Genomic DNA, 144,179 nt, shown 5'->3' on the forward strand with positions numbered 1-144,179 from the left:
TAAATGTAAATAATTATAAAATATAAGAAATGTATTACATAATATATTTCTCTATATATGTGTGTGAGTAAATATAAATGCAATAAATTACACATGCAGTACTATATCTGATCACATATACATCTATATATTATGAAGTGTATTACTGAATATAAACTTACATACATTATGATATATATGGTCACATATTTTTCAATATGTGAAAAGCGGCAATTCCTTAGTTTTATTTTAATTTAGCTACCCAGCTAACAGAATTTTGTTATAAGAACGTTCTCTAAATATTCAGTGTTGGTTCTGGGAACGTAAAAAAAACGTTACAGGAACGTTTTTATACGTTTTTATAAGGTATGATGTTTTTTAAACGTTCTTTCAACTTAGTTTTGATCTAAAATTCAACTTTCTAGGAATGTTGATTTGTAACATTCCAAGAACATGAAAATGTTCAGTGTCCTTAATGTTAGTAGAATGTTATTTAAAGGTTAGTATGATGTTCCTGAAACATTCTTTCAATCATTCAAACACCTGCTGTGAACAAGCACTGAAAGAAAGAGAAATAAGAACACAAACTACAACTTTCTTCAGCCACAGCCTTAGATGAACTGAAGATAAAGGACATTAAATCTCTGAAGATCTGATTAAACAACTCCACAAACAGCATCACCAGCTTCACTTATTACAAACCAGACTGACTTTATTTCTGTCACACTTTATTTCAGGAACATCATACTAACCTTTAAATAACATTCTACTAACATTAAGGAAACTGAACATTTTCATGTTCTTGGAATGTTACAAATCAACATTCCTAGAATGTTGAATTTTAGATCAAAATTAAGTTGAAAGAACGTTTGAGGAACATCATACCTTATAAAAACGTTCCTCTAACGTCAAGAAAACTGGACGTTTTTAATGTTCTCAGAACCAACACTGAATATTTAGAGAACGTTCTTATAACACAATTCTGTTAGCTGGACATTTGTTTTAATTAATAGCTATCATTAAAAACAAACTGAAAGATGTACGAATAGGAACATTCTACATTCTTTTTAGGTTTTATTTTTTGCAACCATAAAATCACTTTCCTAGAAAATTGCAGGTTGGTTATTTTTAAATAACGTAAAAATAGCTTAAACAGGACATTGTATATGTGTCCCTAAAGAACCTTTAAAGAATCTTCTTTTTTAGATTACATTAAACTATATTTTTTATTTTATAATATGGAGAAGGTAGAAAGTCTGCAAAAGCTATCCAGATTATTAAGACTATTGTAACAGACTTTATTTGATTCTGTCATGATGTATTAATTCTGTACGTTCTGGTGCTCGTTGTGTATATGTGTGTGCAATGTATTTTTCCCCTCGGGGCTTGGTTTGTGCATGCGCACTTTTGTACTGGAGTGTCACGGGTTTTTCAGGCTGGTTGATACAGATGTGGCAGAGAATAAAGTGAAGGACGACTGTCGTTTATTGTTTTCTTATTTCTAAGTATTTTAGGCGAACCCTGCACGAACGCTCGGTCACACTGTTTTAATGAAGCTTTATCATTGTACTACAGAAAACTATTGGGAAAAAAAAATTATTTTGTGTTTCCACAGAAAAGGTCTGAAATCAATCTTTTGGCAAATAAGAGTAAGAAAACACTAAAATGAGTCTCTGTAAAGAGAGAGAAGATGATGCCTCTGAAATGATTTCTCCATCTCCTGGATCGAGCTGTGTGCCAATGAAGAGTGATCAATCCATGAGGAAGCATTTCCTTGAATCCAGTGATGGAACCGTGACCTCTGACCCCAGGTAAGACACTGGAAATTTAATCATTGACAGAAGGTTTCATCTAAAGTGATTTACAGTGCGTTCCAGAAGCTTGAAGGTAGTGAGCTGTGTTTCATGGTACCATCACAGAGAAGCAGATAATTACTTTTCTGAACTTTAATTGCCATTGTTGCTCTCTGGTGGAATGATCGTTCCACCCCTCCCTAAACAGCTCTTGCAATTTTCAGGAAGTGTCTAAAAACTATTTTTTGAGCAGCTGAAATCCTGTTCAACCACTAGTTTTTTTCTGTGTAATGTAGATTTAAAAAATAATTGTTTTCTACTTTAACTGTTTATTTCCCTAACATGTTTAACTTTATATTTCAGCAGTTCTCATGTTCACTGTCTCCATTAGATTAACTGGTTATTGTATTCCATATTTGTAAATGACTTTAGATGAAAAACATCTGGAAATTAATAATAAATCTATGGTGCATTTATGTTGTGTGGCAGTGGTTTCCAACTACAGTTCTAGAGGTCTAGTACTGCACATGTGCAGGTCTCCCTAATTAAACAGTCTAAAAGTCTAAAAGTGGACTTCTAGAACTGTGGTTGAGAACCACTGTTATATAGTATAGCCTTCTAAAATTATGTTTTTATAATTTTGTTTAATTTGTCAGTATCCATAGGGGGAACAGAAAGAGATCAGAGTCTCCAGACCCCAGTGGTGTGTCTCTGAAGAGTGAAGGATCCATAAAGGCACCTCCTGAACTCAATGATGGACCAGTGATTTATGATCCTATGTTAGTATGAACAGTTATTTTATGTTTTACTATAGTGCAACTAATGCTGGGTACACACTAAAAGATTTTCAAAATGTGAGAGACCACAAACATGAGGACAAAAAAATCCCAGATTTAACCGTTTTCTTCCTATAGTGTGTGCCGTGCCGAGATATGACAAAGACAGCACACCACACACCAACAGATTTTCAACCAGAGTCCTGACTGTGAATAAGGGAAATCTCGCTAAATCTCTCGAGACTTCAGAGTAAACAATCGTGCTGTTGCCACAAATCGACAAGCTGATCCTCCATCTCTGCTGTCCAGATCCATTTAACTTTGTTATGCTTCTGTCTTCTGTCAGCTCGCTTTCTGATTGGATATTGTTTCGTTTCACGTGATAATCTCCAGAGAGTGTGCACGCTTGTCCTCTGGGTTTCCCCTACACATCAAGATTTCTGATCGTAAATATTCTACATGTTGATTCGTGATCGGGTCGCCTCCGACATTCTTCCAAGCAGATTCGGTCACTCTTAACACACCTCACACCACAGGAAAATCTGATAAGATAATCTGTAGAACCATCAAGATAATGGGGACATTACCTGTCGGAAGGGGAGAAATTGGCCCAAAATCAACCCGATTATCTTGTGGTGTGTACCCAGCATTACATGAATAATGAAGAAAGATTTAACAAAAAAAACATTAAAGGGATAGTTCACCCAAAAATGAAAATTATTCCATGATTTACTCACCCTCAAGCCATCCTAGGTGTATATGACTATCTTCTTACAGACAAAAACAATCAGAGATATATGTAAAAATATCCTGGCTCTCCAAAGATTTACAATGGTAGTGAACGGGAGGACATGTTTTGAAGCCCAAAATAAATGCATCCATCCATCATAAATATAATCCATTTGGCTCCAGGGGGTTAATAAAGGCCTTCTGAAACGAAGTGATGGGTTTTTGTAAGAAAAATATCCACATTTAAAACTTTATAAAGTAAAATAACTAGTTTCCGACAGACGTCCTTACACATTGATTTGCACCAGGAGAGTGACCTCTGACCTGACGCGTGACGCAATGATGAACGCAGACGTGCAGAGGATAGAGAAAAACAAAACACCCGTCAAGAATTAGCTCTACGGTCCCACATATGGGATTTTTATTTCTGTGCCCCTGGGCGTACAGTCCCACATATGGGATTTAAAACGTTCAGCGACGTCACATAACTGCCAGATTCAAAGTGTGCTTTCGCGCATTGACAGACGCACGCAACTCTTGTCATATATCACAGCTATGCAGTGTTTTCAGCAACATAATGTTTTTATTAAGGTTTCAGACATTTAAATACGCATAAGCACCAGTAAAACAAAACATTTAGAGTTTATAAAATACACACTGATGTCAGACATCAGTGGAAGCAGCAATAACAATCCATTCAAAGATAATTTCCTGACATTTATTCATATCAGACACACATAATGGGCCTAAGTAACTATAAAGTTTACCTTACTATTCTTCCAGTTCACCAGCCACTTACTTTCATATATTTCGGGAGAAACTGATGAATTCACCTGCTGTAAATCCGACTGACAGGACTCTGCGAACTGCGGGGCAAACTTAAGATGGCGGCGCCCATCTTGCGTTATAGATCAAGATAAAGATAATTTATAAAGGTTTTTAAATGACAAAACACACTCACACATATTTGAGGATCTCAGTGTTAATGTCACTGAGGTGTGTTATGCTGCATTCACACGGGTCGTCGGCGTTAACACTCCTCGTTTACTTTGAATGGTTGATGTTATGCGTTGCCGAACTGAATTGTGGGTTCCGTCGCATCGCTTCACTTGCGTTGCAAGCGGCAGAAGTTGAAGATTTCTCAACTTTTCAAGCGCCAACGCAGATCGTCTTATGCAAACACTCTAGAGCAGTCCCTAGCCAATTGCGTTCACGCAACACCGGAAAGTAATGTGATTGGCTGTTATCACTATAACTCGCTTCAAAAGGCCTTTATTAACCACCTGGAGCTGTATGGATTATATTTATGATGGATGGATGCATTTCTTTTGGGCTTCAAATTTCTTTTGGCCCCCCCACCCATTCACTACCATTATAAATCTTTGGAGAGCAAGGAAATTTTTAAATATATCTCCGATTGTGTTCGTCTGAAAGAAGATTGTCATATACACCTAGGATGGCTTGAGGGTGAGTAAAGCTTGGAGTAATTTTGATTTTTGGGTGAACTATCCTTTTAAATGCACTCCAAAATATGCCACATGCACTGCACAGGCTTTAACCTGGATATCATACCTGCTGGTAACCTATGTATTTCTGAAGGTCTCCAACAATCGGTGACTTTTTTCTTTTTTTTTTACTTTTTTTTTTTTTCAATTTCAGCAGAGGAGAGAAACATGTGCTGATCAGATCTGTGCCATCCTCTATATCACACTGTCAGATTCACATCAGGCAGGACAAAACTGAAGCAGTCCTGCAGACACACACACTGGAGACTGAAGACTTGCAGAGAGTCAAAGACCAGCACAAAACCAGCATGAAGAACAAGTATGAGAGATTATTTGAGGGAAACAAACTCCAAGGGAATGAAACCCTCCTGAACAGGATCTACACACAGCTCTACATCATAGAGGGAGAGAGAGAAGGAGTGAATGAAGAACATGAGGTTTTACAGATGGAGAAGACAGCCAGAACACAACGCTCACAAGACACTCCAATCTACTGCAGTGACATCTTTAAAGCCTCACCTGAACAAGGATGTGAGGAGAAAGACCAAATCAAGACTGTTCTTACTAAAGGCATCGCTGGAATCGGAAAAACCGTCTCTGTGCAGAAGTTCATTCTGGACTGGGCTGAGGGAAAAGCCAATAAGGATGTAGATTTCATGTTTGTGCTTCCATTTCGAGAGCTGAACTTGATTCGAGATCATCAGTACAGTCTTCACAGACTTCTGCTGGACTTTCATCCTGAACTTCAAGATCTGGACTCAAAGATTTATGAGGAGTGTAAAGTTGTGTTCATCTTTGATGGTCTGGATGAAAACAGAATCACACTGATGTTTTCAGATGCTCAGAAAGTTTCTGATGTGACTGAGACTTCATCAGTGGGTGTGTTGATGTCAAACCTCATGAAAGGAGAGCTGCTTCCCTCTGCTCTCATCTGGATCACCTCCAGACCAGCAGCAGCCAATCAGATCCCCTCCAAATACATTAACCGTCTGACAGAAATTCAGGGATTTAATGAACCTCAGAAGGAGGAATATTTCAGGAAGAGAATCAGTGATGAGCATCAAGCCAGCAGAATCATCTCACACATCAGAAGAGCAAGAAGCCTCCACATCATGTGCCACATACCCGTCTTCTGCTGGATCTCATCCACTGTGCTTCAGAAGCTCCTAAAAGAAGATCTGAGTGCAGAAATCCCTCAAACTCTGACTGAAATGTACATCCACTTCCTTCTGATTCAGATCAACATGAGGAATCAGAAGTGTGAAGAGAGAGTTCAAGAGAAACTCCTGCAGTCCAACAGAGAAGTGATTGTGAAACTTGCTGAAGTGGCTTTCAATCAGCTGATGAAGGGCAATGTGATATTCTATGAGGAGGACCTGAGAGAGAGCGGCATAGATGTCACTGATGCCTCAGTGTATTCTGGGATTTGCACTGAGATCTTTAAGGAGGAATCTGTGATTCATCAGAGGAAAGTCTACAGCTTCATTCATCTGAGCATCCAGGAGTTTCTTGCTGCTCTCTATGTGTTTTACTATTATGTAGGGAAACATGTTGACACATTGCATTTCTTTGATGTAGTGCATAATCTGCATAGGGAAATAGTCAATAAAACCCTTGAGAGTGAGAATGGACACCTGGATCTGTTCCTGCGGTTCCTGTTGGGCATCTCGCTGGAGTCCAATCAGAGACTCTTACAGGATCTACTGACACACACAGAGAACAGCTCAGAGAGCATCAGGAGAACCACACAGTACATTAAAGAGAAGATCAAAGATGGGCATGGACTCTCCACTGAAAGATCCACCAATCTGTTCCTATGTCTGCTGGAAGTCAAAGATCAGAGTCTGTCCAGAGAGATTCAGGAGTTTGTGAAATCAGACAAACACTCAGAGAAGAAACTCTCTCCTGCTCACTGCTCAACAATCGCCTACATGCTTCAGATGTCAGAGGAGGTGCTGGATGAGCTGGACCTCAAGAAATACAACTCATCAGATGAGGGTAGAAGAAGACTGATACCAGCTGTGATCAACTGCACAAAAGCTCTGTGAGAATTTAATTACTTTTAGTAAAGTTAAGAAATGTTTCTACTGGGTGACATTATTCTTTCTAAAATGCATTATAATTTGTGCTGTCTGCAAGAATTAAACTGATATTGAAATTCACAGAGAAAAAGTTGCATAGCTTGGTTAAGTTTATTAACTAATAAATCTTGTTTTGCTTTCTTTTAGTTTTGCTGGCTGTAATCTCACTGCTCAGTCATGTGAAATTGTATCATTAGCTCTTCAATCCTCAAACTGTGTCCTGAGAGAGCTTGATTTGAGTAACAATGACCTGCAGGATTCAGGAGTGAAGATTATTTCTGATGGACTGAAGAGTCCAAACTGTCAGCTGCAGATACTTAGGTATTAAGAACATATAAGGGATCATTTTAAAATTAAGTCATTTCTTAATTTTAAGGACAGAAAAAAAGGCCATTCATGCCTTTATTTTATCCCGTTTGGACTACTGCAATTTGCTTTAGTCAGTCCGTTCTTGCACGGCTACAATTAAAACAGAATTCTGCTGCTAGGATGTTGACTACACGTAAGTGGGAGCATATTACACCTATACTTGCTTCCCTTCACTGGTTGCCTGTAAGATATAGAATTGATTACAAGGTACTCATACTAGTCTATAAATCCGTTCATAAGCTTGCTCCCTTATATCTCTCTAACCTCATTTCAATTCACCAGCCCTCTAGATTGCTTAGGTCAGGGAATCAAATTCAACTAAAGGTGCCAAAAACCAGACTGATACATAGGGGTGATGGAGTGTTTGAGGTAGCCAGTCCCAATCTTTGGAGTAGTTTACCACTACACATCAGATTGGCACCTACTCTGTCTATTTTTATGTCCAAACTTAAGGCTTATTTACTCTCTCTTGCTTTAAAATAATAATAATAATTATTATTAGTAGTAGTATTGCTATTCGAACTTTGCTTTATCTCTGTTTGTTTTTAGTTTTACCTATGACAGTAAAGCACCTTGGACAATGGACTTTGTAATTATATGGTGCTATATAAATAAAATGACAAATAATGTACAGTCAGTTGGTCATAATGTTGTTGTGTCTGTAGATGATCTGACTGTATGTCTGTAGGTTGTCTGGCTGTATGGTGACAGAGGAAGGTTGTGGTTATCTGTCTTCAGCTCTGATTTCAAACCCCTCACACCTGAGAGAGCTGGATCTGAGCTACAATCACCCAAGACAATAAGGAGTCCAACTGCTCAACGACAAACTGAAGAATCCAAACTGCTCACTGCAGATACTCAAGTATGTGGGGCAGTAACAGGGCTTTATTCAAGCTGACTAATAATATCAGCTGGGTGATATACTTTATATAGCTTAATATATACATATACAGTACTGCGCAAATGTTTTAGGTTCTTGATGTAAAGTGCATATGTTTTCAAAAACAGTATTTATTAATTAACAAAACTACATCAAATTGATATTTGAGATCATATTAGTTCCACCCTTGGACCTTACAGACTAGACAGTGAGATCAGATCTCTGTGCAGATCTCTGTGTTCATACAAAAATATCTCTGGATTATTACGATTAATGGCAAAAAGAATGTCTTCAATATCAAAATTGATACATTCCACTTACTAAAACAAAACATAAATAATAATTTGAAGACTTGTGTATTACTATATATGCTTTAGTGGGTAACACTTTACAATAATCTTCCATTAGTTACTTTTTTTTTACAATTAGCTATACATTTGATACAGTATTGATTAATCTTTAGCGTTAGCGAGGAGTGTAAATAATAAAAATATACCTGTTCACTGTTAGTTCACGTTAGCTCAGCTCCATTAACTAATGATTAAAATGAATGGGATCAGTGTAAGAACAATAAACTATAAAATTAACCCTACTGTGGGTAAAAGTTGCATCTTTATTCTCAACATTCGCTGGGATCAGATCATATATACACAATGCTGAAATGGACATTCCAGAATCACACACACGTTCTTAATATCAAATGAAGACCCACCACTACTGTATGTTCCTCATGTGAGAGTTCAGTATCACTTAAACCTATTTTATTAAATTAATATGTCTAAGTTATCTTAGGAAATTATATTACTCAGCAAACACTTTAGAAGAATTTTTAACTGATTCTAGTTAACCTAGAAACAGTTTTAGAGTTTTTATCTTATACCTTGTATAGCTCACATTGTATAGGTTTTTAAATTGCTCTTTTATAGTATTTTAACTTGTTATTCACTAGAAAACAGCCAAGGAAAACCAACCAACCAACCACTGACTGTTAACAGATGCAACTTTTGATTTTAATTTATTATTAAATATTTAATTTATCATTAACTAAAATTATTAATAAATGCTTTAGAAGTAATTTTTATTGTTAGTTCATGTTAACAAATGTATTTCCTTAATGTAGTGTTTTCCTTTAGTGTATATTATAAATTACTGTTGTGTGATAGATAAATGTTTTTATGTATGTCCCACTAAGCAAAGTTATGTCCAGAAGACGTCTTTTCAACGTCTTTGTCACAAAAGTCGTATGTTGAAAAGACGTCCACTGAGGAGCCAGAATGAAAGTTTTTATGACGTCTTTTTTTGATGTCTTTTGCACGTCCGATATAGACGTTCATGGAATGTTAAAAAATAAAACCTCAGCCACAGATCCATCCATAGGCAGTAAAACACACGTTCACACCTTTAGACAGCTTAGCATCTGTAATTCACACATCTTTGGACTGTGAGGGAAACTAGATCTGATGGAAAGATCCGAACCAGAGACCTTCTTGTTGTGAGGAGACAGTGTTTCCCACTTAGACACAGACATAAAATACACATACTTGTAAAATAATTTTTATTTAAAAACAAACTTTTTTATGTTTATATGTAAAATAAAATAAAATGAAATAAAAGTATTTACAGGTAAAAAACTTGGATAGTTGCTGAAATGTACAACACACACAGTAAAATCCCCAGTGAACACTGATCTGTGTTTATATGAGTCCAATCTCCACAATGTTAAAAGAAACACTGAAACAGTGTTGAAGTTAATGAGATAATTAATGATCAAATAACTGATGATTGAGCATTTGGTAAAATCAACTGCAAGTAAAAGACATTAAATCTCTGAAGATCTGATTAAACAACTCCACAAACAGCATCACCAGCTTCACTTATTACTAACCAGACTGACTTTATTTCTGTCACACGTCTACAGAAGATCTTATTGAGAATTAACAGAGGTTTAGATGTTGATGTTTCATTTGAAGTCACCATTGTGGTGTTCAGTGTTTGCTTAAGTTGGGATCTTGGTCCTCGTACTTCTTGTGTTAGTTTTACTTTGGTTGCTATAACTGTCTGTTTGTAAAAGACATTTGTTATGACAAAGAAAGCCGAGATAAAGCAGGAAACAGGTGTTGCAGCTCCTTGTTGATAACAAAATCATCATAAAACGAGCATTTAATGTTCTGTTTTTAATTTTGTGTTAAAAATAAAATAAAAAAAACTGTGTGTAACTGCAGTATTGACACCAATAGCATTAAAATGATCATGTATCCTGAAGGTGGATAAAAAGCACAAAATGTTTGAGCAAATGTATCATGTTGTCACACACAGACATCAAGATTTTGGATATGAATCACAACACCGGTGACAATCAAAACTAAAAAGCTTGGGAATCAAGGATGAGTTTTGTACTATGAAACCACCCATCATGCATTGCAGCATGAAGCTTTTTTAGTTTTTCACATTCATTGCTGGTGTGAACGTGTGTTTTACTGCCTATGGATGGATCCGTGGCTGAGTTTTTTTTTTTTTTTTTTACCTTGTACGGAGGTTCCATGAATGTCTATATCAGACGTGCAAAAGATGCTAAAAAAAAAGACGTCATAAAAACTTTCATTCTGGCTCCTCAGTGGACATCTTTTCAACGTACGACTTTTGTGACAAAGACATTGAAAAGACGTCTTCTGGACATAACTTTGCTTAGTAGGGTGTGATGCACTTCCTCTGGTGGGACCTTGTGTGACTGTTGTGTACTTGTTTCTGGCCCAAAATTAACCATTAGTAGAAATAAATGTGCACTTGCATGTTTAGTCACTTGATGTTGAGTTTATCCTCACGGTGTTATGGATGTTGTTGGTTTTTGTATATGATCATTTGGATAGTCTGTTTTTAGAGCTTTGCAGCTTTTAGGGTTTATTAATGTTTCTTACCAGAATCCTGTTTTCTCTTTTGAGTGCCTCATTTGAGAAATCAGTATTCTTTTATCTTAGTGTGCTTACTGATATTTTAAATGCTTCTTGAACACTTCTGATGATCAAACATTTATCATTTGTGGTTTATATTTGTCTCTTTCTAGTTTGGATCACAGATGCCATTTCAGAATCACACCAGGACTGAGAAAATGTAGGTCTTTTCTCTCTTACACACACACACACACACACACACACACAGACACACACACACACAATGTTTGTTTTGCTATCTTAGTGAGGACATTGCATAGACTTCCATGAATTTTATATCATGTCAATGATATTTTCTATCACCTAACCCAACCCCTACTCCTAAACCTACCCATCACAGAAACATGTGCACATCATTAGATTTAAATTAAAAACATATTTTGGTTGATTTATAAGCCTTTTAAAATAGTGAGGACCAGTCAGTGTCCTCACTAGTGGGTTGTGAAAGTATTCTACAATATAAGTGAGGACATTTGATCCTCACAAGTATAGTCGAAACAAGTACACTCACTCACTCACTCACTCACTCACTCACACACACAGCTATCTAAATGAGGACATTGCATAGACTTCTATTGTTTTTATACAGATAGTTATGCATTTATAACCTAACCCGAATCCGCACCCTAAACCTACCCATCACAGAAAACTTGCATTTTTACATAAAAAAAACTTTAATTACTTTATTTTTATACCAGTTTTACAAGTGTCAGGTTTTGCTCACTTTTGGGTACAAAATATACCATGCACACACACAAACACAGAGAGAGAGAGAGCTCTAAAACATTCATGTTTCTCTCTTCTTGTGTTCAGATGCCTGTGATCTCACACTGGATCCAAACACAGCACACACTCAACTCATCCTGTCTGAGAACAACAGAAAGGCAACATATGCGGAAAAGCCACAGCCGTATGCTGATCATCCAGAGAGATTTGAGCACCAGGAGCAGGTTCTGTGTCGAGAGAGTCTGACTGGACGCTGTTACTGGGAGGCTGAATTTAGTGGGACGAGTGCTGATGTAGCAGTTGCCTATAAAGGAATCAACAGGAAAGGGGTGAGTGACTGCTGGCTTGGATACAATAAAAAATCCTGGAGTTTGTACTGTTGTGATAATGATTTCAGTATCTGGCACAATAATGCGTGCAGTAATATACCAACTCCTTCACCACCCTCGAAAAGAATAGGAGTTTATCTGGACTGGCCGGCCGGCACTCTGTCCTTCTACAGCGTCTCTGACACACACACACTCACACACTTACACACATTCAACACCACATTCACTGAACCCCTCTATGCTGGATTTGCAGTTTATCCTGAATCATCAGTATCTCTGGGTCAGATTCAGCAACTTGATGTGAAAAACGATGACAAGGAGACGTCACAAACAAGCTGTCACTTTTCCAAGCAGTCACATTTTTCCCTCTAATTTTTAAATTAAACAACTAATGCAGTGGTTTTTAGTCTGTGTCCTGGAGACCCACCGCTCTGCACATTTTCTGTCATCATCAACTTGTTAGGATGGGTTACATTTACACAACACCTATGTACTGAAAATAATTTTTTGGCCCCCAAAACACTTAAAAATAGACAACCGTGCCGAGAAGTCTAATAGGCCATCTACATGCTATAGTGTACATCTAAACCAAATCTGTTTTCACAAAGTATATCTATAAAAAACACTATATAATATCATATTGAAAGGGTGTGCTTTCATAGACGCATCAACATACTTTTCTTTTTCGATGGAGATTCTTACAAATGGCTGACCACTGGGATGTTGAAACTACAGATAATGGTAAATCCGGACGAGTGGAGTGTAGTTATTATTTTCTTCAGGTCTCATCTGAGAAGAAACGCTGGAGGAGCACCTCTGGGAATGTTCCCTTTCCCTTTGTGATCCCACATGATCAGTCTGCCTTACTATGGTTTATAGAGAGACACTGCACCATTATCATAATATATTTGTTTTGTTGCAACTATATATCTGATTTGGGCTTGACAAATATTTTAGATAAAGCACATAATGTGACAGACTTAACAAACTGTTAAGTCAGAAATGTTCTTCTTGACCAATATATTATGCATATAAAATAATTATTGCTATTATCAGAACTTAGATAAGATCATCTTCTGCAACACTAAAATTATGCATTCATTGTTATGTAGGTAAAGTCATTTTGGCTCACTCTGTGTTTATACACTGTAGAAGTATGTAAGCGTAAAGGTTAATAATTTTAGAAATATCTGAGAAAATCATATTCTTATATTTTGTTTGTTGCTACATCAACATCTTGTGTTACTGTTTATATTTTCATTTTCCCATGTTTTGTATTGGTTTGTAAAAACATTTGGTCAGGTGACCTAAACTATGCTTTCTTGTGCTAACATGTTTGATTCAAGTGAAAATAAATTCTAATTACTGATTAAAATGACTGACTTCATTGGGTTGCAGCAGTGAAAGTAACAGGTGAAAATATCTTAAAAAAAAAAAAAATTAACTGCTGCGTAACAGTTACTGGTTTTCTTTGCACATGGTTGAATCACATTCACTGTCTGTCACGTCACATCTGTAAAGTTTAGATTCAGAACTGAGAAACCCAGATTGAGGTCTTTGATTAGTTCAGTGAACATGACTGCATGGTGACAAACACACAGAATTTGAACAATGCAATTAATAGCTAAACATTTAACAGGGCTCTTTGTTGTGGATAAAGCCCCGCTGACTCGATCGAAACAACTTTTGAGAAATCCTTCAGATTATATTGAAGAAGCTGATCTTCTGCTGTAGAATCACAGTGCTGCTGTAATCAATAATGTAAATCTAACTCAGAGATTGGGCTCTAAATGAGTTCAGTGATTCAGGACAAATAATGATTATGTGAAACCATAACCAACACCACCTGATCATCTTTTTTTTCTTTGTTTGTCTGACTGTTATAACTCAGTTACAGCAGCCAAACAAAATCTAATATTAAAAAGTCAAGGGTCAAGAGCTCAACTAAAGCAAACACTGATCTCCATGATGGTGACTTATAAAATGTGATTTTCTCCTTTGGTGATTCTGCTTGTTATCATCAGGTGTCTTCAATAATGGTCAATCATCACTCAATTTATCACTTAATTATCTCATTAACTTTTATGGCAGGACTTTCACTTTCTGACCCCTGGACTTTACACCTCTGTTAATATCAATACTGAACACTACACAGACAGAAGTCACAAGGTATTGGCAGAACAACAATACAAAGTAAAAGCTTTATTTTAATTTTTTTTTTTTAAGTTATTCAGGTGTATTCATTTTGAAACACATCAAGTAATATTCAGTTTTTTTTTTTTAATCTCATTCCAGCCTCTCAATGACAGGTACATATTAGTAAGATACAAATCATCCTCCACCCTTTATTTATTAACCTTATTATTTATTTTTATTTACCACAAAATATTTGAAATTTGAAGGGCAAAACTTTACAACATCACAAATCTGTTAACGTTCTAGCAAAATTTGCACATTTTTAGTCCACTTCCATATTAAGATCTCCAGATTTATCTTCTTCTTTTTCATCTTCTTTTTTAAATTCATCATCTGGCAAGCTTTCAGTGAATTTCTCTGCTTCATCAAGGGAAGAGCAGTTTTCTCCATGTGAAAGATTTACTTGTTGATCATGTTCACAACAGCTGAGGCTTGCTTTAAGCTTTGTTTTAGGGAAGGTAAGGACCCCATTGACGTGAAAGACGAGGCTAACCTGATCCCACACATAAAACTGGTGTGAATACATGTATTGTGTCACTGCTGTGTTTCCAGTGATTTCCAGTTGGAAGTTGTGGGTTTCACAAATAGCTTGTGCTCTCCAGATGACTTGATTTCCATCATAAGAAACCAATGGACTGGATGTAAGCAGTGGATATTGACTGAACTTCTCATTATTCTGAGGGCTGTGAACGAGAACAACATACTCAATCTCCTGCTTGAAAAGTTTGGTCTCGTATACCCTGAGAACCGGCTCTTCACCCTCACACATCTGCTTCTTGTAGGCCTCCATCAGTTCAGTCAGAGGAAACGTGAAGCGGAAGTTGCCGTAGCGTGAGTTTTCATTATTGAATGCTGGTGATGTGGTGAATTTACTCAGGAACGGCTGCTGAGCTGCAATTTCTTCTTTGCTTCTGTTTGGTATTGAACTCTCGAGGAAACGCTCCTCAGCGGCTCTGATATCTGCTTCATTGATCTTCAGGCTCCACCATGAAAATGAATTCATATTAAGACCCCTGAATCCCTCTGAGTCCCAGATCTCTGGAAGACTTGTCTTGTTAGTGGCATGAGCCACTTCTGTGATGTGAAATTCAACAGGAGTTGGATAACATGTGATGTCTTTGGAAAGATACTTTTGAACTTGTTGTTCTTGTCTTATATCTTCTCTCATTTTCAGATCTTGTATGCTGATGTGTTTTCCCTCAAGGAATAACTCTTTGCTGAAGCGCTTGTTTATTCTTGTTTTAAAACCTGTCTGGAAAGATAAACTTAGTAATCAGTCTTGTGCAATACAGTAAACATAAATCCAACACGCAGGGGACACAAAATAGACATTAAGGACATTTAATAAAGTGTCATGCAGAGGGCACTTGCTCTGTCATACAGTACAGTAACAACACGGCTAATTTACAAAGATTACATCCGTATTTGTATGTTTTTTTTTTTTTTAATTCTAACTAAAATGTTACTGTGAAATGTGTAAATATACATGAGGGTTAAATCTGCAAACGGTGTACCTGCAGTAGTATAAAAATCAAGAGCAAGTACAAAATAGCATCTTACATACTGACAGCTGAAACTAATTTGTTGTAAACTGCTGTTAAATTACTTTAAGCAGCTTTCATACATTATCAAAATGCAAAATGATGACAGCTGGGTGCATTAAAAACAATACAATATATTCAGTGAATTTTGGTTCTCACTATATCATTTTGATTTGTGTCAGCTAGGAGTTTGATACAAAATGTAAAGAATTGCCTACTTACTGTGTTTGCCATTTCGTGAGGTTTAAGCTTTCGAGTGAAGTGTGATGTTCTTCTGCTGTGTCTTGTGACGACTGTGAGATCCTCTGCTGGGTTTAAAGGCTTTCCCTCTGAGGACTGACACGCCTATGAGGGCTTTTTCTTTAGAAACGAAACTTCTCTTCTTTAACTTATCTTACGTAATTGAAACGATTTACTTGTTAGTTTGAAACAAATAAATACAAACATGATAAAGAGAAAATAAAGGAAAATAATGTATCACAAATCAAGCTCAACAAAATGTAAGTATCAGGCAAAATCAGTTAATCTTAATCCAAATGCTTTTTTTCTATGCACATGTGAAAGGATATTTAGGCCTCCAGCTTCTCTATAACTAAGAAACACTTTTCTTGTGTAGATGCAAAACATCATGCATGGTCTGTAACTCTGATTTCTTAGCATGGCCTATTTTTGTGTGTCAAAATTGTGCTGAATGATCTTCCAGGTCATTCCAATGCTATTTCCCATTATATAAACTGTGTGTATTTTACTCTGAACACTTCTTTGTGTCTGTTGAGTTCCCATGATCATTCAGCACAATTTTGATAATGTATGAAAACTGCTGAAGTTAATTTAACAAGAAGTTTCAGTTGTCAGTAAACAGGATGTGGCATTAGAACATGCTCTTGATTTGTAAGCTACTGTAGGAACAGTATGCAGAATGTTTAGACATCATTTATATTTAAAATTCAACGTAACATTTTAGTTAATAGTAACAAACATAAAAAAAATAGATGTAATCTTTGTAAATGATTAACCAACATGTTTACTGTACTGTATGCCAGAGCCAAGTGCCCTTTGCATGATACTTTATTACCATTCACTTCCTTTATCTTCAGTCACCATAGAGAATGTGTATAAAACGTGTATAAAAAAAAAATCATCTGGTCTTTGGCAGGTCATAAAATTTGGAAAATAAAGCCTCAGTTGAACAACAACACATGACATTCACACCATGTCAATATTTGTTTAGGAAAAATAAAGCCAAAATGGAAAGGCCAGGGGTGACAAACTTAGGACACCTTTACTGCTGAAATATGAATTTAAGAGGGTAAGTAACAGTCACGCACTGCTAATCACATGATTAATGGATCATCTGCAAACATGACCAACTCTATAAAAGCTGAAGTTCTGGCAGTTTGAGCGTCTGGAGACTTCAGATGTGTGTGTAACACAATGCCATGGAGGAAAGACATCAGCAATGATCTTAGAGAAGCAATTGTTGCTGCCATCAATCTGGAAAGGGTTACAAAGCCATTTCCAAACTATTTGAAGTCCATCATTTACAGTGAGGAAGATTATTCACAAGTGGAAGACATTCAAAACAGACACCGATCTTCCCAGGAGTGGACGTGCAGCAATGCCCTGTGCTCAGAGAAATTGCAGACAGCCCAAGAACTACACCTCAGACTGGCCTCAGTTAACATGATAAATGATAAAGTCCTCACTAGCGGGTTGTGAAAGTATTCTACAATATAAGTGAGGACATTTGATCCTCACAAGTATAGTCGAAACAAGTACACTCACTCACTCACTCACTCACACACACAGCTATCTAAATGAGGACATTGCATAGACTTCTATTGTTTTTATACAGATAGTTATGCATTTATAACCTAACCCTAATCCGCACCCTAAACCTACCCATCACAGAAAACTTGCATTTTTACATAAAAAAAAACTTTAATTACTTTATTTTTATACCAGTCTTACAAGTGTCAGGTTTTGCTCACTTTTGGGTACAAAATATACCATGCACACACACAAACACAGAGAGAGAGAGAGCTCTAAAACATTCATGTTTCTCTCTTCTTGTGTTCAGATGCCTGTGATCTCACACTGGATCCAAACACAGCACACACTCAACTCATCCTGTCTGAGAACAACAGAAAGGCAACATATGCGGAAAAGCCACAGCCGTATGCTGATCATCCAGAGAGATTTGAGCACCAGGAGCAGGTTCTGTGTCGAGAGAGTCTGACTGGACGCTGTTACTGGGAGGCTGAATTTAGTGGGACGAGTGCTGATGTAGCAGTTGCCTATAAAGGAATCAACAGGAAAGGGGTGAGTGACTGCTGGCTTGGATACAATAAAAAATCCTGGAGTTTGTACTGTTGTGATAATGATTTCAGTATCTGGCACAATAATGCGTGCAGTAATATACCAACTCCTTCACCACCCTCGAAAAGAATAGGAGTGTATCTGGACTGGCCGGCCAGCACTCTGTCCTTCTACAGCGTCTCTGACACACACACACTCACACACTTACACACATTCAACACCACATTCACTGAACCCCTCTATGCTGGATTTGCAGTTTATCCTGAATCGTCAGTATCTCTGTGTCCGTTTTTCACATCAAGTTGCTGAATCTATGACAATGAGACGTCACAAACAAGCTGTCACTTTTCCAAGCAGTCACATTTTTCCCTCTAATTTTTAAATTAAACAACTAATGCAGTGGTTTTCAGTCTGTGTCCTGGAGACCCACCGCTCTGCACATTTTCTGTCATCATCAACTTGTTAGGATGGGTTACATTTACACAACACCTATGTACTGAAAATGATTTTTAGGCCCCCAAAACACTTAAAAAAAGACAACCGTGCCGAGAAGTCCGGGCCGAGAACAGTTTTTGTAATCGTGCCGTGCCATACCAGGCTCCAGTGGAAACACAACTGGAACCGTTCCTTACCATTCTAAGAACCGTTCGGACCGATGGTGGAAAAGTGGCTAATGTTTCAGGTGAAAACAGTGTCGTGTACACAGCCCCTGAGTGTTTCAGATAAGAAAAACATAAAAATTGTGCAGAGTGGTGGGTCTCCAGGTCCAAGATTGGAAACCACTTAATTTAAAACTAAGAAAATGAAAGTTTTGTTGCTTTAGCTAATAGGCCATCTACATGCTATAGTGTACATCTAAACCAAATCTGTTTTCACAAAGTATATCTATAAAAAAACACTATATAATATCATATTGAAAGGGTGTGCTTTCATAGACGCATCAACATACTTTTCTTTTTCGATGGAGATTCTTACAAATGGCTGACCACTGGGATGTTGAAACTACAGATAATGGTAAATCCGGACGAGTGGAGTGTAGTTATTATTTTCTTCAGGTCTCATCTGAGAAGAAACGCTGGAGGAGCGCCTTTGGGAATGTTCCTTTTCCCTTTGTGATCCCACATGATCAGTCTGCCTTACTATGGTTTATAGAGAGACACTGCACCATTATCATAATATATTTGTTTTGTTGCAACTATATATCTGATTTGGGCTTGACAAATAATTTAGATAAAGCACATAATGTGACAGACTTAACAAACTGTTAAGTCAGAAATGTTCTTCTTGACCAATATATTATGCATATAAAATAATTATTGCTATTATCAGAACTTAGATAAGATCATCTTCTGCAACACTAAAATTATGCATTCATTGTTATGTAGGTAAAGTCATTTTGGCTCACTCTGTGTTTATACACTGTAGAAGTATGTAAGCGTAAAGGTTAATAATTTTAGAAATATCTGAGAAAATCATATTCTTATATTTTGTTTGTTGCTACATCAACATCTTGTGTTACTGTTTATATTTTCATTTTCCCATGTTTTGTATTGGTTTGTAAAAACATTTGGTCAGGTAACCTAAAATATGCTTTCTTGTGCTAACATGTTTGATTCAAGTGAAAATAAATTCTAATTACTGATTAAAATGACTGACTTCATTGGGTTGCAGCAGTGAAAGTAACAGGTGAAAATATCTTAAAAAAAAAAAAAAAAATTAACTGCTGCGTAACAGTTACTGGTTTTCTTTGCACATGGTTGAATCACATTCACTGTCTGTCACGTCACATCTGTAAAGTTTAGATTCAGGACTGAGAAACCCAGATTGAGGTCTTTGATTAGTTCAGTGAACATGACTGCATGGTGACAAACACACAGAATTTGAACAATACAATTAATAGCTAAACATTTAACAGGGCTCTTTGTTGTGGATAAAGCCCCGCTGACTCGATCGAAACAACTTTTGAGAATTCCTTCAGATTATATTGAAACAGCTGATCTTCTGCTGTAGAATCACAGTGCTGCTGTAATCAATACTGTAAATCTAACTCAGAGATTGGGCTCTAAATGAGTTCAGTGATTCAGATCAAATAATGATTATGTGAAACCATAACCAACACCACCTGATCATCTTTTTTTCTTTGCTTGTCTGGCTGTTACAACTCAGTTACAACAGCCCAAACTAAATCTAATATTAAAAAGTCAAGGGTCAAGAACTCAACTAAAGCAAATCCTGATCTCCATGATGGTGACTTAAAAATTGTGATTTTCTCCTTTGGTGATTCTGCTTGTAATCATCAGGAATCTTCAATAATGGTCAATCATCACTCAATTAATCACTTAATTATCTCATTAACTTTAACACTGCTTTAGTGGGTGGAATAAAAAATATGGCAGGACTTTCACTTTCTGACCTCTGGACTTTACACCTCTGTTAATATCAATACTGAACACTACACAGACAGAAGTCACAAGGTATTGGCAGAACAACAATACAAAGTAAAAGCTTTATTTTTATTTTTATTTTTATTTTTTAAGTTATTCAGGTGTATTCATTTTGAAACACATCAAGTAATATTCAGTTTTTTTTTTCCAGCCTCTCAATGACAGGTACATATTAGTAAGATACAAATCACCCTCCACCCTTTATTTATTAACCTTATTATTTATTTTTATTTACCACAAAATATTTGATATTTGAAGGGCAAAACTTTACAACGTCACAAATCTGTTAACGTTCTAGCAAAATTTGCACAATTTAGTCCACTTCCATTTTAAGATCTCCAGATTTATCTTCTTCTTTTTCATCTTCTTTTTTAAATTCATCATCTGGCAAGCTTTCAGTGAATTTCTCTGCTTCATCAAGGGAAGAGCAGTTTTCTCCATGTGAAAGATTTACTTGTTGATCATGTTCACAACAGCTGAGGCTTGCTTTAAGCTTTGTTTTAGGGAAGGTAAGGACCCCATTGACATGAAAGACGAGGCTAACCTGATCCCACACATAAAACTGGTGTGAATACATGGATTGTGTCACTGCTGTGTTTCCAGTGATTTCCAGTTGGAAGTTGTGGGTTTCACAAATAGCTTGTGCTCTCCAGATGATTTGATTTCCATCATAAGAAACCAATGGACTGGATGAAAGCAGTGGATATTGACTGAACTTCTCATTATTCTGAGGGCTGTGAACGAGAACAACATACTCAATCTCCTGCTTGAAAAGTTTGGTCTCGTATACCCTGAGAACCGGCTCTTCACCTTCACACATCTGCTTCTTGTAGGCCTCCATCAGTTCAGTCAGAAGAAGTGTGAAGCGGAAGTTGCCGTAGCGTGAGATTTCATTATTGAATGCTGGTGATGTGGTGAATTTACTCAGGAACGGCTGCTGAGCTGCAATTTCTTCTTTGGTTCTGTTTGGTATTGAACTCTCGAGGAAACGCTCCTCAGCGGCTCTTATATCTGCTTCATTGATCTTCAGGCTCCACCATGAAAATGAATTCACATTAAGACCCCTGAATCCCTCTGATCTCCAGATCTCCTGAACGCCGGTCTTGTTAGTGGCATGCGCCACTTCTGTGATGTGAAATTCAACAGGAGTTGGATAACATGTGATGTCTTTGGAAAGATACTTTTGAACTTGTTGTTCTTGTCTTATATCTTCTCTCATTTTCAGATCTTGTATGCTGATGTGTTTTCCCTCAAGGAATAACTCTTTGCTAAAGCGCTTGTTTTTTCTTGTTTTAAAACCTGTCTGAAAAGATAAACTTAGTAATCAGTCTTATGCAATACAGTAAACATAAATCCAACACGCAGGGGACACAAAATAGACATTAAGGACATTTAATAAAGTGTCATGCAGAGGGCACTTGCTCTGTCATACAGTACAGTAACAACACGGCTAATTTACAAAGATTACATCCGTATTTGTATGTTTTTTTAATTCTAACTAAAATGTTACTGTGAAATGTGTAAATATACATGAGGGTTAAATCTGCAAACGGTGTACCTGCAGTAGTATAAAAATCAAGAGCAAGTACAAAATAGCATCTTACATACTGACAGCTGAAACTAATTTGTTGTAAACTGCTGTTAAATTACTTTAAGCAGCTTTCATACATTATCAAAATGCAAAATGATGACAGCTGGGTACATTAAAAATACAATATATTCAGTGGATTTTGGTTCTCACTATATTATTTTGATTTGTGTCAGCTAGGAGTTTGATAAAAAATGTAAAGAATTGCCTACTTACTGTGTTTGCCATTTCGTGAGGTTTAAGCTTTCGAGTGAAGTGTGATGTTCTTCTGCTGTGTCTTGTGACGACTGTGAGATCCTCTGCTGGGTTTAAAGGCTTTCCCTCTGAGGACTGACACGCCTATGAGGGCTTTTTCTTTAGAAACGAAACTTCTCTTCTTTAACCTCTTACGTAATTGAAACGATTTAGTTGTTAGTTTGAAACAAATAAATACAAAAATGATAAAGAGTAAATAAATAAAAATATGTATTACAAAACAAGCTCAATAAAATGCAAGTAACAGGCAACATTTTCTACTAACTAAGCCAAAGAGAATCAGTTCATCTTAATCCAAATGTTTTTTTTATTTTTTTGTTATTTCTATACACATGAAAGGATATTTAGGCCTCCAGCTTTTCTATAACTAACCAATACTTTTCTTGTGTAGATGCAAAAGTAACTGTGATTTCTTAGAACTTTATATGTTTATATGTCAGTGAGTCACTATTCACTTCCATTATCTTCAGTCACCATAGAGAATGTGTATGAGTCTAAACACCGTAGTCTCTGGTGTCAGTCGCTAGAGCGTCTCAAGATCAGGGGAGTGAGATTTACACGCACAGCTCTTACTGGCCTACGTCCGTTACACCTCTTCAGTATATTTCCATGATGCCGTATAAGTTGTATTTCAAGACATGTACTTCTTTGTCTGTTGTGTTCTTCCCATGATCATTCAGCACAATAAATATCACAAGCAATCCTGATATATGTGATCTAACCTGTGTAGCAAAAACAGATCTACATTAAAACTGTGATTCAATCCTAGCTCATTTCATTATTTCAACATTACAAACCTATAAAATCCACTCCCAAACTTACACAAATCTCTTCCTCTGTTCGATTGCAGCAATAGTACATGTTCTCTCTGACTCACACGTTTCTTGTTTCTCTGAAACCATTTAAATCACTTTCAGCATCAGAGCAGTGACTCATATGAAACTTTCTGTGTTTTCATTCTCGTGCCATCAACACTAGTGAACGAAACCTATGGAGTTATGATCTATGACTGTGATACGAATAGTTTTATTTATTTATATTTAAAATATATGTGTAAATGGATTAAATATAATTTCTTTGTTCTTTTTTTATAGCTTTTTGTAACTCAGTGATCAGTTTTAACAATTCTAGGATTATAATTCTGTTGGACTGCAGATGAGAAATATTTGAGCAAATAGACAATGATAATCTAGATCATCTTTCAGTCTTCTGCTCACTCTCTCTACACTACACTGTGAATAAAACAGCATGACTAAACATTCATCGTCATTATTAATAAAATAACACTCAAAAACACTAATAACAATAATGTTGGAAAGACAGTTGTTACAGTCTTTTTAAGCTTATTAGTGCTCTGTTCTTTATGAAATATGACTGTTGTTGCCATCATTGTGATTTTAACTATAGTAAAATGTGGGTATAAACATATTGAGGTCACATGACCAGCTGAATACCATCAGATTCTCAATATATGCTGCACCTCCAGCTAATTTGACAATCACAATAGATTTTTTTTTTTTTTTTTTTTTTTTTAGCATAATAATTAAGTGTGCTCGCTTTATTGAATGCATTTTATTTTGGCATATTGTTTCATTTTATCATGGTTCAGTTTTGTAAAATGCTGTTTCCTTCTTATATTTTAACAAATTTTGTACAATGTTATTTATTTTCTGTAAGCCTCTTTGATCAGGCTACATAATCTCTAGTTTGGTTTCATGTTTTTTATACAGTTTTTGGATCAATTATTTGATTGCTCAAGACATCCTGCATCTGCATCCTTGTTCATTCCTTCTTTCCAGAGTCTAACTGGCTTTTTAAAGGCTTGAGAAACTTTCCCATTAGTGTATGAATCTTTATTTTAATTAACCTTTAAGATTAATTAGAGACTCATTAATCACAAGACGTCTGTTAAGAAAAGAAACTCTTACACAAAATACAGTTAAAATCACCACATTTATTACAGTATAAAAGATAATAAACCATTGCTCCACCATTGCTGTAAACACAATAGGTTTTTTGTACAATAAACAATAGGTTGTTTCTGACAATAAACAGAAAAACTGGATTTTTTCGCAAATAACTCACAAATAATTTCCCAATAATAACACAAGAAAGATGTAGCTGAAGTCCTGCATCCTAAAAAAGGTCAAAGGTTATATCTAGAAAGACTATATAAAAATGAATCCCTAAAAATGTGTAAACCTCCAAAATATCTCTCAAGATCAGTAACCAGATCTCTACTCTACACACATTCAAAGGAGTGACATAATATTAAATGATCCATCAGTTACCTGTATTTATCAATCACCAATCAAGCTTGTTATAGCACAACCCTTCACCATCCTCTATAGTTAATCACTAATTAGTGCATATCTAACATTCAACACCACATAATAATAACAGCAAGTAAACAGAATATATAAATCTGCTATTATGCCTAAATATTCAACCGTATTTGTGAAGAACTAAAATATCCCATTACATTTTAAGTCTATCCGAGGTCAACTCCAGTTCAAAAGTCCCTCCACTTTAGTTTAGCAACTCTGTTACTTTGATTTAGATACTTTTATTAATTTTATTTGATCATCAATGATTTTTCATTGCACCACTTTTTGTCCTCTGTTTTGTCATCTCTGTCATTAGGTTTATTCAGAAATAAGCTCATATGGACACATGTGTGGCTTCAGTAGCAATCATAAGAGAGATAAAATTTGAGTGTTTGATTTTTGGTAATCATAACCCCTAAATACTTAACCGCATTTTTCACTGTAATGCCTTCTATATTTTTTAAGTCACAGTTATGTATAGCCTTTTTTTAATTCATTTTTAAAGTTTAGGGTCAGACCTGATGCCTTTGAGAAGACAGAAATTTTATCAATAACTAATGGAAGCACCTCTTTATTTTTAAGAAATAAAAGAGTGTCGTCTGCAAATTGGCTTATAGTAAAGTTCCTACCAAGAATGTTTATGCCAATATTGTCCTCAAGTTTTTTTTTATGAATAAAGACATTAATTTGACAGCAAGATTAAAAAGTAATGGTGAAATAGGGCATCCCTGACGGATTCCTCATTTGATTTGGATTCTGGGTGATGAACCAACGTTAAGGGAAACACTACTAAAAATATCATTGTAAAACATGGAAATTAATCTACAAAACAAAGCCAAAAATTTATAATGATTTAAAGAAGAAAGAGTGTTGGAGGGTATCAAACACCTTGAAAAAATCTAGAAATAAAAGTAAGCTTGTCTGAGGAATTAAATTGTTATAATCAAGCATATCAAGAATGAATCTAATATGACTGTGAATACCTCTCCCTTTAATAAAAGCTGATTGTGTTTGACTGATAATTTCACCAATACCTTTCTTAAGTCTATTTGCAAAAACGTGAGAGAGTAATTTGAAATCAGTTGTCTAAAAATAATTTATCTTTGTTCGACTTCGGAACCAGAATAATTAAACCATGCTTCATTGATGGCGATAATTCAGCTTTATCTACACATTCTTTTAATGCTTCGAAAACTAAGATTCTTATTTTGGGCCAAAAATGTTTATATAGTTCTACTGTGATGCCATCAATACCTAGGGGCTTTCCATTAGACGTCTGTTTAATAGCAATGTCTAATTCTGAAATCTCAATGTCAGCTTCCATCCTATTTCTAAAATCAGTCTATAGTAGGAACTTTGTCTTTTAGGGAGGAAAAGAAGAGATCACAATCCCTCTCTGTAAAGAGAAAGAAGGGATAGATGTAATCATCAATCACTGTTTTCTCTTCACTTATATTATTATTAATGTTTATTAATAGTTTTTAAAGCTTGTTTATGTTTTTCTAAATGAAAGAAATATGAAGAATTTTCCCCCTCTTCAGTCCACCTGGCTCTAGATCATATAAATGCTCCTTTAGCTCTTTCTGTATAAAAATCATCCAACCTTGATTGTAGAAGGTGCAGTTCTTTCTCACTCTCACTAAGGGTGTCTTTATTACCAAAATAATTTAGTCTTGATAAAATTGTTATTTGCCTATATTTTCTAGCATTTGCAATTTGTTTCCCTTCTTTAATTGCCAATCTTTTTATACTAAATTTGACCCATTCCCATTTGCCAAGTGAGGATAATTCAGACATAGTTTTAACATTATTAATCATTAACAAAACAGAATTACAAAACAATTCACATTTAAGTAGATTATTATTAAACTTCCACTGAGTTCTGGTAGACGGTGAACTGCCATTGCTTCTAAGAGAGTGATATGGCACTGTGATCAGTTAAAACTGAAGGAGAAATTTTGAAGAAGGAGAAGATTACTAGTTATCAACCAAAAGTCCAACCTGGAACGCTGAATCCGTCCTGAAAAAGATCCCCACGTAAATTGCTTTTTATGCGGGTTCATTACATGCCAAACATCGATTAGATCAAGAGACTGAGATATATTATAAACCAGGGGGTTATAAGAAAAAGTGGTGAAAGGAGTGGGGTATCTATCCTGCCATTCATCAGGAACAGCGTTAAAATCCCCTCCAATAATAATTTTGTCTGTGTTCTTCCAGTCATCAATTTTTGTAGCCATATTCTGAAAAAAATAGCTTATTAGCGGCTTTGTTAGTGTAGCCATAAGCATTAATCAAGATAGAATTACATTCATTTGATTGAAGAACCACCATAATCCAGTGACCTTCGTTATCGCCTGAACTAGCAACAATCTTACTGTCCATCCGTTTAAACAAAAAGGCGACCCCTGCTGAGTGGGAAGTTCCATGAGAGAATAAAGCCTCTCCACCCCATTGTGACTTCCAAAATCTCACATCTACATCGGTTGAATGAGTCTCTTGAAGAAACAGTTTACTTTAACTTGCTCCTTGCAAAAAAGAAAAAGTGCCTTACGTTTAACATTACACCTAATACCTAATAAACTACACCTAATTACACATTTAAAACATTTAAAGATAACAGAGAAAAAGACATTTTTGAACGAAGAAAAACAAAGGGAAAAAACTGCTAGCTATCAGATATCGTTCTTCTTACACAGACATATATTAGTAATACATTAAAGGCAGATATAAAAGAACTTAACATTAGTCCAGTGGACTATGAACATTGATCAAGTAATATTTTTGAGATTATCTTTGTATAGGATTCTGAATGAAGTGGGCCTACCTGGATCCCTACAATCGCATGATCTAAAATGAGATGTTACTGTGCCCTAATATTCAGTACTCTATACACAGAAATAAAAGTTACAACTCAAAAACAGTCCCATCACTGCGTTCACCATAGATTATGCTGTCACTCTCTGACCGTTAATCACTGCATATCTGTCACGAAGGTAGGCTTTCAAGTTTTTCCCTCTTGCCTCCTCAACTTTGGGCCATAGACGAGCAGCCTCCCTGTCATCCTTACAGAAATCCTCTCTAAAATGGATTTTTCTTTCCAAATTGAATGATTGTATTGGCATCCATCTGATGATTGCATCAGTGTTCTCTTTCAGTTGGAATTCAAAGGCGCGAACGTATTCTGTATTCTCGTCAAACTTACGACTGAGGCTTTGGATGGTGGCGTACAGAAGCTAGTGGAAATCTCATCCTTTTCCTGCACTGGTTTCACTCGTTTGGGCCCATGACTTTTGAGAGGGGTGTGAGGCATCGTCTGCTGTTGAACATCTTTAGCAGACGGCACTTCAATCTCCATCGAATCAATAATTTCCCCTTCTGCTTCACCTGAAGCTTCTCCAACATAGGCATAGGTTTTTGCAACATAACGCTTCAGCGAGTCCAACATAAAAGGGCAAGCATAGAGTCGTATAAAAGCAAAAGTTCCCTTGAAGTTAGTAACAAAAACATTAAAGTAAACAAATAATTGCAAATGCAATAATCATAGACCATAAATAGACGGCCTTTAACACAATTTTATCAGAGCCTGTGAAAAGAAATTTATTCACAGACTCGTTTATTCAAATTGTGTAAGTAAAATGACACTTCTATATAGACTAATTATTTTCATTGTTTTTCATAGCAGAAACTGATTACATGGAAGTCCAAAAATGACTGGTTCGTCTGGGCAGCCTTTTCCACCTTTTGACTACAAGATGTCGTTAGTGTGCACTGTTTTGAAAAGCTTTGAGTAATGAACCTTTTACGATACAGTTGAGCGGAAAGCCTCGGTGCTTCGCAAAGCTTCATTTCACCATCACTCATTTTTACAGTAACATACTGTAAAGTAGATTACAGTAAAGAACAGTGTTGCCAGTATTTTACCATTACTTTACAGGACAATTTTTAAACACTAGTACAGGTTAACAGTGATTCGTTAATCACAAAACATGTCTACAAAGCAAATAAACGAATACAAACAAAAATAGAAGAAACACAATCAAATTTATTTAATAAGAGTTGTCACTGAAAAAGCAAAACTTTTTTTTTTCATAAATCACTTTCATAAATCACTAACGCTTTCCCCAAAATCAGAAAGGTTAAAAGATTAAGAGAAAAAAGAAAGATACATTCCAGATAAACTGTAGTCCCTAAAACTGTGTAACACCCAAAATTACTTATAAGAAACATAATCAAATCTCTGCACACATAACAAAGGAAATAATATAATATGAACTGATTAATCAATCATCAAACAAACCTGTCATAGCATCACTCATTTTTACATTAACATACTGTATAGTAGATTAGAGTAAAGAACAGTGTTGCCAGTATTTTACCATTACTTTATAGAACCATTTTAAACACTACAGGTTAACAGTGATAAATCACTTTCATAAATCACTAACGCTTTCCCCAAAATTACATATAAGAACACCTACATCTTCAGAAAGGTTAAAAGATTAAGAGAAAAAAGAAAGATACATTCCAGATAAACTGTAATCTTTAAAACTGTGTAACACCCAAAATTACTCATAGGAAACATAATCAAATCTCTGCACACATAACAAAAGAAATAATATAATATGAACTGATTAATCAATCATCAAACAAACCTATCATAGAATAACTCTTAAACATCCACTACCGTTAAGCACCAACTAGTGTCTATATCCAACATCCAACAACACCAAATACAGCTGCTCAGACAATAATATCAATCAGCCATTATGCCCAAATATCCTACTGTATATATAAAGAACTAAAATATTTTCAGATTTTTGTTTTCATTGCTTTTTGTCATCAGCATCTCTATAATAAGGTATTTTCACAAATAATGAATCATTTATTCACCCTCATGTCATTCCAACCCCAAATGACTTTAGATTTTATCCTGATTTACCTTTCCTACTGAATTGGACTGGGAAACCTCTGCAAAGTAAATCATTAATTGTGTTGTTAAAGTTATTTATTCTTAACTTAATTATATTAAGTTAATGCTTGAAATTGACAGCCCTACTTTAAATATTAAAATGGGTCAGACTTTACTCTGTCACACGATTAAGAGACTGAGCAGGGTTTGTGGCGCCCCATGCTGCAGGATTGGGATACTTCCCCTCCTTCAGTAGGTAATGGGGTTCAGTGTGGTCAGGATCCTCAAAGAGCTGCCAGATACCACTGACCACCTTACAGGAGCGAACCACTTTTATGCCAAACTGGTTCTCCACAGAAGAGCAGTCAACAGTGGTCTCATGCATTGGGTCTTCAAAATTCTCCCGTTCAAAGAGCTGGATCTTAAATGATGTCACACGTTTAAGAGACTGAGCAGGAACAGTGTTGGTGGTTCCCCACACTGCAGGATTGCGATATTCTCCCCTATTCAGTAGGTAATGGGGTTCAGTGTAGTCACGCCCCTCATAGAGCTTCCATACACCACTGACCACCTTACAGGAGCGAACCCCATTTATACCAAACTGTTCCTCCACAGAATGACAGTCAACAGTGGTCTCGTGTTTTGGCTTTGCCAGATCAACCTGTTCACAGAGCTGGATCTGAAATGTCACACTTTTAAGAGACTGAGCAGGGTTTGTGGCGCCCCATGCTGCAGGATTGGGATACTCCCCCTCCTTCAGTAGGTAATGGGGTTCAGTGTGGTCAGGATCCTCAAAGAGCTGCCAGATACCACTGACCACCTTACAGGAGCGAACCACTTTTATGCCAAACTGGTCCTCCACAGAAGAACAGTCAACAGTGGTCTCATGCATTTGTTCTTCAAAATTCTCCCGTTCAAAGAGCTGGATCTTAAATGATGTCACACGTTTAAGAGACTGAGCAGGGTTTGTGGCGCCCCATGCTGCAGGATTGGGATACTCCCCCTCATTCAGTAGGTAATGGGGCTCAGTGTAGTCACGCCCCTCATAGAGCTCCCATACACCACTGACCACCTTACAGGAGCGAACCCCATTTATACCAAACTGTTCCTCCACAGAAGGACAGTCAACAGTGGTCTCGTGTTTTGGCTTTACCAGATCAAACTGTTCATAGAGCTGGATCTGAAATGTCACACTTTTAAGAGACTTAGCAGGGTTTGTGGCGCCCCATTCTGCAGGATTGGGATAATCCCCCTCCTTCAGCAGGTAATGGGGCTCGTTGTATTCTTGACCGTCATAGAGCTTCCAGATGCCTTTGATAACCTTGCAAGAGCGGACCACATCTATACCACAGCGGTCCAAAGAAGGACAGTCCCCTGTGATAAAGCACTTGTTGCCTCTAAACTCATCTTTATCGTAGACCAGAATCACACACTTGAAGGAGAGAGAAAAGATCAGACAAGGCAATCAAATCTCTGCACACAAACACCCAGAGAAATCATAACAGCAGGAGTTGGTTAAAATCACATAAAAGTTATATAAATGAAGTGTGCACTGTTTTTTTTCTTTTTTTCATGATTCCCAATTATTTAGGCTATATTCATGATTTATAGTACGCTATTTGTACAGGCTTTACATTTTTAATTCATTGTTGTAATTAGCAATTAATTTAATTTTACCTCTGAAGCAGATCTGTTACATGATAGCTTCAATTAAAGTTGCTTAAGGGTCAAGATCAAGTTATCTGCATCAAGCCACTCCTATAATAGCTGTCATGGTTAAATTAATGCACGAGACTAACTGTACATCATGTGTGTAAGACTCCAGTGAAATCATTAGGTAATTATTCCCTCACAAATAAATTTCTCAACGAGTAAAACTGGCTGTGTTTTTTTTTATTTTATTTTTTTTATAATGTATAATAATGTATAATAAAAGTTTTCTGAAAACAGATGCAATTGCTGATAAGGAAACAATTCAACAAAAGTCAAGGGTCAAGAGCTCAACTAAAGCAAACACTGATCTCCATGAGGGTGACATCAAACTAAACATTTACATCAATAATACATCAACATCTAAACCTCTGTTAATTCTCAATAAGAGCTTCTGTAGACGTGTGACAGAAATAAAGTCAGTCTGGTTAGTAATAAGTGAAGCTGGTGATGCTGTTTGTGGAGTTGTTTAATCAGATCTTCAGAGATTTAATGTCTTTTATCTTCAGTTCATCTAAGGCTGTGGCTGAAGAAAGTTGTAGTTTGTGTTCTTATTTCTCTTTCTTTCAGTGTTTGTTCACAGCAGGTGTTTGAATGATTGAAAGAATGTTTCAGGAACATCATACTAACCTTTAAATAACATTCTACTAACATTAAGAAAACTGGACATTTTCATATTCTTGGAATGTTACAAATCAACGTTCCTAGAATGTTGAATTTTAAATCAAAATTAAGTTGAAAGAATGTTTGAGGAACATCATACCTTATAAAAACTTTCCTCTAATGTCAAGAAAACTATATTTAGAGAACATTCTTATAACAAAATTCTATAGAATATATTAGCTGGGGTAGCAGCGGCTGGGACAGACTTTAAGCATCACCTCTGCTTAAAAAGATGCCATCTAATCCTGTTTACATGAAATTAAGCTGCTCCCGAGCAGATTTGAGCTTACGGACCTGTTGCTATGACAGCAAGTCCAGAATGAGCAATCAATCAAATAATTAATCAAATCCAGCTAACTGAGTTAGCGACATACGAAGAACGGACCCCAGGTGTCATCACTAAAGGCCAGGCATCATTTTTAAAGTGAAACTTATTAATTTAATTAATGGCATGAACAATTGACACATTTAACACTACGAAGAGTTCACTGCTTCAGTGTTAGTTTTTAACACCTGTGGCTGAGACTTGTATATACACCGGGGGTGTATATACCTTGACTATTTACATGCTTATTATGGAGTGTTTTTTTTTTTTTTTTTGTGTGTCTTGTACACTGTGTCTGTGTGTGGACATTCTGCAGGAATGATGAATAAACCACAAATACACACCTTGCCACGGCACCACCATTTGAAGCACTCCTTAGCATCCCTCTCCTCCTCATCAGACTTTTTTGTGTAGTAAATCCTACCAACATATTCAGTAAACTCCTCCGGCAGCAGACTGGACACCTGCAGATACAAGTGAAATAATGTGTTTGAGTAATTATAGATCTGGAAAACTTGCTTTGACTTGATTAGATTGACCAGGTCAGTCTTTTTGTAAAGGACTCTGTATGTAAGACTGAAATAATGTAATAATAAAATATGTACATAGAATGGTGATAAATTGTAAAAAAAAAAAAAAAAAAAAAAAAAAAAAGTTTGATCTTTAAAGTAACAAGTGGTGTTAAGCTGTTTTATAACCATCTAAATACCACTTAGTAATACCACTTTCACCCTATGAAAAAAAGTGCAAGATGATAATTTAGTGCTTAAACAATGGCTTGAACAAAATCTAATATTAAAAAGTCAAGGGTCAAGAGCCCAACTAAAGCAAACACTGATGTCAATGATGGTGACTTAAGGCGTTTTAAGAGACAGGAACAGAACAACTAACATATCTATAAATATGTTGGTTGTTCTGTTCCTGTCTCCATGTTTCTCTGAGTGTTTTGTAAAGTATTTTTTGTTTAATAAAGAAGCTACTGCACTAAGATCCTGATGTCTCTCCTTCGTGCTGCAACCAGCAACTCTGACAGGTGCAATATGATGATAATTTAGTGCTTGGGCAATCGCTTGATTACCTGCTATCACTAATTTGTTACTGTGAATGTGTTATGTCAAGCAGCCTGTCAAAACAGGTACATTTATAATGTGATACTCTGTATAATTACACATTTTTTCTTGAAACTACAGACTGAATAAGACAACGTGACTTTAATTTTACATAATCTAATGGTAAATTGTACGTGTAATTTAAACTGGAGAAAAAAAAAAAAAATCAGAAATGATAAATTACTTAAGCAGCAAAGTGGTAAGTGTACCTCATATTTCTCAATCTTGAAGGCTTCGGTGGGGTTCCTCTTCCTGTAGAAATAGACACTGTCGATGGGGTTTTTACCCGTGCTGAAAGTACAATCCAGTTGAATCACCTGTGTGAGAGATTTACAATATTACAGCCACCTAAATGTGTTGAAATAAAGCATAAAGGTCCAAGTGGAAAGTCAGTTTTGAAAATAACATACATCAATGATGAAATCCTTCTTATCCAAGAACATAGTTGGGTGTTCGTTCCATTCTTTCACTGCTTGATTCCAGTTATCCTGTAGTATTGATGATTAAAGTCAAACAAATGATAAGAATTTGCCCGCATGAGATGCACATGATAACCCTTAACAATAAACAATTGCCATAAATTATTCTTATTTACTATTACTCTTATGACAGATAAGATGCAAGGCATGATTTGTTATTTGTTAATGGAGATGATGAAGTGATATAAAAACTTTACTGCAAAGAACTACTACTTAGAACTACTTTAGCCATTGTCTGATTTGATCAGAATACTGCAACTGATAAACTGGAAGAGCCATTTAAGGAAATAGCACAATAATGTAATAAATTGTATTTGCCCATTATGAAATTATAATTCTTAACAGATGAGTTAAGTTTTGAAGGTAAAACTGTGTTTTGTAATGTAAGATCCAGTGCTAAATTAAGTTCTAATGATTACATTACGTACATTAATTCCACTGGTTTGTGGTCAAAAATCTGTAAATGAATTGTGCAATGTCATTAATTGATACATCATGTTTTCCTCAGCTCTCTTTTACCTGGAAGATCTGTTTGTCTTTGAATTCAGCTTCTGTTATTCTGGTCTCTCCCACACACTTTGGCAGGCGTCTGTTCACAACATCCTCCAGCTTCATCCTGGCATCTTTCAGCTCGTCATCAGTGGAGTACAAGATCTCCTCAAAGATGTGGTCTGATGGACGGAGAACATTTTTGATTTATTCTTTGTCTGTTAATAAAGATGGCTTTAAAAGTTTCCACTGGTCAAATGAAAACAACACAGTAGAAATCATAATTTGATCAAGATGCTTTGAACAATCTTTATTTACTTCATCTGGACCCTGTTTATGTTACCTATTTGTGTATTTCCAGACTATTTTAAGTTAACAAACAAAATATTTTAACAAGCTAAAAAAGGCAGGTTGCTGAGCAGCTCAAAATTCATGCGGCTGCCCTTAAAAGCGCCACCTAGCTGTCCACCCTACCTGTCAGTTTGGACAATTTTGCAACCCTTTCCTCGTCGGATGCTATCAACGGTGAGATCTTGGTGAGCTTGCCTTCAGCTGCAGTGAGGGCTTCTGTGATTCTAATGAACACATCAAAAATACGTGAACCAATAAATAACTAAACAACACAAGAACATTTACAAGAAATGAGTAAAAACACTAAACCACACTTTTTTTCGATGATGTTGACGATCTTGTGCTGGTAGGCCTGACTGTAGAGAGTGTACTGGGTTTTAAACATGTCATAAACACTATCTGCCACCTGTGAGAGAAACAAAGGACAAGAGCACAGACTGACACACAAACACTGTAAAATAAAATTCACTCAATACTGAAAGACTAGTATGGCAGAATGTGGATCTTTCTGTTATTCTGTCAGTGATTGACATCTGATTCTGGAAATGTCCTTTTTTCATTACTTAAGCACATTGTAATTGAGAATGAATATTTATTTATTATATTTAAACTGAAGTGAAATGTTTTAAAATACAATTACAGAATGAGCAATGATTGATCACTTAAAGATCTTTAATGGGTTATATAATGCATTATCATAACTAAAGTCAACATTTTGTAGTTGTATATGGGTGTGACACTGCAGTGTTATCAAAACAGACTGAAAGTAATCGTACGAGTAATAAATGATACCTTGTCTCTGAAGCAGATGTGATTTCTCCCGTCCACCTCACACACTCGAGCAGATTTCAGCAGGCGCTGATGGTCAAAGCTGTTTGGGATGCCGAGGTGATGACAGTCTCTGTGAGATAAGAGAGGGTTTAAAGGTATTTTCAGTACTGTGTTGCAGACCGAAATGGCAGGTAATGCTGACTTTATGCTGACACCTAAGAGTGAGCATACAGCAGTATTACTGATGCCATTTAGAAATGCTCTATTCAGCCATGATTCACACAATCCACAAATAAAAGTGCCTGTTAATGAGGGGTTGTTGAGATGCCGAACATTTTGGGGGTGGAGCTACCAAGATAGGAGTGTAAACTTACAACCACTTAAGCATTTTTCAATGTAATACTATTTGTAAATTTTAGTAAATATAAATGTAAAATAGCATCCTTTTAAAATGTTATATTTTTACCTTGCAAAATAGTCCCATTTACGCACATCAATGCCGTTCCATTTATTTCTCACAATCTCATACAGGAAAGTTTTGTCCTCAGTCCATTTCCTCTTTTTCCGCTGGAAGAATGAAAATACTTTCAATTCTTAACTTAAATTGTGTATAACTTGCATTGAATTAAACAGCAGTTTACAGGATTTTGTACCATTTTTTCTGAAGTAGTATGGTCCCCATAAATTAACTTCTTAATAAAGGTGAGATCACTCCCGTTTAACTCGCCATTCAGTTTTCCATTCTTCGTTAATATGTCCTTAAGCATCAAGTGCGATGCTACCTGATGACAAAAAAAATCATAAAAAATTATAAATAATAGAAATTATGTAAGCAATATATACATCTGTTAATGTATAATTATATAGGATTCAGTCAGGATTCAGGATAGTCAGTCAATTTATTGGTGTCCTGATGTCCAGATGTAATTTATCATCATCGTAAACCCAGAAGGTCACACATTTTAGCTTCCAAGTTTAATTATCATAAAAAATTAAGAATAAAATACATTATTTAGAATTTAATAAACATGTAAAGTGTGTATTTGTATGGTAGAATTTTTGTGCTTACCTTCCAATTTTTATCTAATAAAGAGAACAAACAGGGGGTTATTGTACAGTATATGATGATTTATCAATGACCTTACAAAAACTGACATTTGCACAGATTTATACCCATTCATAATTTAAAACAAAGATTACCATCTGAAAGAATCTGTTTTCTGTAACACACACTCTCTTTATATGTACTTTTGCCTGATTTTGACTTTGACTGATCAGCCTGTGATTTGCCATGTCCACCACCACTGCCAAATTAACAGAATGCATAGCTGATTTAAAACATTGGATGACTATAATTTCCTGCTCCTAAATTGAAAACAAAACAGATATTCTAATTATTGGACCAAAATCCTTCGCACGTACTAAACTAGAACACTTGATGGCTGTTGTGTTCAGTCTTTGTCATCAGTTGGCCCTTACGAAACAAAAATATATGGGAATATAATGCAAAATATAATGCGACACATTACATAATACATTTCCATATATGGGAAATATTGCTTATATTTTTCAATATACTGCAATATATGCATTGGCCATATACAGCTATATTGATACATATAAGATATTAAGAGATAAGGCCAAAAATAGCATTACACGTAATATTCATAAAGTTTACTGCACACACTGAATCCTTCTCAAATTTGAGACCAGACGAAGTGCTGTGGTGAAGTGTATGCTTATAAACTGCTTGTGATGATGAGGTGATGATGATCAGGTGCAGGTATTCTGGTGATTGTGACCTCTGTGATTGGGTACATGTTCCCATATAAATGTGAATGTATGAACACACATATACACACACACATTCACAGAATGATTTACAGCAGATTTATGGTTCCCAGCATGCTTTGCTTCTGACTGTTAAAGGAGAGTAAATGTTAAAATTAAGTGTTATTTCATGTGTTTTGTTCAATATTAATATAAGGGGAGATCTGTTAATGTTTAATGTTCTATTATTTTGTAATTTAAAAGGTTTTCTGGTATGTGTGAGTTTTTGGGGTTATAGTTGAGCTGAAGAGTAGAGCCTGTGGTTAGGATGATGATTGGCTGAACACCATTAAGACTATAATTACTTTATTTAAAAAAAAAAAAAATGTCTGTGTCCTCTTCAGCACAGTGACAATTGTTTTGATAAATGCTTTAGTATATGCAGATGTGCTTGTGCTGTTGTTAACTAGCTTGAAAATATGAAACATTTATCGTAAATAATTTCAAAGTATAATAAATATATTAAATTATATATTTCTCTATATGTTTTTATAATGCATGAGTAAATATATCTGCAATACACATGCATCATATCTGATCACATTTACATCTATATATTATTAAGTGTATTACTGAATATAAAATTACATATTATGATATATTAGTAAATATGTTGTCACATATTTTTCAATATATGAAAAGCAGCAATTCCTTATTCATATAAAAAAAAATATATTGAAGGTTGAATCTAAAAGACCTTCTGAGTTACATGTTTCTAAAGATTAGATATTAAAATGATGATTGTAGTGTGCAGTAAACATAAACAACAGTGACCTTGTTTGATTTCAATCATTCACAGTGAGCGCAAAATCGAGGCTTCACTGGCAATAATACAACATGTGATACTTCATTTTAAATTCCTCATTCATAATGTCTTAATATGTCAGCAGAGACAAAATATAAAAGGATATGTTACTCTATGATTTTTACAATCAGCCCCCAAAAAGCACTACTAAAAATTCATATGTAACAACTGACCACCAGGTGACAAACACTGGCATCAGAAAGTAAAAAGTTCACACACTTACCACGCTTTAGGGATTCTTTTATGAAGTTCTCGTACAGAAAAGAGAATGGGCCATGGCCTTAAACATAAAAACATAGAATATATAGAATTCTTGTTTGATATTTTCCACGAGAACATTTTATACCATCTTCATTTGATTAAATATATCAATCACATCTTATGTCATGGAAAAAAAAAAAAAAAAAAGGTCTGACATAAAAAGGTTGTCAACCATCTTATTCATATTGAAATAAAATACTAACATATATATATACATATATATATACACATATATATATATATATATATATATATATATATATATATATATATATATATATATATATATATATATATATGATGTGGTTTTTCCCATTATGTCTAACAAACTTGTAACATTTCAAATGCAGCTTTCTGTTATGCTCTTTGGGAACATAAACTCCTATTGTGCAAATAAACCACATTATTCAAGAAATGCATTTTAAATCATTTTAGTACCTTTATTCATTCTTCCTTTTATTAAATTATTTGTGAGGTTTTTAAAATAGATACTACAGATATACAGTAGAAAGAGTTTTTAAATATTTTCTGCTCAGATGTGCTCATGTATGTTGACAGCACTCACCTAAATTGTAGCACAGAGCAGCAATTTTGACACACAGCTCGTCTTTCGGTGAAATGAAATCCTCTGGATTCTTTTCCAGAACATGTTTTTTTTTCAGAACATCGATCATACATCCTGCTAAATATGCCATCCTTCAACACACACAGATCAGACATCATTTTAAACACAACACAGGGCAAAAAAATTACATCCATCCTTATTCCTGTAGGCTACTTTTTCGAAAATGACAAATATTACCCAGAATGCATTGTTTTCTACAGTATATTACTGTTTTAATGGAAAATTGTTTGTAACTGTCAGAATTTGGCCATTTTTTTACCGCAAGGTTTAACAGTGTACTGACCCGTAATACTCAGAAAGCTAAAGTTGGCTTGACTCACTATTGAATATCAGTGTATTATTGATCATCTTCCTCAAAAGTGTCTGATGAGTTCCAAAGACCTGCCCAGTTTACAGTAATTCTAAAAACTGTAAAAACCTCTAAGCCATCATTTATATGTACATGCTGCATATAAATTCAAACTTTTTTGCTTTACTTTCACCTTACCCAAGTGAGTGTTCGAAACGAGTGTGAGTGGCACCCGGATACACCAGAAATGCCCCTCCGAGTTGTCTGATGTGACGGAGTCTCTGAAACTGAGGAGTGTCAATGATCTTCACCAGCCGGGGGTCGAGCTCAATCTGACCATAAATGGGGTCATTGAAAATCTGCAGGATAGAAAAAGTGCAAAAATTAGTTTGAGTTTATTGCTCTATCATATTTAAATTGAGGCCTACAGCAGAAATGTAAGCTTTGAAAGTACAGAGTTTGGGATTTAGAAGGCACAAAATAAATTGGCAAACTCTCAAAGCCTTCTCTCCTGACAAAGGTCTAAAACATAAATACATGTCCCCCTTTCAATCTCATTCTTTTATTTTGATTCTGTCTGTTTTCGAACTTTGTGAACTGAAAAATGGGAAACATTTATCCAACCAGAAATAACATCTTGACATTTAAAAGCAAAGTTTGAGTCTGAGCTCCATCTTTCAGAACCTCATAATCACCAGTGAATCCATCAACAGTGCAGATGAGGCATTATGAATAGATTTATTTATTTATTTATTTATTTATTTATTTATTTATTTATTTATTTATTATTTATCTATTTTTTTTTTTACCTGATGGATTCCCCAGTGTTAAATCAACACTGGTGTGTGTTCATATGGGAACCACCAGCAGAGTGTGAAAGTAACACTGACGCAGTGTAAGAGTTAATTAGATATTTTAGTGGTTAATTAAGTGATGATTGTTTGATTATTGAAGACACCTGATGATAATGAGCAGAATCACTGAAGGAAAGAGAAACACACAAACTACAACTGACTTCAGCCACAGCCTTAGATGAAATCAACTGAGAAGACATTAAATCTCTCTTATTACAAACCAGACTGACTTTATTTCTGTCATTTGTCTACAGTTCTTTTTGAGAATTAACAGAGGTTTAGATGTTGATGTTTTATTGAAAATATTTGATCACCATCATGGTGATCAGCATTTCCTTTAGTTGGGCAGTTTGACTTTTGGCTTTTCAAGTCAGTTTGTGGTTTTTGTAACAGTGTTAGTTAAAACATATTTTGTTGCAAAGGAATCCATAAACAAAGATGTTAATCATTGTAAAGAAAAATGACTGATTCATAACCGCTCAAAAGAAGTTATTGGATCTTGATAGATTTTCACCAGCAGGGGCGTGAAATTTAGTAGGGACGCTAGGGACGTGTCCCTACCAATATCCAGTGACTACTGATTTGTCCCTAGTGTAGCATCTGGACCAGACAAACAGTTATTCATTTCATTTAATGAATAATCCAGAAACTCTCCCTCACAAGTCCTGTTAATTCCATCCCCCACAACTGCAATTCCAGCCTCCACAAATTGCATCAGGACAGTTTTAATTCAAATGGGCGAGACATGCAAGTATCAAACTTAGTCTCATTATTTGGTACATTGAGTATCCTTACCCTTTTTAAAGAAGGGCCTGTTAAAACTAAACTGGTTTGCTCAAGGCTGTTGATCGGCTCAATTTCAAACAATGCTGTAACTTCTTGCTTTTCTATATTCTGCTTCAGCTCTCTCTTTCCCTTGGTAAACTGTATGCATGTATGTGTGTGAATGTTAGAGTAGTTAAGTGTTTAGTCTAGTTAATAAAGTCTTATTCATGTCACACGTAAAGTTGTCCGTGTTTATGCTCATATGCTGGAGTCCCTAATCATGCAGATCCTGACTACAGGCTCTGAGTAGTGCTGTACAATAAGATTGTTATTTCCCATAACCTGGAAATGAACATTTCTTAGAATTAATGAACAATTAAAATTGAGTGTTTATTGGCCAAACAGGTTAATTGATTGTAATATTAATTTTATTATATATATAACCATTGTTGTCTGATTGTGTCTTGGGGTTTTTATGTATTACTTCTTTAAACTTTATTTAACCAGGAAACGTCTCATTGAGATTAAAAGTCTCTTACAAGAACGTGCTGTAAAAATGCGCAATGTCCGCTACATAAACGGTTAATAGATATTGTTCCCTATTATGAGTCCCAAACACATACCTAATCCGATTTGCTTTATTTTTTCTTTCTAACTTGTGAGAGTCTGTAGCTACATTTGTTTGTGTGAAGCAGCAAACCTCCTCCAAAACCTAGATGCAGTAAGAGAAATAAACGGTTCTGTGCACAAAAATACAGACAAATCGCGTCACATGTTGATTCAGGGACAGCGCCGTTTTTTCAATATGTGACAATCGTGGGATAAGTGGCAAACCTAAACATGTATGTGTGTGTGTGTGTGTGTGCGTGCATATACGTACACACTTCTTTGTGAGGGGAACTTATAGTGAAGGGTCATGACAGCTGACTATTTTATGTTCTAAATGGATATAAAGGCTTATAAATCTGCCAAATTATGTTTCTATTAAAATCTAGTGTTCCCTTTCGAAAGGGAACTTCAACTCTGCATTTGCAAACGCTATGGGGAACGTCACACGTGACCCGATGTCTGAAAGCCAACTATCCAACATCTCCAATCCCTATTGGCCGGCGACAGCCTATGACGTAATATGGCGTGACCCTTAAGTATAAAGGAGCGCCTGGAGAAACAGTCAGTCTCTTCGTCTTTTGGGTCTGTTCTGTCTGATCACGACTATGTCAACTCCGGTAAGGGATTCTATATATGCCTTACAAACGTTCAACAGAGTGTGTTCATCCATGTCCCAGGTTTTGACACTTGATATACACATTTCTGGGCGTTTTCTGTCTGGAGAGGAGCGTGCATAGACGGTGCTTGAGGGCGCTGCCTGTGTGTTTGTCTGTTTTTTACTGTGAGCGTCTCCCTATTGGGACGCTCCGTTCTCGTTTCGGCACTCTTCTCGAGGGAAGAGGTGTCCGCATCTGTGCCTGATGATTCTGGCCCCGTTTGTGCTGAGGCATAACAGTGGCTGCAATCATAGGGCTCGCAGGTGAGCTCGTTGGGAAGTTTGAGAAAGTTGTATTCTCTCTCAACTCCCCCGGAGCTGACGAGGGTGAGTTGGATGACGATGACATCTATGTTTGACGTCCATCGCGTCCGCCAGCGAGTGCTCCTCTGGCTGCTGTGTATGCGGGCAGCTGGTGTTTTTGGGACGCACTTTTAAGTGCGAGCTTGTTAAGAAAGGGGCCACGCGCGGACGGCTTTTTATATGCATGTATAAATATTTTGTAGAAAAGTAGGGGTTTTTGGGCAAACTGAAGTTGATAGGTTGGCTAGAATGATGTATTGTGCAGGCCACAAAATGGCCGCCTCTTAGCCACCTGTTGTTTAGAGTAGCTTCTCATCTGCTGTTTCTAGAGTAGTTTGAGTTAGCACTTGTCACTTCAGTTAATATGTATGTTTAAGTCGGCCTTAATCGGCCGCCTGACATTGTTTGCTTGTGAGCTTCGCTTTCTTTCTCTTTTCTATGAGATTTGGAGGTGAAGTCCAGGTTTCACTAGGCTTGTGGCCCTGTAAGAAGGCTCGTAGCTTAGCGGCCAGGCTAGAGCTAGGTTAGGTGTGTTATATGTTAACCCTATGTATACTATCCCTTGTCAGGTGGTATAGTTCCTAGTTCTGGCCTCCTCCCGAGGGAGTTGTTAGGCCGTATGCCCACTGTGCCCTTGTTTATGTAGATGCAATTGGATGAGTTTAACAGCTAGGTTGTAGACTGTTTTTAGACTCCCTGATGCTGTTTTTCTCAGGTGGTAGGCCCTTATCTTTGCGTAGATAAGTTATGCAGGAAGTGTATGCTAGGCTCCACTTTCTAGAACTTTTCATGCTAAAGGAAATGATTTTCCTCTGAGCCACTTGATGTCTGTATTTATCAAGTTGAGTTGACGATGCTAGTTTTTTAGCTTTCGTCCTCTAGAGCTTAGAACAGATTTGAGAAAGTGTTTTCCTTTTAAAACAGCATGTATGTCAAAGCTTTGTGTTGCTTTGAGTTCTAGACTTTTGCCCTACATTTGTATGTGAGCTTACTTATGCTGCCACAGGTTAGCACCTGTTCTCATAAATAGTAGTCCCTTTTTCCGTAAAGTGGCCTCTGTTTGAGTATATGGTGACTATATATTCCCCAGTTAAGGTTTATTGGTGTCACTGAGTGCAACACCTGTTGGATTGCATACTCAGGGTAGTATAGAACCACTTTCTGAGGAAAGCTGGTGTCTATTAGCTCCCTTTTTGGTGATCTTGTTAGCAGCTATATTGCATATAACTTGGATTGTAGGCTCTTATTATTATTATTAGCCTCCTTCTAGTTAGCAGTTGTTTTCTACAATGCTGTTTAACTGATCATAGTTTGCTCACATATTTACACTGCCACAGGCCTTGCCACGTATCTGAGTGGTAGGCCTTATAGCCTCCCTTAGACCATGTTGGCTTTGTTTGGTTCCCTTTAGTCACATATTTAGGGTACATTGCCTGTTGGAATGTGTAGCCTAGCGCAGGTCGCAGTTAGCTTCCCATAGTTTATGCTGAGTTAGAGCTGGTTCCCTGTAGCTTGGTCCCCTTTTAAATTCACGAGCTGAAGCCACGTGTCATTGAATCGGCAGGCCCCTTCAGGCCTCTTTTTTAGTCCAGATGTTGGTACAGTTTGTGTTTTTAATCTGCAAACAGGCTGAACGCCACTTGTTGCTGGAATGGTAGGCCCCTCAAGGCCTCCTTTTTAGTTGACTTTCTGGCAGGCCTGGGAAGCCATACCACCATCAGCCACGCCCCATCGCTGACGGATAGGCCCTAAACAGGCCTGTTCACGATGTTTGGCAGCGTCTAACATGCATTCCCTCTTTGGAAATCTCTGAATACATGGCCTATTGGGTGGTATGGTTATGGTAGCCACTTGCCGATGCCACGTGTTTACTAAGGTAGGCCTACTTCGGCCTCCGGGGTAGCATGTGGAGTTCAGTTATGTACTCCTCTCGCTGTGAGAGTAACAGGGTGCTTTTACCAGGTATTTTGAGTGGCTAGCCCCTCAGGGTGAAATTTTGTCGTGAAACCTTACTGAGGTTTGGTTTAAACTACATCTGCCTCCTTGAGTCTGATTCCTACTCTAGTTCAGCTGAATAGCCACCTAGTGCCTAGGGTGGATCTATTGTGCTCCTAGAAATGGCCAACCAGACTTACGCCGTGTGTCTTAGAGGTTGCTAAGCCTTATGGGCCACCTTTTTGAACATACTGGTGTATGTTTGTGTATGTCTCTCATTGAGAGTTATCTGTATACACTTCTGGTTGGCCAGAGGTGCCTAAACACTGCCACGAGCTGATGCCACGTGTCTGTTGAGGTTATAGGCCCATCCAGGCCTTCCTTAATACGTGTTGGCATACATTGTACTCCTCTTGCTTTAAAGAGTAAAAGGTGCTTTTACTGAGTACACTGCTCGTTGGATTGTGTTAGGTGGATTGTCATGCGGGCACTTTGCAGCACTCTTATGCTGCCATTGAAGTTGTCTGTCTGCCCCAGCAAGACAGGTGTTCAGGGTGGCCCCTCCAGGCTACTTTCTGAATATACTTCTGTTTCACATATAGTTACTATCATGCTGTCGGCCCCTCTTCGGCCTCCATGATTATGTGCCCATTGCATGGTCTACCTGTTAGGTGAGCTTTGTACTTCCCTATTAGGGTTATGTTTATAATAGTGCTCAGTTCCCTAAGCTGATCATGGTGGTAGGCCTTAATTAGGCCTCCTCCTAAGATTCAGCCCTAGGCTGGTTTGTGCTCCCCTGTTAAACAGGCGTTTAGTGCACAGCCTCCTCAGTGCGTTAATTAAGTGCTGAGTAGGTCCTAGGATGAGCGGATTATACTCCCCTCAATACGAGGGTTCATAGCACTCAGCTGAGTTCTGCTCTCCAGGATGCCTGTCTCTACGTGTGGGTTTGAGTTGCTCCTGCCTTTCTGCAGTTACTCTTACCTGCTCTCTTCTATGAAGAATGCATTATGGAGACTCTGTACTCAGACAGGGTTGGCCAAGACTAAGTTTGTCCTATAACAAACCATGTCTGCCTCCCTGGTGGCATTGAGGGTGACTTCCTTCCCCTCTAGTGACTGGCCGGGGTTCCTTTTGGTTCTCTGGCCACATTCCCTTAAAGGGACCACTTTCTCTTCGGAAAAGTTGGTTCCAGATGCCTTAGCGGCCTTGGTAGGCCTTCTGCGGAAGGCCTCCTTGAGGCTCAGCTTGGGCTGTTGGCCATAGGCAATGCTGTCACTGACAGCCTGGTGTGACCCGAGGGTGCACTCTCCTTAAGCATGGCGGCATGGGTATATTGTTCCCCATAGCATTTGCAAACGCAGAGTTGAAGTTCCCTTTCGAAAGGGAACGTCTCAGGTTACGTATGTAACCATAGTTCCCTGAATTTTCTTGACGTTACAGGAACGTTTTTATAAGGTATTTTGTACCTCAAACGTTATTTCAACTTAATTTTGATCTAAAATTCAACATTCTAGGAACGTTGATTTGTAACATTCCAATAACATAAAAATGTCCAGTTTTCTTAATGTTAGTAGAATGTTATTTAAAGGTTAGTATGATGTTCCTGAAACATTCTTTCAATCATTCAAACACCTGCTGTGAACAAGCACTGAAAGAAAGAGAAATAAGAACACAAACTACAACTTTCTTGTTTTTATAGAAGCTAGACTGTTTTGAGAAATCAGTGTTATAAAGTTTATGTTGGCAGCTTTTTTGTTTAATTTCTTGTGTTTTTTAATGTCAATAGCAACTTTGGTTCTATTAGTCAGTTCTGACAATACTGTATATGATGTTCAAATTGCATCCAATTAATTGTGAAACAGTTGGTTAATGCCCTGTAATTCATAGTACCCATAAACTAATCTTCTCACCTATGCAAAAAAAAAATAAAATAAAAAAATAAATAAATAAATAAATAAATAAATAAATAAATAAAATAAAATAATAATAATGATAATAATAATAATTTAAATTTAGTTTTACCTTCCTTGAAGCATCTTCTTCTTCTTCTTCTTCTTCTTCTTCTTCTTCTCCTTCTTTTATGAAAAGGCATATGATAATACCTCAATAATCAGAAATTATAACAAACATGATTTTACAACTATAATTAAAAACTCCAAACTGATTTTATAACTCCATCAGAGTGACACACGGACACCCCCTCCCCCTACTTTCTGAAAAAGTAGATTCAGTAGAGCCTTTAATGTTTTTTTTTTTGTTTTTTTTGTATTTATTTTCTTAATTAATATGGAAATATTAAATATATATGTATATATATATGTATATATATATATATATATATATATATATATATATATATTATTTAATTAAATTATACTCTAAATAAGAATAAAAGAATAAACTACCAGTAGGTTTCATTCATTAATTCATTCAGGAGTGAAGTAATGGTCCATTGAATCATTTGTTTCATTGATTCGTTCAAAAAGCAGATTCAGAAATGAAATGCCATGTGTTGCTCGAAGACGAACAGTTCTGCTTTGTCTTTATATTTTAGTTGGAAAAATTTTGTAGTATTGCATTTGCACTTGTGCAGTTTAGGACAAAAACAGCACTCGTGATATTACGCTCATTACTTTTGTGATATAGCTTACATCATATGATGTTGTAAGACTTGATTTTCCTGCTAAGACAAAAACTGAGATCAAGCACCCTGCAATAAAGCAATAAAACTCATCTGGAGAGAAGATCTCTAAGAAATAGCATAGGACAACGCCTTGCCCTCACACATCTACAGGATGCAATAGCCCTCCCCCCAACACACACACACACACACACACACACACACACACACACACACACACACACACACACACACACACACACCCTCCTTCCTTTTCCCCTGACTCAAGTCACTGAAAGTTCTCCAAGAAGTATAATGGAGAACTGGACGCCCGTCCCGAGGTGACTAGAGAGTACATCAGTTTCAGTTTGGATCCAGCCTCTTAAGAAGACCTCAGATGACTAAAACTTTGGAAGAGACGGCGCCAACTCCTGCGATGACTTCAGAAGATGCAACATCTGGATCAACACGCACATTCACATTCTATAAATCCTAATTATTGTTAATATGTAATTCATTTTTCCAGGAGCTCTTTGCTTCTACCTCCAATTAAATTGCTAACAGTGATTGTATGTTAATCGCCTAAATTATTACATTATTAGCTAACTGCAGTCTCCAAATTGTAATGTTGATATGCACTCTCTGTAAAGCTGCTTTGAAACGATATGTATCGTGAAAAGCGCTATACAAATAAATGTGAATTGAATTGAATTGAATAATGTATCTGGTGTATCTATTGCTTTTTCCTTTCATGTTTGGTATCATTTTAAATGTCTCGGTGCGATTGGTAAAACGGTCTCAATTTCACAGCTGTCACTGGTATTATGAAAAAGATTGAAAACTAAGGATAATTCTGTCCTCCTTTTGGGTGTTGAAAAACCCACTCCTCTCCCCCAAAACAGGTGTTGGTGTAATAAATATTTACAACCCTTTTGTTCTGGTCTGTATATAAGGTAAAGTACAAAGCAGTCATGTGGGATCATCTGTAGCCAGAAGCCCCCGTGCAGAGATGGGTGAATGTCTGAAGACATTCACACATCACTGTGTGTACATGCATTTCTTTGGGTAACTGACGTTATGCATTTATTATTTCTGAATTGGCTTCTAATTGTCTAACTGTAATGTAATTGGCATGATACATTTTTACTTGACAAATAAAATATTATATTTGGTTTATTCTGTATTATTCTTAATTCATTATTTCTAGTAGATTAAAGCGAAGGTATTACCGCAAATCTGTGTTCAGGATTGATCATACGGAAGGTTTAATAGATGGAGCATAGGGCACATCAATTAAGTCCATTTCGATTTCTGACTATCGCTGCCTTAAATAAGTTGCAGTTTTCATAAATATATAAAAACTATGCTTTTTGTTACGAGTAAGCAGAGCGCGACCGACTTAAAGGTAGATATTTACCCTGCATCCAATGTTTAAGGTCAGAACTGACGAGTTTGTGTCCGGGAAGAGCATTCAGTCGGCCAAAGTGACTTTTCTAAAGCGATGCCGGGACCACAGTGAACGAATAATTGAAGATGTAAGGTAATCAGAATAATCAAAAATCTAAATTAATGCATAACCAATGATTCATTTCTATTTGGAAACACAACCTAAGAATGAGAATCATTTGAAATTGGAGTCAGATTAAACGAGTGAAATTAAATAAACTTCACAGAGGCGCTGAAAAGACATACACGCGTTAACCTTCGCCCAGGCCGTCGGATTCCGTTTTTGGGCCGATGCAGGGTTCCTTACAATGTAAATATGAGACAAAAACTCAAACGGGTGCATTTTTGCCCCATATCCTGAATTTTAGTGACTTTCTGACTACATTCAATAGGCTCCATTATACAGTTAGTTGTTGCCCTGCATCATATTCAGCATCAGTCCACTGTATGAAATGTGAGATGACCTATGTAGGTCTGGGGCGGGGCAAGTGAGTTTAATACAATAATAATTTTAACACGTTATTTTTTTCAGTAATTAATTAATCTAATTAATGCATCAAATTGACAGCCCTAACATACACAACACAGATGCTACACTAATACACATACATATAAATGCATATATAGTAGCAAAATTGCAGTTACCTGAATGAGGCCCAAAATCAATGAAGTTGTTTTTATTGCTTTTGCACCACTCATGAAAGTACTTATGAAAGTACTCAGATTTCTGCTGGACCTCCTTCTGATTCTCCCGATCCTTCGGATCGTAATAGACCCTCACAAGCCATTCATGAAACTTCTGTGGCTTGAGACTGGACACCTGCAGGGACACATTACAAACTACAGTAATCTGAAAATCATCACACTCAAATCCCTTCATTCATTACAAATAATTTATTTTAGCGAGTCAGACAGACAATCCAATGCTCAAGAGATTCACAGTCATGAATAAGAATTCTGTATAATAAATGTTTGAGAGAAGTGAGATTTTGTACCTGATACTTCTCCATCTTGAAGGCTTTGTTTGGCTCCTGCTTGCTATAAAAATGAACATTTTCAATGGGCTCATTACCCACTTCACCAAAACCCATCTCAAGAACCTGAATGAGAAGAAATTTCAGATAGGATAGAAAGATTAATGTGAAAATGAAGAGGTACAAAATAAGCATTTTTTTCATTATTATTTTTTTCCCCCCCATTTAAACATACATGAATTTCACAGTCCTCAGCTCCCTTAGGTGCCTGCGGATCAGACTTCCAGCATTTCTCCAGAAGTTTCTGATGTTTTTGAATTGTAAATTGGCAATTAGACACATAATCACATATCAAAGTCAAATGAAATAGACAAAAGTTATTCAGTAAACACTCCTGTTTAAAAGTTTGGAGCCAGTAAGATATTTATTATTATTATTTCAAATAAATTAACACTTTAATTCAGCAAGAACACATTAAATTTATCAAAAGTAAAGACATTTATAATGTTATAAATGATTTCTAATTCAAATAAATGTTGTTCTTCTGAACTTTCTATTAGTCAAAGAACAATATTGAGAATATTACCATGTTACTGCATTACTGATTTAATACACACAGCCTTGGATAAACATAAAACATCTGGCTGACCAAAAACTTTTGAACAGTACTATATATATATATAAGGCTTTTCTGTCTTTAACATTATGTCTAAAATTTATGTTGTGTGTTGTGACTACAAACTAACAAAATAAATCTGATAGTACCGACACATGTGTGAGCATCACATGATACACATTAATACAAAAAAACAACAAAAAACAAAAGAAACAAACAAAAAAACTACAATTTACATCCATACACAAGTACACAAATGTTGTTTATATATGTAGGGATAATAGATATCAGTAATTCTTTTTGTGTGTGTGTTTGTAGGGGCTTATTAAACCATATTCATTATACAATAAATCTGTACAATGAATGACTGAGACATTTATAATATAGGGAATGAATTACCTGATAGACTTTGATCTTGAAGGCTTTAACAGGCTGGGCTTTGGAGCCGTCCTCCTTTTTTTGCTAAATGATTTTGAAAAATGAATCATATAAGCATACACTACAATAAATGAAAAAGTTAAATAACAATAATATAATCATTAGGACTGTCAAATGATTACATTTTTTAAATCTAATTAATTACATGTGGTGGTGATTAATCTAATTAATCTCACATCAAATTTGGCTGAGAAATTACTCCCAAAAGATACTTCAAAGTCATTATTGTGTAAAGCATCAAATAGACATTACAAAAGGTAGCTTCAGAAAGAAATATTTGATTTGATTCAACATAAAATTTATTACACACTCTTTTGGACCTTGAGGGTGGTGAGTAAATGATGACTGAATTTTCATTTTTGGGTGAACAACACCTTTATTGTTTTTTTTGTTTTTTTGTTTTTTGAATTAATTTGATTCGTTCAATCGGCTGATTCATTCAGGAGTGAAGTAAATGGTTCTGGTAACATTTTATTTTAGGGTCTTTTAACTAGTTGCTTATTAGCACGCATATTACTAGATTATTGGCTGTTTGTTAGTACTTATTAAGCACATATTAATGCCTTATTCTGCATGACCTTATTCTACATTCTTAATCCTACCCAATACCTAAACTTAACAACTAACTTACTATCTATTAATAAGCAGTAAATTAGGAGTTTATTGAGGGAAAAGTCATAGTTAAAGGGTTACTTCACCCAAAAATTAAAATTCTGTCATTAATTACTCACCCTCATGTCGTTCCACACCGTAAGACCTTCATTAATCTTCGTAACGCAAATTAAGATATTTTTGTTGAAATCCGATGGCTCAGTGAGGCCTACATAGCCAGCAATGACATTTCCTCTCTCAAGATCCATTAATGTACTAAAAACATATTTAAATCAGTTCATGTGAGTACAGTGGTTTAATATTAATATTATAAAGTGACGAGAATATTTTTGGTCCGCCAAAAAACTAAATAACGACTTATATAGTGATGGCCGATTTCAAAACACTGCTTCAGGAAGCTACGGAGCGTAATGAATCTTTTGTGTTGAATCAGCGGTTCGGATCGCGTGTCAAACCGCCAAACTGCTGAAATCATGTGACTTTAGCACTCCAAACCGCTGATTCGACACGCTGATTCATAACGCTCTGAAGCTTCATGAAGGTGGGTGAACTAACCCTTTAATAGTGAATATGTGTTCACTATACTAAAGTGTTACCATGGTTCTCTTTATGAATGGTCCATTGAATCATTAGGCTTGTTGGACTTGAAGCGGCGCTGCACCCACCGATCGGTGTATAACATCAAAGTACAGCCAGAGCAACTAGAGAGCAGATGGCTCTGTTTGCATTTGAACAGTTCTGCTTTGTTTTTATATTTTTTTTTGAAAAAATTGTGCAAAACAGACAATATTGTTAAAAATAACACAAAATTAACTTATGTATTGAACTGTTGTATAAAATCAGTATTACATTTGCACTCGTGCTATTCGGTGCTTAACTATATCATATGATGTTAATTTGAGACAAAAACTCAAACAGGGGCATGTTTGCCCTTATATCTTGAATTTTAGGGACTTTCTGACTACATTCTATAGGCTCCGTCATGCAGGTAGTTGTTGCCCTGCATCATATTCAGCATCAGTCCACTGTATGAAATGTAAGATGACCTATGTAGGTCTGGGGCGGGGCAAGTGCTCTAAATAATGCATTAAATCGACAGCCCTAATAATATTGTGACAATTTTATAAAACTGGCACTTCACATGAGATTAACACTTTCATTCCTGTCACGGCCACGGATGCCGCCCATCTCTTCCTTGTCTCACCCTTGAAGGCCATTACGATCACTGCAGTTCTAGCATATATTTCTTAGTAACTAAAACCCACAGCTTCACTATTAGTAGAGAGACGCTGCCTGGTACAATTAATTCACATGCAATTGCTCTCTCACTAATGCATTCATATAAATGTAATCTTTACTGAGCTACTTTATCTGTATCTGATTTAGAACAAGCAGAAATCTGTGAGAAATATAACGACCCAAAGAGAAGAACCGATAAAAATGAGCTGTTATGTAGGAACAATAGTCATGTGGGCAGGGCTGTGTCATATGCCGTAGATGTGCTGAAGGCAAACCCGTTCAAGTCTCAGCTCGAGGTTCAGGCTGATTTGTTCAATGACATCATCAGCGACTAGTCGATGTCGAATCTCGAAGTCATTCAACCCCTAGTACGCACACACACATGTGCACACACACACACTCACAAACAGTGTTTTCATATTTTATGGAGACTCTCTTAAGACATAATGGTTTTTACAAACTATATATTCTATCCCCGCAACACTAACCCTAAACCCAAAATATATATATATATATATATATATATATATAATTGCAACATGATAATCCTGTGCCACAAATGCAAAGTGAGAAATTGAATGACTACCTTAATCTTGAAGGCTTCATCAGGCTTGTCTCCCAAACTGGCCAGCAGTATGTCCTAAAGCATTCAGAAGGGTAAATGGTATATAATACATGGAAATACACTAAATAAAATAGCTAAATAAATATAAAGCTTTTATCTTAAATAAACTATATTGTGCAGTGATCTGAGTCCAAACTGATAAAATGTTAAAATATCTGATAAAGCTGACATGTCTCTGATGATAGTATAGTGTCCCAGAGTCATATTTTTTTAAAATACTGAAGCTTAAATACATGAAAGAGTGATGAGTTGTTGTAAGCCCTAATGGAATTTAGGAATAAAAATCTGATTACATACAGGTGCATCTCAATAAATTAGAATGTCGTGGAAAAGTTCATTTATTTCAGTAATTCAACTCAAATTGTGGAACTCGTGTATTAAATAAATTCAATGCACACAGACTGAAGTACTTTAAGTCTTTGGTTCTTTTAATTGTGATGATTTTGGCTCACATTTAACAAAAACCCACCAATTCACTATCTCAACAAATTAGAATACTTCATAAGATCAATAAAAAAAGGATATTTTAAACAGAAATGTCAGGCTTCTGAAAAGTATGTTCATTTCTATGCACTCAATTCTTGGTTGGGCCTCCTTTTGCATGAATTACTGCAGCAATGCGGCGTGGCATGGAGGCGATCAGCCTGTGGCACTGCTCAGGTGTAATGAAAGCCCAGGTTGCTTTGATAGCAGCCTTCAGGTCATCTGTTGGGTCTGGTGTCTCTCATCTTCCTCTTGACAATACCCCATAGATTCTCTATGGGGTTCAGGTCAGGCGAGTTTGCTGGCCAATCAAGCACAGTAACACCATGGTCATTGAACCAGCTTTGGTACCTTTGGCAGTGTGGGCAGGGCTACTCCTTAGCCCAGGTAAGACGCTTCTGACGTTGTCTTTGGTTCAGAAGTGGCTTGGTACGTGGAGTGTGACAGTTGTAGCCCATTTCCTGAAGACGTCTGTGTGTGGTGGCTCTTGATGCACTGACTCCAGCTTCAGTCCACTCCTTTTGAAGCTCTCTTAAGTTCTTAAATCGGCTTTGCCTGACAATCTTCTCAAGCCTGCGGTCATTCCCTTCACTTGTACACCTTTTCCTACCACACTTTTTCCTTCCAGTCAACTTTCCATGAATATGCTTTGGCACAGCACTCTGCGAACAGCCAGCTCTTTCAGCAGTGACCCTCTGTGGCTTACCCTCATGGTAGAGGGTCTTGATGATCGTCTTCTGGACAACTGTCAAGTCAGCAGACTTCCCCATGACTGCTGTTGGGATTACTGACCTAAACCCAGTATTTATACCCTGAGAATGGTAATTTAATAGAACTTGAAATTAAATATTCTAATAATTTGAGATACTGTTGTTTTGATTTTGATGAGCAGCAAGCTGTCTGGAAATATTTTACTTTATGTCTAATAAATCTAGAATATATTTAAGTTTTACTTTTTGAATTAAATTACATGATATTCTAATTTATTGAGATGCACCTGTACTATTTTGGAAAGCAGTGCCTATTTTTGGTGGCAATGCTGCACTATCTGCTCATCTCTTTAGTGAGTGTGCTGTAGGTGCACATCAAAATCCTGAGTGTTAAAATAGCACCTGGTATTTTGATGTGTGTCTGAAATGAGTGGATTTGCACTTAAACCCCTCTTCAAGTTTCTGAGTGAGTGGGTGCTTCAGGACTCTTTAAATTGTATTAATCATGACAACAATTCGATACCATACATTTTTTAGCTAAGTGAGAGAGGAAATTAGTACCTGATACACTTTAGTCTTGAAGACGTCACCTGACTGGGTTCTCAAGATGGCCAGCAGTTTTTCCTGACACAGACAAAATTAATCTGATGATTCTACAAGATAACACTACATACTATATAACCTTATAAATCTGAAAACATATTAATTATGAACATAGCCACAGTTCCCAGGCAGGAGGGAATGAGATTCTGCATCAGTAGTTGACACTATGGGAACTCATCAAGCACACTGGCCTCAACCACCTAGTGAGAAAGTCTGTGCTTGGAAATTTTTTAAATGCCTCCAAAGCATGCATTGCACTCATTTGGGCTCTGTGGCAGTCAAGATGCGGACTGACATCAAGAGCTGCCTCTAGTATTAATCACAGCTACACCAAGATCTCCCTCACAGTCAACATTCACACCCCATTCACTCTTCCTGGAGTTCAATCACACTTACTTTGAGCTCATTACCACACTCATCAAAAACAACTCAGGTTACTCATGTAACCATGGTTCCTTGAGAAGGGAACGAGATGCTGCGTCAATGACGACACTTTGGGGAATGCCTTCAGCGTGACTGTGTCTGAAGCCATGTGCAACTTAGTCCAATCTTGATTGGTGCAGCATCATCCCATGATGTGTGCTGGCGGAAAGCAGGAGCTATAAAGGAGCTGGTCTCACTGCTGTTTGTCAGCTTTCTGATCGACTGAAGCAAGCGGCTTCAGGCATGCAGGAAATATGGCAAAGGGACGCAGCGTCTCATGAGTAACCTGAGACGTTCCCTTTCGAGGGAACTTGCACTGCATCGATGATGACACTTTGGGGAATGTAATACCCACTTCGCCATGCTGACAAAATGCTTGCCCTGAAAATAAGGCTTGGCGCATGAGGACTTGGGTCCCATGAGTATCTGGAAGGTCCAGCCTATAAAACCTGGTAAAAGTATGTGGGGAAGACCACCCCGCAGCATTACATATGTCATGGAGGGATAAATAGGCTGCTAGAGACTCCTTTATTTTTGGCATAACACCGTAACCATTCTCTTGGAACCCCGTGATAGATGAATAATAATGAACCGTGGGGCTCGAAAGCCTGGTTGAAAATGTCTTTTTTCAAGATCTAGAAACGTCAGTGTAAAGATCCTGGAAGAATGGTAAGCCCCGATGTGGAGGTTGTGATTGTGCTGACTGTATAGGAAGCGCTCATCTAATTTGTTCTTTCTATGCGCTTCTTGTCTCTCAGCTGGCCAGTCAATGTTTAATTTGAACACAGCTTGAGACAAAACCTCCACTAACTCCTCATACTGTGGTGATTGGGCTGACGAGTCAACTAATTCACCTGCATCAACACTGAGAACGTCTAATTCTTCAGAAGACGAACCCATTGTCATGTGCTCACACGGGGCAGAAGAAGCCACGGAGCAGGCTTCCGTATCCCGATGGTGAGCACCAGATTCAGATGTTGAGGGCTGAGAAAGGGCCAAAGCCGTCTCAAGCTCCTCCCCTAAATCCATCTGCGATCCCCACGAGTGAAGTGCGCACCATGTGGGGTGCAGAGCTGGTTGCTTTGATCGAATAAAGCCAGCCGGGAGCGCAGCGTTCTAAGGGGCAAACGCTCGCAATGCTCGCAATCAACCCCCCCGAGGGCTGACCAAGCTCTGCTCCCAAACAGCTCACACAAACATTGTGTGTATCTCCACTCATAATAAAACGCAGGCAGGGATGAACGCACTTCCTAAACTGCTGCTGTTCACTCGCCATTTCAATAATAATATATGTGGGACAGAAAACACCAAATAGGACTGACAAAGACACAGAATGCTTGCTGAAGATCAGAAAGCTGACAAACAGCAGTGAGACCGGCTCCTTTATAGCTTCAGCCTTCTGCCAGCACACCTCAAATACGGCTTATCATCTGAAACATGTCAGTAGTAGTAACTTTACATTGCCGCTCGCTTAAACCTTAACCTAGTGCACTATTCAAATGTAGCGTGCTTACTGCATGACAGCTACAGCAACATGGAGGTGCTCAACGCTATCTCACGACCAATTCATACTTATTTTACAAGGTGGCTAATTCGTATGAGTTCATACGACCTCACTCGTATGAATTCGTACGATTTGTCTAAATCCCAGTGACGGGTAGGTTTAGGGGCGGGGTTTGGTGTAGGTCATTCGTATAATTTCATACAAATTTGTTAACTCATAAAATAGATACGATTTAGCAAAAAACTTATGAATTCATACGAATTAGCCACCTCACAAAATATGTACGAATTGCCGTGAGATCGGGTTGGAGGTGCTGGTGCAATCACTTGCACTTAAAATATCATTTTTGGTCATCCAGATGAGAGTAATACATCTTTTGAATCTGTGAACAGTCTGCTTTTATTTGTGTACACTCACAATAACAACAAAACGTTGTGCTTTTGTAAAATAATGAAAACAAACAGGGTCTGATTTCTGCCTTCTCTCTCAGTGAACTTGAGCGCGCCAAAAAAGGAACCGAAACTCCATGTAAACTTGCCTCACAAAAAATATATCTATATATGTCATGGAGGGATAAATAGGCTGCTAAAGTCTCCTCTATTTTTGGCATAACACCGTAACCATTCTCTTAGAACCCCGTGATAGATGAATAATAATGAACCGTGGGGCTCGAAAGCCTGGTTGAAAATGGCTTTTTTCAAGATCTAGAAACCTCAGTGTAAAGATCCTGGAAGAATGGTAAGCCCCGATGTGGAGGTTGTGATTGTGCTGACTGTATAGGAAGCGCTCATCTAATTTGTTCTTTCTACTTTCTGGAAAGTGGAGACGACAGTTCCAGAATGTTGTCCCATTAACAGGTAGATTACAAACTACAATTCACATTAAAGACAGTGGTTGATCTGCAGAATTAGTCATTTGGTAGGTTTTTTTTTTTTTTTTTTTTTTTGTATTTCTGTCTGTAATGTTTTGCTCCTGGTCTTCCAATAGTGCTAATAACTTGTGCAATAGGCTACATTCGTTCTTAGAAGATAATTAATTGTTTAATCAAAATATGGTCTATGATTTGATCAATTATAAATAACACCAATTTTTCTGTTGTCAACACACTTTGTAGACATAAAAAAAAAAAAAAAATGCCTTCACAAAAAAAGAATACAGAGTGAGAGAGCAAAGGGAGGCTAAAGCCTGTTCAACATTGCAAACAGGTATTCAAAGATCCAGCCAACCAGCAGGTAAATCATCATATAGAATATTAAGCAGACAGACTGTCACACTTTAACTCCTGTAAAATATATTTCCCATTATAATCAATTGTCTCAGTTAATACTAGTATAACAAACACTACTGCTCAAAAGTTTGGGATCGGTAAGATTTTATTCTTTTTAAAAGAAGTTTCATCTGCTCACCAAGGCTGCATTTATTTAATTAAAAATACAGTAAAAACAGTTATATTGTGAAATATTATTACAATTTAAAATAACTTTTCTATTTGAAAATATTTTAAAATGTAATTTATTCCTGTGATCAAAGCATCATTACTCCAGTCTTCAGTGTCACACGATCCTTCAGAAATCATTCTGATATGATGATTTGCTGCTCAAGAAACATTTATTGTGTACAATTGTACAAAATATTTGTGTACAATATATATATTTTTTCAGGATTCTTTGATGAACAAAGTTCAAAAGCAGCATTTATCTGAAATATAATCTTTTGTAACATTATAAATGTCTTTACTGTCATTTTTGATCGATTTACTACATCCTTGCTGAATAAAAGTATTAATTTCTTTAATTTCTTTTCAAACAAATACAATTAAAAATTCTGACCCAAACCCCATTGAACGGTAGTGTATAGTGTTACAAAAGCTTTGTATTTCAGATAAATGCTGTTTGAAAATCTTTTGAACTTTCTATTCATCAAATAATCCTGAAAAAAAAGTACACAACTGTTTTCAACATTGATAATAATCATAAATGTTTCTTGAGTAGCAAATCATCAGAGAATGATTTCTGAAGGATCATGTGACACTGAAGACTGGAGTAATGATGCTGAAATTCAGCTTTGCCATGAATAAATTACACTTTAAAATATTTTCAAATAGAAAACAGGTATTTTAAATTGTAATAATATTTCACAATATTACTGTTTTTACTGTATTTTTAATTAAATTAATGCAGCCTTGGTGAGCAGACGAAACTTCTTTTAAAAACATTAAAAATCTTACCGATCCCAAACTTGAGTGGTAGTGTACGTCATATTTATGATATTTTATTAAGACCATATTAATAGCATACACAATTAAAAAAGATAAGTTGTATCTTAGCATAGTAGGGTACAATGGGGCTAAATGCACACCCTAAGAAACATTTATGGAGCAACAGATTTTCTGTGAAAATAAATCATAAAAGTGGTTTGTTTGTTTAAAAATCTTATAAATGTATCAGGTGACGAAGGGGGCCTTTTACCCCACAGACACACGGGCAAAAGACACATTGTTGATACAAATACTTTAGCTAAAATAATATGTTTTTAATAATGTCTAAGTTAATACTTGTTCAAAATAATCACTTTGGCAAAGTTTGTACTATTTTCTGGTTATTTTGATAAAATAATTTGTTTTAGGTAAATAAATATACTGTCGCTACAACATTTTAACATTCAAACATTAAATATTAGATCAAATTAGCGCAGACTCAATTTTTTGGAAGAGTAAGTACAACAACATAAATTGAATTGGCACTAAAGCCTAACAATTGTATTTACAATATTGTAAAAGGTTTGGGTTACACTTTATTTTAAGGTGTCTGTATTACAGTGCAATTATATATTTAAGTACTGAGTAATGACAATTAACTACATGTACTTACGATAGGGTTAGGGTTAGGATGAGGGTTTGGTTTAGGGTTAATTGCACGTAATTATGCATAATTTCTAGTTATTACTACAGTAAATACATGTAACATATGTAACAATGACACTGTAAAATAAAGTGTCACCGCGGTTTGTTATTCATTTTCTATATTAAGATGATACTCAACCCCCTTATACTGCCCCTTTTTTTTTTTTGGGTTTGGGCCACTGCCCCTGAAAATGTTTGTGCACGGCCCTGTATGCAGGCAATCAGAAATCATCATTCCCATAGTATCAGCTACTCACACAGCACTAAGGTCACTGTCTTGAATGGGAACTCAAATTTATGCAGATGTAATTACTGAATTCAAAATCATTAAATTAAAATCCTTACATAAAAGTCCTTCAGAATTTGATGTTGTTTTTTAAAATCTTCGACCATCTTCTCCCAGTGTTCTGTCAGCATTTTCTAAAAGTTTTTGAGAGGAAAAAAGCAGTCTGTAAGGATTACAGTCTTTAAAGACTACAATTTGATTCATTGACTATGGGGTGTTTGTTTGCTGTGATATTTGATGTGTCAATGCGAAGGTCATAGTAAATATCAATGTGTTAGCTTTTACACAGAGTAAACATCGGACATTTTAACACAGTAGGGTACCTTTAATCCATCTTCCTTTAGTCGGGCCTCTCCCACGAACTTTGGCAGCCGTCTGTTGACAACGTCTTCTAGAATGCTTCGGGCTGTAGACAGATTGTCTGGATGGAAATGGTCAACAGAATATTACTATAGTCTGTCTGAGTACTTGATTCAGACTGGCTGAAATGTGTGCATAAAAACAAATGAGTTCAGTTTAATTACTGCTCTAAATGAATGTGCTGCTGTTGGGTTTATTTTATTGTCTGTTGGTTGCCCTGCAGACTCAATAAAATGATATTTTGTTCCATTGCAGTATAAATAATAAATAAAACACAGAACTACAAAACACTCATTATACAGAATAATGAATATTAATTTATGAGCAGAGGAAAAAACAGAGTTAAGGGCACCTTGATGTGCTTTAAAAATATAATTCTATGACAACAAATGAGGGAAAAACAAGGAAGAACATTTAAAAGGGCTAATATTTATCTTGTCATGAATACATGCAGAGAAGTGCTCAGAAACGGCTGACATCAGCTCGTTCGTCCAGCCCCGACTGGAGCCCTGGCAGCCAATCACCACTACAAATCTTGCTGGTATTATGCATTGACATCAGAAGCCGTGGCGTTGCTCTGACTTTGCTTTTCAAACTAGAAGACAGAATTTGCTCTAAAAATGCAAAAATAACTAATTTCCACTTATAAATAAACTTAATGAGTACCTTTAGTGTTTTCAATGATGTGTAGACTGTACATCTGTTAACATCTCAAAAAATGTGTTTTAGGGTTTAGAGCACCAAAACAACAAAGGCTTCTTAGTCTGTGATGTGAAATTCTGATTCATGAAGAAATAATTCAGAACTATTAGTTCAATGAATGATTTGTTTAAAGATTCAGTCATCAACTTCAATGACGCTGTTTCAGTGGCACAGGAAACTGTCATGAAACGTGCACGATGCAACATATTTTGTGTTTTGCAAAAAAATTTGCCACAGGTACTTTTTTTCTAATCAGCCTGGGCTGCATAAATTACTTGGAATAAGAGTCCACTAAATCAATAAAATAAAAAGAAAATTAAAAAAAAAAAGAACCACAAAGATGATGAAACGCATAAATGCAGACATACTACAGCAGCACAATTAGAGTTACCTGAATCAATGAAGTCTTTCTCACACCACTTCTGAAAGCACTCCTCAGCCTTCTGCTGGACCTTCTGATAATCCTGATCGGACATATTGGAGTTCACACTAACAAGCCATTTATGAATCTTGTGCTTGGATACCTGCAGCGACAAGTGAAACCAAAAATCACACAATATGTTTAAAAGCTTTTCTCAAACTATATAGAAATAGTTTAAACCAGGAAAACAAAGAGGTAGTTTTTACTGTTCAAACCTACAAGAATCTCAAAATCAGAATCATTCAGTTGTGTGCTGGCAGACGTGTTGTAATCGTTGAACGCTGTCATCCAGTTAACCCTTAGTATTTCCTAAAGGTTTTGGAAAAGTAAATCAGTCAAACATTACTCTAAAAGAAAAATTATATTGATATAAAATATAAAATTATATTCCAATGATGGAAACATAGCTACTGTTTTAAAGGCACAGTGTGTAAGTTTTGCCGCTAGAGGTCGCGTATTCAAAACAATAACAAATGCATAGCTTCATGCTGTGAATGAATGTGGAATCATGGGAGTTGTCGTCTTCACCTCCAAAGCCGATGGAAAGCAATCAGACTCAGGCAGAAATCATGTTCATGGGTGAGCTGATGTATTAAAGTTTTATTAACGTTACTGTGGTATGAAACAGGCCGGGCCGAGAACAATGGGAGTGCAATGAGGCCAGTGTTGCCAATTTAGCGATTTTGCCGCTAGATTTAACAACCTTCACACCTTTTTAGAGATGTTTTTTTTTTCATAAAAAGTTGCCTAGCGAAAAATCTAGTGACTTTTTGGACAAACCTTATCTGGTTTCCAAGACTCGCCAGTATGACATCATCAGTGGTTAAGTTGGGGCCGTCAGGGGCTGAGCCCCGGCACATAGGCTTACGCTCGTAACTCATCAGTGGACTTTCCTTGTGCATTTTCAACAATATAGGCTATGTTTTTTTAGACCTTTCTCGTTCTTACTAATTCAAGTAATGACTCAAAAGTGTTGCCTTTTACGGCGTTAAATAATGGACAAACCAGCGCAAGCACAGAAACACAGACCGCAAGTGAATTACAGCAGCGTGCGCAGTGACAAACTCGCTCGTAAAAAAATGGTGGCAGCATTGTTTTTTTCAGAGAAACAAGTATGTGAACTTAGTATGTTTCCTAAATGTCTCCAAATACATTATGGTAATTTTATGCTTGGTATAGTCAGTCAAAAAAAAAAAAAGGAGCACCTTCAGTTTACCTTTATTCACAAAACACATAAATCATAGTGTACCACGTAAACACGAATCTCAAACATGCCTGAGTGACACGCAAGAACCAATGATAAAATTGGCACTTGCATTTAATTTCAAACAATTAAATATTAATTGAATTTGATTGAATGTATAATAAGATTATAATAAGATTATTAATAATATTCATTTTACTATTACAAATAATAATACGAATTCTACTAATATGAATGTTAGAATAATATTTTCATAAAAAGTCAACATTCATTAGATAACCTGACCTAACACTATAATATCATTTATTAATCTAGTTCAATAATAACTTAATAAATATATTAATACATTTAGCATTTTAAAGGTACATTATGTAACTTTTTTCCAAACATACAAAATTTATATAATTAGTGAGTATATCTGAATATGAAGCAATCTTAATAAAATTGTTTTCAATTTAGCAATCTTTTGAGGCTGGATATTTGTAACCTATGGTATCGATTTAGTACCGATACTGAGGCATTAGATTCCGGTATCCTACCAAAGACATAACTGTTTCTCACAAACACTTATTAACATGAAGTGAGATAAATAATTATTACCTGATACTTTTTAATCTTGTCTTCATCAGGCTGGCCCTCCGAGCTGGTCCCCGGTAATTCCTTAAGAATTTAGAAAGGAAATTCATCAGTCATTTATGCAATTACTTAACTAAATGAAATGGTAAAATAAAATTAGAAACAGAAAATGATATTTAATATTTTCTATCTTCAATAACATACAGTATCATGCAGTGGTCTCTGTCTAAAACCTGATAAAACACTGATGTGATGATGTTAAAACATTAACAAGAATTAAGTCTGCTATATTGGACATTTTTAACAGAAAGCAAGGTACCTCTAATTTTTCTTCATTCAATCTGGCCTCTCCAACACACTTTTTCAGATGTGTGTTTGACTTGTTCAAGATCTGATCAAAGATGTGATCTAAAAGAGAAGAGGAAAAGAAAAGGGTCAGTAGAATATTGGTATAGCATAGAATAAACGTATGTGAGTCATGTGAGTCAAGCTCTAATCAGCTGACAACTCAGCTGATCCATAATGTCAATCAAAACAATTCAGACTCTTATCAAAGTTATTCTAATCCTCCATTCAGCTGTTTTTCTATTACATGGTTGACAACTGCTTCAGAATGATCAATTACATGTTTGACATAAGTGGTCCTAAATGACAAATGGATGAGATGTATTAACCAAATTTGTAGGCTTTCTTTCATTGTTACTTTTAGAAAAGATTCCTCTCAATTTCTATCGATGTCTTATCTGACCTGTGAGTTCTGTGTACTCCAGCATGTCATCTATGGCATTTGAGATCTTCAGTGGGCCATCAGCTAGTACAAGCGCATCCTTGATCCTAATGTACCGAAAGAAACAAGCATACACACATGAGAAAGAGTAAAATCTGGAGAAATATTAGGATGCAAGCAAAAAAAAAAAAAAAAAAAAAATTACACAAATAAATATGTATTTTTCACAAAAAAAAAAAAAAAAAACATTTACTTGACATCAATGATGTAGCCAATCTTGTGCTGAAGGGCCTGACGATGGAGAGTGTATCGAGTGTGAAACATGCCATAAATATTTTCTGCCACCTGAGATAGAAACAAAGAGTAACAGACTAAAAAACAGAAACAGTGTATATTTCATAGTGAAAGGTAGTAAAAATGTCAATAACAGAGCAAATTTATTTGCATTCAAGACAATATTTTTAAACAAGAGGTAAGGTTAATGATCATTATTTAAAATGAGAGTTTTAAAATGCAGTACATTGTCTTCAATGGTGTATAAATACCCCAGTCAGTTTGGTTAAAAAAAAAGAATAAATAAAAATCAGGCATTCTTTATATATTTTCAGTGTACCAAATCTTGTATTGATCTGGATTGTCTATCTGAAAGGACTTTTCCCTTTCAGTCAGTCACGTTCGAAGTCACGTCGTGACAGACTAATTGGGATCTCGCAAGAGATACCAATCTACTTCGAGTGTAACTAAATGAGTCAATGGACGTTGGCATGCGAGATTTGTATCAGCTGCACCACCCCGCAGCTACAGAGCTGAGCGGTTCATTTGTTCCTGCTCTAATCTACAAGCAAGTGTTTTCTAATAGAGTCAGTTCTTCAGGGAAGAAGCTTTCTTTCTGTTTGGTGTTTCGGCACTGCAACAGTTGTCGAGTCCTCTCTTTGATGTTTGTTTGTGCCTTCTGTGAGCGCTAAAAAGGCTGTTCTCACAGCTGGTAACGGTGGGCTGTTTGAGAGTGCTCACTCTGCACTCTAGGTGCACGGTTGAGACTCAAGCACCTCAAAGGAGGTGGAGTCCCTTCGTCTATTCTCCAATTTAGTTTCCCTCCTGGCCACCAGGAGAGGGCTATTTCAGTGAAATAGCTTGGGTGACCTGAGGATTATGGTGAGGGCTTCCCCTTGAGGAACCAATCTCCATGGGTCCCTCCCCCTCTAGAGCATTGCAAGCTGTGCAGCTTCCGGATGGGATTGCTGGTCCTTCTCATGAGGAATCTAGCACTTCATTCTGGGCTCCAGCTGAGGATCAGATGTCAATCACTGTATCGCAGAGAGGCCAGACGATGTTCACCTTGGTGGTCCAGAAGCGCCCCCTGGTTTTACCTTGCAGAGGTGCAAAAGGTTGTCAAAGTATGCTTTCTCAAAGCCCCCATCTCACAAGTTGCCCAGCAATTCTACGCAGTCAGTAGCAGACTGAGGCAATCAAGAGCTTGCGCCAACGTGCCATCAGAGTTCCTTGTAGTCTGCCCCTCAGTCTGCTCATCGCCAAGGGCACTGGCACCCTGTGGAAAAAAAAAAACTCTGGCACAGCCTGCTGTACCGTGTCCGCCGCAGGAAACATCACCCCTAAGATGGGTGACCCGGAGATGGCTGCCCTTCCCCCTGCATATCACAACCCAATATAAGGTATGTCAGTCAGGAAGCATGACCTGGTTGTCAGGTTCCTTAGGGGGCGAGAAGGTTAAATCCTCCTCGACCTCCCTCCACACCCTCAGTAGAGCTAAAGATTCTTTCTATGAAAACTGTACACCTGGTTGCCTCCATCAGCAGGGTAGGGGACCAGGTGGTGAGCCTGCAAGTGCTGCCCCCAGAGGAGGCAGACCCAGCCCTAGCTTTGTCTCATCCGTGCTCTGTGACTGTACATGGACTGAACACAAAGCTTTAGGACCTCAGACTAGCTCTTTGTTTGTTATGGAAGCCAGCAGAAGGGAAAGACTGTCTCCAGTACCAGGCACAAGACATGCCCTGTCCGTTCAGGTTGCGAGCTCACTGTACCAGAAGTGTGTACCTGGACGCTGGCACGAGGTGCCTCGCTGACAGATATCTGTAGAGCTGCTGGTTGGGCAACACCCAACACATTGGCTAGATTCTATAGCCTTCGTGTAGAGCTGGTATTCTCCTGTGTTCTCACCTCAAATGGGTAGAAGACACAGAGAGGCCTCGGCACCAGGCCTACATCTGTTATATCTATGTGAAACGGTACTAGGCTGGGTGCGCATATGTAGTGAAATAGGCAAGGAGGGATCATGAGGCTTATGCAGGGCACTGGAAGGGGGCAGCAGCTGTGGTGATTTGCTAGGGATCCCAATTTGTCGGTCACAAGGTGACGTTGAACATGACCAACTGAAAGGGAACATCTTGGTTACGTATGTAAGGACACATCACATCCCGTCACCACAGTTGATCTACCACTGCTGAGCGGCTGGGTCATCGGCTCGGTTCCTCAGCGAAAACCTGGAGATGCGATGCACCTGCTGCTCATTATATAACCGTACTGTGAGGTGGGGCAGCAGATGCAAATCTCGCATGCCAATTTAGTTAGGATCATTTAGCTACACTCAAAGTAAATTGGTCTCCCTAGCAAGATCCCATTTGGCCGTCACAACGTGATGTCTCTGTTCCCTCCTACAGGGAATGAGGGTTACATACGTAACTGAGACATTTGTTTGGATTTTGGACCCTTGATTCACATTAAATTAATGTTTCTCTTGGACATTTCTTGTTTCTCTTTATAGACTGATATGTTACATGGGTTCATTAGCACATATTTTACATGAGATACAGGTTTATTACAATGCAAAGAGAGGCCAGTTGTAAGTGAAAAGTTGTGAGTCTCTTGGTGAAGAACCAGAACACAAAAGTGTAAGATTGAAAATATCTAAAGATATTTTAAAACGAACAAAGACATTTGCTTTACTGTTTCAACCCCCTCTCTCTTGCTACAAGGGCCATTTGGAAGACGCAAAGGTGCTGATAGTGATCAAGCCCTATAGGCCAAAATGTATGTACATCGGGGGCCTACAAATTGTCACACCTTTAGTACAGTGGGGGAAGTTTTAATCTTCTGATTGGTCAGTTTGAATGTCTCACATTTGGGTTTCAGTCACATGGTCAAGGAAGGGATAAAAGAATATTGTAACTGTTGCTCTGCCTCTTTTTGTTTTTTGTTAGTGCTGCCACACAAGACACAAGTCTTGATTTGCCCCGGTGATCATTACTGAGCGTTTTCTTGTGGACTGTTTCTCTGTTACCGTTGGATTGTTTATTCTCTATGATTCTCTGCTGCCTGCCCTGATCTCTGCCTGTGACTCGACACCGTTTGTCTGCCGCCTGCCTCGACCATTGCCTGTCCCTGTTTATGTCTTTGCCCTTGCCCCTGTCTGCTTTGGTGATTGTTCTAATAAAAGCTGCAAATGGATCCCCACTCTGCCGACCCTTCATTACAGCAATAGATAATTTATCAGATTTTTAAAATATTTTTATTGTTGTTCAGACCCATTCAAAAGTATGGAACGTGTAAAATTTTTAAACTTGCAGAAATTGAGAAGAAATAATTCAAATTAAATTTAAAAATGTAATTTATTTACAGTAAAGTCCCCCCCCCTTTCTTTGTTTCTTTCTTTCTTTCTTTCTTTCTTTCTTTCTTTCTTTCTTTCTTTCTCTTTCTTTTTTTTTTTTTTATAAATGTGACCTTGAAGTAATCAAAAAGTAATCAGATTACATTACTTTAATATTGTGGTACTTGGATTACATTACTAATTTTTTTTTTTTTTTTTTTTTTTTATGAAGTAATTTGTAACTGTAACGGAATACATTTGTAAAGTAACCCTCCCAAGCCTGCTTGTTGGTCACAGTAACCCCGCCCCCAGCCCCTGACGTAAGCGCTTCTTACTTCTAGACCAGCAATGTTTTGGTGCTACTTACGAACCACTTTTCCTGGTTCAGAGTTGGTGCTTTGTGTGAAAGACAAACTGATTTAAAACTAGGCTCTGGCTCTGAACCAGCACTCAAACTGCCTTGGTGGAAAAGGGGTAAATGTAAAGGTGAATTAACAGGTACCTTGTCCCTGAAGCAGATGTGTCTCCTCTTGTTCACATCACACACTCGTGCAGATTTCAGCAGACGATCATGGTCAAAACCATTAGGAATGCCGAGATAATGACAGTCGCTGCATGTAAAATAAGAGGTGGGACACATTTATACTTTGTCTTTAACTGCTTAATACCTGTTCAAACCATTTAAACAATTTTAAATTCATGCTTACCGAGCCAGATAGTCCCATTTATCCACGTCAATGCCATTCAGTTTATTTGCCACAATCTCATACAGGAAAGACTTGTCTTCAGTCCTGCCCTTCATTGACCACTGCGGAATGGTAAATATTTTGAACCCAAATACTGTATCCTGATAAACACTGACTAAAACTATACATTAAACATGTTTTTACCTTAGCATCTTTTTGTCCTTTCAGAATTAATTCCTTAATAAATATGCGGTCTTCATATAGATTAAGTCCATGTTGTTCCATCTCTTTTTCCAGTCCATTCTTCTTGATCATGCAGTGAAACATGTCAACAGAGGCTTCCTCGTGCTTCAGAAGATGAACATAAATGCACATCAAAGTACAATTAAACTGTACACATGAACTACATATGTTTCATTCAGTTGTCATCTACAAGCAACTAGCTCAAATAGCCACTGCATCTTTTTTGTATTCATTACAAATAAATAAAAAAGCTACAATAGTTGTTCAGTCAAGAGCAGTGAGTGCTTCACTCTTTTCTTTTATTGTTTAACCTTAATGACAGACAGCGGCATATTTATTAAATTAAGACCAAATGCACAAATTATAATATAATGTTACACATCCAAATGCGGGTGTATTTCAGCAGTGGCGTGTAACGCAGTCACTCCTACTCCTACACTTTGAGTTGAATTTTATAGCCTAAATATGCATTTTTCAATTGTAGTCTTTTAAAAAGGCATCTGAAATAATAAACTAAAAGCAATGTTGTCAAAATTATAGATTTTTCTATACATATCAATACTGAAATATCTGAAATGTGTAACTACTGAAGTAAATGTAAACTTTTGAGGTTTTTGTATGTTTTTGTACAGTTTTGTACAGTAATTCCTTCTGATGTATTTGGTAACACTTAAGTAAGTACTAGTGGGTTACCATGATCTTCACTTTAGAATACTGATCCAAATAAGTAGTGCCTATAGATTTATGTATTAACTATTGAGTTATTACTATCTAATACTTTACAAAAACCTCAAAAGTTCACAATGACTTCAGTAGTTACTAGAGAGTTATCATGTATCTCACTTTAGAATACTGATCCACATAATTAGTAATTCATGATGTAGTAACACTTGAGTCATTAGTTTACCATGATCTTCACTTTAGAATTAATTATACATTATGCATTATTCACATTAATTATGAACCTGTATATAGTAGTTCTTAGTAGTTCTCTGGGAGGAATGAAAAAAATTATAGTTACTGCCTAGCTAATAGTGAACTACCACCTTCAACTGAGCACTATTACTTACTAATTCATTCTTGTTAGTTAATAGTAGTTACTAGAGTGTTAATATTGTGTTACTCATTTGTTTTTTTGTGTATATATTCATTAATGAAGGATCAGTACTTTTTTTTTTTTTTTTACCCTGAAATGCTTCCGATACTCATCTGAGCACCCTTGGCCTAAGCTTCCCAACCCCTCATCCACCCTGACCCAAACTGCTGTTTCTGTTTCTATTTTTCCTGACAAGATTTGTGTTCATTTAAACGCAGGACTGTCTCTTTAAGAGAAAAGCAGACTTATCAGATGCATATCTATGAAAAAAGATAGCTGTAATAGCATAGACATGACGGTCTTCTCAAATAATTGTACCAATTTCCGGGTAAAGCCCCGTCCACTTCCGGTTATATACATATAACAGATACAACTAATTTTGAGATTGTTACAAATACAGATACAGATATTGGCTCTGCTGCACACTCCTAGTTGCAAGACTGTTTTGAGTGGGTCGCATGTGCAGTCAAAAAACAACAACAAAGGTAATCCTGTTTTTCTGATGCCACTTATATTTTTAAAGACATGTGAAATCTGGTGACACTTCTGTCAGATTCTGAGAGAAGCACGTTGTCCTGATTCAGTATCTGTGGTCAAATGAGATGGTGTCAGGCTATATGTCAGTAAAACTCAGAACAATGAACTTTCCTGTCGTATCAGCCATTGTACTGCTCTTGCAGCACGCACTCTTCAATATTATGCACAAACGTGGTGCTCTATATCACTTCAGAAATAAAGCGCAAAAGAAACTATGAGCGGGCAATGTCGTAGTTATGTTGTCAATTAAGTCATGAAATAACCCAGAAGGCAATTAAAGCTGCATCAAAACTGCATGCATATATATTTGTTATGTGTCCACAGCTCTAGAAGCAACTTTAAGATAGATGTGTACAGTGTGGAAAGTTTGAAATCATGATTGTATTTGGGTGGTGAACACACAGATATGCTAATAGTATATAACTTGGTAAACAGAACATTTAAAAAGAAATCAGACAGTTTATCTGCATTAACTTAAAGGTTCTGCTTAAATCTGTTTTATTTTGTGCATTATAGATCAACTATTGAAGATGTATATACACAATTTGTGTGAATGCAACAGAACATTTTCTGGATGCAATCTGAAATACCGTAGTACACATGTGCTCATTTACATGTAGTAGAAGTGCAGTTTGCAGTACTGCATTTACCGTGTTCAATTTACCGTTTCCAGTTTACACTAATACAGTAAATGCAATGACAGTAATGTCTTGTTACCATATTTTAAATATATTTAAAACCAGATACATATTGAGAAAGGAAATAAGTGTGACTGCATGTTGACTTAAATATTGTATCTCACAGAGTTTGTGTATCAGCATATATTTATAGTTGTACAGGAGAGTTATGATGCTTACCTCCCAAGGGGAATCTGAGAAATGAAAAGAGATTTTAGATATTATGTAAGGCAGGTTTAATAAAGTATGTATGTACAGGCTTGTCTGTCTCAGTCACACACATACAAACTACTACAATGATTAACTTAATTTTAATTCTTGAATAAATAATTGTGATTTGTAAATAAATAATAGATTATGTTATGACAATGTGATGCAGTTTTGATTTTCTAATCATGTTAATGTTTTACACGTAAAATATAAAAGTAATTTGAGCACAATTTTCATTCAGTTATGTATTTGCCTTGCATGCGGCTTAGCAGTAAAGGCATTTATTTTAATATTCATTGGCTTTAACAAGTATTATTTTTTGCTTATACAAAGTTGAATTGACAGAAGGGAAAAAAAAAAAAAAAAAAAAACTCAGATACTCACTAGGTTGGACTTCAGGGATGAACATGCCATCAAATAAATGAGAGAACGGACCATGACCTGAAATGACAAAAAGGTGAAGTGTTTTAAATTGGTTTTCAATTTTGCCTTTATTTATTTATTTTTTTCATATGTTGACTATGAGAAAATACAAAATGTACATATTATGCTTAGTTTTTGTGTGTATTAGGGGTGTATGAAAAACTATAATGTTGGCAACTTCTCTCAAACAAATGAGAGAACAAACTGAAAAGACATAATGGTACTTTTTAAAGCACTTTTTATCCATAACCTTCAGGGTGTCCATAGCACTTTACATGTAATGAAAATAATTTTGCATTTAAATGTCCTACAAACATGCTTCATTATCCACATGCATAATATAATTATTTCTTCATTTTGGGGTCACACTTGGCTTCTTCACGGTCAAAAATGACCAAAGCCTTAAAATGTAACTCCCATCCCCAAGGAAATCCAATAAAATATATTTTTGTTCAATAATATTTTTGATTATTATTTAGAATTTTGAGGGTATTTAATGATACTATGCACTATTTTTTTTCAATATTTTTTTTTACAATTACAATTTTTTTTCTATTTTTTTTATTATTATTAAATTAAAACAGTATTTCATGTTAAAATAGAGACAAGGCATTTAAAATCCATTTTTAAGAGTAGATTAGTGCCATCTGGTGGGAGTAAAAAAAGAAAAACTTTTGTAATGCCCTCGTGTAACCACTAGATTCCTATATAGTTCTATATAAAGTGGCTTATAAATTATCAAGTGTTTTTGGACATAAATACTTGTTTTTATTAAGTTGTGGATTTGGATTTATACTTAGACATTCTCAAAGACTTTTTTTGTCAAAGTTTAGATTTTTTTTGTTTAAAACGTTAATTTGAAGTGTCAGTTTTTGCATTAATTTTAATACAGTCAAACCTGAACACAGAGGAGGACATTTTGTTACACATAACAGCAAAATTTAATAAAAATGTCACAAAAACAACAACAACAACAACAACAACAACAAAAAACCCAAAACAACAACAACAACAGCAACAAAATAAAAAAGAAAAAAAAAAAAAACAGGCATGCTTTATCACAACTTAATAAATCTGGGTCTGATCTGATTTCAACCTCTTATTTGAGTCTTTTGGCTCAATTTTATCATATTGTTACAGCCGCACAGGTTCATTTGTGTATATAATAGTTTGTTGTGTGTGTGTGTGTGCATGTGCGTGTGCATGTGCGTGTGTGTGTGTGTGTGTGCGCGTGTGTGTGCGCGTGCGTGTGTGTGTGTCTGCGTGTGTGTAAGTGAATGTGTGTTTGAGTGGGTGTGTCTGTTTTGTATTCTCAATGTTTTTGAGTGTAACATCTGCCTTGCTGTTCATTTTTTTACTGCTTTGTGTCTGAATTATTGATTTTATTTCACACATTTGCATAAACTTGCTCTGTGTTATAGTTGCACTAGCGCATATATATATATTGGGTGTGTCTATTTTTGTCTATTTTGCACTCTTGGCATTTTAGAGTGTCCCCCCTTATTGCTGTGCGCTAAAGTTTTTGGTCTTTTTTGACCGAAGAGGACCAGAGGGTTAAAACAACATATAAAGCAATAGCAATGAAATACACACCTGTGTTTTTACATGAATGTTTGTGCTACTCACCCATGTCATGGCACAGAGCAGCGATCTGAACACACAGGAAATCTTGTTTGGTAATGTTGAGCTCTGGCTGATTATAATGAAGACTTCTGAGAAGACATCCAGCTAAATACGCCACACTAACACACACAGACAATGAATATCCCTTTATTTCATGGAAAAACAATGCAAAGGTCCAGCCTCGAAAAGAGTTTAAAAAAGATTACCCAATGGAGTGTTCGAAGCGAGTGTGAGTGGCTCCAGGGAACACCAGATATTTTGTTCCCAGCTGTTTGATGTGACGGAGTCTCTGAAACTGAGGAGTGTCAATCATCTTCACCAGCAGGGGGTGCAGCTCAATCTGACCATGAATGGGGTCATTGAAGATCTACAGGGTAGAAAATATTTATTTATTTATAAAAAACTTACCTAAAGAAAAAGGTCATAAGAAAAGAGCAAACACATCTTCTTGGAGTAACTAACAATTTCTTTAAATCAGTGATAAACTTTGATATCAGTTTTATCAGTTTATATAGTTATAGCAGAAAAATATAGTTAAGAATAAACTAGCAAGAACTGACCATTTTCAACATGTACAGAAATCTCTATTCATCAGTTCTATATATATCAGTTTATCAGTTTATATATAATCAGTTTTAACTTTGATATCAGTGCACAACTTTTCATTATTTGCATTGGTTCGATCATATTATATGTTAGCGTTTCAAAAGGGCAAGTGATTGATTCAGCCCATGAGATCAATATCACTCCAATCAGACAGCCCTGCAGTTAAACACTATTCATATGATTGTAATGACATGACTCTTGTTTGCTATAGGCTACATTTACTATACACAGGAAACATTATTCTCTCCTTTTTTGATGCATCACTTGCCTTCATGGTGTCCTTTGAAAAGTCTAGGGAGTATTTCTGTTTGACGTTTTGCAAATCCTCAGTGATTTTTGTCTTTCTTTTTTCTGTGGAGAGACATTTTGTCCATTAGAAATACTTTCATAGAAATATTAGTGTTGGTTTAACAAAGCAGTAGCCTTAATAATAAGCAAATATTAAATTCACCGATACTAAACTTCTCCACCGATACCGATAGCCGATTATTCAGACTGATATCAATACCGGTAACGATACCGATAGTTTGGGGGTTCTGCCTTTAATACCTTCTTTTATATTAATGATAGTTTCATTATAATTAATAATTAATCATTATATTTTAAATATTATATTTTGAAAGAAATGCAAATAAAAACTTTATTCTCTCCATTTCATTAACTTGTTTCAGAGTAACTGGTATCAGTTATAAACATAAACACATTACTCCAATTAATATTAACACAAATTAACCAAATTCTGAACTTTCTGAATGTTATTAATTCATGTAATTACTATTAATATTGAACATCAAACTGGTTTCTTAACATTTTATTTACATAAAACACAAATGCAGTGCATTTTTCTGCTCTCTTTTGATTGACAGGATATTCCGGCCCTGACTATATGTTTTTAAACTATCCGATAGTCGGAGATAATAGTAGTGTACACACAGTCTTTAATCCAACAGAAGAACATAACGTGTTACTCCAACAATGACTGACAAAGGACTGAACAGAACCGGAAGAATAAATACACAGAGTGATTGAGGGAACTAAACAGGAACAGGTGGAGGAAGATTAACTAATCAGGGACTAACGAGGACAGGTGCAGACATGACAGAACTGAAGTAAACAGAACATATACGTGACAATATCAGTGCATCTCTAGGTGATAGTTTTTTTGTTTGTTTGTTTGTCTTAGAATGACTGAGAAAGGTTTCATATGTTCCCTTTAACTAACTGAGAACGAATTTATGCAAATACATTTTAAGTTTACTCTAAATTCTGGGATAATTCATTAAATTGTATATAATATTACTGTGGCTCTTTTGTCCTCCATCATAAATGAGTTTGTTTCAGAGCATCAGATGAAACACAATAAAAGCTGTCATGTTCTCATGCATTCTGATGCTGGTGTTTGGGAACACAATCGTGTGAGACGCTTTTGAGGGAATTAAACCAAACCGGGCATTTCAGAACCACCAAACCTACATTTGAGATGATGTGATGCGATTGATCCGCTAGTTAGTCCAGCTGTCCAATCACAGCCTTATAGTTAGGGTTAGGTGTTTCCATCATAGTTTAAGTGCAAATGTGCATAAAAAATCTGGCTCATTTGAGCGCACACATTTTTTATCAGAATTTTTAAAAATCTATGTGCATCTTTGCATTCCCATCTAGCAATTTTATATCATGCTTTTTTATCATGATATTTGGTTCTGCTTCTGAAATGTAATTAATTTATTGGGGGAACATTTTGAAGAATGTTCACAGTTTGGGGGCACCACTGACCTCCATAGTAAAAAAAATAAATATATATATATATATATATATATATATATATATATATGTAATATTTATATAATTTTTAAAAAATATAAATATATAATTTTACATATAATAATAATAATAGAAAAAAAAACTAGTCAGAACTGCTTGGTTACAAACATTCTTCTTTCGTGTTCAGCAGATCAAAGAAATTATACAGGTTTGGAACAACTTGAGGGTGAGTAAATGATGACAGAATTTTCATTTTTGGGTGAACTATCACTATCACGTTCTGAAAATGACACAAAAAATGGCACAAAAAATGGCACAAAAAATGTACTAGCCCCTGTTATTGGTCTTCAGATTGGGTTATACAGATTGTGAATTGAAAACTTACAATAAATATGTATCATTTAATCGGTAAATCATTAAAAATGTAATTTATTTTATATATATATATATATATATATATATATATATATATATATAACAAGTCAAAACATTACCTTCATGTTTCTTGTAAATCCTTTTTATATCACAAAGAAGGTCCTCAACATCTGTTGTATCTTCAAACATTTTTTCTCAATGACCTGTTGACTTCTCTGTCGTTGCAAAAGAGGATGATGATAATGATAATCTGTAGAACTGTGTGGAGATTTTATAGATTCACAGACTCAACCCACTACACAACAGCATGTTATCAGGAAACTTCTTGTCAGTAAAATGTGAGGGTGTGTCATAAAGATTTGATCATGTGCTTTAGATACTTGAGTAAAGGCTACCCGTCACACAGGGTAATTTAATTAAGCACAGGGCTCACCTTTGCGTTTAATGAAAAGCTGATGCAGGGTTTTTCCTCATAAACTTATGAGACCGTAATGTGAATTCATAATGTTGTGATCCAACGTGATCAGAACATTTCTCGCAGAAATTGGACTTGCTGGTTGGAATCTCCCTAGTTCAGTAGTGAGGGCACTGCTGAGGGAGTCATTTTAAGGGCTAAATCTCAAACGCAAAAAACATCAACATATAGGCTAATGCTGCAGAGAACTGTGATGTGCTTAGTGCTATGAAAAATATTAATGGCATAGATTGGAATATCAAAACAGTTGGAAAAACAACACTCAGCAAGTTTCAAAGAAACGTTAACAAGCTTGGGGTTTTAATGTGCAAAATAATGTGTGTAGCTTATGCTTCAATATGACAACTTTTTTTTTTTTACAGGCAAGAAAGCAATATTTCCACTTCCAGTGGATTTCTTGATCCAAAAAATCAAATGAAGAAAAAAAAAAAAAAAAAAAAATCTGCAAAAGAAGGAAAAACTGCTAAATTTATTAATATACTTATACTGTAGTCAAAATGCAGAATTTAAAAAATGTAGCCTAAAAAAAATAATGTACATATTTCCCTTAACAACACACCTAACACTCCCTTGTAAAAAGGTATTTTAAGTATTTAAGTATTAAATGTTTTGTGTTAAATGTTTTTCTTCCAGTCTATATTATACACAGAATATAATTAGGTTCTAAAATGCTGCTGTTAAAAGTGTCTGTAAAGCTGTTCATGTAATTGGCAAATGCTACAGAATCCAACAATTTGATTATATAATTTGATTTCTTATGTTTTGTCATTTGATCAATTAAGTTAAACAACATTACAATACATACTGCATTTTCTATCCCCCACAACCTCATTTTCAGTCACAAATTGCACTTTTGAATGTGATTATTAACTTTTCATGACAAATCATAATCAATCAAATTCAAATTAATGTATATGCCTTATTTTAAAAACACATTTTAAGATCACATTTTACATGTACATTAAACACACAGAACTTCATTTCTTTTCTTTAAGCTTTCACAAGAATAATGAAAAACATTCAATGTAAATGAATCCAGTGGCACAGGTTCTTCTGTTTAATTATCAGTGCTTATATTTCCATTCACTTTCACTTACATTTCGTGGCTACTTCTGACTTTCTGTTTGGAAGCCTATTTAATGATGTTTGTCAGATTAATATTTGATCTAAAAATGCATTTATTCAAATAAAATGAGAAAGAAATTCTAAAGGTATATTTGAAAAAAAAAAAGCCCGAAAGAAAGCCCGAAAGAAAGCCCGATAGATAGATAGATGGATGGATGGATGGATGGATGGATGGATGGATGGATGGATGGATGATGGATGGATGGATGGATGGATGGATGGATGGATGGATGGATCCATCCATCCATCCATCCATCGATCCATGCATATTCTAAAACTATTTGAATATTCAAAGTCAGGGCAAGTCTTCAATTTCCTGTTCACCCTAAAACTACAATTGTACAAAAATTGTAGTTTACAAAAGAAAATAATTACCTCTGTTGATTCTCAATAAGAGCTTCTGTAGACGTGTGACAGAAATAAAGTCAGTCTGGTTAGTAATAAGTGAAGCTGGTGATGCTGTTTGTGGAGTTGTTTAATCAGATCTTTTATCTATTATCTGTAAAATCATTTTTCTCCATCAGTGCAGGAACCAACAAAGACACAAACTACTAGAAACATGGTTAATGCATAAAAAAAAAAAAAAAAAAAAAAAGAGAGAGAGAGAGAGAGAGAGATGGATCATTGCCCCACACTTGGACAGACTTTATTGTTGATGACTTATTTGAATCCTCATGTCCTTAAGAAAATAAGAAAAATTAAGAAAATATATTCCAGATAAATGTACATCCCTAAAATATGTCCCAGATAGCAAGCACCCATTGAAACAATGTTAAATCAATGTTAATGTGTCAACATTAACTGCACTGAATCAACATCACATTTGAACCAGCAATTAATGTAAAAAAAAAAAAAAAAAAAAGATTTCATCAAAAAATCAATGGTAATGACATTGAATCAGATACAATGTGCACTCGCAGAAAATGAAACAAAACAACTTCAACTGACTTCTGCCACAGCCTTAGATGAAATCAACTGAAAAGACATTAAATCTCTCTTATTACAAACCAGACTGACTTTATTTCTGTCATTTGTCTACAGTTCTTTTTGAGAATTAACAGGTTTAGATGTCAATGTTTTATTGAAAATGTTTGAGTGTTTCAGTGTTTTCTTTAGTTGGGCAGTTTGACTCTTTGCTTTTTATGTCAGTTTGTGGTGTTTGTAACAGCGTTTACTAGAACACATTACTTGTTGCGAAGGAAGCCAGAAACAAAGATGATCAGATCATATAATTTTCATTATCATAAAGAAAAATGATTGATGAATCTAAGTGTTTATTTGTTCTTAATAGATTTTCCCCGAGCATACTGAGATCTTTCTTAATTTTGTTTTCTAAATATTAGATTAGAGACACACACAGACATCAAGAATCAGCATATGAATCTCAACAATGTTGACATGCTTCATGCCGCAATGCATGATGGGACCCACCATAGTACACAACTCATGACTCCCAGCATGCATTGCGGCATCAAGTATGTTTCAATTTTTATTAATAAAACATCAACATCTAAAACCTCTATTAATTCTCACAAAGAACTTATGTAGATCAATGACAGAAATGGAGTCAGTCTGGTGTGTAATAACAGAGATGCATTCGTTGATGCATTAACATTGTTTCAGTGGTTGTTTGCTATCTGTGGTAGGCCTACACCCAAGCTTTACTAAATCACTACTGTCTACTCTGTTGGAAAGAAATATCAGTTCTCCACATTCATCAGTCCTACACTTCCAGTCCTTTAAATCAATACAACACCATCCCTGATTGTTAATCACATTTAATGAATTTGCAGCTGCTGTCCCTGGTTAGACTAAAAAAAAAAGAAAAGAAAGTGTCTGGCAACCAGATGCCACAAATATTATTTTGTTTAATTGACCCTTCGCAAAGACCCGCCCCCCCTTAGTTACTGTTGCTTTGTCCGACAAGCCATGGCGCTGTCACACCACACAGAGTGAAAAATACATTGCGGATCAAAGAGGACACTGACAACACGTCGACAGACAAGACAGAGCAGGTTACTTATGATATTAAACAAAGTCCCAGCTTTCAAATGGTGTAATTTAAGAAATTCAAACAATAAAAACTGTTTTGTGGCTCTTTAATGTGTCATGACAGATTGCTGTAGCGTCTCAGCTCAAGCAGCTCGTGAACCGATCATCTCTTCCTACTAGTTCATTTATAGCATCAAATAAACATGAATGAACATGAGAAGGAATGTTATTTCAAACGCGGAAAGACGTCAATACACACCAATTTTCAAGCTAATCCACCGAGGTTAATCTTCGGACTGCTTTGTCGGACAAAATTACGGATTCGACATTATGATTGGTTAGATCGCTTGTCAATCAAACTCCCGGCGAAGGGTCGATTGTCTTTAATTCAGATAGTAAATTATTCCCTAACCATATACCTTAACTGAAAATATTTTTTTTTACATTTTGCTGCTTGGCTTTTGTGACATATGTGGACCTCTGCCCTGTTGTTTTTGTTTTTGTTGTTTAGGGAGTCCAAAATTGTCTGAACACCAGATCTGAAAGCACTTCTCCGCCTCTTCCACCTTCTTCTTCTCCTCCTCCTTATCTTCAGCTCTCTGATCATCAGTTCTTCTGTAATAAACTCTGACAAGCTCTTCATTGAACTTCTTCGGCAGGAAACTGGACAGCTGTCAATACAAGACAACAATCACACCATGAGTTTTCTAAAGATACTTAACGGAGTAAATTAATTACAATATAAACTTCACTGAGCCCAACAAGATGAAGCTCAAGCTCCAGTCCAATTGGTTTACTAAAAGCACATCATTAAGGAATGAATGACATCTATTTGTAAAATATACATAAAATACACACACACACACACACACACACACACACACACATATACATATATATATATATATATATATATATAAAATACACACATATACAATGATCTGAAATAAAACATGATTACCTGATAATCTTTAATTGTAGAAGCTTCATTGGGTTTCCTCTTGCTGTAGAAATAGACAGATTCAATGGGGTTTTTGTCCTTCATGCCGTGATCCAGATCAACCACCTGAGTAAGAGATGAAATAGTTTGTGAAGATGTGAAGGCAGAGGTGAAGGGATGAATTCACTAAACAGTTATATGTTTTATTTCAGAGCAAAACCTGCATCTTAATCACTTTCAATCTAGTTTAAGCACAGAATAACTACATAACTTACATAAACTGGTAAATCTTCAGCATTCAGAGAAACAGTTGGTTTATCAAGCTTGTACTTCTGTACTGCGGCTTTCCATGTTTCTGTCAGCTTTTCCTGAATTTTCAGATTTGAAAGGGTTAGTCAAGTACTGTACAGTTACTGTACAGTAAATACTGTCTTAACAGTCACTAAACCGACATATTTTTCTATTCTGACCTTTGACATGTTTTTCTCAGTCAGGCGAGCTTCTCCCACAAACTTTGGCAGTTTTCTTCTGACAATCTTGTCCAGAATGTCTCTGGATTTCTGCAGGTTTTTAGCAGTGGAGGACGAGATCTGCTCAAAGATCTCATCTAACAGAATAAAAAAGTATTAACAAATGAATTTCTTCAGACCATTACATTATTTTACTTACAGATAAAAATGGAAAATGATGCTTTCAGCTGACCTGTGAGTTTGCTGTATTCCTCTGCCGTCTTTATGGCTTCAGAAATCTTCAGCATATCTTCAGATTTTCCTTCATGAAGGTCACGATCAGCAAGTAAGAGCGCTTCAGCAAACCTAACACATAGAAAAACAAATGAGTTAGTGTGTTGTACCATGTATGCTGTGGAAACTTAAGTGTAGGGCCCCGTGATTTCCATGATGCAGAACACGCAGACAGAATTGCAGAATTCATTTATAAAAATGGTCAGAGACAGATTCAGATGATTTGCTCAATAAAGTCTAATTTTGACTTCTGGAACTCTTGAGCTTCATTTGCAAGAAAGGGATGACTTTTTTCCACAACACTGTCTCACTATATAATGACATGAACACATGAACTTCATCTCCATATATAATAATAATTTTTTTCTTCCATGTTTTAATTATATCAGTAAATCTATGTTGTGCAGCACTATGTTTGCCAAAAAATGGGTTTGTTTAATTTTAATTTGATTAAAAGATAAATTCATGTTTTATGTCTTCACTTGATTACCAGAATAAATAAAATACACAACAGAAAATTTATTTTTAAAAAAATCATGATTTCAATTGATTAGATATGATTTTTGATTAATCAAATTTAAGTTAACCATTAAAATTGAGTCTAGAAAAATTAAAACGGAGAAAGGAAAGGAGAAAGGAATTTGGAAAAAATATATAATTTGGGAAAAAATTAAACCGATTTCATAGAGCCCTCGAGTGCAGTCAATGGTCTAATGCAGAATTTGTGTAAGGTCATGTAAAGAATAATGATCAATGAGCAAAGGATGTTAAATTGTGTACAGCGGGACATGTTCACTGCAAACAGAGAGACTCACATGTCTTCAATGATGTTGCAGATCTTGTGCTGGTAGGCCTGGCGATGGAGAGTGTATCGGGTGCGAAACATGTCATAAACATTATCTGCCTCCTGTTAGACACAAACACCAATGTCACAGATCCCATGATACAATGACAAATTCAACAGCTTTTCATCTTTTAATTTGGACACTTTTTTAGATTTTTCCAAAGAAACAAATCACCACATTTTTAAACAGACAGCTGATCAAAAAAGATATTATGAAAATTGTATAAATAATTAAATGGCACTTTTTGGGTTGTATCATGTACCTTGTCCCTGAAGCAGATGTGATTTCTTCCCTTCATTTTACACACTCGAGCAAACTTCAACAAACGCTGATGGTCAAAACTGTTACGAATGCCAAGGTGATGACAGTCTCTAAGAAATTTTTGTATCAAATACAAAAAAATCAAAAAATAAATACAATGGATAGAATGGATAAATGTCAGCTTGGCTCTGTTTGCATTAGTTCAGAGGTGCCTTTATTTTAAATGGACCTACTGCGACCTACAAGAGATTAAAACAAGGCTAAATTCAAGCTGTGAATATGGTCTTATATTTGCTACTATGTGTTCTTGTGTTGCCATCAGCCAATCAAAATGTCTAATAATAATTACCGTGCGAAATAGTCCCATTTGTCCACATCAATGCCGTTCTGTTTGTTTGCCACAATCTCATACAGGAAGGATTTGTCTTCATCTCTGCCCTTGTATGTCCACTGGAAAGAAAAGCATGTCTGTTTCACTTCAACATTTTCCACTAAAGGTTGTATCATTCAGTTTTATTAACACATCTGGAGTATCATTATGAACCTCAGCAGCTGAATCTTTTGCCCCTTCGATTAACTCTTTAATGAAGATGACGTCTCTATCATTCAGTCCGTGTTCTTTCAACACATCTTCATTCTCAGCCTTCAAACTCTTCACAATGTCATCAAACATCAGCACTGACATCTGCTCATGCTGCAGTAAAGACACAAAGACAGATGTGATCTTAAATACATAAAATACAGAGTCCACACAGCAAAAACCACAGTGTTAAATACACTCTGCTGGGAGTATATGTGAGACCATACTCAAGAGTGGTAAATGAACACTGAAGTAGTGTTAAAATTAATGAGATAATTACGTAATTAATTGAGTGATGATTGACCATTATTGGAGAGACCTGATGTTAACAAGTTAAAAGGTCAAGGGTCAGCAGCTCAACTAAAGCAAACCCTGATCTCCATGATGGTGACTTAAAAATTGTGATTTTCTCCTTTGGTGATTCTGCTTGTTATCATCAGGTGTCTTCAATAATGGCCAATTATCTCTCAATTAATCACTTAATTATCTCATTAACTTTAAAACTGCTTCAGTTAATTTAACACTCTTATTTAAACACTTTATCATTCTTGAGTATGGTCTCACATACACTCCCAGCAGGAGTTTTTGCTGTGCAATTGCATTCCCAGCTAACAGAATTTTGTTATAAGAACGTTCTCTAAATATTCAGTGTTGGTTCTGGGAACATTAAAAACATCCAGTTTTCTTGATGTTAGAGGAACGTTTTTATAAGGTATAATGTTCCACAAACATTCTTTCAACTTAATTTTGATTTAAAATTCTACATTCTAGGAACGTTGATTTGTAACATTCCAAGAACATGAAAATGTCCAGTTTCCGTAATGTTAGTAGAATGTTATTCAAACACCTGCTGTGAACAAGCACTGAAAGAAAGAGAAATAAGAACACAAACTACAACTTTCTTCAGCCACAGCCTTAGATGAACTGAAGATAAAAGACATTAAATCTCTGAAGATCTGATTCAACAACTCCACAAACAGCATCACCAGCTTCACTTATTACTAACCAGACTGACTTTATTTCTGTCACACGTCTACAGAAGCTCTTATTGAGAATTAACAGAGGTTTAACACGCAGTTTCTGCCAATCTCATGTTAATCTTGAGTACATATAGAATGCATCCTTCATATCTCTGAAAAGTCTTTAGTTTTATCATATTTATAAAAGATAGATACGCTAAACTGAGTCTTTCCGGAAAAAGCCGAGCTCCTGGAGGCGTGCCGTGAGTCACGAGTGCGCGCAACTTTTGCCTAGAGATCGTCTGCAGGCTGTGACATCATTATAAATAAAAAGGGAACAAAAACGTTTGTGTTGTTTACATTATATGCACTTGCGCCGATTGCCAACAAAACACAGATATCTGACGCAGCTTTACTCACCACCCCCGATCTGCAAATCCAGCGCCGAACTGGGACTTGTTTACAAAGTATTCATCACTCAATTACCAGGAACAAACAAACATACGTGCACAACTCCATTTTTGCATCGGAACAACAAACTTCATCCTCTGTTCCCTTAATGCTGGGTTATTTGGGAAGCTGAAAAAGGTAATCTTTCCCTCACAACCAAAAACACACTTCTTTGGTGACAGGAGCTGCGTCTCATTTCGGAGGCTGCGTCCTTCGGAGATTGCATTTGAAGCCTGCATACTTCATCAAGGATGTCATATTTAAGAAAAGTAACTGTAATAAAATTGACTGATATTCATTGTGAGGTGTAAAATACTGTAATTTCTTTCTTATTTTGCAATCTAACGGTTATTTTTCTTAAACGAGACCGATGATGTATGCAGCCTTCAAAGGGTGCAGCCCCTGAATTGGGACACAGCCATTGCTGAAAAATCTCTCGGCTTCCGTATCCCGAATGAACCACGTTGATGGGCGTGCTCGTGCTCTTGCTCTGTGTGTGCATGCTTATCAGAGAGAAGTGCCTATACAAGGAATTCCTCCCTTTATTTCGTGATAAAGGCCATACTCGAAAAAATTCGGCGAAATGTCCACAACCGGAAGTTGTATATTTGGCACAGAAATACTCCGTCATACATCCAACTCGTGTTTTGAAACTTTGGCCATGTTTAGCATGACGAGCTGATGTCTAAGTGTGTCTTATTCAACTTTTAAATAGTTTTGGATGATCTAACACAAATGACTCAAACATCGTTTGAGTTTATTACTTTGGTAACACTTTATTTTATGGTCTTTTAACTAGTTGCTTATTAGCACGCATATTACTAGATTATTGGCTGTTTATTAGTACTTATAAAGCACATATTAATGCCTTATTCTGCATGATCTTATTCTACATTCTTAATCCTACCCAATACCTGAACTTAACGACTAACTTACTAACTATTAATAAGCAGTAAATTAGGAGTTTATTGAGGGAAAAGTCATAGTTAATAGTTTATGTGTTCCCTATACTAAAGTGTTACCATTACTTTCTTTTCATAAAACCTCTAATGTCAAAAAAAACTGGACTGGAACTGGTCAAGAATTTTTTTTTTTTTTTTTTTACATTCCCAAAACCAACACTGAATATATGGAGAATGTTCTTATAACAAAATTCTGTTAGCTGAGTTGGCTGCATGAGCAATATGTTCATTTTCACCTTCCACTTCTCAGGGATATCATCAGGCAAGCCTAAGAATAAGAAGCAGGTCTCAGATGGTTTGTAAGTCATATTTTGCACATTACTGATCACTTATCAGACATGCACACACAAAACAGAGGGTTTTTTTTTCCCAAACATAACAATGACATGACTAAGAAATTTGCATGTCCACAGATCCTTCTGATTAGAATTAATTTGACACTGACACACTTACCTCTTATTTGTTTAATCTTTTTGGCTTTAGGAATAACCAGACCATCAAATACATGGGAAAATGGACCATGACCTAAAAATAGATAGATAGATAGATAGATAGATAGATAGATAGATAGATAGATAGATAGATAGATAGATAGATAGATAGATAGATAGATGATAGATAGATAGATAGATAGATAGATAGACAAAAAAGTTAAATATATTAAATGCTTTAAATATGTGTTTCTGTTACATATGGTTTTAATCTACTTAGACATTTATTTTAAAATAACTTTTTCCAAACAAATAAATACACAAAGTAATGAGCAGTACTTTAAAAAAAAAAAAAATAAATAAATAAATAATAAAAAGAACACAAACATGTGATGATGATTTCAGTAATAAAGTTGCAGGTGTTTTATATATCCATAAGCATCAGTGCTACTCACCCAAGTCGTGACACAGTCCAGCGATCTGAACACACAGGAAATCCTGTTTGGTGATTTTGAGCTCCGGCTGATTGTCATGAAGAATCTTGACCAGACAACCTGCTAAATACGCCACACTAACACACAAACAACACCACTTCATGACCAAAACACTAAATTGAGCAAAAAGATTTTTGTTTACTTGCATGTCATGTGACCGTTACCAACATCAGTGAACCATAAAAATGTATCCTTCTTTCTTTTATGAACCACAACAGGAGAAAAAACAGTGAATAGCGACCAGCTTCCAGCTTTTTAAAAAAGCATCACAGAATGATCCCATGCAACATGTGTCGTATATTCCAAGTGATCTGGTGTATAATATATGAAATTTAACGTATTCTTAAAGAAAATAAGAATATGAGCTTGACCGTTGGTCTTCTGTGCTCAACTGCGCGTTTATGAGACACTATTACTGCCACAGTTGACTTCAACTTGCCCAGAAAAAAGCACCAGTTGTGAGAAATCAAGATTCATAAATGTGCCACATGGAATACAATCCATGTACCTTCTTCACCGGGGTGAATATATCCGTTGTGTTTGTCGCAACAAAAGTTGATGGTGACTAAAAATTGTGATTTTCTCCTTTGGTGATTCTGCTTGTTATCATCAGGTGTCTTCAATAATGGTCAATCATCACTCAATTTATCACTTAATTATCTCATTAACTTTAACACCGCTTCAGTGGCAGGTCTTTTACTTTCTGACCCCTGGACTTTACACTTCTGGTCAGTTGTTGTTGTGTCTCTCTTTTTTCTGTTCTTCTTGTTTCTTTTTCCTTCAATGATTTTGCATATTAACATCAGGTGTCTTAAATAATGGTCAATCATCATTTAATTATCTCATTAACTGCTTCAGTGTAACTTATAACACCCTGTAGTGTGGACACGTACAGTGAGGGGTGTTAATTTAACACTGGAGATTTTGCTGCGTATGATGTGTCACATGACATTATTCTGTAATACTTTTGCTTCTTTTTTTAAAAAGCTTGATGCTGGTCACTGTTCATTGCCATTATATGGAGCGGGACATTTATTAAAAATTCTCCTTTTCTGATCCATAAAAGAAAGAAGAGCATTAGAACTACACTAAGGTTGGTGATAATTTTTTTAATTAATTTTTTTAATTTTTAATTAATTGAAATTATATATATATATAAATTTTCATTGTAGGGTGAATTATTCTTTTAAATGACCAAAAATTTCAGCTGTGAATATAATAATATCTCACCCAAGAGAGTGTTCAAAACGATTGTGAGAAGCTCCCGGATACACCAGATATGTTCCTCCAAGCTGTTTGATGTGACGGAGTCTCTGAAACTGAAGCGTATCTGTGATCTTCACCAGGAGGGGGTGCAGCTCAATGTGACCATGAATGGGGTCGTTGAAAATCTACAGCACGCAAAACACACCGGATTATCACACTAACATGCAAGAGATTTTTCAACTCAGCATGTAGGCCATTGACCAAAGTGATTTTATGACCCACAAAACTCCTTTTGTGGAAGACCATTTCACACGCAAAATGCATCCTGATCAACAGGGCAACACTAGAGTAATTGATTCATTTACTCATCTGATCTGAGTTAGTTTTGTCACAAGAATAGATAAGTAAAGCACAGATTTCAGCAATTTTTTCCATGAAAGGTGCTTTCTGTTATCCACGAAATATAAAGTACATTCATGCTTATGTCCACGAAATGGAGGAAACTTTTAAACACATACATCATGTGAGGTGTTAAATTTCAGTTTGATGGTAGAGAATTACAATCCACATTTAATACATATCGGCTGTGAAAAGTGAAAAAAACATGTTCCCGAGTAGTTCACATACCTTCATTTGTTTTTTTGAGAAGAATAAGGAGTATTTCTTCAAGATGTCTTGCAATTCATCATTAATGATCTCCCATAACTGTTGTTTCTCAGGCTCTGGAAAAAATGTGACATTTTATATCCTCAGTGTAAAATATATATTTTAAATAGTTTTGTTTCCTTAGCTTGTCAATGAAAGAAAACATTTCAGCAGTGCAGTTACACATTCCACATATTATGTGTAGCACTCTATTTTACACATTTTGTGTCACTATTAAATAAAACTGTGTTAGAAAAACTAATATATTTTACACATAGTTATGTATAGTTTTAACACAACCTGTTAATCTCAGAGGTGTAGCAAAGACCAGTCCTCCAAGACCAAAACTATTCAAGACCAGAGGTGTGGTCAAGACCAGAACCTCAAAGACCAAAAAAGACCATTCAAGAATGGAGTTAATGAGATAATTAATTAATTAATTAATTAATTAATCGAGTGATGATTACGCATTAGTGATGAACACCTGCTGTTAACAAGCAGAATCACTGAAGGAAAGAGAAACAACAAGAACAGGAAAAAAAAAAAAAAAAAAGAGGAGAGACAATGCAGCAGAAAAACAAGAACTACAACTGACTTCCAGCCACAGCCTTAGATGAAATCAACAAGATAAAAGACATCAAGTATGGAATGCCAAACCTGCCAAAATTAAAAATAAATAAATACATAAAATAAATAATAATAATAATTATTATTAAAAAAAAAAAAAATCCTTATTTGTTTATTTTTATTTTTTCCCACATTTATTTATTTATTTATTTTTATTTATACATTTATTAATGTTGACTTTAATTTATTTCCACATTTATTTATTTATTAATTTCCATATTTGTTCATTTCCACTAGGGATGCACCGATACCATTTTTTAAGGACCAAGTACGAGTACCAATATTGATGCCTATACATTTATTACTCTCTCTCTCTCCATTTCTCTCTCTCATTTATTACTCTCTCTCTCTTTTTGATGTTGCAGCTTTCCAAGCAAACACAGTGAGACTAATGAATGTAGGACAGCTTCTTTATTATTACTCTAATGAAAAAAGTAATCATTTTTATGTGCTTGTCACAAACTTAAAGAACAAAATTTTCACAGTGTCCAATACCCTTCAAAGGGCATAATTACCAATATATATAATTGTTGTTATATAAAAAGAATTTTACAAACAAATTACAAACAATACAACAAATACTATAGAGATACAAATTAAATAAACTTGTTTTGCAGATACAGTAGGTTTATTTACCATGTATACATTTATTTAACATATTTTGTTGTTTTATTAACATTAATGACAAATATAGGCTACGGTCCCTTTAAGACCGAATCCATGGATACTGACACATATCCTGTTTTCACCCAAATGTTTACATCCACTTAAGCCATAACCGGCTGTATTTACGTGAGATAATCCACACGATGGACATTTTGACAACTATGTGTGCATTTGACCATTCAGGCGCGAGGATAACTGATCGCGCGCTGTCTGAGAGAACTGGGATCGTGCGCAAGAGAGAGAGCGCGTGCGAGAGAGAGAGCTTCTGGTCTGTCATTCGGCGCGATTCCGCCTATCCCGCCTTCACTAATCAATAACGAATTGTGACTGAAAGCATGCAGTTCACAATGTGTGGGTTGTCATCAATAATTTAAGTATTTCCACACCTCTGAGGCTGACATTGTTTCTGCTGCTGCCGTTAGTGTCTTTGTGCACGGAAAATTCTATCTGTTATGTCACGTGAGGTATCGGTCTTTGGTATCGGGGGTATTTTTACAAGTATGACTACAAGTACACGAGCTTGGTATCGGGCCCGATACCTATACTGGTATCGGTGCATCCCTAATTTCCATGTTTATTCATTTCTACATTTCTTTATTTTCACATTTATGTATTTTTACATTTCTTTGTCCATAGGGTAATGAGGAGGGCGTGGTTTACCTCAGACATAGCAGTCGAGCTCAGAGTAGGCGAGGGCGAAGTGTTTATTATGAAACTAAAAAAGACAGAAGGTGGCAGCAAGTCACTGTCTTAACGAGTGAGTTCAATCCATTCCTTTGATCCCTTCAAATATATCATTAAAAAAAATAAATAAATACAGCTGAACCACTGCAACACGTGGTGTTGTTTTCGAATCAGCATATTTGAAGGAACCAAACGAATGTTTTGAACTCACTCGTTAAGACAATGACTTGCCGCCAATCAAAATTCATCCATGGCTCCCATCATGCATTGCAGCATGAATAAATTATGAGCGGAATTGTCTTAGTAATTTCCTTTATTTTCACCATTTTTATTTTTTGTTGTTATGTGACTTTTTAGTAGCTTGTTTTTCTAATTCCACCTACTGAAGCAGTGTTAAAGTTAATTAGATAATTAAGTGATTGAGTGATGATTGACCATTATTGAAGATACCTGATGTTAACAAGCAGAATCACCAAAGGAGAAAATCACAATTTTTAAGCCACCATCATGGAGATCCGGGTTTGCTTTAGTTGAGCTCTTGACCCTTGACTTTTTAATATTAGATTTTGTTTGGTTGTTGTAACTGAATCATAACTGCCAGACAAACAAAGAGAAAAGATGATCAGGTGGTGTTGGTTATGTTTTCACATAATCATTATTTGACCTGAATCACTGAACTCATTTAGAGCCCAATCTCTGAGTTAGATCTAACTTATTGATTGTGATTCTACAGCAGATGATTTTCAATATAATCTAAATGATTTCTTAAAAGTTGTTCTAAAAAAAATCTCTCATTTAGAGACAGACATCAAGATTCAGCTTGTGAATCTCAAAAGTGGTGACCATCAAAAAGCATATTGCAGTGCATTCTGGGAGCCACCAATCAAAATGTATCAATGGCTCACATCATGCATTGCTGCATGAATAAGTTATGAGCTGAATTGTCTTAGTAATTTCCTTTATTGTCACTATTTTTATTTTTTGCTGTTATGTGACTTTTAAATAACTTGTTTTCTAATGTTCAGAGTTAATCTGTTTATCAGAATATGTTGCTTGTCGCCATTGTTGAGATTCACAGGTTGATTCTTGAAGTCTGTGTGTGCCTAAGAAGAAAGTTTTTTTTTTTTTTTTTTAAACATCAGAACAACTATAATCCTTTGGTTTATATTGAAAAATACTTTTACTGTGAAGCTGTTGTAGATTCTGTTGTAGAGCTGCTGTAATGAGTAATGTAAATGTAACTCAGAGATCAAAAAGTCAAGGGTCAAGAGCTCAACTAAAGCAAACCCTGATCTCTATGATGATGACTTGGTCAATTATCACTCAATTAATCACTTATTTATCTCATTAACTTTAATACTTCTTCAGTGGGTGGAATAAACTTATGGCAGGACTTTTACTTTCTGACCCCTGGACTTTACACCTCTGTAAAAAAAAAACAATCCATTTTTCATTAAAACAGTAATATACTGTTAAAAAAAAAACAAAAAAAAAAACAATGCACTCTGGGTAATATTTGTCATTTTTGAGAAAATAACCTACAGGAATAAACTGTCAAACTTTAAAAGTCAACTTTCAGAGGCTGTGTTCTACCTCATTCACTTTTCCCTAAATTAGTTGACTAATATAGTCCACTTGACAGAGTAAATGAAAAGAAGAGAGTGAATTCAGACACTGATGAACACCTGATAACAGAATCACTGAAGGACAGAGAAGATGGTCTTTTTATTGCCACCATTGTTGAGATTCATGTGCTGATTTTTGATATCTGTGTGTGTCTATATGAGGCTGTAGATGTTTTTTGTTTTTTAAATCATTCATTGCAACTGATTATTTTTAGTACTCGCTGTAGTTTCACAGTGGTGATAATGAGAAATTTAAGTCTCTTAATAATATAATACAAGGGATTAAGCTAGTCGACGATTCAAAGCTTCGATATGAGGAGCCTGATTCGACTACCAATCTCACAGTCAAATCTCCGCAGAGGTGTTATGAAACGGGTTATGAAAGGTTCTCTCCCAATGGGTTAATATACAGCCTATTATGATAATGCTGTAAATAATAATGTGAAAAGAAAGACGTTTTTAATAAATATTTTTAATGTGCGTGAATAAATCCAACCACCCCTGTGACAGATTTAAGTTTCACTTCCATGATCCGTGACCGGCAGAGGAGCATCTTGGCGGCAGGGATTAAATCTTTAACAATGTCTGGGATAAGAAAATCTAAAGTGTAGAAATTGTAAAAGATGACCCAAAAAACTTAAGATGCAAGTTGTGCCAACAGCTCATGTCCTACCGCTCAACAACGACAAACACTGCGGCGCGCTTCTGCCGGCCAACGTTAACGAGTTGACTAGCGCGCTATTTGAAAAGACTCAAACAGACACAAGCAGATCGTGTTAAAGACTGGATTTTTTTCTCTCAATCAGGTAGGGTACAAGTGATTTCAAAACATTTCAGCCGGTTCTAATTTGATTTTTCGATGCTGTGGATGTTTAGCTAAAAAGACTGTTTAGCGTTTATTGTCTCTGCAGTTAAAATGACAAAGTTAACAATTCTGGCTATACTTTCGTTATTTTAATAAATTCTTTAACTTTAAATGTATTTATTGATCACTCTAGTTTATCTAATTTTACTATTTTTGGCTTAATGTGTTGAATATATGTTCCCCTGCACTTCAGGCATTTTGCACTTGTGACTTGATTATGACTTTAATTTTTTAAATTATTTAGCCTATTAGAACGGTATCTGTTCTAATTCAGTTCTGTAAATTAATTTTTGATTGTTTTTCGGTGCATCAGTGTTGCGCTGTAGATTAGTTAAAGCTTGCTCGCACAGGCAATTTAGCTGATTTAATTTGATTTGCCGACATGTGAAATGCATATCTATCTGCAGTGTGGCCTTTCTGTAGTTTGGTCGCTTTATTAGAAAGTTGTTTCTCTGTACTGTGTGTGAGAGAAAATAAAAAGTTGTTTTAAGGCGCGGGTATAGGCCTTTCTTCATTTTCCGCATCCTGCTCCATCTCGTGCATAGTTGAGCGCACAAGCCTTTCAAAGTGACTGCAAAAAGAATTTGTGTGCACTATCTAGTGGACAGATAGATAGATAGTTAGTTTGTGGGCACTATCTATGATTAGTAATAAGTGTAATAATGTATAATGTGTAAGTTTTAACAGTAACGAACTGTAAGTTAAAAAAATAACAGTTATATTCTGGCAACAGTGTTGTCAGTAGTTTACCATAAAAGTGAGTTTTGTGGGTCACCATTGTGCTGAAGAGTAGAGCCTGTGCTTAAATTCAGGAGAAGGTCAAGAAACACTGATGATATGCTGCATGTTGTTTTATTTAACAGGTGGTGACTGTGTAGTTGCTGATGCAGCGCAAATCTCTCTTTTTTTTTAACAACAAATATTTTTAGTGTACAGCAATATATAAGTTCTGTCCATCTGTAAATAAGATCACAGTAATATATGCTCACATTATTAGCATCTTATAAATATTAGTTTATGAATTTAAATGGCAGTCAGAAATTAGTTGACTTGAGTTTTAATTGAGTGCATGGTATTTTTACAGCAACATACTGCAATGTAGATTATGCTAAAGAACTGTAAAATTAACAGTAAATTATTGGCAACTTTTTTTGCCAGTATTTTACAGTAAATTCACAGGACAATTCTTTATAGTGTATGAATATTTATTTATTTATTTATTTATGCTTTTTTACATTTCTTTGTATATTTATTTTTAATTTTGGCAGGTTTGGCATTCCATAATCAAGGGCCAGCTTTCGCCAGCACAAATCCTGTTTTGGTGTTAAAAAACTACTGTCAGGATTTACAGCAGTGATAAATTAGTTCACAGTTGTTTTTGTGGCTGAGATTATTGCATATCCATTTTGAAGGAGTTTCCCTTTCAGACGCGAAATTTTTGGGAGGAGAGTATTTAAATTAATCACTCAAAGTGATTTACTAAGGTTTATGCTAGTCAATTTACTGGTATTTGTGGCAGTATTTACTGCCCCAAAAAAGCATGTCTTAAACCAGACACTAATTTGCGCTGATCTTAGTAGATTGCGTTTGTCATTATGGAAATGATCGGCTATGTCTGTGTTCTTTCATTTGAGCATCGTCAGTAGATCGGAGGATTAAACAACTCCACAAAAAGCATTACCAGCTTCACTACTAATCAGTTTGACTTTATTTATTTCATACATCTTCACAAATTCTTATTGAAAATTAACAGTGTCTTAGATATTGATGTTTAATTGAAATTGTTTGGTTTATATCAGTGTTTGCTTTAGTTGGGCTCCTGGAACCCTTGTTTTTTTTTTTTTTTTTTTACCATTGGTGTTTTTACCACTTTGTGTTTGTAGAACATGTTTGTGTGCCATTAATTATGATGTAGTGGCCTGATTAACTGTTCTCACCCAGTATTTAATGAGTAATTCTATTGTGTTTTATTAATTTTGCATTGTTCATTATAGCACATTCTACAGCTTGAGATCTAGTAGTGTTGTGATCATCTAGATGACTTTAAAAAAACGTATTGTGCAGAGATAATTTTGAACTACTATATAATTTAGACAAACACATACTACATTGCTGCATGAATAAATTATGAGTTGAATTGTCTTAGTAATTTCCTTTATTCTCTCTATTTTATTTTTTGCTGCCAAACAAAATCTAATATTAAAAAGTCAAGGGTCAAGAGTTCAACTAAAGCAAACCCTGATCTCTATGATGGTGACTTAAATTTTAGATTTTCTCCTTTGGTGATTCTGCTTGTCTTCAATAATGGTCAATCATCACCCAATCACTTAATTATCTCATTAACATTAACTTCAACTTAAGTTAATTTAACACTTTAACACTCTTGAGTATGGACTCAAACAAACTCCCAGGAGAGTTGACTGAATGCTGGAGTTTTTGCTGTGTGTCACTGAATCGGGTCACTACATGATGATTGTCAACATCATCTTATTATATTTTCTCTTTATATTTCTTGTTGTAAAAAATGTGCTTTATAAACACTCAGTTACAGTAGCCAAAAAAAAAAAAAAAAAGTTCAAAAGTCAAGAGTCCAACTATTGTAAACACTGAACGCCATAATGGTGACTTCAAACCAATCAGAAGTGTTAATTCTCAATAAGAACTGTACATGTATGACAGAAATTAAATCAATCTGGTTAGTAATAAGTGAATCTGGTAATGGTGTTTAATCATAATGATCATAATGATTTTGATGTTTAATCAAATCTTCAGAGATTTAATGTCTTTTATCTTCAGTTGATTTCATCTAAGGCTGTGGCTGGAAGTCTGTTGTAGTTCTTGTTCTTGTTTTTTTTTCTGTTTTTGTTGTTCATCTTTCCTTCAGTGATTCTGCTTTTTAACAACAGGTGTTTTCTTCAGTAATGCTCAATCATCACTTCATTATTCATTAATGAGTAATCAAATCTCATTAACTTCCCTCTTGAATAGTTTTTGTCTCAGTCTTGGATGGTTTGGTCTTGACTACACCTCTGGTTAACCTTCCTGACAAAATTGACACAAAAAGTGTTGTAGTGTATAGTGGATGTGAACGGGGCAAGACTTTAAGTGCAGCTTAATTTATTTATTTATTTATGTAAATGTTAGCATTAGTATAAATGTTTCCATACAAAATATGTACTGTAAAGTTTTCTAATTTAATATTTTAGCAGTAGGACTAGTTTTAGGAAATAGTTCAAGCGGATGAAGTTCTGATTATGCCCTTCTGACGTAATTCCTGTGGGCGTTTCTTTTGTAAACAGCTTCCTTTCTGTCTTTGTCAAATCTATTGCATTCACTGGATTTCGTGTCATCTTAAGTCAAGTCAAGTTGTTGTCCAAAGAAACAAATAACTTTATTTGTATGTATTAACTAAATACCTTAGACATGAACAATAATCTTGTGATTGACTTTTTTTTTCTTGGTTTGTAAATCATAAGTAACAGATGGATATTACTCTAAACACAAATACAGAAGTAGGACACATATGTATCACATGACCATCAGATGATTTTATATATATATATACACATATACACACACACATATGAAAATGGGTTGTGTACATGAACTGCAAAATTAAATCAAATCACATGTCTTCCCTTACCTTCACATTCTTCATAGGACTTTTTTAGATCCTGAAGACTTTTCCTGTGATCAGAGAGCGTTTTTTTGTTTTTTTCAGAATGAAGCATCTTCTCTTTTGTTTTCTTTTGGTGGATTGTTAAAAACTCAGATGAGGAGAAAATAAAGATCTGTACAACTGTGTACAGATTTCATAGATTCAGCAACTCAACTCACTGGATTACATGATGAGGAAAGTCTTGTCATGAAACTATGAGGGTGTGTCTCAGACAAACGTTGAGCTTTAGTGACGGGGAATGAGCCGAGTCAGAGTGACTGCTGTTGGAAACACATTCAGGATGTGCTGATCACACAGTATTTACTGTACAGTTCTTGTGTATGTATTTGTCTTACATCTGTCTTTGGTAGGGCAGCCTGTTTAGCAAATATATGCAAATGTAATGCAAATATTGCATAATAAAATATGAATGTTAAAGGGATAGTTCATGCAAAAAAATAACATTCAAGTCATCCTTTACATGTCCCCTCATGTCATTCCACATCTGTATCAACTAATTTCTTCTGTAGAAAAGATATTTTGAGAAATGTCTTTTTTTCTTTTTTTTAATAGGGTCCAGTGTTGCTCTTACACCAACATTCCTCAAAATATCTTCTTCTGAGCCAAAAGAAAAGACATGACAGCAGTGATATAACTGAGGGAAGGGTCTTCTACATCATAATACTGATTTCCATCAGACATCAAAATAAGCATTTATAGATCCAAGTACTTCTGATAAAAACTGTACATGTATGAAACAAGTTTGCTGGGTTGATAGATTTTTTTTTTTTTTTTTTTTTCACATTTAAAATCTTTTGCCATCTTGTTCCTCGTTCATGTTATGCCTTTGTATGATTTTCTTAGGTTTGTTAATAGATGTGACAGGTAATGATATGAAAAACAGACACACCAACACCCATCTGAAACACACCGAAGCAGGTTCAAACTGTAAGGTGTGGAAAGTTTTGTGTAAATGATCACATAAATAAAAACATTCTGTGGTTGACTTTAATGAAGTATCTGTAGTGAAACAGGTTCTGTTTGAAGAACAGGTGGAGCAGCTCTAGTACATGAACAGCTGATCTTTGTGTTGCATTGTGAACACATTTACTAATAGATGCAAAATAATTTCAAAATAAAGAAAGATTTTGTGTCGTGACACTCTAAAGCAATCACGCCTCCGGCCTCGCTCCGTTCCCATGGCTCTCGGCTTCACCCTGCTTACCACAATTACTTTTCTTTCTCTTGAAAACTCTAGAATTCCTGAATCATTTTGTCATTCGTGCATTCATTTATATTGATACAAATACAATGTGATTGATTTATCTTTGTAGAGAAGCCACTCAAACCAACAACCATTTCTTTCATCCAGATGCCTGAACTTTGGCATCAATGTGGTGAACAGTTGAGGTGAAGTTTAATTGTGAATCTACTCACTCTTATGTCGCTCCCAACTGAATCTGTCTTTCTTCAACGGAAAAATATTCTCACAGATCTTTTTTTTTTTTTTTTTTTATGCAATGACTGTGAATCGAAACTGAACCTATAAGTGCTAAAAACATATCCTGAATGTATTTTTATCATTTCACTTTAAATAATAAAAAAATAGGATTTTAAACATAACAAATGGAGCAAGGGTGTATAAGTACACAAAAGGAAGGAAAAAGCTAGCCGTTTATCAGAAATTTAATATAATACACCAATGAGCAAAACATTATGACCACCTGCCAAATATACTCTTGGTCCTCCGCGTGCTGACTAAAGAGCGCAGACCCACCGATGAATGGAACCTACCTGAGGGTCCTGTGGGATCTGCAGATCCCACAGGGGGGACAGAGACCAAGACCATTCAAGAGGGAAGTTAATGAGATAATTAAGTCATTAATTAAGCACTAGTGATGAACACCTGCTGTTAAGACAGAATCATTGAAGGAAAGAAAACAACAAAATAAAACACCGGTGCTACTTCTGAACATGAAGATCAAATTTGTCAAAATCTCTTTGTCAAGTCCAGTTAAAAAAAATGCTTACACATCAGTGCTTGTGTTTTGGGACAACACTTGTGTTAATATTGACACATTCACTGTGTCAAACAGACATTCAGAATGAGTCAAAAAGCATTTGTTAAAAAACGACTCAAATTGGCTAATTTCTTACACATCAGTGTGTGAGTTTAGGGACAACACTCATTGTGTTAATTTTGACACATTCATTGTGTGATGATTTTAAAACAGTAAACGTGTCAGGAAGGTGATCTGATGTTGACAAGCAGAATCACCAAATCACAAGTTTTAAAATCGCCATCATGGAGATCAGTGTTTGGTTTAGTAGAGTCTTAATATTAGATTTTTGTTTGGGCTGTTGTAATTTTAGTTATAACCAGACAAGCAAAGAGAAAAGATGATCAGGTGGTGTTGGTTATGTTTCACATAATCATTATTTGACCTGAATCACTGAACTCATTTAGAGCCCAATCTATGAGTTAGCTTTACATTATTGATTACAGCAGCACTGTGATTCTACAGCAGAAGATCAGCTTTATTCAATATAACCCAAGAGATCTCTCAAAAGTTGTTCTGATTTCTTTTAGGCACACACAGACATCAAGAATCAGCATATGAATCTCAACAATGGTGAGAATAATAAAGCATGTTGCAGTGCATTCTGGGTGCCACCAATCAAAATTAATCCATGGCTCCCATCATGCATTGCTGCATGAATCAATTATGAGCTGAATTTTCTTAATAATTTTCTTTATTCTCTGCTGTTGTTATGTGACTTTTTAGTAGCTTGTTTTCTAATGTTCGTATCAATGTAGTTGATCTGTTTATCAGAATAAGTTGCTTGTCATGCTTGTTGAGATTCACAGGCTGATTCTTGATGTCTGTGTGTGCCTAAAAGAAAGATGTTTTTTTTTTTTTTTTTTTTTTTTTTTTTTTTTTTTTTTTTTTTTTTTTTTTTTTTTTTTTTTTTGATCAGAACAACTTTTGAGAAATCCTTCGGTTTATATTGAAAAAGCTGATCTTCTGCTGTATAATCACAGTGCTGCTGTAATCAATAATGTAAATCTAACTCAGAGATTGGGCTCTAAATGAGTTTGGTGATTCAAATATTGATTATGCAAAAAACATAACCAACACCACCTGATCATCTTTTCTCTTTGCTTGTCTGGCTGTTATAACTCAGTTACAACAGCCAAACAAAATCTAATATTAAAAAGTCAAGGGTCAAGAGCCCAACTAAAGCAAACCCTGATCTCCATGGTGGTGACTTAAAAATAGTGATTTTCTCCTTTGGTGATTCTGATTGTTAACAGCAGGTGCTCATCATTAATGTTCAATAGTCACAGGATTATCTTGATTGAACGGTCTTGTTTTGGTCTTGGAAGGTCTGGTCTCGATCACACCTCTGGTCTTGAATGGTCTTGGTTTTGGAGGTCTGATTTGAAATTAAAAATTATTTGAAAAATAATTTGAAATTGAAATTAACACAATGATGTGTAAATGTGTAATATTAACACATCACAGGTGTTCTTGGCTGCACAGATTGTATTGATGCTGTGAACAAATACACAGGTTGTGTTAATTTTAAAGTTACACATAATATGTGTAAAACAATTGAATTCTTCAACACATTTGTATGCAATATTGACACAAAATGTGTAAACTAGAGTGTTACACATAATATGTGTCATTTTTCTACACATTTCTTCTTAGAGTGTGGCACCAAGATATTAACAGATCCTTCAAGTTCTGTAGGAAGTGCTTCAAATGTTTAAGATCCTTAGGATGATTTGCTGCAGTTTGTATTTGTCCAGATTAAATGTTTTATGTATCTGAAGACATTCTCCGTACTTGCACAGCAAACCATGTGAGATTAAGTTACTGCCGCTGGAGCACAATCTGTAACTTTAATCTCTTCTACTTTGACTATATTTCAATAACAGTTGTGTTAAACTCTCAGAGATGGTTGGCTATCAAATGCAGCACAGAATAGTTTGTTCTGTCATCATTTACTCACTGTCCTGGCAAACATGTATGACTATCTTTTTCTTCCGTGAAACACAAATAAAGACGTTCTGAAAAAAAAAAGCTTCAATTGCTTTATACTGTGAAAGTCAATGGAACCTTAATCTTTCACGCTCCAGAAAGGATTTTGTCAATACAACTTGACTCGCATAGGCCTTTTTCACAAGAATCGGAAATCACGTGACGTGGGGTAAAGTTAGTTCCGCTATGGGTCTACAGCTATTATTTATATAATTTATTCATTAAAAAAATTTAACTCCCAATATATAATTCAATGGGGGATATAAAGTCGTGAGATACATAATATCATTGTGAGTTTAATATGTTTTAAAAATATATAGCATGCATTAATCTCATATGGCATTACATCCCACATTCAAGCATGTTATAACTAATCCTGATCGATTAAAATTATTAAACTAAGACATGATTAATTTCCAACACCACACTGTACACAACTATCAGTCTTTGCAAATAATGTTGCAACAGCACAATAATACTGTGCATAATACACACTTTAAGATGATGACGACAGGAAAATATGAGTGAGAGATGACTGAATATTTATAAATATCCAGAAATGCGAGCGGTCCTGTTTCATGAATCAGAGGATCAGGCTTGCGTAATAAGGGAGCTGCCAGCTGATCATTTCCCCAGCACGTCGCGAAAAACACTCTGTACATCCCAATGTGCATACTATCCACCCTAAATAGTACTGAATATTACTAATGTCACATAGACTACTATTTAGGATAGTATGCACGTTGAGACGCAGGCACTGTCTTTACAGGAGTGTGATAATGCACAGCCGTGCCAAACAGACACGAAGAATATAACCAGTTTAACCGCCATCACTTTGAATTATTTATTAAATTTAGCTCTTAATGAGAGCTCTGTAGTCTTACCAATAATTCACCAAGGCCGTTCAAACATTTTCATGACATTTAATTCGTAAAACGACTTTGATTCCCAAGCTGGTTCTGATCAAGGCTATCTATCACTATAACCAGAAAAACTTTTACCCGGCGTGGATCATTCAGGAAGCCAAAAACCCGGAAGTGTGAAATAGGCCTATTGGCAAAATGTTGGCCCCTTAGCACTGGCCCTGCATGGGCAGCCCTTACTTTGCCTCCAGGAAGCCTTAGTGCTGTTTTATTGAAAATAATAAAGTTTGAAGTCACCGTTATAGCAGTCTCAGCCTTAGACGTCATGTCCACGGACCATTGGCTGAAAGTCTGATGCATATGGCACACTTTTCTGGAAACATTTCAGGATTTTCGAAGTCGTCATCTGGTTGGTTGAATTCTACAAGATGTCTGGGAGATGTGTGTTGCGTTCTTTAACGGTCCGCCTGGAAACTAATGCTGTGAAGCAAAACTCCCTCGTGGAAGAAGAACACTGTTGTGTTTACAACTGTGACAACGACCGCTTAACAGGATCAACTAAACGCTGGATTTTCAAAAGTATGTGAAGTTCGCGGCTCCATTGTTGCAGTAAACTTGAACAACATTCTTGAATTAATAATTTACTAGATGCATGCCGGTCTGTTATTGTAGGGACATCAACTTTAAGTTAAGTTTTCACGCCCCTAAACATGACGTGGAACAAAATGAACTGTGATTGGTTGCGTTACATGTCAGTCAAACGTCCTCTTCGGCGGTTCTTGGCCAATGAAAACTGCGATGAAAAGAGTACAGTACAGATTATGATATCTCAATGGGATCTTCACGCCTATTATGTGTAGTTTTAAAATGAACACAACCTGTGTATTTGTTCACAGCATCAACACATAATAGTTAGAGTTATAGCTGTTATAACTCAGATACAGCAGCCAAACAAAATCTAATATTAAGATGTCAAGGGTCAAGAACTCAACTAAAGCAAACCCTGATCTCTCCTTAAAATTGTGATTTTCTCCTTTGATTCTGCTTGTTAACATCAGATCACCTTCCTGACACATTCACTGTGTTAAAATCATTACACAATGAATGTGTCAGAATTAACACAAAGAATTTAACACATTTTGAGTCAGTTTTAACACATCCTTTTTAAGAGTGTTCCTGGTTAAATAAAGGATAGATAAATAAATAAGTAAATAAAAAAGATGTGAAGATAATGTCCTGAAAAAACAACAACAAAAAAACAAAGGACACACAACACGAAATACGCCCTGAGCAGGTTCAAACTGTAAGCTGTGGAATGTTTCGTGTAAATGATCACATAAACAAAATACTTTTGTGTTTGAATTTAATGTAGTATCTGTAGTGAAACAGGTTCTGTGTAAAGAACAGGTGAAGCAGCTTTAGATGAACAGCTGATCCTTGTTTGTTTCCACTGTGAACTTTTATTTATTTATTTATGTTTTATTGAATCTGGTGATAAAACTGGCTGATATTTAATAAAATCAATCAATGAAATGTAATAACTCAAATGTAATATATTACTTTTTTAACTAACTGAAAATATTTCATAATGTCTAAGGCCAAAATAAATAGCTCTATTTTTGATTATAATACATATTATAAATTTAATACATGATACAGATCAAATGTCATATAAAACAGCATTACGTGAATTACATAAAGCTCAGATTAAATTATATTTATTTAGATTAACCAAAAATGTTGTGTTTTATTTCAATGGCACAAACTTTATAGCCGCATACAGAGTTTATGTGTGCAATTAAAAGTCATTACTGATTAAAGTCATTCAGATTCACCTGAGGCAGATTAAACAGGTCTAAGCAGGTTTCTTTTGTGTAAGTTTTCACAGGAACAATGAAACACATTCCCCCGGTTTCACAGACAAGGCTTAAGTTAGTCCCAGACTAAAATGCATGTTTGAACTGTTTTAACTGAAAGCAACTTGCATTAATATATCTTAAAATATGTCAGTGCCATTTTTTTTTTCTAGTGCACATTTATAAAAGCTACTTAAATATCCTAATTGAACTAAGATGTAATCCTGGCTTAGGCTAAGCCCTGTCTGTGAAACCGGGCCTCAGTGTTTTAATGCAAGTGAATCTAATTAATTTTGTTCTTTTCATGCAGGACCAGATGAGCAGCTGATCAGTGCTTATATTTCCATTTAGAAACATTTTCACTGTAACTTTTCACAGTCAGTTCAGTCTTTGTGTTTGTTATTGTGTCATTTACCTGAGGATTACTTGAACTAAATATTCACACTGCAAAATCCCCATAAATCACCACACTGAGGGGTGTTCATTTAACACTGGTGATTTTGCTGTGCAGTTAAATAAGAGGAAAGAAATGAAAAATATATACAGTAAGCCTATTGTACAAAAAGTAAGTAAAGATAAAAGTGACTTTTGCATACATAACCTGCACATATTTACCTGTGACACACAGAGGTGTAAAGTACTTGAGTAAATGTAATTATTATACTTAAGTATCTTTTTGGCTACTTTGTAGTTGTACTGAGTATCAAAGATATTGGCAGCTTTTACTCTCTACTTGACTACATTTTTGAGCAAGTAAATGTACTTTTTACTCCACTACATTTGTGATGAGTAATGCAATTACACATTATATTTTTCATGGCAGCTAACTTTTTCTGCAGCAGTTTGTTTCTGATATAAAGAAGCGATATCGCCATCTACAGGGCATTGAAGGTACTATATCTTGTGCTTTTTGCCTTTACTCATCCAAAACTTGTCAACAAGTTTACTTTACGTGAATGTGAGTGCATTAGCAGGTAGTTGCTGATCGCAGGTGTTTGATTTATTAGATGAGGAATTGACTGCAGCTGGTGATGAGGCTCAAACCAGCACATACAGTAGACTGTTTAATTTGACTTAACATTGTTTTATTTATCCACTGTATTGACAAGACTGTTTTGAAGGATATTGGTTTACTTATGGCCACTTGAACTTAACTGAGACTTGAGAGTTTGTAGACGTTTAAAAGGTTGTTGTGTCGACCTTGATTTATTGCAATATTGAGGTGTTCATTTTTATTTTTTCATTTTAGAAAATAAACTTGATTTCTCATCTTACAAGTCAATTGTTTCTTATTTTCACTGGTATGTCTCTCAGGACTAGTGCATCTCTGAGCCTACATTCAGCATGAGTAAAATACTTAAGTACTGTTAAAATCAGATACTTTAAGACTTTAAGATACTTTAAGTCATATTGGAATTGGTTACTTGTAACTTGTAGTTGAGTCATGTTTGATGTAAGGTATCAGTACTTTTACTCAAGTATGGTTTTCAGGTACTCTTTACACCTCTGGTGACACATCAGTTTGATAATGGAATCGTGGTTTGATGTTGAATGATCACCAAACAGTCTGAATTAAATGATAGTTTGCTCCTGAATCTGTTGCTGGTTTGAGTAACAAACGCATATTCATTTAGTAAAGTTCAGAAAACACTCTCTTATGGTAAAGACAAACAGTTTTGCGTAATGAAAATGTGTGGCTTTAATTCATTCAGTCATATTTGACAATCACTAAATGATCACACTTTTGCCATGAATTCACTCTGCCAGTATGATACATTTATTTTTAGTAATTCTTAATTTTATAAACTGAATAGGGAGGAAAGTCTGGAAACACAACTATTTTTCCATTCTGTTTTCTTTTTTTCCATGCTTTGCTAGACTTTTCCCAACTGCGTAGGAACCCTGAATAAAATAGAAACAAAAATGTATTTAATCTCCAATGCAATTGTATGAACCTGTGTATAGTATTTATATATTATCTTACTTTCATAGTTTCAGTTTACATTTAGTTTTGACTGTCTTATATGTTGATGTATTATTTTGTCTATCAATTGTGTATATTACGTCCACCTGTGGTGTCCTGCTCGTACTACCTTTATGCTGTTGTCTTATTTGTGCCTGTATACTTTGTATACTGAGCATTGGGCCTGGAGAAACACAAATTCGTTCTGCTGTACATTAGTTACTTTGAACTTGAACTTGAATGATTTGGTGCATCTGTGTTCAGAACAGACAGGAATTGTAAATTGTCAAAGATGGAGGAGAGATGGTGATGGATGCTTTTATCCTGTCAGTGCTCCAGTTTCCTCACAGCTTCACCTCTAGACCTGATCTGTACTTAAAGATGTGTAACGCCTCCTTCAGGTCACCAGGACACCATCGTTGAATGGACACCCAGGTGAGTTAAACAAGAGGAAACGTGGACCAGTACCTCTAGGTTCATAAGGACCAGTAGTGAGAGATTGACAATTTTAACAATAAAATTACTGATTGACAATAAATGCAAGAAAAATAAATAAACTGGGCTCTGGGTTTGTTTTCTTATTAGAATGATCTGTTATTTATCCTTCTTTAATCTCTTTTAGGACTTATTCCTTTTAAATCTTTTTGAAATCAAGGTTGTAGTATATTATTTCTAGTTTAGTATTTTTAGTATTAGTATAGTTTAGTATATTTACTATTGCTAATTTAATTTTCTTTTTACCTATTCATCTTTTAGTGTTCTAATTATTTATTTAAACCGTTTTAGATTTTAGGTTCCTTAACTGAAACCTACACTGGTCTATTTCAATTTTTTCAAATACTCTGCAGCTTTAAATTTGAATGTGATCTTCAAATCGACAATTCAGCAAAAAAAAAATAAATAAATAAATAAATAAATAAATAAATAAAATAAAACTTACATTTCAAATATTTCACCCAATAAACCTTATCTTCAAATTAAAACAATACAGGTATTGAATAATGAAACAAATAACAAAAAAAAAAAAAAAAACAACAATTCAACTGTTAATGTGTAAACAGTTCAAACACCAATACATTCAGTAATGTATTTTCAAATACCAGTCTCTGAATTCAAAAGGAAACACAATCGTCCATACCCGAATGAGACGTTTGATGCAATAATCCAGGCCTTCTTCTGTCGTATTGAACAGAATAGCACATACAAGAAGAAAAGAGAGTTCGACGTCTGTTCACTCACAATTTATTTTTTTTTCCTCCGTCCAGGGAAAACTAGCAGTGAATCCACTGAAATCGTTTGATTTTGTTGTAATCAAGACTCTCTGGGAGGCTCGCCATGTTCCATGCGGTGATAATCTCAGTCTGCGTCACCGCTGTGTTCACGTTAAAACCACTCAAAATTAACTCAAAATCACTCAAGAAACAAAATAAAGTTCAGTTCAAAGGAAAATCAATGTCTTTCTAGACATTTTGTCTGGTTTCCGTTTACAATTACTAATATTTTCAGTCAGAACGATCTCTGCGATCTTTCTGTTTGCATCTCCTCTCTCTCTTCGCGTGCTGGTGACATCATCCCCCTGCTTCACGTTGTCTCTCTCCTGATAGGTTGGCAGTGAACTCCACCTCACATTCTCTTAAAGGCAACGTAACATTCAGCCATGCACATTTCTTACATTCTCAACATAATAACAAAATAACAAGAAAAATAACAAGAAAAAGACTCTTCTTGATCATTTATGAATTTAGATATTAATTCACTTTTTTTTTTTTTTTTTAGTAACCCCTCTGGCTTACCATTTTTTTTTCTTAATCTTATTCTATTTGTAATCACTCTGGGTTACACCCTCCCCCGTTAACTCTATGCACGTCCCTGTGCATGCAACTAACAGGTTGTGTTACCACCGGATCAGGTGAATTGGTAAATCTGCTTTCCATAATAGAGTCAGTCACAGCTGTACTAAGGCTCTGGAATAGAGACTGTACTATTGAAACCAAAGGATTACCCAATTCAGGGTAAGTGAACACTCGTGGTTTCTGTCTAACTCTATTAGACTTTCTGATGAAATTGCCATTATTTTCATTTTGCTCTTGTGCAGATTCATGCTCACAGACTTTTTCCTGTTTCTTTTACAGGTATGCTCTGATCAGTGGGCGTGTCAGAAGCAACCACAGGTACATTTTCATTTACCTCTGGATCATCAACAGGTAAGTAATTCAAGGTAGGTACACTTTCAATTGTAGAATGCTCTGGCCCAGGTGGCCGGACAGGCAAGTCCTCAGTCGGAATGTTATCAACAGAGTCCTGAACTACAGAGATTGAGGGAACATCATTATGTGACCCTTTTACAGTTTCATAGACCTCAATGAATTTGGTATTTGTGCAGTTTAGAGGATCTCGGTACAGCAGTTCTAAACAGCTATCATCATCAGAGTCAGATTTTGGCTGCTCTTGTACCTCATTACTCAGATTTCTACGAGTTGGCGGACGCTGCCGGGACCTGGACAAATCAACTACCTCTTCAGGTAACTCCAACAATTCACAAGGTAGTAAAAGATCTCTGTGAAGAGTTCTCGAAGGACCATCTTTACCTTCTGGCTTAACAGTGTACACAGGAAGATCACCTGCCCTGTTCACAACAACATATACAAGTGATTCCCACTTGTCAGCCAGTTTATGTTTACCCCTTAGGGTTCTAGTTAGGAATGTATGTCTATCTCCAATGTAGATTCAAGAACATGCTTGTCAAAACGAGCTTTGTTCCTCTCTCCAACTTTAACAGCATTTCTCATTGCTAAGTCATAAGTTCTTTGCAACCTAGACTTCAAATCACGCACATACTGTGAATGTGTCTTAAACTGCTTTCTGTTCTGAGGAACATCAAAAGCCAAGTCTATAGGCAACCGTGGCTGCCGCCCAAACATTAATCCATATGGGGTAAACCCAGTAGAATCATGTTTGGTACAGTTGTAAGCGTGTACGAGGGGTTTCACAAAACTACTCCAATGCACCTTATCACACTCTTTAAGCATACCAAGCATACTTAGGAGAGTAAGATTGGATCGTTCAACTGGATTCCCCCTGGGGTGGTAAGGGGTTGTCCTGATCTTATGAATTCCCATCAGTTGACAAAGCTCTTTAATAGTCTTTGACTCAAAGTCAGCTCCCTGGTCGCTATGTAACTTCTCGGGGATCCCATAAGGGACTATGAAATTCTCCCAAAGAACTTTAGCCACAGTACACAACTTCTGATTGGAAGTAGGAACAGCAACCGCATACTTGGTAAAGAGTCAGTGATAACTAGCACATCCTTGGTATTCCTGGAATCTGGCTCAATAGACAAAAAGTCCATGCACACCAGTTCAAGAGGACGAGTCACCTGGATATTGACCAAAGGAGCAGCTTTCTCAGGTAAGGACTTATGACACACACATCTGGGGCATGTTCTGATTTTTCTCTCCACATTTGCCACCATTCTAGGCCAATAGAATCTTTACCTTGCTAGATCCAGCGTGCGCTCTATGCCCAAATGTCCCATCTCATCGTGTAAACAGGTAAGAACCATACCACGCAAAGAATCAGGAAGAACCAACTGGTATTGGATATGCTCTCCCTCCTGTCTTCTCCAGTAGAGGATTCCGTTACGCAACTCCAGCTTCTTTAACTCCCTCATCAGCAACGGAAGGGTAGGAAGTTATTTCCTTACAGGTGGAGGAATTGTCTCCCCAGTCTCTAATTGGTGAATTATCTCACGGATGATTGGGTCAGATCTTTGCTTTTCCATCAAATCAGTCTCTCCAAAAGTTGGGACTTCAGGAAGATTATCACAACCCTCATTCTGATCAAAACTGCATGGAATTGCATCAACATGCATGGCAAGGGATTCAACCAAAGCAAAAGGAGGATCGCCACAATCAACTGAATTGTGATGGACAATGTGTTTGACGCATATGGCCCGAATAACCTCAGCAGGAACAGTGCAAACTTCAAGCAAGTGATTCAAGGTGATTTGACAGATTCGCTCTTGCTCCTTCTGAGACGTGACATCATTTCTCCATCCACCCTGAGGAAGTCTGGACAGACTATCAGCATCCAGATTCTGTTTCCCTGCTCTGTACTGTAGCTTAAAAGAAAAAGTTGAAAGAGCTGAGAGCCATCTGTAGCTCGTAGAATCCAGCTTCGCTGAGGTCAGTATGTATGTTAAAGGATTACTGTCGGTAACAACGGTGAACTGGTTATCGTACAGATAATCATTGAACTTCTCGGTGACTGCCCACTTAAGGGCCAAGAACTCCAGTTTGTGAGCTGGGTAATGGGCCTCACTCCGAGAAAGACCTCGACTGGCATAAGCAATTACTTTCAATTGGCCATCCTGCTCTTGATATAAGGCCGCTCCTAACCCTACAGTGCTTGCATCTGTGTGGAGGACATATGGAAGTTTCGGATCGGCGAAACCAAGCACTGGAGCAGTAGTAAGTGCTTCAATGACCGCTTCAAATGCCTGCTGACAACTCGCAGACCAGCGACTCCCAAAAGGATCTTTGGGATTATAGTAATCCTTCCTTTCTTTGACTTTACAGCCCTTTCGGAGTGGCGGATACCCAGATGTCAAATCGTTCAAAGGCCTCACGATCATGGCATAATCTCGAATAAACCTCCTGTAGTACCCTGAGAACCCAAGAATGAACGTAGTTCTTTCAGATTCTTTGGGACTGGCCAAGATTTCAGCACCTCAACTTTTTCAGGATCTGTCTCCACACCATTGCTAGACACAATGTGCCCCAGGTACTTTACAGAAGCTTGAAAAAATTTACATTTTTCTGGAGAGAGCTTTAATCCATACTCTTTCAGTCGTTGCAACACTCTCAACAACCTGTGCTCGTGTTCTTCCAATGTATCCGAAAACACTATCAGATCGTCGATAAAAACAACAACCTCTTTCAGATGGATGTCACTCATGCACCTCTCCATGAGTCTTTGAAAAGTACTGGGAGCATTTGTGACCCCCTGCGGCATTCTGTTAAACTCCCAAAATCCGAGAGGGCAGACAAAAGCGGTCTTATGCTTATCTGACTCCTCTACCTCGATCTGGTAGTAACCAGACTTGAGATCAAGAACAGAAAACCAGCGAGAACCAGTGAGAGCAGAGAAAGTCTCCTCTAAGTTTGGCACAGCATAAGCATCTTTGATGGTTTGCAGATTGAGTTTACGGTAATCAATGCAAAGTCGGACATCCCCATTTTTCTTCCGAACGACTATGATAGGTGAGGAAAAAGAGGACTTTGATTCCCAAATGACACCAGCATCTAGTAACTCCTGCAGATGCTTGTGAACTGCATCATAATCCTGAGGGTGTATTAGCCGAGCCCTATGTTTGAATGGGGTTTCATCATGTAGCCTTATGCGACGTGTCACCTTATCAGTTCTACCGAAGTCAAGATCATGAAGGGCAAAAACTTCTGGCATTGAGCATAGTTTTTGTGAAATCCTGTCCTGACCACTCCTCAGGTATTGGTGAGTCACCAAAATCAATTGTGAAAGGCTGGGCAGCTTTCATATGATTGCCACTCTCTGTTACTGCTTCTTTAGTGATCACACTTTGCAGAGAATGTAATTCTGCAATGACACTTTTTGCAGGAACTAAAATGTCATACTCCGTTTCATTTTTCAGGATCACTGGGATTTTCCGTGCTGTCTTAGAAGGAAGTGTGACAAGACAAGAGGCACACAAAAGACCTCCTGGCAAAGACGACTCAGTAGGAGATTCCATTAGAACCCATTTATCAGAAGACAGCTCCTGTATACTGATTGAGCCTTCAAGAACAAGAGTTCGTCCAGCGGGAACAACTTCAGGCTTTGTACCCAGAATTCGCACAGACCCAATAATGCTATTGGATTTTTGCTTTAATCTGTGTCCAAGTACATTCAGAATGGCTCTGAACCCATAAGGTAAGGTTTGACAAGATGACAGAATTTCTGACTCAGACTGACTCTCATAGGCTAAGTCAAGGGTGTTTGTGCCTATAAGTACAGAAGACTGCGCACTACCACTGATATCAGCAGTGACCAAAGCAAGAGTGGAAATTTTGGTCTCCCCTCCAAGGAAATCCTTGGGGAACACAACATCAATTCCAATATACCTTTTAGAAGCTTCCTTTTGGATGCTAACAGAGCAGGATTTGCAGCATTATCACAAGTAGAGACAATGTGGCCATCCTCGCCACAGCGAAAGCAGTACCATGGTTTATGTTTAGTCTGTTTAGAAGAAAAGCTGGGGGAAACTTCACTCAGGTTTGTTTGCACAGACTGTGATTTGGTCATCTTTGCAGCATGTTTAACATTTGCAGACTTGGTTGGCTTAACAGCAACAATTTCACTCTGCAACTCTGCTACTTGTTTTTGCAAATCACGAACCATACTCTCATGAGAATCCTTGGTTTGCTCTTTGGCCTTCTTTAAGCTCTCAACCTGTCCCTGAAGCACTGAAATTTGCTTCTTCAAGTCAGAAACCGAAGTTTGAGCCGACACCACCTCATCCGAGGAAGCATACAAGGAGTAAGATGATGTGCGCTGCTTGGATGTACCAAGATGCTTCCTCATACGGAACTCTTTTGTGCTTTGTTTGTCTTCGGCTGTACGCAACAGCAGCAAAAGTTCTGAGAAAGGAGGAGGATCAGTTTTCTTTTGTTCAAGCTGAAACTCTGAAATGAGGGCATTGTCCCAACAACCCCTACAGAACTGTCTCAGCAAGTGTCGATCAGCCTCACCAGAGGACACACCACCTCTTCTTATGGCCACAAAGCTACTTGCAGCCGTTGTAAGAACTGGGATGGTCTCTCTCCAGCATCCTGCAGAGTGTTCAAGAATTTAGCAAACAACTCATCGCCATCTTCCACGGCTCCAAAAGCTGAATCTAAAAGATCAAGATATGCTCTGGATGTAGCATGTGAACCCAGTGTCCGCACAATGTCTGCCGCTGGAGGCAAAAGGCTGTCAAGAATTTTTTGAGATCTGACTAGATCAGAAACAGCAGGATCTTGTAGCATGAGTTCAATGCTGTTGTGCCATGTATCATAATCCACCTCATTCCCTGGATGAGGGGACCTTCCAGAAAAGAACTTTAGCTTGAGAGGAGCATGCATGTGAGCAGCATCTTCACTCTTCACAATATGCTCAACTACAACACACTGTACTTCTGGGGGATTCACGTTAGGAACAGGCATTCTGGTTAATGGAACAAATGCAGCATCAGCGAGTGTTTCACGGTTCCCCTGAGCTGGACTGACCCTGGGAAAATCCGTGTGGATCTCAGGCATGGCATTCGCAATAGTAGGTGGTTGAACAGTTCTCCCAGATTCATCTTCATTTTGAGATACAGGTTCTCTGCATTTTGAAAGCTCCTCATTTAAGAGTTCCTCAAAAGATTTACCACTCAGCTTTGCAATGCGCTTCAATTCCTCCATATAGCCCTTGGTGGCGCTACTAGTGACTGTTTGCACATAGATACTGGACAAAGCTTTAATCTCATACTTGAGATTGGGCTGATGTGGGCTTTCAAAAATGAATGGCAGCTGAGGCTCTAAGCTCTTCAGTGCACTCCCACTCTCATACTCAATTATCACATTTTTGTGGTATGGGGACTCAGGGTTGTCAATGCGAACAATCCTGCCAATGCACCCATATCTGCTGAGATACTCAGTCAGATCGTTATCTCTCTCGGTATTTGTAATACCACTCACAATAAGTGAGTTTGGAACCTTAACATTCTCTTGCTCAATGACTTCCATTCTTACAGTGCAATGTCTCTTTAAATTTGTCTGTTCTTCTGTTATTAAGATATCTCTCTACTTACAACTCCTGGCTGGCTCGCCAAAACTGTAACACCTCCTTCAGGTCACCAGGACACCGCGGCTGAATGGACACCCAGGTGAGTTAAACAAGAGGAAACGTGGACCAGTACCTCTAGGTTCATAAGGAGCAGTAGTGAGAGATTGAAGGGACAGACAGCCAACAAAGGTAAGTTCAAATTATATTGAAAAATTTATATCAAGGTAAATGATAAATGAAATGAATTAAATTTTTTCTCTTTCAGGTAAAAGCAGAAACAATGAAAAAGATTGATGATCAACAAAATAACAATAACATTACTGATTGACAATAAATGCAAGAAAAATAAATAAACTGGGCTCTGGGTTTGTTTTCTTATTAGAATGATCTGTTATTTATCCTTCTTTAATCTATTTTAGGACTTATTCCTTTTAAATCTTTTTGAAATCAAGGTTGTAGTATATTATTTCTAGTTTAGTATTTTCAGTATTAGTATAGTTTAGTATATTTAGTATTGCTAATTTAATTTTCTTTTTACCTATTCATCTTTTAGTGTTCTAATTATTTATTTAAACCGTTTTAGATTTTAGGTTCCTTAACTGAAACCTACACTGGTCTATTTCAATTTTTTCAAATACTCTGCAGCTTTAAATTGAATGTGATCTTCAAATCGACAATTCAGCAAAAAAAATAAAATAAATAAATAAATAAAACTTTAATTTCAAATATTTCACCCAATAAACCTTATCTTCAAATTAAAACAATACAGGTATTGAATAATGAAACAAATAATAATAATAATAATAATAATAAACAATTCAACTGTTAATGTGTAAACAGTTCAAACACCAATACATTCAGTAATGTATTTTCAAATACCAGTCTCTGAATTCAAAAGGAAACACAATCGTCCATACCCGAATGAGACGTTAGATGCAATAATCCAGGCCTTCTTCTGTCATATTGAACAGAATAGCACATACAAGAAGAAAAGAGAGTTTGACGTCTGTTCACTCACAATTTTTTTTTTTTCTCCGTCCGGGGAAAACTAGCAGTGAATCCACTGAAATCGTTCAACGATTTTGTTGTAATCAAGACTCTCTGGGAGGCTCGCCATGTTCCATGCGGTGATAATCTCAGTCTGCGTCATCGCTGTGTTCACGTTAAAACCACTCAAGAAACAAAATAAAGTTCAGTTCAAAGGAAAATCAATGTCTTTCTAGACGTTTTGTCTGGTTTCCGTTTACAATTACTAATATTTTCAGTCAGAACGATCTCTGCGATCTTTCTGTTTGCATCTCCTCTCTCTCTCTCTTCGCGCGCTGGTGACATCATCCCCCTGCTTCACGTTGTCTCTCTCCTGATAGGTTGGCAGTGAACTCCACCTCACATTCTCTTAAAGGCAACGTAACATTCAACCATGTACATTTCTTACATTCTCAACATAATAACAAAATAACAAGAAAAATAACAAGAAAAAGAAAACACTGATCATTTGTGAAAAGTTTTAACTTTGCATTTATGAATTTAGATATTAATTTACTTTTTTTTTTTTTTTAGTAACCCCTCTGGCTTACCATTTTTGTTTCTTAATCTTATTTCTATTTGTAATCACTCTGGGTTACAAATTCATATTAATGCCCTGCGGCCATTTATTTCCATACAGTGAACAGCTGAGCAGACGCTTTAGTCAAAATACTGATAGTATGCAAATATTTAATTTATTAATGAAAATGTGGATGTTGTAGCACATGAAACATTTGAAATCTTTACAATTAATCAATGGAGTTTATATCTGTGCTGAATGAAAATATAAATCAGCATATTGTTTAATGTAGAAAATAATGCTAATGATAATTTCCAAGATTATGTGTTTAAAAAATTGCTTCTTGTTATATTCAAAAACTTAAATACAATGAAAATAACCATTTATGAACAATTTAATAATTGATTTTAAAATGCTTTTAGAAACTTTATCAAAAAATTAAAAACTTGAAAGCCACACAAACTATGCTTGAAATGCAGATCTGAAGTTGGTCTCTTTTTAAAGAAGACACTTGCAGATGAGGAAACACTCAAAATAAATGAAAGTGTATAAAAGTTTGTTTACTGTAAAACACATGTACTGAGCCAAACATTTTTATTTCATATAAAATTTGTTTTTGAATGTTTATTGTTGAAGTTCATACACTGATTTTTGATGTCTGTGTATGTTTTTTTTCTTCTTCTTTTTTTCTCTCTTTTTTTTTTTTTAATAAAAAGAATATAAAAGCATAGCTGGATCTCAAGCTGTAAATCGCATCGTTAAAATATAACCATTATGACCAGGTCATATTTTCTCTTGCCATAACAAATGTGCTTTACAAAAATAAAGTTACAACAGTCAGAGAAAAACTAACATTAAAAAGTCAAGGATCAAGAGCACAAAGCACTTAGCATCAAGTGTCACTACTAATGGTCAATCATTAGTCTAGTCAAATCATTTTCATTTATATAGCGCTTTTCACAATACATATTGTTTCAAAGCAGCTTCACAGTGATAACAGGAAAATGAATGGACAGTGATTATTTTGGCTTTACAGCAGTTCTAAGAAAATATTATTATCAAGCTAAAGTAGGTTTTTGATTGTGTAACATCACACGAAGTGGGATCCATAAGCAGGCTTTTATTAACAGATCTCGTGGTCATACAGGCAATGGTCAAGCAGGGGCAAACAGGTATAGCAAGGACTAAGCAGAATCGTGGTCTTACAACAGGCAGAAGATCAGGGCAGGTGGAGATCAATCACAAGTCCAGTAAACAATAAACAGTCCAAGGGCAGGCAGCAGAGAATCGTAAACGGGGATAAAACGGGATCAATAACAGGCAGACAGTCAGAATAGTAAACGCACAGAAATGTACACCGTGGCAATACAAGACCTTGCAATGATAGTGAGGTTGAGTGTGGCTTAAATAGTCCAGGTAATGGACAGCAGCTGGGTGTGGTAATCAGCGCCAAGGTACGGGGCTTGTGGGAAATGTAGTGCGTGTGTGAGAATGTGTGTGTGTCAGTATTCCGGTGATGGCGCCCTCTGATGGCCAGAGGAGGGAATCACGGAGTTCGTCTCTGTGACAGAGCCCATCCCCTTTGGCTAAGTTTCTTGCAGGGGAGTTTGAGACGTAAGTCTCGGGTTGACAGCCACACCCACTGACCAGGCTGGTATTCTGGACCAGGACGACGATGATGATCAGCTTGTTCTCTGAAATGGCAGACAGCACATTAGAGGTGGGTATGAGCACGGTTCCATGTGGCTTCACTCCTGTTCATCCAGTCATTGACTGCTGGTACATCAGTGGGCTCCCCTGACCAGGGGAAGAGAGGTGGTTGGAAACCAAGGACGCATTGGAAGGGAGTTAACCCTGTGGCCTCCTTCCTTATGGAGTTCTGAGCATACTCTGCCCACATCAGATATCGGACCCAGTCGTTTTGATGCTGGTTGCAGTAGGAATGCAGGAAGCATGTGAGTTCCTGGTTAAGGCGTTCGATCTGGCCATTAGACTGTGGATGGTATCCGGAAGTGAGACTGATGTTGATGTTGAGAGCTTGGCAGAAGGATGACCAGAGACGAGAGGTGAATTGTGGTCCCCGGTCTGAGACTATGTCTTCAGGGCGGGCCGTAAATCCGGAATACCCAGTTGCAGAGGTGTTCAGCGGTTTGCATGGCGGTGGGCAGTTTGGATAAAGGGATGAGGCGGAAGGCTTCGGAGAATCGGTCTATAACAGTAAGTATAGTTGTGAAGTTGTTGGAAGGTGGAAGGTCGGTGACGAAGTCTATGGCAATGTGGGACCAGGGACATTGAGGCAGAGGTAAAGGCTGTAGAAGGCCAGCAGGAACTTGATGTGAGGGTTTGTGCATGTTGCAGGTATGGCATTGCTTGATGAACTGAGTGGTGTCTTTGATAAGGGATGGCCACCAAAACCGGTTTTGCAGGAGTTGGATTGTGGCTGTGATACCTGGGTGACCTGATGCGGGAAGACTGTGGACTTGTTCCATGACACGGAGGCGGAAGGTTTCAGGGACGAAGACTTTCTCTGGTGGACATTCGAGAGGGACTTCGACTTGAGTGTTGGCCTGTTCTAATTCAGTCTTCCACTCATCACCCTCTCGTATGTGGATGAGGTTGTAGGCGCTGCGGAGATCGAGTTTGGTGAAGTACTTGGCGGTGCGTAGCTGTTCTTGAGCTGCGGGTACCAGGGGAAGTGGGTATCTGAACTTGATGGTTATGTCATTCAAACTTTGATAGTCAATGCAGGGCCGTAAGCCACCATCTTTCTTGCGTACGAAGAAGAAACCAGCAGAAGCGGGGGACGTGGAAGGATGGATGAACCCCTTTGCCAGTTCCTCCTCAATGTAGTTTTTCATGGCCTCCGACTCGGGTTGGGAAAGTGGGAAGATACGACCCTTGGGAGGTGTTGAGTCTGGAATGAGATTGATGGCACAGTCATATGATCTATGTGGTGGAAGTTGTGATGCACAGACCTTGCTGAAGGTCACCGCCAGATCACTGTATTCGACAGGTAGATCACTGATAACAGGTGGAAGTTCAACAGTCTGGACCGATCTGACAGAGAGGGGAGACAGGTGAGACAAACAATTACAGTGACATGCTTCGCTCCAGTGTGTGATCTGACCATCTTTCCAAGATATTTGTGGGTTGTAGTTGCGTAGCCAAGGCAACCCCAGGATGATGGATGTTGTGGATGTGGGCAGAATGTAAAACTGGATTGTTTCGTTGTGAAGTAGACCCGTCTGCATGTTGAGTTGCTGGGTGATGGCTGTGATACGGCCGGTGCCCAGTGGACGACCATCTATCGCCTCCACTGTCAGAGAGGAAGAGCATTCAATTAGAGCAATGCGATGAAGTTTTGAAGATTGAATCACTTCTGTTGTAAAAAATAATTATTAACTTAGGGCCCACTTAAATGACAGCTTTCCTACTAAAAACCGAAGACCTTTAATGCCGTTAATTTACATGTTTAGTCTATAGGTTTGTGCATTTGAATGTGTATGTGTGCAGAAGCTTGGTCTTTTTTAAAAAGTTATATTGCCAAATTACTTATCTGGTCATTACTCAATCATCACTTAATTATCTCATTAATTTCAACTTCAGTGTCATTTTAACACTCTCTAGTGAGGACACATATGTAGCGTGAGGGTGTTCATTTAACATGGGGATTTTGCTGTGAAGATTCATCTCATATAATGCAGCAGTGAAGTCATGACCAATCAAACACATATGTCGACTTTCACTCAACATCCTGTTATTAGTTATTCATTTTTTTTGTTTGTTCATTTGTCTTTTTCTCTAGTTTTGTAATAATCTAATGTGAGGTATTGATCTTCAGTTGGATGTGTATTGGATATATATTCAGTATACAGGTATTCAGTTGGATATATCAAAGACCAAATGGAAACACACACTTCAGAACAAGAAATACAAACACTTCAGAATCCAGTAGATCTAGTTCTGTTTAATGAAGGACCAGATGATCAGCTGAGCTTCTATTTCCATTCACTTTCACAGCTACTTTACACTTAGTGTTTTGTCAGAGTAAAAATGGATCTAAACTATTATTTTGTTAAATAAATTGAGATTAAGAAAAAAACAACAAAAAACAAAACAAAACAACAATACAGCGCATAAGATAAAAGTGAAGCTTCTAATGTGTCTTTTGAACAGAACTGTAGTACTGTATACATAGTTGTATAAACTTAACCTCGTACTTTGTTGCACACATAGAGGCAGTGTTTTCTGCTGGCACATAGGATCTTTTTTTTCATCACACACTCACACTCACTACTTTTGTCATCCACATTACACAATTTCCTAATATACACAATGACATTAGCATTACATTAATCAGACAATAATGCTCTATGAACATACATAGTGTACAAGCACTCTATCAACATCATCGCAATAGTCATCAAACAATGACATACACTCTTAGAAAGGATGTGTTAAAACTGACTCAAACTGTGTTAAATTCTTACACATCAATGGGTGAGTTTAGGGACAACACTTGTCATGTTAATTCTGACACATTCATTGAGATTTTAACACAGTGAATGTGTCAGGAAGGTTAACCAGAGGTGTAGTCAAGACCAGACCCCCCAAGACAGAGACCAAGACCATTCAAGAGGGAAGTTAATGAGATAATTAAGTCATTAATCAAGCAGTAGTGATGAACACCTGCTGTTAACAGAGAGAATCATTGAAGGAAAGAGGAGAATAACAACAAAATAAAACACCTGTGCTACTTCTGAACATGAAGACGAAATTTGCAATGATCTCTTTGTGAAGTGCAGTCAAAAAACATCACTTACACATCAGTGCTTGTGTTTTGGAACAACACTTGTGTTAATCTTTAAATATATAAAAAGTATATTAGCATCATATTTTCACAATACAACTTTTACACACTTTAAAATAATTGTACTTTAGTATATTTTCTCAAATATATTTTAGAAAAATGTACTTGAAGTGAAAGTTGTTTATTTTTTAAAAGTGTATTTATTTGCACTTTATAAAATATATTTGAGGTATATTTTAGCTGTGTGCTGAATATGATCATTGTAACAATGTACTGAAAGTATATTTAAAAATACATTATTTAATATCCTGAAGTTGTGGTGTATTTAAAGTTAAATTTGAGTATATTTTTTAAGTTTACTTATTCATGCTTGGAATTCATTTTATTGCTTGTGCTTATTTATTTCAGTATGACTAATGCATTAAAAGCCCCTTTTTTATATGCAGTGTAGCCTACAATTTCCAAATATGTGTAAATATGTTTAACAAGTTTACACTGGCAGAATCATTTTAGAATCGTACACACAAATCTATATTGAACAACACACCAGCAGCACAAGTAACGTTACATGTGAAAAAAATATTTTGATTGGTTGAACTTGAGACTTATCGCAATTCAAATGTCTCTTTAACTTCAATCAGATTTTGTTGCTCACTGCCTTCAGCCAATCAGAGCTGCTAACGTCACGGTACTCGTCTGAATCGTTTCACGTGAAGTATAACATCAAAATGTATAATTTATTTAATAAAACACTGAAAGCGCAATACATCGCTCAATCTTGGGAATTCTGACCAGTTCAATCGAGTGATATCGCAGGCTGACCTTGATGGCGACGACAACCGGCTAGGAATTTAATGGCCTACGCGATCCTGAAAGAACCAGAGAAAAGTACTGCTATTTGGAGGTACGTTGTAGTCTACCAGTTAACAAACTTTTTTTTTTTTTTTTGCTTTAACAAACGGAGAGCAAGATTTTGGCTTGATATCTCCTTTTTGAGTTTGTGTGTGGTGGTTTATGGCACATGTTTGTATGCAGCACCAAAACGCCCTGTTCATATGATTGGTCAAATCACCCCGTATTCTGTACGATATTAATTCATAAAGTGTTGTATGCTTGACTATGTACCGAAAACAATATCGACATGCCATACTGATACAGTTCCCTGCTGCTATTCCTCATTTACTGTTAAAAAATAATATTGGTTCAATGTAGGATTTAGACAGACTATTGTAAACGTGAATAAAATGTTGAACATGCTGTCTGACCTTATATCTTTTGTATATTCTGTTAACAGATGCTGTTCTTCACGAGTTTCTGTGGTCAACTGCCTCTGTGTAAGCGGCCATCAGACACAATAATGAGCAGCTCATCAGAAAATGGAATATAATGTGTAATTTGCATTTGTGTATAGAGGGTCACCATTGGTCCAATGATTTTTTTTCTTTAATGAAAAACATGGTAAGTTTTGCTGAAACCATGTTAAGTTTAAATAAAAACCTTTGGATTTGTTAATGAAATATGTCTCTTCATTATTGATGTTGTTACATTTTATTTAATGGCCTTGAAAACAAATACATTCAACTTTGGGAAAATGTCACCTAAGTAGTTTGTTAAACTGTATTTAAATAGTAGCACAATTATAATACTGTATTGTGTGAGATTATGTAATTCAAAGTACAGTATTCAACATTTGAAGTGGATCAAAAAGTTCAGCAAAGTTGTCCTAAGAAGGAGGTTTTAGGACAACTTTGATTGAAGGTTTTGATCCACTCAAATGTTGACTATATTATACAAAGTATAAGTAATAACAAAGTGTATTGTTATTGACTGCAAAGTGTATAATTTTTAGTATTTGGAATAAGCCAAAAGGTACTGAGCATACAGTATACTATTGCCTAAAATAATATATTCATAGTATATTGCTTGTGTGTTTGGAAGACACTCGTAATTAATTTGTAATGTACTTAAATCACAAATAAAGTGTACTTATAACACAAATAAAGTGTAATTATAACACAAAGTATATTTATAACACAAATAAAGTATACTTACAACACAAATAAAGTATACTTACAACACAAAGAAAGTGTAATTATAACACAAATAAAGTATACTTATAACACAAATAAATATACTTATAACACAAAGTATATTTATAACACAAATTAAGTACACTTTAATATCACTAATCAAGCATGTAATTAGTCCCTACACAGGCATATACTTAAAGTGTACTAAGTATACTTGAAGTTGTTCCAATTTAGCACACAAAAGTACACTAAATATCCTTAAAGTTGTGTTTTTATACAACTTCATTAAAATTAAAATATACTTAGTACAAAATTAGTTGTTTCAAAATAGCACACTTTAAGTTAACTAATCATTAACACACTTGAAATATACTAATAATGTGTCAGGAAGGTGATCTGATGTTAACAAGCAGAATCACCAAAGAAAATCACAATTTTAAGTCACCATCATGGAGATCAGGGTTTGCTTTAGTTGAGCTCTTGACCCTTGATTTTTTAATATTAGATTTTGTTTGGCTGCCAGACAAACAAAGAGAAAAGATGATCAGGTGTTGTTGGTTATGTTTTGACATAATCATTATTTGACCTGAATCACTGAACTCATTTAGAGTCCAATCTCTGAGTTAGATTTACATTATTGATTACAGCAGCACTGTGATTCTACAGCAGAAGATCAACTTTAGTCAATATAATCAGAAGGATTTCTCAAAAGTTTTTCTGATTAAAAAAAAAAAAAAAAATCTTTCTTTTAGGCACACAGACATCAAGGATCAGCCTGTGAATCTCAACAGTGGTGAGAATAACAAAGCATGTTGCAGTGCATTCTGGGTGCCACCAATCAAAATTCATTCATGACTCCCATCATGCATTGCTGCATGAATACATTATGAGCTGAATTGTCTTAGTAATTTCCTTTATTCTCACTATTTTATTTTTTGCAGTTGTTTGTAACTTTTTAGTAGCTTGTTTTCTAATGTTCAGAGTTGATCTGTTTATCAGAATAAGTTGCTTGTCACCGTTGTTGAGATTCACAGGCTGATTCTTGATGTCTGTGTGTGCCTAAAAGAAAGGTTTTTTTTTGTTGTTGTTGATGATTAGAACAACTTTTAATATTGAAACAGCTGATCTTCTGCTGTAGAATCACAGTGCTGCTGTAATCAATAATGTAAATCTAACTCAGAGATTGGGATCTAAATGAGTTCAGTGATTCAGGTCAAATAATGATTATGTGAAAACATAACCAACACCACCTGATCATATTTTCTCTTTGCTTGTCTGGCTGTTATGACTCAGTTACAGCAGCCAAACAAAATATAATATTAAAAAGTCAAGGGTCAAGAGCCCAACTAAAGCAAACCCTGATCTCCATGGTGGTGACTTAAAATTGTGATTTTCTCCTTTGGTGATTCTGATTGTTAACAGCAGGTGCTCATCATTAATGTTCAATAGCCACACGATTAATTAATTATCTTGATTGAATGGTCTTGTTTTGGTCTTGGAAGCAATATTGACACAAAATGTGTAAACTAGTGTGTTACACATAATATGTGACATTTTTCTACACTTTTCTTCTTAGAGTGTAGGCTTTATTGAATTTTTATTACGTTTTTTTTTTTCTCCTTTTTGACACAATTTGCATTGTGTTGTTCAAACTGAAATGCAACAGCAGATATGGACACACACACACACACAGACACACACACACCTGCTGACACAATATATTTTCTTTTGAGTCAGAAGAAAAGATATTAAAATGCAGCAGGGCTATAACTGATGGCAGTGTCTTCATCATGAAACTGACATGTCACAATAAGCATTTATAGATCCAAATACTTCTGATAAAACACTGTGTATGCTGTAACAGGTTTGCTGGATTCATAGTTATGGTGTTTTTTCATGTTTAATATCTGTCCTTTTAAACTTTTGTTCTTAGCCCATGTCAGGTGTGTCCTGTTAGTTGATGTGACAGGTAATGTCCTGAAAAACATAAGAAACACCAACACCCCTGTGAAATACGCACCTGAGCAGGTTCAATCTGTAAGGTGTGGAAAGCTTTGTGTAAATGATCACATTCATAAAATAATTATGTGGTTTACTTTGTTTATAGTCAGGTTCTGTGTGAAGAACAGGTGAAGCAGCTTCAGAGGAACAGCTGATCTTTGTTTGTTTCCATTGTGAACTTTCACTGTTTTATACATCACTGTTAGCTGCAACAGACATTTTTAAATGAAGAATGACATTAAAGCTTCTGTCTTGTCAGAATTGTAGTTAAAAAGGGTTCAAAGGGTTTATCGTTTAACTTTAAATAAAAGATAGACATACAAATATGACAACAATGCAATAAGGCAGAGGTTCCCAAACTGGGGTGCACGTATGTGAGGTGAACATGAACAAAATGCCAAATGTTGCTGTTCATTTAATCCTTCCCCACCTTAAAAGAACATTAAAACCGACCATATATTTTCTAACAGGCACAATGTCGTGACTAAATACATGACTACATGAACACATAAATACATCCAATCAAAATATCTTTTGCGGTCAAATCTGACAGCATCCATTTCCACATAAGCAGCATACATATGGGTGCATATAGGTTGCGTGCGGAGTCTGCTGCCTGCTGCCAATTTAAGATTGAAACTCCTGATACAAAACATACCTTTTGTGAGTTCTTGTTTTTGATGTCGATAATATTATATGAACAAGAATGCAAATCCAAATATCCACACGGCTGCAAATGTGATATTGATTTTATACAACATTTCAACAAATAATAGGGTAATATTAAGTGATGTGCTTCACAATATTGTCAGTATTTGCCCTATTTTGCAACAAAATAATATCTCCAACGAAAGCTACAGCAGAACTACAACAGGCACAGCAATGTTTCATGAACGAATCTGCGGCTTTGAACGAATTGTTTGTGATTCAATGATTCATTCATAAATACAGCCACTTGCTTCGTTGAATGAACGACTCGATGACTAAGACAGTGCATTACCGCATTACCGCATCTACTGGTGGTTTTAGTATTTAAAAGAATCACTTTTCAAATTTTATCATTGCATATTTCTCTATTGAACTTTTTTTTTTTTTTTTTTTTTTAATTTAATACATTATTAATGTTGTAGCTAAAGGTATTTATAAAGATAAAAAAAAAAAAATGCACTGGAAAGTCAATTTAGGGAGCAAATATTCACTTAATGGAAAAGGTGCAGTCTAAGTGGAAGAGAGGGGGTACGCAAAAGGATGATAAATGCCTCAGGGGGTACTCCACTCTAGAAAGTTTAGAAACCACTGCAATAAAGATTTATAAAAAGTGAAGAAAGGAAGAAAAAGGCTTTTTCTTCAGATCTCTTCTCTTGATAACAAAGTCGATCCAATCACAACATCCTCCTTGAAACAAGAGGAGAATATTCACCACCACATAATTAATACTGCATTATCTAGTGTTCTTCAATAAAACCACCTACATATATTTCACATCGAGAATACAAAACATTGCTGTTTAAATTTAACACATCAAATTAACATATTGCTTTTCTTTTTAGCTAAATTAAAATATTTAATACTTTTAGAGCCAAAATAAGATGCTCTGTTTGTAATTCTAATACATGTAATACATTTTTGTCAAATTGACTTCCTAATAAGCTCAGAACACATTGAATCTTACATAAAACGGCATTAAATGAATTAATAGAGCTTAGAACACGTCCTTTCAGATTAACCAAAAATGATGCATGTTTATTGCTATTATTAATTTACACTTGCATTAAAAAGTGTAATGGCCTTGTAACACAGATGGGCTCAAATGACACATGCAGCTTATAAACTCACTACAGATTTTATGTGTGCGGTAAAGAAGTCAGATTAAACAGGTCAAACAAAGGTGTGTGTGTGTGTGTGTGTGTGTGTGCGTGTGCGTGTGCGTGTGTGCGTGCGTGCATGCTCATTCACAAGAACAATGAAAACATTCATGTGTTTTAATGCAAGTTAATCCAGTGAATCTGGTTGTTCAGCTTAATGCAGGAACAGATGAGCAAATCTGCGCTTGCTTATATATTGAAACAGAGGTGTAAAGTCCAGGGGTCAGAACATAAAAGTCCTGCCATATGTTTATTCCACCCACACAGCAAAAACTCCAGTGTTAAATAAACTCTCCTGAGAGTATATGTCAGACCATACTCAAGAGTGTTAAAGTGTTAAAATAAGAGTGTTAAATGAACACTGAAGCAGTGTTAAAGTTAATGAGATAATTAAGTGATTAATTGAGTGATGATTGACCATTATTGAAGACACCTGATGATAACAAACAGAATTACCAAAGGAGAAAATCACAATTTTAAGTCACCATCATGGAGATCAGTGTTTGCTTTAGTTGGGATCTTGACCCTTGACTTTTTAATATTAGATTTTGTTTGGCTGCTGTAACTGAGTTATAACAGCCATACAAATGAAGACAAAAGATGATCAGGTGTTGTTGGTTATGTTTTCACATAATCATTATTTGTCCTGAATCACTGAACTCATTTAGAGCCCAATCTCCGAGTTAGATTTACATTATTGATTACAGCAGCACTGTGATTCTACAGCAGAAGATCAGCTTTTACAATATAATCCAAAGGATTTCTCAAAAGCAAGTCAGTTGTTGTTGTGTCTCTCTCTTTTTCTTGTTTCTCTTTGCTTCAGTGATTCTGCTTGTTAACATCAGGTGTCACCACTAATGGTCAATCTTCACTTAATTAATTACTTAATTATCTAATTAATTTCAACTTCAGTGTCATTTTAACACTCTCTAGTGTGGACACAAATGTACAGTGAGGGTGTTCATTTAACACTGGCGATTTTGCTGTGAAGATTAATCTCATATAATGCAGCAGTGAAGTCATGACCAATCACACACATGTCAACTTTCACTCAACATTGATCCTGTTATTAGCTATTCATTGTTTTTGTCTGTTCATTTGTGTTTTTCTCTAGAGGTTTTGTAATAATCTAATGTGAGGTGCTGAACTTCAGTTGGATGTGTGTTGATCAAAGACCAAATGGAAATCACACACTTCAGAACAAGAAATACAAACACCTCAGTAAAACATTCACCTGAGGCAGATTAAACACCCATGGATGGGTTTCTTTTGTGTAAGTGTTCATAAGTTCATAAATAATAATGAAATGTTTTAATGCAAGTGAATCCAGTAGATCTAGTTCTTCTGATAAAACACTGTGTATGCTGTAACAGGTTTGCTGGATTCATAGTTATGGTGTTTTTTTCATGTTTAATATCTGTCCTTTTAAACCTTTGTTCTTAGCCCATGTCAGGTGTGTCCTGTTAGTTGATGTGACAGGTAATGTCCTGAAAAACATAATAAACACCAACACCCCTGTGAAATACGCACCTGAGCAGGTTCAAACTGTAAGGTGTGGAAAGCTTTGTGTAAATAATCACATTCATTAAATAATTCTGTGGTTTACTGTAAGGAAATGTTTATCGTCAGAAGTTCTTTGTGAAGAACAGGTGAAGCAGCTTCAGAGGAACAGCTGATCTTTGTTTGTTTCCATTGTGAACTTTCACTTTCTTTGAACATCATTGTTAGCTGCAACAGACTTTTTTAATGAAGAATAACATTAAAGCTTCTGTCTTGTCAGAATTGTAGTTAAAAAGGGTTCAAAGGGTTTATCGTTTAACTTTAAATAAAAGTAGACATACAAATATAACAACAATAAAATAAGGATTTATAAAAAGTGAAGAAAGGAAAAAAAAGGCTTCTCTTGATCACAAGGTCGCTCCAATCACAACATCCTCCTTGAAACAAGATGACAAACTTCACTGCTGCATATTTAATACTGCATTATCTTAAAGTGTTGTTCAATAAAACCATCTACATATATTACATATCGAGAATACAAAACTTTTCTGTTTTTATTTCCATTTTTATTTCTATTCATATATTAATTTCTATTTTATTTCTATACACTTGCATTAAAAAGTGTAGTGGCCTTGTAACACAGATGGGCTCAAATGACACATGCAGCTTATAAACTAAGGTAAGCTAAGGTAAGGTAAACTCTATTGTCCCACCTGGGGAAATTTGTCTTGAGCCATCACCCATGCTGCAGTCGGCCCACAATTAACACACATTAATCAACAATAACAACGAACAATAGCAACAGAATAACAGCAAAAAAAAAAAAAAAAACAAGAATAAATATACAAATAAATAAATTTACAACTCCATACGGCTTTACAGACACAGGAATGAATGAGTTTTTAAATCTATTTAATCTGCAGTGAGGAACTCTAAACCTCCTCCCAGAAGGCAACAACTCATACTCTGTATACAAAACATGGGATGGATCACAGACAATCTTATTAGCTTGTCTTCAAGTAGCCTGTTCATAAATAGTCTGCAATGACATCTGCTCTTTAACACCAATAATTTTCCAAGCAGTGTGAATCATCTGGAACAGTTTAGTTCTCAGCTGCACAGACAGATTACCAAACCAGACTGTGATGCAGTATCTAATTCTCAAGGCTGTCAAGGACTGCCTGATTAAAGATTATAATAAACTTTTGATCAACACCATGAATTCTCAGACAACGTAAAAAGTGCAACTGTTGTTGTAACCTACTACAGAGATTATTTACATGGATATTCCATGTCAGTGAATTATCAAAAAAGACACCAAGATATTTGTATGAAGGGACCTGTATGATTGTGCATGATCACAGGCCTGTGATCACCAACTCCTTAGGGTCGAACACCATCTCCTTTGTCTTATTGCATTCAGAGTTAAGTGGTTGTCCTCACACCAATTCACAAACCTTCTGATTTCTTGAAACATATTCAGATAAGTCCCCATTCTTTTTCAATAAACCTAAAATTGCAGCATCATCTGAAAATTTAATGCTGTAATTATTAGAATAACATCTTCTGCACTCATCCGTACACAAGGTGAATAAAACCGGTGAACTAACACAGCCCTGAGGGGCTCCTGTGCTCAAAGTTCTGAATTCAGACAGTGTTCCATTAACACTGACCTGCTGCCTGCGATTGGTTAAAAAACAATAATACCATTTTATAATAAGAGGGTGGACGTTGAAATCATTCAGCCTCACAATTAAAAGATGCGGCTGCAGCATATTAAAAGCTGAGCTAAAATCTACAAATAAAAGACATACGAGCATACGAGCTAGAATCCTATAGATGCCTGTTTATGAAATGTGTATATAACAGCATCATCTGTACTTTATTGCTCCTATATGCAATATTGAAATGGGTCTGAAAGACAGCTGACCTCTGTTTTTACAAAGTTAATCATAATTTTCTCAAAACACTTCATTACTGTTGACGTGCCACTGGACGATAGTCATTATTCTCCTTAAAACTAACCTTTTTTTTGGGACAGGGATAATAATAGAACTCTTCCACATTGAAGGAACTGTATGTGTGTCTAAAGACTTCTGGTCAATCGTGCAGCTCTTCACTGCATGATTTCAATAACCACCTATAGATGCCATCTGGCCCAGAAGCCTTGCTAAGACAGACATGTGAAAACAGTCACTCCACCATATGCTGGTCAATGGTTATTTTAAAGGAATCCAGTACAGATAAAGCATCCGGTGCAGTTTCCTGCTCCTGTGGGAAGTTTCTTACTTCAAATCTACAATAAAAATCTTTCTAATCATTTGCTTTTGCTCACTCATCTATCACATTGATAGATTTTTTGGCTATAGCCATATTTGTCATATATTTCATAGAATCCCATAGTTTTTTAGTGTTCATAGTCGAACAATGAGTTTCAAATTTCTCCCTCTCCTTCCTAGCTGCCCTTAATTTATTCTTCAATTCCTTCTGTGCATCTTTCATAGCTACAAGGTCCCCTCTCCTAAATGCCATTTTCCATACTATGCACTCTTTAAGATAATGTTTAACACATTATCTTTACAGAAATGTATATAGTCTGTAATAGTCTCTACAGCCTCCTCCAAGTCCAAACTTTGAAAGAGGTTCCAGTTGGTGCCGGAGAAGCATCCTTTTAAAGTTTCAATACCATCATTAGAGTAAGTTCGTTTTGGCGAATAGATCAGACCCACTCTGACACGGAAACATGAATTGGTTCAATATTAAGTGACAATTCAACTATATCCAATGAACAAAGAGGCTAATATTTTGCTCTCCTCTTGACTGGTGGACCAGCGTCCAGGGGATGTTACGGTTATGGAGGCCCCTCTTCAAAACCCGAGGCCCTAGGCAATTGCCTGCTCTGCCTATAGGTAGCACCGGCCCTGATTTAATGTTAAATAACGGTCTTTCAAAATTTTGTTAACACTTATGTCATAAACACCTTGTGATTTTTTTTTTAATTTTGCTGATATAATTGCTCTACATTTGTGACAACATCTTGCAATCGACTATGCTTGAGTCACACACTTCAACATTCAGCATGCAAAACACAACAATGGTAACAATTACATTTTAATTAAAGTAAATTAAAGTAAAGTAAATTATCAAGTACTCTACAGTTCTTTTTTAGTTACTAGAACTGTTGTGTAAGTGAACTATATTAACTAAGCATTTGTCAGTACAACATACTATTCCTATTTCACTTTACTTGGTTTTTTAAGGCAATTGATTTTAGATTTTACAGTGCACTAACAGATCTCCCCCAATATTAATATTGAGCAAAACACATGAAATAACATTTCTCTGAAATGTTCTCTTGAACATTTATTCTCCTTTAACCCAGCGTTTCTCAAAGTGTATGTGCAATATATGTACACAATAAAGGATCAGACTAATGCTAGTATATTCCTGCAGTATATTCCTATATATTTTTGTTCTGTAAGGGCTCCTGTCTTTGTGCCTCCATTGTCTTTTCATGGGAGAGGTAGGTTTCTAATAAACTCTGAATAATCTAACTTCATCTTTGCCTTAAACGTCACTTTTATACTCTCATTCTTCTTCCAAATTATATTTATAACATTATTTCCCATGTATGTTTTATTATTTTCATGTTTTCACTTTAATTAGGGTTATCATTAGTTTGTGTGCATCATCTGTGAACTTGAAGCATGTGGTAATTGTATTGCACTTGAAATGTATTTTTACAGAAATGTTGAGGGCGAAGGCAAACATCATAAAAGACTTTCGTCTCTTTGTCAGGTATGTTTTTTTTGTTTTTTTTTTTGTCATTCATGTTGTTAAATCTTTATTTTATTGATTTATTCCTCTGTTCATCTCTGCTCTTCTGCATTGTCTTTTCATGAGAGAGAGATGTTGAGGGTGAAGGCAAACATCATAAAAGACTTCTGCCTCTTTGTCAGAGTAAATGAAGAGTCGACCAGTTACTGTCACTCTATTTATTCAGTCAAAAGAAAACACACAAGTATCGTGCAAAAGTAAATTGTGGCACTTCAAATGGTTTATTCTTCTTCCAGTGAATCACTGTGTTTGTATTTGTCCTCATTTGTAAGTTACTTTGGTTAAAAAATCTGTTAAACGAATAAACAAACACATGTAAGTATAAATGATGTGATGTTTGACTCAATTAACCTCCATAAACTCTCTCATGTCACGCATCTGCTCGAGTATCGGCTCGAATTCAATGATGGAAACATGGATGTGATGAGCAGAAATGTTATATTAAAGAATTCATAAAGCCAATCTGATGACATTCTGCTTAAGCACATTTATATTATGAAGAGATGTTTCTTAAAGAAATGCCAGTTCTTCTGTAGTGTATTCTGTCATGTTTTATCTGATAGTAAATTGTTATTTTGAGTTTTATTGTTTGAATAAGATCTGTCACTGGATCATATCAGATCACAAGACTTTATATCATACAGGGTTTCTACACATCTTTATTTCAAAATTACATACATTTTCAGACTCAATTTTTTTCAGACCATTTAACAAAGTGATCCATACAGCATTATTTACAGCATTATATTTTGTATATAGTACAGTCATCAGTAAATATTTTGTTGTTGTTGTTGTTTTCCATAGTTTTTTCTTTTTTTTTTTTTCTTGAAGAGATAATGTGCGCTTGCATGATGAGAAGAAACCTAAAACCCTTTATAACCTGCATATATTCACCTGTGACACATTTTGACATGTTTGCTACTGTAATCATGGTTTGATGTTGAATGATCACCAAGGCCCAACTTTTAGCCCGATTTAGACTCTCCGACAGATTTTGCAAAATCACCAACAAGTGCCTGAATTCACTGCTTGTACACGCGACTGACAATCACGCAGTGTGAATTATCAAAGACACGACCTGAGTGAATCAACGATGGGATACATGCTTCTTGCGGGATACCTTTTTTAATAACAATTCCAGTCTCAGTCGTGACCTTGCATTATCTCATCACTTCTCGGTTTTGAAACGTAGATTGCGGACCAGACAGAGTTGTCGGCAATTCTTCCTATTGTAAATCCTTCCTAAATGTAATGTTAAAAACCCCCCGTCACCGATCCATCATGCAATGTGCACACATCAGAGCTGAATGCTACCCCAGATAGTCGTGCAGAGTGAAATGAACAGTGTCTGATGACTTTGAAAATCGTGCAGAGTGAACTCGACATTAGTGAAGTTCAAAAAAGACTCTTATAATAAAGACAAAGAGATTTGTGTAATGAACATTTGTGCCTTGAATTCATTCAGTTGTGTTCACACTCACTAAATCAGCACTACACCTTTGCCATGAATTCACTGCTTTTATGATAAATTATATTTGTAGAAATTCTTAATTTGATATTTAAGAAAACCAGAGGTGTAAAGTACTTGAGTAAATGTAATTACTGTACTGAAGTATATTTTTGGCTACTTTGTAGTAGTACTGAGTATCAAAGATATTAACAACTTTTACTCTCTACTTCACTACATTTTTGAGCAAGTAAATGTACTTTTTACTCCACTACATTTGTGGTGAGTAATGCAATTACACATTACATTTTTCATGGCAGCTAACTTTTTCTGAATATAAAGAAGCGATATCGCCATCTAAGGGCATTGAAGGCACTATATCTTGTGCTGTTTGCTTTTACTCACTCAACATGTCAACAAGGATACTTTACATGAATGTGAGTGCATTAGCAGGTAGTTTCTGAATCACTGGTGTTTGATTTAAGAGATGAACTCATGACTGCAGCCGGTGATGAGGCTGAAACCAGCACATACAGTGCAATTAGACTTTGACTATTTAATTTTACTTAACAATATTTTATTTATCCGCTATATTGACAAGACCATTGTGAAGGACATTGATTTACTCATGGCCATTTTGTGCACTTTATTTTTACATTATATTATTGCTTGTTATTATATTCAGAAACTTAAATGCAATGGAAAGGTGACCATTTATGAACAATTTATAATTGATATTAAAATGCATTTAGAAACTATATCAAAAAAGTAAACACTTGAAAACCACACAAACTATTCAGCTGTTTAACCTGTTAACTGTCTTTCTGAGCTGAGGGATCTGAACTTAAATGTTTAGTTCATGAATGATTTGAAATGCAGATTTAAAGTTGGTCTCTTTTTAAAGAAGACAGGAGGAAACACTTCGAAAAATTAAAGTGGATAAAAATTATAAGAGTTTAAGTTAACTGTAACGCAAGTGTGCTGAACTAAAGATTTTTATTTCATACAAGATATATATTTCACAAAATAATTTGGAATCTAAAATTGCTAGAAAATCAAAGCCGTACAGTATGTCTAATTGAGTTTGAAGCTGATATCACAAAAGGTTTCAAAGCACTGTTTTAAATTCAGTGTCCAATTTCAGAATGATTTTGAGTGTTTCAGCTTTTGAATGACACCTAATTATATCACATATGAAAATATGTGAGCAGAAACAAGCACACCTGACAGATAATTGTACAATTATTGTACTGTATGTACAACCTTTTTTCTTTTCCTATGTTTTTTTTTTTTTCTATATTTGCCTGACATGTTTGATTCTCAGTAAAAACAATGTTAATGGTGACTCCAAACCAAACTATTAAATTTGATCAAATATCAACATTAACAGGAGCTAATATTCTGTTAACAGTCCTTTTGTACATGTATGAAAGAAATAAACCCAAACTCACATATTTATGCTGAGCACAATATATTCAAATAAACACACAAACTCAAAGAGACAGACTGTGTGTTCAAGGCTCTGTGAAGGGATTTAAAGGCATCTATTGTAGCTTCGGCCTTCATTCATCGAGACACAGAACTCCAGTGCCTTAAACCAACAAATGCAAACTGAACTGAAAACTGAAACAATGAATCAGGGAAATAAAAGCACAGAGTAGTGGAGGCCTCTGCTGGTCACTGCAGGAAATCACACAATAATTCATCAGATCATCTGATGTTCATCTGTGGAAATACTGCAGAAACATCACAGCTATACAACTACTGCAAACATGACAAGCAGTTTACAGAGAACACACTAAAAAAAGAATATGTCCATAAACTTTATTTTACAGTATTCAATATTTTATTTTCAAGTTTTCAGGTTAAAAAAAGACATATTTATAAACAAAAGAGTAAATTTGTGGTGTTACTACTGGCCCAGGAATGTTATAGTTTACAAAAAAAAAACTAAAACCATAAACATTTTCTTAATTTGACTTAAAATAAACATTACCTGAAATAAAATACACAAAAACTATTTGTATTTTAGCTAGTTACCAAGGCAGGATTTCTATATTTCTAAATTTTCATTCAGTTTAACTTGATGTACTAAAAAAAAAAAAAATAAATCAATAAAAACTAAGTAGACATATTTAAACACAAAATACTGAAATGTCAAAAACGTATAACTAAAGTACTAAAACTTTGAACAAAAATTAAAATTAAAACTGGAATTATAAAAATAAAAGCTGATTCAAAATATTAATTAAAACTATAATATCTCAATGAAAATAAAATCATTAAATCATTTTTTAAATATTTAAAATTGCTTTTCAACTTTTATAAGTTCATCTAAATAGTGGTGTGAAATATTAAAATTATAAATAAATCATGAAGGGATTAAAAGGAGGTCATAAAATCTGCATGCATATTATTCATTATAAAAATAGAAAAAAAATGTTTAAACTTTAAATGTAAATGCTTGAAATTTTAAAAGAACTACCCAAAGAACTATGAATAAATGAGTATTTAGTGCAGTGAAATTTAATCAATCAATAAAATATTATGGATAAAATTATATCATTTCAAGAGGACATGCGTATAGAAACAACACTTCAAAAATATATTAAAATAAATATAAGTAATGAATAAACTTAGTTTGGTTAATATATACGTCTCTACTGCAGTCTTCCATGTTTTCTTCAGCTCTTCCTGAATTGAGAGGGTCAGTCAGTTATTGGCCTGTGAGTAAGTCATGTCTCTTAAATACTGGCAATATCAGTCAAATTATGTTTTTCCGCTTCTGTCCAACCTTTGTTTTGTTTTTCAGACGAGCTTCTCCCACAAACTTTGGCAGTTTTCTTCTGACAATCTTGTCCAGAATGTCTCTGGATTTCTGCAGGTTTTCAGCCGTGGAGGACGAGATCTGCTCAAAGATCTCATCTGACACAACAACAGAAGATTCGTGACTATTACCAAAATATGATATTTCATATACAGGTGCTGGTCATATAATTAGAATATCATCAAAAAGTTCATTTTTTTATTATAAATTATTTTTAAAAATGAAACTTTCATATATTCTAGATTCCCTACATGTAAAGTAAAACATTTCAAAAGATTTTTTTTTTTTAAATTTTGATGATTAGAGCGTACAGCTCATGAAAGTTCAAAATCCAGTATTTCAAAATATTAGAATATTTCCTAAGATCAATCAAAAAATGGATTTGCAAAACAGAAAAGTTCAAGTTCTTTAAAGTATGTTCATTTGTGCACTCAATACTTGATCGGCAGGACATATTACAGCAAATGACTTGCTCCTAGCACAAATTACTGCATCAGGATTAGGCCTTAGTTCAGTTAGGGCATTTAAGTACTTTCATAAACATTCACCACGCATTCACATATGCATCTTGAGACAAAACAATGGCACGGACTCATTTTAAGACAAGTCAGTGCAAGTTACTTTCAGGTAAAACAGCTCAAACATGCATTTTAGTCCAGGACTAGACTTAAGCCTTGTATGTGAAACCGGGGGATAATATTCCACTCAGCATTTTAATCATAACCCAAACCTAGTATTCCTACCTCTTTCAGCGTTTCTCCAGGAATCCCTCTTTGCTCTATTAATTGTTCTCCTAGCTTGAGCTTAATTATATTTTATCAGATGTGGCTAATTATAAATTTGTCTCATTTTCTTCATATGAAAAAGAATCTTACTCCCTCTAGTGGTGCAGAGCATCATCACAGGTTCAACAGGACTGCTGTGGTCAGACACCTCTCTAACTATTTTGGGGACAAATTTGCGTCCAGAAGCGAGCTAAAGCGGTCAAACCCTTCCTTCAGTGACATCCTCAATTGTAAAAACAGTATAAAAAATTAAGTAAATAAAGTTTTTTTTTTTTTTTTTAAATTGTAGGAATTAGGCTATACTATTTATATATACTATACTATATACTATACAAGATTTACTTGTTGATCATGTTCACAACAGCTGAGGCTTGCTTTAAGCTTTGTTTTAGGGAAGATAAGGACCCCATTGAGGTGAAAGACGAGGCTAACCTGATCCCACACATAAAACTGGTGTGAATACATGGATTGTGTCACTGCTGTGTTTCCAATGATTTCCAGTTGTAAGTTGTGGGTTTCACAAATAGCTTGTGCTCTCCAGATGATTTGATTTCCCTCATAAGAAACCAATGGACTGGATGAAAGCAGTGGATATTGACTGAACTTCTCATTATTCTGAGGGCTGTGAACGAGAACAACATACTCAATCTCCTGCTTGAAAAGTTTGGTCTCGTATACCCTGAGAACCGGCTCTTCACCCTCACACATCTGCTTCTTGTAGGCCTCCATCAGTTCAGTCAGAGGAAGTGTGAAGCGGAAGTTGCCGTAGCGTGAGTTTTCATTATTGAATGCTGGTGATGTGGTGAATTTACTCAGGAACGGCTGCTGAGCTGCAATTTCTTCTTTGCTTCTGTTTGGTATTGAACTCTCGAGGAAACGCTCCTCAGCGGCTCTTATATCTGCTTCATTGATCTTCAGGCTCCACCATGAAAATGAATTATAATCAAGACCCATGAATCCCTCTGAGATCTCTGGAAGACTTGTCTTGTTAGTGACATGAGCCACTTCTGTGATGTGAAGTTGGATAATCTGTGATGTCTTTGGAAAGATACTTTTGAACTTGTTGTTTTCGTCTTATATCTTCTCTCATTTTCAGATCTTGTATGCTGATGTGTTGTCCGTCAAAGTATGTTATGTTGCGCTCGTTTGTTCTCACTTTGAAGCCTGTCTGAGAAGATAAACTTAGTTATCAGTGTTATACAATACAGTAATAAAGTGTCATGCAGAGAGCAATTGCACTGTCATACAGTACAGTAACAACACGTTGGCTAATTTAAAAAGATTCCTAGCTAACAGAATTTTGTTATAAGAACGTTCTCTAAATCATACATCATACTAACCTTTTCAATAAGACATCAACATCTAAACCTCTGTTAATTCTCAATAAGAGCTTCTGTAGACGTGTGACAGAAATAAAGTCAGTCTGGTTAGTAATAAGTGAAGCTGGTGATGCTGTTTGTGGAGTTGTTTAATCAGATCTTCAGAGATTTAATGTCTTTTATCTTCAGTTCATCTAAGGCTGTGGCTGAAGAAAGTTGTAGTTTGTGTTCTTATTTCTCTTTCTTTCAGTGTTTGTTCACAGCAGGTGTTTGAATGATTGAAAGAATGTTTCAGGAACATCATACAAACCTTTAAATAACATTCTACTAACATTAAGGAAACTGAACATTTTTATGTTCTTGGAATGTTACAAATCAACATTCCTACAATGTTGAATTTTAAATCAAAATTAAGTTGAAAGAACGTTTGTGGAACATCATACCTTATAATAACGTTCCTCTAACGTCAAGAAAACTGGATGTTTTTAATGTTCCCAGAACCAACACTGAATATTTAGAGAACGTTCTTATAACACAATTCTGTTAGCTGGGTTACATCTGTTTTTGTTAGTTCTAACTAAAATGTTACTGTGAAATGTGTAAACATACATGAGGTCTAAATCTGCAAACTGTCTACCTAGAGTAGTTTGACAGCTGAAACTAATTTGTTGTAAACTGCTGTTAAATAAACTTAAGCAGCTTTCATACATTATCAAAATGCAAAATTATGACAGCTGGGTGCATTAAAAATACAATATATTCAGTGGATTTTGGTTCTCACTATATTATTTTGATTTGTGTCAGCTAGGAGTTTGATGTCAAATGTAAAGAATTGCCTAGTTACTGTGTTTGCCATTTCGTGAGGTTTATGCTTTCGAGTGAAGTGTGATGTTCTTCTGCTGTGTCTTGTGACGACTGTGAGATCCTCTGCTGGGTTTAAAGGCTTTCCCTCTGAGGACTGACACGCCTGAGGGCTTTTTCTTTAGAAACAAAACTTCTCTTCTTTAACTTATCTTACGTAATTGAAACAATTTAGTTGTTAGTTTGAAACAAATAAATACAAACATGATAAAGAGTAAATAAATAAAAATATGTATCACAAAACAAGCTCAATAAAATGCAAGTAACAAGTAACCCAAAAGTAATAGGTAAGCCAAGGAGAGAATCAGTTCATCTTAATCCAAATGTTTTTTTTTTTGTTATTTCTATACACGTGAAAGGATATTTAGGCCTCCAGCTTTTCTATAACTAACCAATACTTTTCTTGTGTAGATGCAAAAGTAACTGTGATTTCTGGTGTCAGTCGCTAGAGCGTCTCAAGATCAGGGGAGTGAGATTTACACGCACAGCTCTTACTGGCCTACGTCCGTTACACCTTTTCAATATATTTCCATGATGCCGTATAAGTTGTATTTCAAGACATGTACTTCTTTGTCTGTTGTGTTCTTCCCATGATCATTCAGCACAATAAATATCACAAGCAATCCTGATATATGTGATCTAACCTGTGTAGCAAAAAGAGATCTACATTAAAACTGTGATTCAATTCCAGCTCATTTCAGTATTTCAACATTACAAACCTATAAAATCCACTCCCAAACTTACACAAATCTCTTCCTCTGTTCGATTGCAGCAATAGTACATGTTCTCTCTGACTCGCACGTTTCTTGTTTCTCTGAAACCGTTTAAATCACTTTCAGCATCAGAGCAGTGACTCATATGAAACTTTCTGTGTTTTCATTCTTGCACCATCAACACTAGTGAACGAAACCTATGGAGTTATGATCTATGACTGTGATACGAGTAGTTTTATTTATTTATATTTAAAATATACCTGTAAATGGATTAAATAAAATTTCTTTCTTTTTTCATAGCTTTTTGTAACTCAGTGATCAGTTTTAACAATTCTAGGATTATAATTCTGTTGGACTGCAGATGAGAAATTTGAGCAAATAGACAATGATAATCTAGATCATCTTTCAGTCTTCTGCTCACTCTCTCTACACTACACTGTGAATAAAACAGCATGACTAAACATTCATCATCATTATTAATAAAATAACACTCAAAAACACTTTATTGAATGCATTTTATTTTGGCATATTGTTTCACTTTATCATGGTTCAGTTTTGTAAAATGCTGTTTCCTTCTTATATTTTAACAAATTTTGTACAATGTTATTTATTTTCTGTAAGCCTCTTTGATCAGGCTACAGAATCTCTAGTTTGGTTTCATGTTTTTTATACAGTTTTTGGATCAATTATTTGATTGCTCAAGACATCCTGCATCTGCATCCTTGTTCATTTCTTCTTTCCAGAGTCTAACTGGCTTTTTAAAGGCTTGAGAAACTTTCCCATTAGTGTATGAATCTTTATTTTAATTAACCTTTAAGATTAATTAGAGACTCATTAATCACAAGACGTCTGTTAAGAAAAGAAACTCTTACACAAAATACAGTTAAAATCACCACATTTATTACAGTATAAGAGATAATAAACCATTGCTCCACCATTGCTGTAAACACAATAGGTTTTTTTTTTTGTCAGTTTCTAACAAACTGAAAAACAAGTTGTTTTTTCGCAAATAACTCACAAATAATTTCCCAGTAATAACAAAAGAAAGATGTAGCTGTAAGGACGCTGAGGCGGCATTAGAATCCATGTGCAGTGTTTAATGTATCCACAGCAAACAAATCCAAAACAGCAGGCAAATAATCGTAAACGTGAAGCAGGCAGAGGTACAAACACAGTAAGGCAGTCCAATCCAGGCAACAGAACAGTGGGCAATCCAAAAGGCAGTAAACAGGTGAAACAGGCAATGATCATACACAATAAGGCAAAATAATAGCAATGGGAAAATGCTCGGTAAGGCAGACAGGCTGGCAATACTTTGCGAAGTACAACGAGCAAGGCCATGCTTAAATGTCCACCAAACAGGAAGTTACCAGTGAAGCAGAGGGAGCGGCATACAGTCAGTACTCGGGAGAGGGCTCCCTCTGCTGGCGTGGCGTTACAGAATCCCCCCGCAGGAGCGACTCCTGGCACTCTACGTGGACGCCCCCGTGGCTGCGGTGCTGGACGATCGGGTCTGGCTCGATGAAATTCCTCAATAAGCGATGGATCCAGAATGTCGTGAGCGGCTACCCAGAATTTCTCTTCAGGTCCGTATCCCTCCCAGTCCACCAAGTATTGGAGCTGACCCCCTCTCCATCTGGAGTCCAACAACTCCTTTACCGCATATGCCGGGGTTCCATCAATGTCCAGCGGTGGAGGTGGATCTCGGTTCTTGACGTTGGGGTCAGATTCCGGGTGGACCGGTTTCAGGAGGGAAACATGGAAGGAGGGAGAGATGCGATAGTTAACAGGAAGCTCTAACTCATAAGTGACCGCATTAATCTGTCTCAAGATCTTGAATGGGCCTACGTACCTTGGACTGAGCTTCCTGCTGGGTAGCCGTAGCTTGAGGTCCCGTGTAGAGAGCCAGACCCTTTGTCCAGGTTGGTAGGGAGGATGTGGGCGACGTCGTCAATTGGCTTGAATCTCCTGATTCCTGACAGCTCTTTGTAGACGTACGTGAGCGCTGTCCCACACCCTCTCGCTACGGCGAATCCAGTCAAGGGACGGTTCTCCAGACCACGGGAACATAGGGGGTTGGTATCCTAGGACACATTGGAACGGTGTAAGACCAGTGGATGAGTGCCTCGATGAGTTCTGCGCATACTCTGCCCATGGTAGAAACTCTGACCACCGATGCTGTTCACGCCCACAGTATGACCTGAGGTATCTGCCGATCTCTTGGTTCAGCCTCTCCACTTGCCCGTTGGATTCCAGATGGTAGCCTGAAGTTAGACTGACATTAATATCAAGCTGTTTGCAGAATGCTTTCCATATCTGAGACGTGAACTGGGTTCCTCGGTCAGAAACAATATCTTAGGGGATACCGTAAACCCTGAAGACGTGGTGGAACATCACTTGAGCGGTTTCCATAGCTGTGGGAAGACCCTTTAAAGGAATGAGTCTGCAAGCTTTAGAGAAGCGGTCAATGATTACTAGGTCTTTGAGGTATGGGCAATGGTTGTAGTAGACCAGATGGAAGTTCTTTGGGGGTTTTAGACTGTGCACACACTGAACATGACTTGACGTAATTTGTTATATCCTTAACCATAGATGGCCACCAGAAGGAATTTTGTGTGAGGTGTAGTGTTCGTGAGATACCTGGATGCCCAGAGCAAAGTGACGTGTGGACCCATTGCATGACTCGGAGTCGAAGCCTGGAAGGAACATAATGTTTGTTAGCAGGACAGCCTTGTGGTTTGGGTTCATTGCTCTGTTCTCTTTGGATTTCATCCATCAGATCCCAAGTGATTGGTGCGATGATGATGGATGGTGGCAAGATGGATTCTGGTTGGTTCTCCGCCTGTGGGTGATCATGTCTCCTGGAGAGAGCGTCAGCTTTGCTGTTCTTACTACCAGGACGGTAGGTCACAGTGAACTGGAATCTGGTAAAGAACAAGGACCAACGAGCCTGGCGAGGATTTAATCTTTTTGCACTTTTTATGTATTCAAGGTTCTTGTGATCTGTGATTACCTGGAAGGGGTGAGTGGAACCTTCCAACCAATGTCTCCATTCTTCGATGGCTGCCTTCATAGCTAGAAGCTCCTTGTTGCCAACATCGTAGTTTCACTCAGCATCCGTGAGTTTCCTAGAAAAGTAAGCACAAGGGAAAAGCTTGCCTGGTTGTCCGTGGCGTTGAGAGAGCACTGCACCTATTCCACAATCGGATGTGTCAACTTCCAGCACGAATGGTAAATTGGGATCGGGATGTTTTAGGATTGGTGCAGTCGTAAAGCTGTGCTTGAGGTTGGTAAGTGCTTGTGTAGCGTGATCTGTCCATTTCAACTTTGACAGTTTACCTTTCAGTAGGGATGTTAGTGGTGCTGCTGTGATGCTGTAGTTGCGTATAAAGCGTCGGTAGAAATTGGCAAACCCCAGAAAGCGCTGAAGCTCCTTGACTGTAGTGGGTTGGGGCCATTCAGTGACTGCCGTGATCTTGGAGTTGTCCATTTCCACACCTTGATGACTGACGTTGTACCCTAGGAAAGATGTTCGTTGTACATGGAACTCACATTTTTCTGCCTTGACATAGAGTTGATTCTCTAACAGTCTGGTGAGTACAGTTCTGACATGACCCTTGTGTTCTTCCTCAGACTTGGAATAAATCAAGATATCGTCTATATAAGCCACAACATATTTGTTCAAAATGTCCTTGAAGATCTCGTTAATGAAGGACTGGAAGACTGCAGGTGCATTGGCTAGCCCATACGGCATGACCTGGTATTCATAGTGCCCCCTAGTGGTCAAAAATGCAGTCTTCCACTCGTCACCTTCCTTGATTCTAATGAGGTTATAAGCACTTCTAAGATCTAGCTTGGTGTAAATTTTAGCTTCTCTGAGTTGTTCAAGTGCTGCAGGAACTAGTGGTAGAGGATAGCGAAACTTAACTGTGACATTGTTAAAACCTCAATAATCAATGCATGGACGAAGTCCTCCATCCTTCTTCTCGGCGAAAAAAAAGCCTGCAGCTGCTGGGGAAGTGGATGGACGAATGAAACCGGAATTGAGAGCTTCCTCGATGTATTCTTCCATAGCTTGACTTTCTGGACGTGACAGGATATACTTTACTTTTCGGTGGTATGGCATTAGGTAGGAGATCTATGGCACAGTCCCATGGACGATGAGGTGGCAGTTGAGTGGCTTTGGTTTTGCTGAAGACTTCCTGAAGTTCTTGATAGCATGATGGTATGGTGACTGGCTTACATTCTGGACTCTCTATGCTGGTGGTAAAACAAGACTTGGTAATGGTTACTCAGGCAATTAGAAAAACAGAATTGTGACCAATGTATGATCTCACCATGTTGCCAAGAGATGACTGGGTCGTGAACAGATAGCCATGGATATCCAAGGATGATTTCATGGCACGGAGAATCAAGGACGTAGAAGGTGATGGTTTCTTGTTGAAATAGTCCTACTTGCATTTTCATGGGCAGAGTTAGTTGAGTGATGCCATCTCCAATGGGTTTGTTGTTAACGGTGTTTACCTTGAGTGGAGGTTCACAGTGTTGGACGGGAATGTTGAATGTTGTAATGAGGTCCTGATGAATTAGGTTTAATGCTGAGCCAGAGTCAATCAGCGCTGTAAATTCAAAGGAGCCATTTTCAGCAGTAATCGTGACAGTAGTAGTGAGAGATTTGGCGTTGGTAACTGAAATATTGTCAACACTTACTTGGCTGTTGTCAGCGTAGTTTCTCCGGGCTTTGAGAGGACAGACTGCGTTGCGGTGGCCTGCATTACCACAGTAGAAACAGATTCTGAATCAATCGTCTTGATCTCTCATCAGTAGTTAATCTCGTGACCCCTAGCTGCATGGGCTCAGGACTGGCATGATCATTGGCGTGGCTTGAGTCGGAAATCCGTGTAGCTTGCGAGGTATGCATGGGTCTTGTTGACTTGTTCTGAGGGCGATGAGTACGCATGAGATTGTCTTGATGGCTAATGTGACATACTCAGAAAAGGAGTGATCTTCACCCTTACATGCAGCTCTGCCTGTAACTCCATATTCAAACTGCGACGAAACAGGGCTTTGAGTGACACATCGTTCCAACCACTCTGAGCAGCAAGCGTTCTGAACTCAATAGCATATTCAGCGGCGGATCTGCGGCCTTGAGTTAGCTGCATTAAACGAGTGGAAACACCCTTGCCCCCTGCTGGGTATTCAAACACATCTCTAAGTAGTTTTATGAAGTATGGGTAGGATGTTTGGAACAAGCTATCAGTTTCCCAAACTGCAGCGGCCCACTCGATCGCTTTGTCCATTAGCAATGACATGAGGAATGCACACTTCTTCTCTTCTGAATCATAGTCACTTCCCTGATGCATGAAAAAGATTTCTACTTGGCGTATGAAACCTTTACATTGCTCAGCAGAACCATTAAACTTGTCAGGTAATGCAAAGCTTACTTTTCTGGGCATAGGCGGTGGTAGCGATCGCAAATACTGAGTGAAGTAGTCATTAGCCACTTGAGCTTTAGCCAGTTGATCACGGTACTCCTTGAGAACGTCGCTCTGATAAGCGAACGCGGCCTGTAGATTCATAACATCTGCTGGATTCTTCGGTGGCGAAGTATTATGTAAGGACGCTGAGGCTGCATTAGAATCCATGTGCAGTGTTTAATGTATCCACAGCAAACAAATCCAAAACAGCAGGCAAATAATCGTAAACGTGAAGCAGGCAGAGGTACAAACACAGTAAGGTAGTCCAATCCAGGCAACAGAACAGTGGGCAATCCAAAAGGCAGTAAACAGGTGAAACAGGCAATGATCATACACAATAAGGCAAAATAATAGCAATGGGAAAACACTCAGTAAGGCAGACAGGCTGGCAATACTTCGCGAAGTACAACGAGCAAGGCCATGCTTAAATGTCCACCAAACAGGAAGTAACCAGTGAAGCAGAGGGAGTGGCATACAGTCAGTACTCGGGAGAGGGCTCCCTCTGCTGGCGTGGCGTTACAGTAGCTGAAGTC

The 144,179-nt window shown here is 36.3% G+C and overlaps 3 protein-coding genes, 1 long non-coding RNA gene and 1 pseudogene across 7 annotated transcripts; 2 read left to right on the forward strand and 3 right to left on the reverse strand.

Annotated features, from left to right (window-relative positions):
* Nucleotides 1–1,599: 1,599 nt before the first annotated feature.
* On the forward strand, nucleotides 1,600–13,537 carry LOC127504809 (NACHT, LRR and PYD domains-containing protein 12-like; annotated as a pseudogene).
* Nucleotides 13,538–14,285: 748 nt separating this feature from the next.
* LOC127508727 (uncharacterized) lies at nucleotides 14,286–20,985 on the forward strand. The gene is made up of 2 exons (XR_007928886.1): nucleotides 14,286–14,349; nucleotides 20,717–20,985. It is a non-coding gene; the product is annotated as an uncharacterized LOC127508727 (long non-coding RNA).
* LOC127508531 (uncharacterized) lies at nucleotides 14,298–22,566 on the reverse strand. Of its 4 annotated transcripts, none has more exons than XR_007928831.1 (3): nucleotides 22,420–22,565; nucleotides 20,829–21,918; nucleotides 14,298–14,472 (listed from the first exon to the last, which is right to left on the reverse strand). XR_007928831.1 is itself a non-coding variant. In XM_051886595.1 (3 exons), exons 1-3 carry the CDS (start codon nucleotides 22,429–22,431, stop codon nucleotides 14,574–14,576), a joined length of 1,002 nt encoding a protein of 333 aa, XP_051742555.1. In that variant the 5' UTR covers nucleotides 22,432–22,566; the 3' UTR covers nucleotides 14,298–14,573. The 4 variants fall into 4 exon arrangements, 3 of the variants coding, with proteins under 3 accessions (XP_051742555.1, XP_051742546.1, XP_051742536.1); XM_051886595.1 differs by having other exon boundaries at nucleotides 14,298–14,804; nucleotides 21,160–21,918; nucleotides 22,420–22,566; XM_051886586.1 differs by lacking the exon at nucleotides 20,829–21,918 and having other exon boundaries at nucleotides 14,298–15,563; nucleotides 22,420–22,557.
* An 8,174-nt stretch (nucleotides 22,567–30,740) lies between these two features.
* On the reverse strand, nucleotides 30,741–76,066 carry LOC127511366 (uncharacterized). The gene is made up of 39 exons (XM_051892162.1): nucleotides 75,960–76,066; nucleotides 73,973–74,055; nucleotides 73,305–73,465; nucleotides 73,102–73,217; nucleotides 71,437–71,493; nucleotides 71,023–71,036; nucleotides 68,494–68,637; nucleotides 68,311–68,411; nucleotides 68,106–68,214; nucleotides 64,253–64,344; nucleotides 64,021–64,106; nucleotides 63,592–63,680; nucleotides 63,297–63,356; nucleotides 61,712–61,801; nucleotides 61,463–61,595; nucleotides 60,333–60,415; nucleotides 60,069–60,143; nucleotides 54,853–54,915; nucleotides 53,060–53,113; nucleotides 50,584–50,646; nucleotides 49,804–49,872; nucleotides 49,590–49,694; nucleotides 49,240–49,414; nucleotides 46,551–46,603; nucleotides 39,603–39,763; nucleotides 39,056–39,186; nucleotides 38,453–38,509; nucleotides 36,664–36,677; nucleotides 36,248–36,376; nucleotides 36,061–36,161; nucleotides 35,616–35,724; nucleotides 35,138–35,229; nucleotides 34,947–35,047; nucleotides 34,503–34,654; nucleotides 33,915–33,992; nucleotides 33,714–33,821; nucleotides 32,740–32,859; nucleotides 30,851–31,129; nucleotides 30,741–30,761 (listed from the first exon to the last, which is right to left on the reverse strand). The coding sequence occupies exons 1-39, from the start codon at nucleotides 76,027–76,029 to the stop codon at nucleotides 30,741–30,743; spliced, it is 3,798 nt and encodes a 1,265-aa protein (XP_051748122.1). The 5' UTR covers nucleotides 76,030–76,066.
* Nucleotides 76,067–77,897: 1,831 nt separating this feature from the next.
* On the reverse strand, nucleotides 77,898–96,629 carry LOC127508284 (deoxynucleoside triphosphate triphosphohydrolase SAMHD1-like). The gene is made up of 15 exons (XM_051886056.1): nucleotides 96,059–96,629; nucleotides 87,931–88,025; nucleotides 87,328–87,488; nucleotides 86,059–86,174; nucleotides 85,626–85,697; nucleotides 85,409–85,440; nucleotides 82,766–82,915; nucleotides 82,571–82,671; nucleotides 82,223–82,331; nucleotides 81,931–82,022; nucleotides 81,075–81,187; nucleotides 80,843–80,979; nucleotides 80,648–80,740; nucleotides 80,394–80,498; nucleotides 77,898–80,103 (listed from the first exon to the last, which is right to left on the reverse strand). The coding sequence occupies exons 1-15, from the start codon at nucleotides 96,144–96,146 to the stop codon at nucleotides 79,873–79,875; spliced, it is 1,695 nt and encodes a 564-aa protein (XP_051742016.1). The 5' UTR covers nucleotides 96,147–96,629; the 3' UTR covers nucleotides 77,898–79,872.
* Between the last annotated feature and the right edge of the window lie 47,550 nt (nucleotides 96,630–144,179).

Source organism: Ctenopharyngodon idella, chromosome 1 (genome assembly GCF_019924925.1).
Source record: "Ctenopharyngodon idella isolate HZGC_01 chromosome 1, HZGC01, whole genome shotgun sequence".
NCBI classification, from domain to species: Eukaryota; Metazoa; Chordata; class Actinopteri; order Cypriniformes; family Xenocyprididae; genus Ctenopharyngodon; species Ctenopharyngodon idella.

Bases quoted from the DNA above. Each gene is read 5' to 3' on its own strand.
- LOC127508531 (XM_051886595.1), bottom strand. The intron at 14,805-21,159 runs GTTAGCCTCGTC...GTGTGGGATCAG, and splicing joins AGTTTTATGTGTGGGATCAG to GTTAGCCTCGTCTTTCACGT.
- LOC127511366 (XM_051892162.1), bottom strand. From the start codon at position 76,029: ATGTTTGAAGATACAACAGATGTTGAGGACCTTCTTTGTGATATAAAA. The intron at 64,107-64,252 runs GTAAATGTTTTT...TCGGTACATTAG, and splicing joins GGCTACATCATTGATGTCAA to GATCAAGGATGCGCTTGTAC. The intron at 50,647-53,059 runs GTAGTCATTCAA...AAAATCATTTAG, and splicing joins ATGAAGCCTTCAAGATTAAG to CAAAAAAAGGAGGACGGCTC.
- LOC127508284 (XM_051886056.1), bottom strand. From the start codon at position 96,146: ATGCTTCATTCTGAAAAAAACAAAAAAACGCTCTCTGATCACAGGAAA. The intron at 85,698-86,058 runs GTGAGTAGCACT...ATCTATTTTTAG, and splicing joins TGGACTGTGTCACGACTTGG to GTCATGGTCCATTTTCCCAT. The intron at 85,441-85,625 runs GTAAGTGTGTCA...TCTTATTCTTAG, and splicing joins AAAGATTAAACAAATAAGAG to GCTTGCCTGATGATATCCCT.